This window comes from Zingiber officinale, chromosome 2A (assembly GCF_018446385.1).
Source record: "Zingiber officinale cultivar Zhangliang chromosome 2A, Zo_v1.1, whole genome shotgun sequence".
Taxonomy (NCBI): domain Eukaryota; kingdom Viridiplantae; phylum Streptophyta; class Magnoliopsida; order Zingiberales; family Zingiberaceae; genus Zingiber; species Zingiber officinale.
The window spans coordinates 168,018,564-168,160,978 of record NC_055988.1 but is presented as its reverse complement, the minus strand read 5'-3'; the positions used below and the strand labels follow the sequence as shown (position 1 = coordinate 168,160,978).

The following is a 142,415-nucleotide window of genomic DNA, read 5'->3' as shown; positions in this document are numbered from 1 at the left end:
CTAAGTATGGATTGGATGTTCTCATATGATCTATGTGACCAAACTCTCTAATAGTCTATGTGACTTATTAAGTCTTTGTGACTTACCTGAATGAACTAGTCTTAGTGACTTACCTTGGACGAGTGGGAGATGTTGGAAATGGGGATAGTGGGGAACGTGGCCCATGTTCCCCACTACACATAATGGAAAAGTCCATTATGCCCCTAGTGTATTTCCCTATATAAAGGGGGTCCGTCCAAGGCTCAGGGTGTGTGAAATTGGGCGTTGGAGACGAGAGTAAGAGGAGAACATCCAAGGCGGCGGGATTTGGTTTGTGGAATTGCGGAGGGCTTTCCGATCTTGTGATCGCTCTTCCGACAACGAGTTTTCGACACTGCCGACTGCGGATCTGCGGGAGATCGCTGTAAGTTTTTATCGCATTTAATTAATTCGTCTATCATGCATTTAGAACATATTTTCTACACTTACAATCAAGTAGGTTTGAGCAGATAATCTCAAACTGTCGACTCTAGCGAGCCGAGCCACGCGTCGAGTAGATGAGTCGTGGACACCGTGAGTTGTCGAGCGGCGCCACGTTGTGCTAAGAGTTGCTGACAGGATGTCGAGAGCTGCAACATGAACTCAGAGTGGATGCCGAGTCCAGCAGAGCGCTGTCTCCTTAAAACAGATTCGGTCCCTCCGCGGTGCTCAGCGGATTATATGGACGTCTGTTTCCCAAGATAAAACGGCAGGATCACGAGCACAACCGAACACTGGTTGTCGTGACGATCTGAACTAGATCCGAAAACTATCACTATTTCTATTGAGCAAAAGAAGTGCACAACAGAAGGGAAAGAAACATGGGGATTTCAGAAGGAATGAAAGAGCACACAAAATTCACTTGAACTTCTCTCACAAAGCTCACTGAGCTATTTATTCTGCTCTGCTCTCTTCACTTGTGTTCTGCTCTCTTCACTTGTGCTCTGCTCTCTTCATTCCACTTAAGGTCTCTTTATAGACCTTGCCTGTGCAAGGCTTGCAAGACTTGCAAGCACAGCAAGCCACGTTGTGGCTTGCATGCTTGCCAAGTGGTTTGCAATTTCTTGCACACTTGCCACGTGGCCTGCCACGTGGCGTGCAAGCAAGCTGGCGACTTTGGTTTTGGCTTACATACTGGCCAATAAGTTGTCTTACGCAGACATACCGTGTCCTGACTGATTTTTACGAGCAATGGGTTGATGTCCTCCGGGCCCTGGATTTCCAACCCCCTTTGTTCTGAATCAGTTGGAAAGCCTTGCTTTCAATCGTTGTGGGACTACAACCCACACATAGCATTTCCATTCAAGTTTTTCCAACATTTTCTTTAGAATCCGGATGTATTGATTTGAATTTTGACGGAGATGCAAGAGCAGCCCAGACGCTTAAAGTTAATCCCAATAGTAGTTCAATCACAACCTAAACAAATTCCAAAGGAATCAGAACAAGCAGCAGTAGAAAGTAAAGAAATGTTGAAAATTTGAATGGAAATCAAGAGGTGGAGGGAGAGGACTCCATTGTGCATGGGAATTTTAGTTCCCCATTGGTAGTTCAAGGGCTAGTTGGTTGGTTTATATTGTTAAACATGCATGTACAATGTGAAAAAACGCATGGGAAGAGGCTCTCTCTCACGTGTGGATGCGTAGGGGGTGCAAATTCAAGACTCATATTACATTAAACCAAGTTGACTCGTGTACGAATACGATCTGCGCGCGTCAAATGTTGGACCAGGGCAAAATTTGCCCAAGTGGATCAACCAACATTTTGCCACATGAACATATTTATTACTGTTGGTGCAACCTTAGGTTAAGGTTGACCTGGTTGACCTGACTCGAGTTGTGTTTTGATGTTTGACGATGTTTGACGAGAAGAGAGTTGTATTCTTGATGTTTGACAAGAATAGATGTTTGGGAGATTGTTGGTGCAACCGTAGGTCTAGGTTGACCTGGTTGACCTGATTCGGGAAAGAGTCCAAGTGTGGAGACTTGGCAACGGAAAAAGTCCAAGCAGAGAACTTGGCACTGGAAAAGTCCAAGCAGGGAGCTTGGCACGCGAAAAGTCCAAGTGTGGAGACTTGGCACGGGAAAAGTCCAAGTATGGAGACTTGGCACTGGAAAAGTCCAAGTCTCCACGGAGGAGTCCAAGCAGGGAGCTTGACACGAGGGAAAGTCCTAACTGGGATGTTAGGCAGGTGGAAAGTCCTGGTGAGTGAAGTCAGGCAGTGGGAAAGTCCTAACTGGGATGTTAGGCAGTGTGGAAATCCTGGTGAGTGAAGTCAGGCAGTGGGAAAGTCCTAACTGGGATGCTAGGCAGTTGGAAAGTCCTGGTGAGTGAAGCCAGGCAGTAAGAAAGTCCTAACTGGGATGTTAGGCAGTGTGGAAATCCTGGTGAGTGAAGCCAGGTGAAAGTCCGGGTGAGTGAAGCCAGGCAAGGAAAAATCCAGATGGATCAGGGATGATCGGACATCTGGTGTTGAGGAAAGTCCAAGTAGGTCAAAGGGATTGACCGGACACTTGGCGGGGAATTCTAGCAGGTCAAGGGAGTGACCAAATGCTAGGAATGAAGTACCAACAGGTCGAGGTTGACCGAATGTTGGTTTGGAAGGCTTGGGACTTGGTTTGGGCAAAAACCAAGTCACTAGTTATCTGATCGATCTGGTGACCGATCAAGAATCGATCGAGTGCTATCGATCGGTATCGATCGGCCCGCACCGATCGAAGGTGATCGAGCGCGAGAAAGACGCTGATCGTCGTGGATCGATCAGAGCTTCCGATCGGTCGTGGCGATCGATCGAGACGATGTCGCGGAAGGAAGAGCTTCAAAGCCAAGAGTTGGGATCGATCAGAGCTCCGATCGATCCATGGACCGATCAGGACATAGCATCGGTCAGTAGACCGATCGATCGGTTTCGGGACCGATCAGGCGATCGGTCCAGGAAGGCTCAGATTCTAGCCGTTGCAACGCAACGGCTAGTTTCTTCGCTGTCTTCTTCGCAGGTATAAAGGGATTGAGGGCTGCTGCTGCACAAAAAAAAGACTTCTACTTTTCTTCTAGAACTTCTGTTCTTCTGCTGCTGAAGCTTCTGCTTCAACTGAGCTTTGATTGAGCTCGCCTCCAAAGCTTCGCGTGAGCTTCCAGTCGTCGACCAGCTGCTGCGTTTGGGTTGTGAAGTTGCTGCTTCACCTCCAGTCGACAAGAAAGCAAGCAATTGGTAGAGTGCTATTGTATTCATATTGTATTGCTTTTCTTACTGTTCTTGTACTCTTTGTTTGCTGTTGCAAACGTTTGTGGCGAGGTTTCTCCACCCACAAGGAGTATATTGTATTAGCCGGTTCTCCGGGGGCTCATCCACCGACGGATTGACTGGACTCGTCCACCTTACGGACACGCCGAGGAGTAGGAGCCCTAATCTCCGAACCTCATTACATCCTTGTGTTAAGGTTTGGTTTTCTTCTCTTTCGTTTCTTTGTATTTTCCGCTGCGTTAACACGTTTTGTAGAAAGAAACGACGATTTGGGGTCGGCTATTCACACCCCCCCTCTCTAGCCTCCGTACGAAGGATCCCAACAATTACTTGCTCAGATGAATAATGTATGTATTAATTAATATTAATGGCATATCCGTAACATCTCCTAACATTTCGATCTCGATGGTAATGGCAGTAAATGACCTTTAATTGGTCATTTAACACAACCAAAGGAGAGGTGCTCCTATATAAGGAGGATAGATCTTGAACAAAACACAAAGCAGCGAAAGCTATAGGAAAGACCCAAATCTCCATCCACCTGTGTTCCCCTCACTCTCTTCCTCTATCGTACACCTGCTCGGCATAATTACCCGTGATATCAATCGGGTACCTTATCAATTCACCGTGATCCACCCGCGCTTGGTAACAATCATGGTCTGCCGCTGTATCCGGGGAAATAGACGACCCGAGAGGATCTTGAAGCACAACCGAAGGTGAAGTGAATCTGTAAACGCAGGCCTCAAAGTCTCAGTTTTCGAGCAATCGGGAATCTTTCCCGACTCGATGATTCATGTGGCTTGCCTTCCCGACCTGACATCCACTCGGGAGCACTCTATTCCTGACTCGGTTGCACTCGACATCAACTCAGGTAGTACTGCGATTTCTGTTGGAGAAATTTCTCCAAGTCAAGGTTGACTAGTTTGACTAAGCTTAAGTCTTGATGTTTGAATTTTGATTTTTGACAATATAGGGAGGTTGCAAGTGCAATTGTCCGTTCGGGGAGATTGTTAGTGTAATTACTGATCAGACCAGGTTGGTGTGAAGAAGAGTCAAGTAAGTCAAGGATGACCAAACACTTGACCAGAAAAGTCTTAACCGAAGGTTAGGTAAGGGAAAAACCAACAAGATGGTTGACAGAAGAAGAAGAAGAAGATTCGAGTAGGTCAAGGTTGACTAGATACTTGACTAGAAAGTCCTGGTGAGTGAAGTTAGACAATTGGGAAGTCATGGTGAGTAAAGTCAGGTAATTGGAAAATTCTGATAAGTGAAACAAGGTGAAAACACCTAGTGAGTGAAGCTAGGTAATAAAAATTCTGATGAATGAAGTCAGGTGAAAAACCCTAGTGAGTGAAGTTAAACAGTTGGAAAATCTTGGTGAGTGAAGTCGGGCGAAAAACCTTAGTGAGTGAAGTTGGGTGAAAAATCCTAGTGAGTGAAGCTAGGTGGCGAAAAGTCCTGGTGAGTGAAGCTATACATTTGAAAGTCTAAGTGGGTCAAGACTGACCGAACACTTGCACAAGGAGAAAAGTTCAAGGGGGTCAAAGGATTGACTGGACACTTAGCATGAGGAGAAAAAGTCCAAGTGGGTCAAAGGTTTGACCATACACTTGGCACGAGAATAAAAGTTCAAGTGGGTCAAAGGATTGACCGGACATTTGGTGGAGAAGTCTCAGTAGGTCAAGGTTGATCGGATGCTAGGCAAGGAGGAGTCCCAACATGTCACGGTTGACCGGATTTTGAGTAAAGGAACCCTAGACTTAGGTTTGAAAGTTAGGGTTTGGTAATCGATTACCATAGTTAAGCGATTAGGGTAATCTCTTAAGTCGTTCGATCGCGGAAATAGAAAGGGTCGTAATCGATTAGGGTAATCGATTACGACATGCTTAATCGATAACGGTAATCGATTAAGCATGTTTTCGCAAGTGCATAGAGAGATTAATAATCGATTAGGAAGACTTTAATCGATTAAGTTTCAGAAAAATAGCCGTTATACAGGTTATTAATATGGTAGTCGATTAAGGAGAGACTTAATCAATTAAGGCGCCAACAGTAACCCTATAAAAGAGTTTTTCGTGCACTGTTTCGTTTAGAGTTCTTGCTTAAAGTTTCACACAACCTCACACTCGTTCTTGGAGGCTTAGAGAGAAGTGTTACTACACTTCCAAGTTAATCAAGAGGTGTCTACAAGCAAGAAGTAAGAAGCTAGGGTTTCATTTGTTGTAAATCCTGTAAGATTTTATATTGTATTAGCTTCTTCTTATTCTTCTTCTTATATTTTTGTGTGTGAGCTTGTATGAGGCTTCTACGCCTTCGGATTGTTTCCGAGAATGAGCTATTTCATAGTGGATGTATGAGAGAAGTCGAATCCTTGGATTAGTCACCTCGTTTGAGGTGTATACCAAATAAATCAAGGCATTAGCATTGCTTCGAGTCTATTCCATTGCGAATCATCATCGAAGCGAGTGAGTTATTCACACCCTCCTCAGCTTCGAAGTGTCCCAACAACTTCTTCTCAGCCGACTTGGCACTCATACTCGACACTCAGAGTTGGTGATTCAGCAACACTTGACAGAAACCAATCCCGATACCAGCTTGAGATCATAATAGATAAGTTTAAATTTAGGTTTTGTCAATTTAGAATATTTTCCCAATATCTCCAGCAACAAGATTATCCAACAAGAGCATCAAGTGCCTGATTCAAAATCACAGATCCAAAACATACATATATGATTGTGAATCTTACATTCGTTGGAGGACAAGAGAATTCTTCCTTAACAATCTTCAACATTCCTCTATCTACATCACATATCGAAAAGCAAAACAAGCGAATGAATCAAACCATGAGATCCAAGACATCGTACAAGAAACAATATTGCCTGATCCAATCAGTAACGAGAAAATTATGAGGGGGATGATAAATTTGCTTTTTACACTCGATGGTCACGTAGCCAGCGTGAGAAAGGAGGAGGCCTCCGAGGATCCCCACCATGAATCCGAATTTCATATCCTTCAGGCTCTTCTCGCTCTCGATCTTGCTGATCTCGAGCGCGAGAGTAGGATTTGGGATTTGGGGGAGAATCGAGGCAGTGGTTCGACTCGTTACGCTGCAGTGGTGGAGTAATTGTCGGTTGGACCGATCAACTTGCTGTATTTTGCAAAATTAGATCGGGTAATGTCAGATTGAACCATCATTTTCGTGAAATTGCATTTTTCTCTAAAAATTTGTCATTTAAAAAACACTATCATTTTTAAAACATCAACAATATCCTTTAAAATTTAATAAAATGAGGCTACGACGGACATAGGATTTTATTTCATTTGTGATAGAGTGAGATAAACTCGATCCGCTTATTTCTGAGCTAGTCTAGTCATGCTATTGAGTCATCATTATTCAAGTTACACTTGATCCAATTGAGTCGAGACCGAGTTGTCGACCAGGCCTGGCTGAAAGCATAGGCCAATAAGGCCTATGTCTAGGGGCCCAATAAAATTGGAGCCTATAAATATTAATTTGTTAAAAAATATATTTAATATTTGAAATTTAACTTTAATTAGAACTTCTATTTCCGCTTCGATTTCCATGCAAAATAATATACATTGTACCTCCATCAATCAGTAATATACATTGTACCGCCATCAATTAAAATTGCCGCTTCGATTTCCTACTGTGCACATGGTACAACCATCTATTGAAGATTCCCACTTCGATTTCCATGCACGGTAATGCACTGTACAACCATCTATTCCAACGGAAAAATGAAACTTCAATTAATTATGTAATTCTCCTAGAATTCTATATAAAACTACCACTACAGAATTTGATTTGCTCATATTTTCATTCTCTAAATCTCATCCTGCTAATATTTTCATTCTCTAAGTTTCATTCTCTGTAATTTGTATTTTTTTTTTGTTCCTCATCGTCTCGACGATGATTATTTCAATCTCAGAATATGAAATATAAACTACTTAAATTAATCGATTCAAATTAAATTTAATATTTTATATTTTTATTATATTTATGCAGGTAATACTTAGTAAAAAAATAGAAGAATTTATTCAATCTCAAAAAGGCTCACTCGGTAGATTTATTATTAATAATCAAAATCAAAACTCAGAAAATATATAATTAAAAATTTAAATGAAAAACTAATTGAATTTTCACCGAAAGATAATACTTTAGGAAAAAAGGAATCTATCAAGAACTTTCTAATGATCACAAATCAAATTCATCCAATGGCGTAGCCAGGTTCAATAATTATCCTGGGCTAAAAATGCTGAGCCCAGTAAAACTCAGCCAGGTTGAATAATTATCCTGGGCTAAAAATGTTAAGCCCAGTAAAACCCAGCCCAACGTAGTAAGATTGAGACCTAAAATTATTAAGCTGCTTATTGGATGAGGCCTAAAATTACTGGGTATTGCTAGACTGCACTGGGCTAGAGCCCAGCAAAGCCCAGCCTTGGCTACGCCTTTGAATTCATCAAACTATTAATATTAATGAAGAAAATAATTATAATTCAGAAGAAGAAAAAGACGACTTAATAGATCATGAAGATAATTTTTTAATAATATTGATGAAACTATTATTCAAAATATATATGATCCAGCACAATTGAAAAATATAAATACAAATTTAATAGATTTATTAGTTGAAAATGGTCCAATTAGAGAAATCAATATTTCTTTTCCAAATGATGAAAATTATAGACATTTTTCTATGATTCATTATATTCGAAAATTACCAAATAGAGAAAAACATGATAGAAAATGGTTAATATATTCAAAAGAATTAGATAAAGTATTTTATTTTTGTTGTAAATTATTTAGTCAAAAATCAATTACAATTCAATTAACAAATAAAGGGTGTACAAATCTTAGTGTCAAGTTTAAAAGTCATGAAACAAGCAATGAACATATTATAAATATGAATATTTAGTTTGATATTGAAATGAGATTGCTTAAAAATAAAACCATTGATCAAAATTTACAAGAAAAAAATAAGGAAAAAGAACATTGGAAGAATGTATTAATAAGAATTATTGCTATAGTTAAAAATATTGCAAAAAATAATTTGGCATTTCGTGGTACAAATGAGAAAATTTATCAAGATAACAATGAAAATTTTTTAGGTTTAATTGAAATGATAGCATAATTTGATCATATAATACAAGAACACCTTAAACATATTCAAAATGGTAAAATTCATAATCATTATTTTGGTCATAATATACAAAATAAGTTAATAAATATATTATGAAAGAAACAAATAATATTATAATTAAAAAAATAAAAGAAGCAAAATACTTTTCAGTTATATTTGATTGTACTCCAAGTAAGTCATCAAGAACAAATGTCTCTTATATTAAGATGTGTTGATATTTCAACAAGTCAAATCAAAATAGAAGAATATTTTATAGAATTTTTAAAAGTAGATGATACAAGGAAAAGATCTTTTTGATACGCTTATTAATATAATAAAAAAAATTGAACTGAATGTAAATGCGACAAGGATATGATAATGGGGCTAATATGAAAGGTAAACAACAAGTTGTACAAAATATATTGTTAGATATAAATTATAGGGATTTTTATACACCATGTGGTTGTTATAGTCTTAATTTAGTACTATGTGATATGACTAATTCTTGTTCTAGTGCTATAACATTTTTTTGTGTGATACAACGTATTTACTCATTATTTTCTTCTTCTACAAAATGATGGAAAATTTTACAAGACCATGTTTCTAATTTAACTCTTAAACCATTATCACAAACATGTTAGGGAAGTCATCTTGAAAGCGTTAAAGCAATAAAATATCAAGCTCCGCAGATAAAAGAAGCTTTATATAAACTTGTAAAAACTAGTGATGATCCTAAAACAAAAAGTGAAGCAAATTCTTTAGACATATGAGTTTGAAATTTTTGAATTTTTATTAGGTATGATATATTATTTGCAGTTAACACTGTTAGTAAATTTTTACAATATAAAGATATGAACATTACTATTGCATTAGATCAGTTTAAAGGTCTTGTTTCTTTTTAATGATTATAGAGAAAATGAATTTATATTTGCTGTGATTTCTACCAAAGAGATTGCAAATGAAATGAATATGGAACCAAACTTTCATGAAAAACATGTAATTAGAAGAAATAAATAATTTGATGAGAATAAAATTAATGAAGTGAAACTTTCACTTAAGAATCTTTTAAAATTAATTACTTTAATTATATTATTGACTATGCTATTTCTTCACTTCAAAGTAGATTTGAATAATTTAAAATAAATGAAGATAATTTTAATTTTTTATATGACGTAGAAAAGTTAAAATGGCTTGATGATGAGTTTTTAAAAATAAAATGTTTAAATCTTGAAAACTTTTGAACACATGATATGTTATTGATATTGATGGTTTAGATTTATTTTTAGAATTAAAAGTTTTAAAAGAAAAAATAAATCCAGAATTAAAAAACACACTTGAGGTATTAAACCTTATAAAAAAAATTAAATTCTTTTCCTAATGCATGGATAGCTTATAAAATATTATTAACTATACCTGTTAGTGTAGTTTCGGCAGAAAGAAGTTTTTCAAAATTAACATTAATAAAGTCTTATTTAAGTTCAACAATGTCTCAAGAAAGATTAAATAATCTAGCAATTTTATCAATTAAAAAAATATTATCAAAACTCGAATAAAAAAATTTAATTAATAATTTTGCATCTCAAAAAGTTAGAAAACTAAAATTTACATAAAACTTTATTTTAAATTAATATTTTATTTTAAAAAAAATAAATCCACTATTATTGGTCCCAAGTCCGAATGAAAAAGGGCGAGTGAATTTTTTTTAAAAAAATATTAAAAGCCTAAATGTTTTCTTTTGTCTAGGGCCTCATAGAACCTTGAAACGACCCTGTTGTCGACCTACTTTATTAGTTAAACTATGAACCATCTAAATGCTCTCAAATACTTAGGTACTCTAGTGCTCAAATAGTTTGATAGATCACTGCATTGGCAACTTGGATTAGCTCGGTAAGTCAGCAACTTGACTTAGCTTGACTCAGTTTGGCTAAGTGTGACTCGGATAAATATCACTAAACAAGATGATTGGGCTAGCTAGAGATGGGACCATATAGATATATTCCATCCGAATACTGATAGTATGGGTTTTAATTTAGAATTATGATATTATCATTTTGTTATCGTGGTATTCTTTATGTGCATTTTGTTATCATTTTAATTATCAATGTTCTCTGTGCTAATGTAATTTTAGAGATCTAACTAATCTTATTACGATTTTTTATTTTATTTTATTTGCTGTAAACGATTATTTAGTAAAAATAATGACAAAGACTGACTAAAGAGAATAGGAAGTAGTTGTGCGCCTCCATGAGTCAATATAGTTGCTTGAGATTGTAACCCTTCAGAAGCTATTTGTTAGTCGAATAAAATAGAAGTTGTTTGATATTTCAACCCTTTAAAAGCTATTTATTGGTCGAAGAAAATACACAGAGCACGTGCAATTTTGTCTACGCCAACTTAAAATACACAAATATCTCAATTTGTATAGTTGAATTTAAACTATCAATATTTCTGATATCGATAGAACTGAAAAAAGAAGCAAACTCTGCTCTGCAGAAATAAATTCATCTGTGGCAATGATGTGGGGAGAGGCAATTCCTCTCTCACACTTCACGTCATAGAATTCATGTTCCACCTAAATAAATATGACTGTATAAAAGAGAAATCCGAATACACACAACAACAAATGAGACCTTTAAATTGTCCATCAATATCTGATAGTAAAATTGAAGAATGCAATGGATTTGTTGAACAATTAATATCAGATTTCCTGTCTGTTGAAGAATTGCCTTCAGCTTTCAGTGCAAAGAAGGCGAAGCAATGACGGAGTTAGTTGAGCAGTTTGGACGGTTTATAAATACCTACGGGGCTCAAAAGGAGAACACGCCTTTGGGTACCCGAGTTTCAGTCGGGGCGGGAAACGGGCGATTTTGGGAGGCCCGAAGGCGAAAATTAGGAAACCTCCTCTTTCCCTCTCTCTCGGTCCTGTGGAAACCCTAGGCGGTCCGAAACCCTTCGGCTCTGCTTCGCCCCGTCGCCGATGGTGCTCGCGGCGGAGGAGTTCTTCCACGAGGAGGAGGTCGAGCACCCCGTGCGCTACCTGCCGCTCGGCCGAGTGTACTCCTCCTCCGTTCCCTGCGTCAGCCCTAGCGGATCCTCCTCCGTCGCGTCCAAGAAGGTGAAGACCAGGATGACCGGCGAGTCGGCGGGCGGGGGCGAGGAGGTGGGTTGGAAGGATAAGCCCTCGGATGTCGGGCCTGTGGGAATGTGCAATGGTGACGCCGCGAAGCCGTTACTGGTCTACCAGCGGAGGGCTAAGCGTCCCCGGATCGAATCGGGTTCGGAACAGTCGGGTAAGGGAGATGATAAGGGGAGGCTCGACGCCGCGGCTGAGTCGCTCGGGGATGTGAGGATTGTTAAGGCGAGGACATGTATGAAGTACGAATTGCTTAGGTTGGGATCTGGTTCCGGTTCTTTGAGCGGCATGTCCGGGTTGCGATTGCGATCAAATGAAGGCCGTAAGAGGGTCAATTTTTCTGAGGTGAGAAAGAACGTTCATGGTCCTCAGAAGGATTCTTCTGGGTGGAGCAAAGTGAAAAAATGGGTAGAGTGAGTTCTTCTTCGCCACTATGCCGCTTATTTAATACTGAATTGTGCTTCATGGGAGAAGTTGAATTGTTTTTCTCTTGGATTTTTTAGCAGCAGTATGTACTTAGGTGCTTCCTCTGTTCTTGTAGGTTGGAAATTGAAGGCGTAGATCCGCATGCATTGATTGGTTTGGAATGCAAGGCAAGTAATTCCCATGACTGTCTGAGTATCCGACTAAATGATTTTCTGTGGATATCAGCTTTTAACTGAGGCTTTTCAGGTTCTCTGGCCTATAGATGATGATTGGTACAAGGGTTCCATCACGGAGTACAATTCAAACACCAAGCAGCATAGAGTATGTATTGGATTTTGTCTGGTCAATCGTTCATTAATCTCCTAACACCTCCCCAAAACCATCAGTTTGGAAGCTTCATCTTTTGCTTGCTGTACATCGTTTCTCTTGTTTAGTTCTTTCGTGGTATTCCCTTAAATGAAATAAGGAGCCTGTGATATGTTCTAGTTCGCTTATGGAAGTTTGAAAGCTCATTTGCTTACTTTCTGTGATCGTTCTTCTGATTTTCTTTTTATCATGATTAATTGCTGATATGTTAACAGTTAATATGCATTTTCCTACATATCCCTAAATCGTTACTCAATACACATTATGCCTTATCTTTTAACTCAAACAAACTCAACTTAATGCAGGTTAAATATGTGGATGATGATGTCGAGCATTTGATTCTCTTGAATGAAAAGATAAAGTTTCATTTATCTTGTGTAGAAATGAAAGATTTATGTTTGAAATGTGGTGTCCCCAATTTAGAGAAGAAAGGCCTCAATTACAATGAATTGCTGGCTTTAGCACTTAACTTTCATGATTGTCAAGGTCTTGAACCAGGTGAACTTGTATGGGCAAAACTTACAGGTATGTGTAAATTTATGGTGTAGTTATCTTATATGTTTCTTGCTGATTACAAATTAGGTATTTGTATATGCAGTAAGTTGATTGAACTTTGAAAAGATTTTCTTTATGATTATCTTCATAATTATTTAAAATGTTACTATTGTAGATGTTGGGATTAAATTTGATGAACGCTCTCGACACTATTTGAAGATTTAATATGATAGTTACTATTGTAGATGGTTGAGACTGAATATTGCAAGATCCATCAAGATGCTGCAAGATCCATCAACATAGCATCTTTTTGTGTTTTCTCTTGCTCTCACCCTATGACCATCTGTTCTCAAATCTGACTTCGACATTATTTATTAAATCCACATTTTGGTGCTAGTAATATTTAGTTGAAATAATGTACTAAAAAAGGACCAGTTGCCATGAAGGCACAACATTGAGTATTTCATTCTTGTTTTATAATAGGAATTTCTAACATGATTGAATATGCTATTCTTATAATGTAGTTTCATGGAGGAAGCTAGACTATAATAAAGTTGAATAAATATGTGTGATTACTTCATATTTACTTAGTCACCTGTGCTTGAACATTTTAAATCTGCCATTGGTAGCATTTGGATATGTTTGCTCAAACTGGAGCACAAGGATACAGATATGCTTTTGCATTAATGAATTATGAGGCCAACTTTTTTCTTGATCTAAGTAGCTTCTAATACATTGCTTCACATTTGATTGCTAGATTGAAATGCCAACAGTTGGGACTACTATCATGAACATCATAATTTTGTATTTGTCTTTGCTAGATGGGCTGCAGATGTTTGGTACTTGCATAATCTTCTAAAGAATCTTCTTATTTATATACATTCTCACTGACAGGGCATGCTATGTGGCCAGCAGTTGTTGTTAGTGAATCAAATTTTGGTCCTAAGAAGGCTTTGAAGCCCTCCCGGACAAATGAATCTATCCTTGTACAGTTTTTTGGGACTCATGATTTTGCAAGGTTGAGTTCTTATTTAAGAGCTGTTGTATTTTACATTATCTCATCAAAGCCATTTTCTCTACTTTTTTAAAAAAATTTTGGATTGGATACTGAAGATTTCGGATCTTAGAATAAAAGAGGAGCCTTACATGAAAATTGTGCTTCTTTCAGAAACCAATATGCGATTATGGATTTGTTCTTTTGAATTGTAGACTATTAAAGGTTATGTTTAATAATTGTTTTACAGGATCAAGTTGAAACAGGCTATTCCGTTTCTCAATGGCCTCCTTTCCTCTTTGCATCTGAAATGCAAGCAGGCAAGATTTTGTCAAAGCTTGGATGAAGCAAAAATGTATGTGCTTTCTTTGATATGTGATTTTCCATTCTTTCCTTTCAAAGTTAAAAAAACCATACATCCAATTGCCTGTTGCATCTAGTTTCAGCACTCTCTAAGTTGCTATGTTTCTTTGAACTTCATATAATACGGCCATTGTTTTGCTGCCATGTTTTTTCTTTCATGTAAGCAAGTTCACTGTATGAAAGTGCATATATACATCTGGCTAATAGCGTGTAGTACACATATATAATCTTTGCTTTTTATTACTTGTTTGAAGTTGAAAATGACAAGATGCCATAAACGAAATATCTTTTAAAGTCATCAGAGCTGCAACTGCTCTATTTGGTTATTGTTTCAAATCCATGAAGGTATGACCATCACAAATAGCTACATAGTGGTATCTGGAACTACTTTGCTAAAGATGTGCAACAATTGTTCCCGGAACAGGCTAACATATGGTGCAATGCATTATTTTCTGATGCATTTTCGATAGCCAGGACCTTTGTTTAGTGTTTTCTTTGTCTATACAGTGAAGAAAAATGTGAGGTGTTTTTCATAGTTTAAAGTTAATAGCTTGTCTAATCTTATAAAGCATCAACTTGCAATGGCGGGACTAAACTGATCTGCCATTAATGCATTATCTTATTCTGAAGATTTTCACAATCTAAAAATTGAGTTGTAAGATGAGTATTGCAATTTCCACTTTCTGACTCGATCACCACTAAGCTTCCTTATTGTCTTTGTATCCTTATTGTGTTTATTTTCAAATGCTATACCCTTTTCCCTGCCTTTTTGCCCTTCACTTATGTTTGAATGGCAAGTATTTCATCTGTAGCTGTATAAGTTGGACTGCACATTATTTTTTATCTTTAAAACTATTTCCCAACAGGTATTTGATTGAGCAACAACTTCCGAAGAGCATGCTGCATTTGCAAAAGTGTATTGAGGTTGATGATATTAGGGCTGGGTCTGGAGAGGACGAAGGAGAAAATTCTGATGATGATCTTTCAGCAAGCTACACAATTAGTGGGGGTGAACATACTAAAGCCTCACCTATTGAAATAGGAAATCTTTGTGTAACTAGCTTAGGTAATCAACCCTTAGAATGTTCAGCATTGAAATCCTTTTATATACTCATACAACTTGCATACATCATGCAAGCTAGTTGGTTGTAGTACAAATGCATCTGAAACTATGCTTTTCAAAATGAAATTGTAGTTATAGATCTGTATTGCAATCAATTTTCAGGAAGAATAATTTATGATTCGGATTATTTCCATAGCAAGAAGCACATTTGGCCTGAAGGATATACAGCATTTCGGAAGTTCACATCATTTAAAGGTTAGCATCTGGCAACTAATGTTGCCTTCTTGCAATTTGAGAAATCACAGCTTAGCAAAGTTGGCTTTTCACCTTCCTTTTCCTGAAGAAAAAATTCTTTTGATAAGTTGATGAATCTTTAATAACAATAATAATAATAATAATAATAATAATAATAATAATATCTAGGCCTTTCTTTTGAACTTGACTCCACTAGTTTATTTTCACCTTCCTTTTCCTGAAAGAAAAAAATTCTTTTGATAATTTGATGAATCTTTAATAATATTAATATCTAGGCCTTGCTTTTGAACTTGACTCCACTAATTTATTTTCATATACTTGTGTTGCAGATCCTAGTCTAGTCATGTTGTATAAAATGGAAATTTTGAGGAACCCTAAAATAAAAACTCGGCCTTTGTTTAGAGTCACTACAGAAGATGGGGAGCAGGTTTGATTCTTTTGTTTTTCAAATAAAATGCCATTTTATATGTATAAAGCATACAACTGGGCAAGAATAGATCTTAAACTTGCATTCCATGAACTTATCATTTAAGAGGGAATTTTAGCATGCTAAACGAACACACTTTAAAATTTTTAGGTTTGTTTAACATTATCTTGTATATTAGGAATTTTGTGTTATACGATTTCAGTTTTTGTGTTATCTCCATCATCCTTGACTACATCTGAATGCCAGATTGATGGATCAACTCCAAGTGCTTGTTGGAAGGAAATCTTTAACAGAATAAAGAATAAGCAATGCAATGGGATTCAAGTGGAACCTGAGGGAAGTGATCTTCATAAATCTGGGTCTTGCATGTTTGGATTCTCCAACTCCCAGATAGCCCAACTGATCCAGGTTTGTCAAATATTCATTTAATGCCACATTCTTTGTTGCTACATTTTCTTTGAATCATATCACTATGTGAATCCCTTTAGCTTAGTTTATGAAAATCTTATGTATAGTATTTTTTTCTCAAAAAACTTCTGTTATGATTTCTAGGTTATTTATCTATTTCTAGATTTTACTCATTTTAGTCTGAGATTTTCCATACCATCTTCATGACTGGTGTATTTTGTTTACCATACCTTTTCTTTTTCCGTGATATGTGTTTCGCTGCCGTTTAAGAACTTGCTTCTTTCTTAAATTTGGTTTATTTTGGAATTTTGTTATTGGCTCTGTTAATTTTTGACTCTCTCATACTATGATTTTTTGGTCAGTCAGTCTTACATATATTCTCTTATTAGCATGGTGCTTAGCTAGTGTCTACTAGGACAAGATCTACATAATTCAGCACCTTTACCGGTAATTGGATGATAGCATAGTTTATCTAAGTTCTTCTGGGGATTCTTCTGTCCATAAGAGTAATAAGCCATATTTAAGAGGGATATATTCTTGCTAATAGCATTCATGCTGATGAAAGGTTCGTATCTAACTCATGTCATTATACCACAGCACTGAGAAACAACCAACATGACAAGGCAACTTAAATGATTCCTTCTGTCCTTTAAGCATGCAGAAATCTGATTGCAGATGGCAATTTCACCTACTTTATTTGCTATCCATTGCTAGCAAACAACCTGATCTTTCAACATGTTTTATTTTTTAAAAGATAAGGACCAAAGGCATGTCACATTATTTATATGTAACCAGTGAAGGAGGAAATTAAAATTTTAGGCTCTATTCAATGCTGAAGATCCAATAAGGTATGGAGCAAAAAAGTTTGTAATGATTGTTTTAGGTATTGAAAAGAAATATAAAACTCAAAGGGGGAATCAGCTAATGTAATGAAACCATCGCATCATCTTGATAATTTTGAATTCAAATTAGCACATGTAGTGGAACTCTAATTATTATTCCTATTAGTTTTTCTGGAAAGTTCATCCATATAGATGTATGTTGCAAGGTTCATCCATTATAGCTGGATGATATAGGGAGAACACAATTTGTGACATCCTAGTTTAGTTTCACAATGAAAGTTGAAGTTAATATATATTAACTTATGGCATTGCTGTCTTTTATAGATACTAACTTACAAAGCTTTATAGGCTAACAATTGTGCATGTCTAATTAAGTGTGATTATTCTGTATTAATCTGGTTTCATGATGAATTTCTAAATCATTAGGAACTTCCAAATTCTAGATTGTGCTCAAAGTATTATGAAAACAGTAGCGATTCGTCCATGGGATACAGAGCTGTTCGCGTTGACTGGAAAGATCTTGACAGATGTGGTGTTTGCGACATGGATGAGGTATAGTGTTTTTGCCCTAGTGTGGAATTTCCTTCACATTAGTTTATGGCTACAAATGTTGGTTGCATGCTTCTTTCTTTATATATATATATATATATTGCTATTGATTAAAATCACTTGTGTCTGAATGGATCTCTTTTCTTATGAGTCTTTTATGAAAACAGTTGATCTATTATGCAGGAGTATGAGGACAATTTATTCCTGCAGTGTGACAAATGCCGAATTATGGTACACCTTTTCAAGTTTAATGTTACTTTGTATCCAATTGCATATAGGTCCAATTCATAATTTTTTAATACCTGCTCTTTTTTCAAGGTTCATGCCAAGTGCTATGGTGAATTGGAACCAGTGGATGAAGCTATTTGGCTCTGCAACCTATGTCGGCCTGGGGCACCAAAGAGTCCTCCAAAATGCTGTCTCTGTCCTGTTCTTGGTAAAGTTGTATAGTTATCTTAGAGATCTTTGGCATTGATGTTATCGATTAAACCTAAAACTGTAATTCTAATAGGTGGTGCAATTAAACCTACAACAAATGGTCGTTGGGCTCACCTCACCTGTGCAATGTGGATACCTGGTATTTGACAACCTATAAATTTGAGTGATAATTGATGAACTGATTGTGATTAACTTAATAAGTTTTCCACAGAAACATGCCTTGTAAATGTGAAGAGAATGGAGCCCATTGATGGAATATGCAGAATTCACAAAGTACATATTTCATTTTTTATGGACAAGTTATTGGATACATTTTGTTTTGTAATTTTTTGGTATTCTGGAACTATAACTTTACCAATTCTGCTCTCCTCAATGTAAATTTTCGGTATTGATATTATTTTCTTTGAAATGATATACCAGGATAGGTGGAAACTCTTGTGCAGCATCTGTGGGGTAGCTTATGGAGCCTGCATACAGGTTTTAATCTGTAAAATTTATTGTCTTTACCGATAGTCAAATTTCATGGAACCATTTCTTTTCCTATTTAATCAATGCCTATCAACTGTGTATGCATGCAAGCCATCTGGTTTCATCAGTAAACATGTTAACTTGATACAAATATATCTTAACAGTGCTCTCACAATACTTGTCGAGTGGCATATCATACTCTCTGTGCACGTGCTGCTGGCCTTTGTGTTGAGGTATTTGTTATCGTCAGGAATCCCTTTATTCTGGATCCTTTTTTTTTTTTTTTTTGATATCCTTGTTCATACTTCTGGGTTGCACTATTTGATATGTATTGCATTGTTTATCTTTTTGTATAAAGTTAGAGGATGAAGAAAAAGTTCATCTCATGTCACTCGACGAGGATGATGATCAATGCATCCGCTTACTTTCTTTCTGCAAGAAACATAGACAGCCATCAAAGGAAAGGCCGCCTACAGATAACAGCTTAAGTTTACCCTCAGAGCTAGATGCAAGTTTTGTTCCTGCACCCAATGCTTCTGGCTGTGCAAGGAGTGGTAAACATGTGTGCTATATGTTCTAACACAATTTGCATTATGTTATTGTTCAATTACGTAATAAATGTCATCGGACTTGCTTCTTTTGAACATTGAACATTTTTGTTTTTAATGAATAGAGCCATATAATTTCTCTGGGAGACGAGGTCAGAAACAACCTCAGGTTCTTGACACTGCATCTCGAAAACGATTGTATATAGAGAATCAGCCATATCTGGTCACAGGTTATTGTCAAAATGGAAATGATTGTGGTTTATCAAGCAGTATTTCTTCACAAGCTCAGTGCATTATGGATGATTCTAATCAGAGTGCTTCTGAGTCTGAGAAGCATGCTAGTGTTTGTTCAATGGCTGAAAAGTACAGAAACATGAAGACAACATTCAGAAAGCGTCTTGCATTTGGTCAGTTCAGTATTTTCAACTAAGTTACTCGTAGTCCAATACCTTGACATTGTATTGTTTTCACCATTCAATGGTTGTAATCCAGTAGCTTTATATATTTGTATCATTAAACATGTGTGTTTTCTCTGATAGGAAAATCGAAAATTCATGGGTTTGGTGTTTTTGCAAAACTTTTGCACAAGGCTGGGGACATGGTATGCATCAGTGATTGATTCTCTGGATTTTGTTGGATAGTTTATCTCATCAAAATAAGTATTGTTTTGATGCAGGTAATTGAGTATATAGGCGAACTTGTTCGGCCAACAATAGCAGATATAAGAGAGCGCTTCATTTATAATTCGTTAGTTGTAAGTGTTCCTTCTCTTATTGTTTCTTTATTCTGAACTACATTGTTCTAAAGATAAAATGGAGTTTTGAGTATATTTGGTTTTTGTCTTCCAAATGTATTTTCAATGGAAAGTTTATATTATAAATCACCTTACCATATGTCAGTATAGAGGATTAAATCCTATATTCAATGGAAAATAACATAATTTAAGGATTGCAGGTTTTGTTTATTCATTGACTCTATGCAAAGCTATAGATCCATTAATATGTAGATCTCTTAAATCATTATTTGTTATGTCAATTGGAGTCCTTTCATCTCATCTCTTTGTATTTCTTTCACTTTCAATTTATTGATTCAACTTGCATAACGGTAGACTCCATTGAATTTTTTTTTTGAACATGTCCATGTAATATTAATTCTCTCATTTAGATCTGTTGAAGGTGCGGCTAGATATTCTTGTATATTAATATTTTTCATTTTTAGTAATTCATTTTACCATTTTCATTTTTGTTTCATTAACTTTTATATGTATTGTTTTGTAACTGCTTATGATCCATAAACTATAATAGGTTGTGTTATGGTTTTGTAAAATTTTCTTTTGGCCATGAGGTACACAATGGTCTCACATTCTCTAAAACCTCATCTTTATTTCAACCAACTTTTTATCCTATTAATGTTTCCTTCATTGTTAACTCCTAGATGAATGATAGATCCACTACATCTATAATTCATACGGCAATTTCATATACATCCACCTCAGCTATTCCCTTCTATGATTGCAGCAAAGGTGATAACCCTCACCCCGGGGGCCCCTCCAGGACTCCCTTTTTGTATTATTGAAACTACATTCCCTTGTTCAGATTTATACTTCTACTCAATTTAAACATATGATTTCTAAAGTTTTTCTCTACAGTTCACTAATTAGCATAAGACTCGCAAGTTCATTTAATATTAATGTAATAATTAAGAACTTTTGACATTTGAGTAACCCAGTAACTACAATAAATACATCCAATCAGTTACTGCATTATCATCTTTTATCATATCGATATCCTTGTTAGACGATCGTTTCTTTTCTAAAATTCATCATAATAACTGTTTAGGAACTCTGTTCTGGTACTTATGTTCAACCAATTTTTTACTCTCTATCATCATGTCATTTTATTTGGTATTAAAATTAGCAAATAATGAGTATAAATAGTGAAAACATGTCCCTCATCATACATCTTAATATTTTTAATAGATTTAGTTTTATGTAGAATTGTTCTATATTTGCTGTCAACCAAACAAGATAATTGCAAATGTCATTTGCAACATTTGCATTTCTTTGCAATTTTTATGTAGTTATTTGCTACTTTGAACTTGCATCTCTTGGAGTATTTAAGTTCTTAATTTTGTTCTAGGAAATGCTAAGATTGATTTGCTTATCGGTCATACAAGAATCTGAGCAACCTTAATTCATTGTTTTCTTGTTATCACAATAACTTAATGTTGTGAAGGCTTATGGCTTAGTTATAAAACTTCTCTAATTAGTTTGCTACTATCTACAGATTGTTTACATTTCTGCAAGATATTGCTTGGGAAATAAATGACATAATATACCCATTTGTTTGTTGCCAAAGAGAAACACAACTACAAACACTTAATTACCTGTGCTTGTTTGCAGGGTGCTGGGACATACATGTTCCGTATAGATGATGAGCGTGTAATTGATGCAACAAGGGCAGGAAGCATAGCTCATTTGATTAATCATTCTTGTGAAGTAAAATATGTCATCTTGAATTTGATTAAAATTCTGTTGTGGAAATTTGCAAAAAACATATTTATCTCCATCTCAAAAGAAAGCAAATGCCTTCCTCTCTATCATTGATGTACTATCTAATTTCTGTTAATTGTTCCAGTTGCATTTCATTTTTTGCTTGTACTTGAACTATACATACAACAAGTTTAGTAGCCTTCCGTTTTCCATTCTTTATACTGAAATGAGTTGATAATGGCCATCTTCTATTAGTTAATCATGATAGTATATATTGTACATTTTACATTTCTCTGGATCCATGCTCTCCATTATTTATGGTGATTAGATATTAAGGTAATTCTGAAAATTATATTCTTGTCATCTTCCTAGTTTATTAGCACAAAGTACTGTTTTTTGTAGGCAATCTGAAACTATCTTGAACTCTTCCAAAATGCTGAATCTTTTAAATACATCTTTTGCGTGTTCGCTCCAATCTTAAACCAAAACGTATAAATTCCAGTGAAGCACTAGTACCAAATGGCGATCCTTTGCAGGCTGCTTTTACTTGCATATATTTTTCCCATTTTTATGCTGAAAAGTTTGTTGCATCAACCTGTTGGTGTATCTTGTATGCATCTGTCATTATGACAAACTGTTTTTTTGCATTGATATTTGAAATGTGGTTTTCTGATATGTTTTCTATTTCTGGAGATCAATATGACCAATTCATTCTGATCTGGATTTTTTTTTCTGCAATATTAGTGTTTATATATATTTCCATTTCCTTACCAGCTAATTTAAAATTCTTAATATGCTCACTTTTGCAGCCCAATTGTTATTCGAGGGTCATAAGTGTTAATGGTGACGAGCATATAATTATATTTGCGAAGCGTGATATTAACCAGTGGGAGGAATTGACATATGACTATAGGTACTGCTCGAAACATGTTCCTGTGTCTATTTTTTTTTTCCCTCATGATGTATATTCTTACTTGTAAACAATGAATCAGATTTTTCTCAAGCGACGAACGACTTGCTTGTTATTGTGGCTTTCCAAGATGTCGAGGGATTGTCAATGACACTGAAGCAGAAGAACAGGTTGCCAAAATCCATGTACCTCTAAGTGAAATAACTCAGTTGAAAGGTGAATGAGGCTTAGTTTGGTCAAGCATTTGAGCCTAGGGTGGGTATTTGATTGATAATCATCTTATTTGAGAATCTCACTATGTTTTTTATGTTTGTATTCTTTGTTTAAAAGCATATGCAAAATTTTATGCTTGAAGTGAATATCCAACACCTTGTAGTGCCATGATATATAGCTTTAGGAGTTTCCAAACATCAAAAACGTTTAGTTGTTCGTTTGAGCTTTAGGAGATTGGAAGGTCCCCAAAAATCAATAGCTAAGTGGTGATTTTTCTTATATCTGTTATCTAGATGCTATTTTGATAGTCTTGTAAACTATTTGGATCATTTTATGATAATTCCTATTTCACTTGGTTTTATTGCTTCAAAGAAAAATAGTCTAATGCCCTGACCATTTGGCCAGTTGAACTAAATTTTCCAAATAAAAATGTGAAATGAAATTTTTTCGTCCAACAATATTTTAGAGCATGTCAGTCAATAGTGTTTCTTATTACAATCCCATTTTTGAGTCTATCCACTGCATTATTGCCAATTGGTTTAGTCAGTATCAACTTCATGCTAGAATCGTACTCTTTGATCAAGTATGTTCAAGCAGGATTTTGTGGTTAAGCAATACCAAGGTGTCATTATGTTGTTTAGCCTTGAATGTGAAATCAGTTGACGAATTACTTGACAAAGTATTTTTGTATTCTAGGAGTTAACCTGTGACTTTATTTGACCTTTCATGAGATGCTATGCTTATTGCTATAATCATGATGCCAATTTTTCTCTTCGTGGTAATCCTCATAACATGTGGTTTTCTTCTATATTCCAGAAATGAATATTATGGCTGGTCTTGCAGTTTACATAGATCAATACTATGCAGACAGTCTACTTGGAAAAGCAATAGATTTATAACATCTGACAGCTACTGAACATCTTCTCTCATTCATCTACAATTCCAATCACTAATTTGTTATCCTCTTATTGCTGCAGATTTCATCGTCTCATTCATCAATTGTTTCGGCCTTGTTACTTATGCTTCTGACAAATAGTCAGATCGATGAGTATGATTCGATTATCCTAAATGAGATGTTTTTTTTTCTCACCAATACTTATGTCGTCGATTTCTTTAGTTGCATGTGATTGTTCCATGCATTTTATTTTTTTAATCTTGATTACCTCCAGAGGGCGAAAGAAAAGCCTGTGTACATAGTTCGAACCAAGAGTTATTGAACGGCATCTGTATCTGTTATCTTGTTCAATTATTTATATGACAAGTGCGTCTTCTTGTTCTGGTTCCACTTTGGAAAGCTAACTTGCTGCGGTTATTTTGGCGAGCATTCTGTTGCTTAAATGTCCTTTGGTATTTTCCATTGGAAAATGATGGGTGCAATTGTCCTTGGTAGTCTGTAAATGAGCCGAGCTTGGTCAAGCTTAGGCTTGAGCTCGAGTTTGGCTTGACTCAATTTATACTGGCTCGGCTTTAACTTGCTCGTGCAGAGTTGAGTTTGAGTTTTATATTTGGGAGAGCTTGATTTTTTTTTAATAAATAAATTAATATATTATGTATTATAAAAATATATATTATTATTGATTTATTTGGTTCAACGAGCCATTGAGCCAATAATAATTAAGTTTAAACTTGGTTTGATTTTTAATCAAGCCGGTTCAAGTTCAGTCAACTTTGAGTTTGAATTGAGTTTTGATTGAGTTATTTGTGAGCAGTTCAAGAGCGACTTGGTTCATTTGTACTCCTAGTTTTTGGGTTAAGGTTGATTAGTTGATTAAGTTTCGAGTGAATTTGGATTTGAGTTTTGATGATTAGATAATATGTTTTAGACAATATGTGAGAAGTCAAGGTTGACAAGATATAAGTCAAGTAGGTCATGGAGGACTAGATATTTGATTAGGAAAGTTTTAATTGGAGGTTATGTAAAGCAATGTCTTAACTCGAAGGTTTGACAAAGCAAAGTTCAAGTGGGTTAAGGAGGACCGTATATTTGCAAAGGGAAGTTTTTAACTGTGGTTAGGTAAAATAAAATCTAAGTGGGTCAAGGAGAATTGTATGTTGGCAAAGAGAAGTCTTAACTGTGGTTAGACAAAGCAAAGTCCAAGTGGGTCAAGAAGGATCGCACGTTACTGTGGTTAGGCCAAGGAAAATCTAAGTGGTTAAGGAAGATCATACGTTGGCAAAGGAAAATCTAAGTGAGTCAAAGATGATCGTATGTTGGTAATGAAAAATCTTAACTAAGGCTAGGTAAGAGGAATATTCAAGTGGATCAAGGAGGACTGTACTTAGTGATTGGAACTCTAATGAGAAGTTGACAAAGAGAAAGTGCAAGTGGGTCAAAAGTTGATCGGACACTTGGCGGTCGTAAGTCTAACAGAGAGTTGACATGAAACGAAAAAGTTTAAATTTTCGAAGGACATAACTTTTGATTCGGATATCAGAATGAGATGATCTCGGGTGCGAAACGAATCTTGTTTAGAGCTCTACACAATTTACTACTTGCCAATTGATTAGGTAATCGATTGGTTGGCGAAACATAGTACAAAAAGTGTCTTGATCGATTGGGTAATCGATCAAAATTTATCCAATCGATTGAGTAATCGATTAAGAGAGTTTATGAGCGAACAATGAGTTTCTGAATTGATTAGGTGATTGATTGAAACTACCAATCGATCATGTAATCGATGGAGAGCGTTTTTTCACAATAAAAGGTGAGTTTCCCAATTAATTAGATAATTGATTAGGAGGAGAAACTCATGACAAATAGTGGACTTCTTAATCGATCAAGTGATCGATTAAAGCCACGTAATCGATTAACTAATCGATTGAGAGAAGAAGAAAATAATCGTTGCTAGGTTTGGATGACTGAATTTATTCGAATCTGACGTGGTAATTGATTGAGAGTAAGGTCAATCGATTGGGAACCATAATCCACGGGATATAAGGTATTCGAAAGATTCAAATCAACTCATTTTCTCCACTCTTCATCGCCAATTCTTTTGAAGCTTTTTGGAAATAAGTGTTCCTGCACTTTTCAAGTTATCAAGAGGTAATCCACAACAACAAGAGATCAAGAGCACAAATCGTTCATTGTATTTATTTTCTTATTTTTACTACATTTCTTGTTGTATTTCTCGTATGTACTTGTACGAGACTTCTCTGTCTCTTAGAAGGAGGTTTTCATAGTGTATTGTAAGTGAGGAGAGTGATCCTTGAATTAGTCACCTCAAAAAATAAATATCAAATAAAATAAAAAAAATGTTAGTATTAATTTAAGTCTTGCAGTACAAATCATTATCAACAAAATAATTTGAGCTAATCACCTCTCCTTTACTTTAACTCCCAAAATGTCCTAATATTTCTAAGTTGCTAAAACACATTCTATGTTTCTTTATTTTTTTTAAATTATTTTAAAAATTTATTAGATATCAAGTCAGCCTGTTGGTCATAGTTTGAGTCGTCCCGTGTTTTACTTGAGCCTAGGTTATCTGGCTCTAGGATGCTAATAAAATCTAGTGTTTTATTGTACCTTATGTAAACTAACCATCAGCATAATTCTAAAAACTGATATCCATCTAAATAAAATAAAAAATATTATCGATAAACATCCACAATAAGATATTAGCCAACTATTGCTTACTTGGGTGTTTATACATTTACGAGAATAAAATTGACCCCCTAAAAAAATATAAAGGAAAGTTCTGACGATTCAACGCAGTCAATGCGACGTAAATAAGCCCAATTACACAGCCCAATTCGAAAACTCTTGCTAGATATTAAAAATCGAACGTGAAGAAGAGAAAGGGTAGCGAAGATGGAGGCTGGTGGCGGTAGTTTGGAGGAGGGGGAGAAGAAGAGGCTTGTGGAGACCTTCGTTGGCATCGCCCCTACCACTCAGGAAGGCGCCCTCTTCTTCCTCGAGAGCCACGGCTGGAATCTGGACTCCGCCATCGTCTCCTTCTACGACCACCAGGCCGATTCTCAGGACCACCTACGAGACTGGAATCTGGAGTCCGCTATCGTCTCCTTCTTCGACCACCAGGACGATCCCCAGGGCCACCGATCGCCCCTCCACCGAGGCCAGGACGACGAGGACGAAGAATACCTCCCAACGGAGGAATCCCTTTCCGCTGCGCCACAGCTGCGCGTGACGCGTTCGACGGCTGCTGCCGCTGCCGCTGCGTCGCTACCCCGAGCGACTCGGTCGGCAGCGGCACCCGGTTCAAGAGGGGATCAGAAGGCATCCAAGCCCTCTGGAAGCCGGTCGACCATCCGTACCCTTGCGGATTTCAACAGGAGAGCAGATCCGGACATTGACAGCGACGAGGATGGGCCGCAGGAGTACTACACCGGTGGCGAGAAAAGGTATTGTTTTAACGATGAAATTCTTGATCTCAATAAGTTGAATCTGTTTCTTCTCCTTTACTGGTTTTAGTATGTTCTTGAATGCTTAACATGTGGAGGATTAGTAAGTTGAATCTGTATCTTCTCCTTTACTGGTTTTAGTATGTTCTTGAATGCTTAACATGAGGAGGATTAGTAAGTTGAATCTGTATCTTCTCCTTTACTGGTTTTAGTATGTTCTTGAATGCTTAACATGAGGAGGATTAGTAAGTTGAATCTGTTTCTTCTCTTCTGGTTTTAGTATGTTCTTGAATGCTTAACATGAGGAGGATTAGAGTATTGGTACCTCAAAATGTGATTTGAGACCTAGCTACCATTATAATTTTATCTAATTAAAGCATGTAAAATAGCAAAATTTAAATCACATTTTTGTTGTATGCATTAGGTTTGACCTAACATTTGATTCTTATTATGTTATGTAGTTATTGGATTTGAATGAATTAGACAATATTTTCTGGTGACAATGCCGAATCTGTGCCATTAAACTTTGCCGGGTATGATTTGTTCTGATATTAGTCATGATTGAATTTTTAGGTCTGTGACCGAATCATACTTGCATCAAGATTTGAGGGAAGGAAGACTTTCATATGAAATCGACACATCTCAATTAAACTTATATAACGCCACTTCTAGCCAAACATTACTAATGACCTTAACCTGTAATTTGGCTAACCTTCTTGTGTTTGAGCTTGATATCACTTAATGCCTTCCTAAACGACTCCAAACTTTTATAAGATAATCAAACCTCTTATTGACATGGTGAAGTATTAATGATTTTTATGTTGTTTATATAATTACCATGCAGCGGCATGCTTGTTCAAGATCCTGCAAAAGGTGGCAATAATGTAGATGCGATATTTGAACAAGCCCAGAGAATGGGCGCTGGCCAAGGGCCTTTTGAGCCTTCACAATCCTCTAGTTCAAGAAGTTTTACTGGAACTGGTAGGCTTTTGTCTAGTGAATCAGTACCGCCTGCTCCTACTGCTCCTGCTCCTACTGCTCCTGCTCCTGATCGACCAGAAAATATCATGCACAACATTTATTTCTGGAGGAATGGATTTACTGTGAATGATGGTCCATTAAGGAGGTTTGATGATCCTGAGAACGCTGCCTTTCTGGCGGTAAGTAGCTTCTACTATTTTCATCCATCGAGAAGTATTCAACTAATTATGATCTTTGCTACTAATTATGATCTTCAACTATCAATATTCGACCACTCATCTTTCCTCGTGATCAATTTTATTCTTCTTTTTATTGTCTCAGCAGCAAATAACAGACTATCATTTGCGGCGCATGTAAGAGGTCGAATAATAGCGCTACTAAATTCTGTTTGAGTAAACACCAATAGCATCCTTATGCCATTTAGGTTTGTTAACTGGTCTGGACATTTTTTTTAGTGTGGGTATATATTGAAACAAATCACTAGAGTGCTATCTATAACTATAACACCCTTTAATTTGTTTCCATTTTATTTTTTGACTGCTTTCATCCAAAATTTGCATAGTCACTGTTTTATTGCTTTTATCTTTCAATGTATCATGGTGGTTCTTTCGTAGAGCATTACAAAGTCCGAATGCCCCAAAGAGCTTGAACCAGCAGATCGGAGAACTGCAGCAAATGTGAATCTCATACGCCGGCAAGAAGATTATTCTGTATGTTTCCTCGGAAACTAGCTACTGCTTCTGCATTTTCTTATAGGCTGAGCTCTCATGGTCTAGATTTCCTCTCTTCGACAGGAACCTGTGAGACGAACTCCTGCATTTCAAGGTGTAGGAAGGACTCTCGGAGGTGGATTGTGTGATAAGTCAGCCACTGAGGCTACAGCTGCTGCATCCAATGCTGTTGCTCCATCATTATCAGGCCTTTCGGTCGATGCCCTCTCGCCGTCCACTTCAATTCAGCTAAGGTTAGCAGATGGCGCGCGCATGGTGGCAAGCTTCAACCTGCGTCATACTGTAGGCCACATCAGAGCATTCATTGACGCATCGAGGCCTGGTTCGTCTAGGACTTACCAGTTGCAGACAGTTGGTTTTCCGCCCAAGCAACTGAATGATCTCGACAAGACGATCGATGAAGCAGGCCTTGCGAACTCAGTCATCATTCAAAAAGGCTAGTTTTCCTTTATTTGCATTGCTATTGGACTAGGTAGTCTCATCGCAACTCTGCTGAAACTATCTGAAAAAACCTTAGGGAATTGCTTCTGATACTTAACTGATAGAAAATATCATGAAATCTTCTTGGTGCCATTCGAGTGTTCTTTAGGTACCACGGCATAAATAAGAATGAATAAATAAAGAAATCAAATAATCTTAAAGATTTAGAATCTTCAAGCAATAGAAAAGGCTTAAATTAAAAGACTATAATATTCAAAAGAACTAAGTTCAAACTGAGCCTGGTCAAATTTAGCAGCTTAATTAATTTTAGATTCGATTTGACTTATCTTAATTATTTTATTGAATAGTTTAAAAAATGTAAAGTTTGATTCTGTTAGCTCATTGATAATTCTAATTTTGATGCAAATTATCATTTGTTATTTAGGCAAATATTGATAGAGATAATTCAACGGCTGAGAATTTTGAATTGGGTATTCAATGAATTGGAAACGACATTAAATTCTCTTCAATCGTATTAAATCCGCGGCTTATCTGTGGTGATTAAACCTAACCGGTTGTCTGAATCGCAACCTGACTTATTTTGCTTCTAATCAATTAACTACCCACTCGATTAAGATTAAACCTGCGGTTTATTCTCCGTGATCAACCCGGTTGCGAATAGACCTGTTCAAGTAAAGAAGACGGGTGGGTCCCACCTCGGACGCCAGGGCCACGCCTCCGCCTGCCACAGCCACAGCCACACCCGTCCGCCAGTGCCACCGACGACCCCGACGTCGCACGCGGTGGCAGAACGTCGCCAGAGCAGAGCCCCGCGGCGGGGCTCCCATCCCGAGGAGCGCAGCACGGCGGTCAAAGAGGCTGCAACGGCCACTTCGAGAAACCGATCGAGAAATGAGAATTGGCGCCTTTTTTTCTATTTCCCCGGAGGACAAGCAAAAATTCGCGCGATCACGGGCCTGACGAGGACGAGACGGGCCGAAGAAGACGACGCGGCGGAGGTGCCGGTGGCGGCCCGGAGAGGTGGGCCCGCGGCTCTCCGATTTGAGTAGGGTTCTAGAAAAAACCAGCTGTTGCTAAAATTTCTGTAGAACAATCTTACCGCCAAGTGAATTGAATCGATTTGATTCAACCGAACCGGGTCCACCTCCACGAACCTCAGGCGATGAACGGAACCCATTGCCCTCCATTACCTGTCGATTTCAGAGACTCTTTCTCTCTCCATCTCGATTCACGAGAATTCCTTTTCTTTATTAAATGTTTTTGATAAAGAAATTAAAGAGAGAAAAAAAAAGTCGATTTGAGAATTATTATTGTTCAGAAGACAGGCCTGCACGCCTTTGACCGGTCCGGTCTGGCCGCGGTCCAGCAGCGGGTTCGACGGGTCAGTGTCGGCCTCGGTTTACGATAAAGAGGGTTACTTGGCCACGTGTCTTTCTCCAATTACCTTCACATTCATGTAATGCAAGCGCGGTTGCAAGTGCGAAACTTGCAAGCCAAGCCATTGCTGGCCACGTCACCGCTCAAATTTCCGGGGCGGCGGCGGATTGACCAGTTTTCCGGCCTAGTTGGGTAGATTTCCCGTTACCTATGGCACCGGACGCGAACCCACGTGGACGAATTAAATGCACGCACAGGCACAGACACCGGCACAGCTCATAATATCATGCTAGTTACATTTTAAAATTAACTGCACCTTATCAAAATACTCTATTTTTAATATAAAATAAATGATAAGAAATGCTTTATCCAACTCAAGTGCAATTTACAAAATCCAAATAATGTCTCTATTCTTAATATAAATACATATTTTAATTTTTTTTTAATCAATGTTATCCAAATTGGTTTACAGGATTCACGGATTCGATTCAAACCCGATCCGCAGCTGCAGGTTTCACGGGTTTTGTTCGACCACCTCTCTCGGTTGCCCAAATTGACTGCCACTAGACGTACAAGGTCCCAGAGAAATATCCAATGACTGATCTGGTACGTTTTGTGTGTGTCATACTGAGTAATAACGTTATCCCACCGCAGCTCACCTCCGCGTTCCCAGAGTTGCAATTAATTTTCATTAATTAAATATTAAAAGAATTTTGGCCATTTTGGTCAATTCGTACCCACAAATATACCACCGCGGCGCATAAAATAAATTGCCCGTCGGAGGGGGAAGAGGCGACGAAGCGGAGGCGGTGGTGGAGATCCAGATCGCGAGCGGGAGATCAAATCGTGAAGACAACGAGCGCGATGATGGAGATGAATCTTGCGAGATCCGCCTTCTAAGCGTCTTCTCGTTCCTAGCTTCCTCCGGGCGTCGGGGTTCTGATCCTAAGTTGCTCACAGCTTAGAGGGCGGTGGACAGATTTTTATTAAGGGAGTCGGGATCGATGGCGATGAGGAAGAGCCGTGCGCAGGCGGTTGCTGACGCCTCTGCGTCGCCGGCGTCGGAGAAGCGGTTCCGCGGCGTTCGGAAGCGGCCCTGGGGTAGGTTCGCGGCGGAGATCCGCGACCCGGGGAAGAAGACGCGGGTCTGGCTCGGCACCTTCGACTCCGCTGAGGACGCCGCCCGAGCCTACGACGCGGCGGCTGTAGCTCTACGGGGTCCTAAGGCCAGAACTAACTTCCCCTCGTCGGCGTCCGGCTTTCCGATTCCCCTTCCTCGAGCCGTAACAGCGGCTGGCCTTTTCCCCTTTAATGGCCAGCATCACCGTCCGCCGATGCCTGCTCAACGCCCAGCCTCCAGCAGTCACAGCAGCACCGTGGAGTCCTTCAGCGGCCCGAGGCCACTGTCTTCGTCGGTGCCGATACGCGTGCGGCAGCATGCCAAACCACCTCCGGCCCCGCGTGTTCTGATCGGCGGCGATGACTGCCATAGCGACTGCGGATCCTCCTCCTCCGTTGTTGATAACGACGACGATATCGTATCTTTTTGGCGGCATCCACTGCCGTTTGATCTCAACCTCCCGCCGTATCCTGATGATGATTTCCGAGACACCATCCTCCGCCTCTGATCTTCGTTATCGGCCTAGAAGACAAAATAGTTTCAAGAAATGTTTTTTTCCCTCTTTATCGATTGCGTTTCTTCTCTCTCAAAATCGATCGATCTTTGTCACTGCATACTTAGATCTACATCTATGGGGTTGTATTTGCAGTTTAAAAGCTTGGTCTAGAATATATGAATGGGGTGATATGAAACCAAATCTGAGGTTTGCGTTTAATCTGGTCTTATCTTCAGTAGAAACAATTCCCTCCAATTCATTAAAACTAGAGGAAAACAAAAACCAATATGAATGTAAAATTTCCCTTTGTCTTCCAACAGGCCAAGATTTACCCCCCTGTTTGTGATTTCATTAACAGCCTCTGGTGATCATGCCATTAGAAGCCCCAGAGAAATATTTTTTCGAAAGTAAGATTTTAGAACTCGCAGCCGAGAGAAAGTATGATCACCTTCTCAGATCTCTAAACTGATCCAGGTGGGTATTTGGATTCTGACTGCTTCTTTTCTTCCTGTTCTTCGTTTGCATTAGCACATTAAATGGTAAAAGAGTTCTCTCAACTTACTATGGAATATCTCTTGCGGTTGTCATGCTCAAAATGTTTCTACAGTTGTTCAATTTAATAGTTGAGTTTCACTTGTTATTCACTAATTGTGGTGCTTAGATCTTGATGTCTTGGGTTATCTTAATGCTAATGTTGGTGTTGTCTGATCCTATATTTGTTGAAATACTTGGAAATTAATTATATGCAGGTTTTTTCTTTCTCCTCTGCTCTTCTTCACCAAATTTCTGCTCACTGTTTTGTGGATTCTTCCTCACTTGGGGCTTTTAGATTAATAGCATTCTGCTCTTAAACATGCTACTGGAGCAGCAGGTATTTGAACTCCTGCTTCCATGCTTCCTTCCTGGTGTTCTTATTTGATAAAAACCTGCTGTGTTATTAGTTTCCAAATTCACTCATTGCAGAAGTTATTTAGTAGATGCTTTCAAAATATTGTTATATTTATTACTTTCCTTTTCCCTAAAATTGGTGGAGAAAATTTTATGTTGATGATGTTTCTCCAACAATTTCATTTCTTTTGCAATGTAAAAACTTTGCTAATGCAACACAAGTTTCTGTATCTCAATAAGGCTCTCAAAATATTGCATTTACTTACTATGCTGCGGCAAATTCTTGCTTGTAATTTTCCTTCCCTCATTTTTCTCATGAAGTTTGTAATTCATTTAGTTTCTCTTTTTCGTGATTCAGAAATGCGTCTTTTCATTTACTCATTCAACTAATCATCCTTCTAGTTTTTGACTTTGATTCTCAAATGAACTTGCAAACTTTTCTTTTTGTAATATCAGCTAGGATAAAGACGATCGACTCAACCGCAAATTTTGGTTACTTTAATGTGTTTTTGCTGTTTCGTTGTAGTTTCTGTCGTACTCTTTGTTGTAGTCGATTCACTCAACATTTGGTCGCTATGTATTGGTTAAGATTTCTCAGTCACTTTGCTCGTGGAATCTAAGTATTTTCGATTCGAAAGCTAAGCTTGACTTTTGTGTATTTACTTTCTTTTTTAACTTCCAGTAAGAGCAAGCAATCTCCAACCATTGTTGCATTCAGTTTGCTTTTCGAGTCTCCATGGCTAAACTTTCAAGCTTCTTGTCTACTCATGAGGAGAGAAATGATTGGTTGGAAAATAGTGGATGGAAGTCTTCTTTCTACTGTACTTGGATAGAAATACTTGAAAGGCACCAAAACTAAATTTCGTTTCTGTTTTGTTATTACCAAGCCTTTCATCAAGTTTCGAGCAATCGTTAACATGCTCTACTGGTGTAGTTTGGCATTCTTCATACTGTAAAACTCAACTTCATCGTCTAAACAGTTTACTTCAAAGGTACACTAACTAGCTATTCCTTATATTCAGACGATCGATGCCAAGATTTTCATCACCAATCTCGTCAGATGATGATTCTTCTCTTGAGCAAGTTGGCTATGGTGATGAGAGATGGTGTCTTGATAGATGTTGAGGTCGGAACCTGAGACTTTAGGTAAAGCTAGGGTAGATGTCCGAGTAGATCTGATTGGATCTGAGTCTCACATGAGCTCTATCCCATCTTTAGGTCATACTTGACACATCTTGATTTTGATTAACAATTCAGTATGACTATCTACCCACGAGGCACATAGGAGTTGAAGGAAATTGTTGTATTACAAGCATCTCTTTCAAATTTAATTGAAGGAGGCGTAGTCCGATTGATTGGATTGTGCTGAGTTGTCATCTGTTTATCGTTTTTAAACTTTCTAGAATGTCAAATTGAGGTGTTCGCATTTGACTAAGATAGCTGGCTAAGCTTTGGTCATCGAGGAGAAAAATTTTCGCATTCAATGGTTGTGATATGCGAGATCATGTATCATGTTGATGATTAGCGTCTTATTTTGTTATATTATTGGGTAGCGTGTGATATTTGTCTCAGGCCGCGGGAGCACCTTATCATATTAAATGCAATGATTTGTGTAGATGTTATTGTTGATGCAATCCTAGATCTAATGGTGGGGGTGCGTTAGCGCTTATTTAATTGTTGCATATGATCGTGTTTGGACTATCTCGAAGATTGAGGTGTTGCCTTGTAACCTAGTTCTATGGTGCTTTGTAACCTAGTACTATGGTGCTTTCATGGTGAAAATTGGGTTGTGATCGTGATCATCCAGTCGAGCAATCCAATGGTGGGGAAGAGATCTTGCCATCCAATGATTCAATGAATTGATGTGACAATTTTATTGTGTCGTCGTCAAAGTATATTAGGTTATCCGAAAGTGATGTATTCATCCACTTCATTTTTGCCTTCAATGTCTTTGCCTTCGTCGTCTTCTCTATATTTAGCAACATAGTACTATTAGGGTTGTAAGATCATAAACATAGTTTCATATTGAAAACATATATGAAAGATCATTGGTTTATAAGAAAATGATATTTTTATTAATATGAGGTTTTTTTGGTATAGTTCAAAAATAAAATCATGAGCGCTTAGGTTCAATGTGGACAATATCATATCATTGTGAAGATATTTGAAATCTTTTGGACTTTCAATTAGTATCATAGCGAGGTCGGTTTTTACTAGACTAATCGCTGGAAGAAGCATGAGTCAAAGTCATGATCCAAGATTGAACCATGTGGGTGAAATCTTGAACGAAGTAGGAGTGGTCCTGAGCAGGTTATGAGTGACTCGATGTTCGAGGGGAGACCCTGAGCATGATAAGAGTGATCCGATAATTGAAGGGGATCTGGTGGTCTTTTGTTTGAGGGGGTTGTTGGAGTTACAAGATTATAAACATAGTCCCACATTGAAAACACATGGGAAAAATCATGAATTTATAAGATATTTCCATTAGTAGGCTTTTTAGGTAAAGTTCAAGAGCAAAATTATGAGAGCTTAAGTCTAAAGTAGACAATATCATACTATTATGGAGATATTTAAAATCTTTTGGACCTTCAAGTATAAGTGGTATGAGTCTTAGCAGACCATATATAACCAAGGTGTCGCCTAACAGTTCTGGGAAACCTTCTATATCCTTTCTGACCATGAGATTAGGATTTTGTTGTCGAAGCACTGCCCACGAATCACTTATGGGATATATTACATGCTTCTTTGGTTAGTTAGCTGGTGGATTTAGGTTTCCCCTCCATTCCTTTCTCAAAGAACTGATCCATTATTTTTAACTTTCTTTATCCTAACGAGTGGTCAACTTTTAACATTTGATTAGCAGTGTCATCATCATTTTTTTGCTGTACCAAATTCCTTTTGACCATCTTTCATTATCTTTTTTTACCTTAGGTAGATTGAGCTTGGGGTCTTTTACTTCACGACTAAGACATGGTGTAACTTCTTAGTGAGTATCTCTCTTTGCATAAAAGGTGGAAGTACCGTTTCATCTTCATCAAGTCGCCTCAACTATATAAGTGGTCGACGCCCTAACTAGATGATCTATCGGCTCTGCCACTGTTGGTCGACTATAAGTCGGAACTGGTGTATTTGGATATTATTAGTACCGAGGTAGTTTTGATGTGATCAACTAAGTTAAGTTAAGTTCTGTGTGTATTTGGTGCCTTGTGTCTAAGTGCGTAGGAACTTAAGAGCACAGAAAGTCGAATGAAAGACGCAGCTAGCTAAAAGGACGGCAAGGAAGAGAATCGACGGGTTCGGTGCGTCCGAAGGATGAGGTGTTGCGGAAGAGTACGCTGGTGAACAAGAAGGGAGTGCGCAACATTTTCGAAAGATGAGAAGCCAGAGTAGAAGCTTCCTCGAGGAGAAGGTCGAAAGATGGGTCTGGACGAGCCCAATTCCGGATGAGCGAAATCACCTAGGCGATCAACGCAACGAAAGAGCCAACGGGGAGTTGTGGAATTGCTGGAGGCACTCTCAATGTGGTTGGAGGCGCCTCTGCTCCTTTCTGTGGGACAGTGCCTTTAACCACCCATGGAAGGCGCCTTCGACTGGGCAAAATTAACCGTTAGCGAAGATAAAATTTTATCTTCGCTTGCCTCACTAGATGTGCCTTCTAGACTTGGATAAGATTTTTCACGGGTTATAAAAAGATCACTAGATCTACGAAATATTCAACAACTCAAGTATTCATTTCCTAGTAACTTTCTGAGCGTTCAACGAGTATAAGAGTCTTCTCCGCCTTTATCGAAGGAGATTTTTAGTGCTTATTTTTATCTTGGATTAGCAACCACCTACGTTATAACCAACTAACTTTCTTTGTCTCTTTATTTTATTAGTTGTTAAATTGCTTTAGTTTAATTGTGTTATTAATTTTATTTGAAAGATTGAGAAAGGTCCATTTTTAATTTACAGACAATTCATCCTCCCCTTCTCTTACCGACCGTACGAGTTCTAACAAATGGTATCAGGGTCAGACTCGCTTCAGAAGGACTAACCATCATCCAAAGCAAAAGAAATGGTCGGATCCAACATCTACTTGTCAAAATTTGAGGGAGATTTTGTTACGTGGAAAAAACATATAGAGGTATTCTCCAAGACTGATTTTGAAATTTTATTAATATAAAATATGATTTTGAAGCACCTAAGGATCAACACTGAGTCGAGAAAGAAGATTACACATAGACGAAAAAGGAACAAGTTGACTTTGTGACTAAAGGAAAAGTAGAGTTTCATCTGCTTAGTGCTTTTCTGCTCCATGAGGTCAACCGGATTGAAATCTACGACTCTGCCAAAGATCTCTAGGAAAAAATTCCCGGAGCTTCACGAAGGTACTTTGAAAGTCAAATTAGTAAAGCGGGGCATCCTCTGAAGCCAATTGACGAACCTCCGGATGAACAAGGGAGAAAAGGTACCTCAACTCTATGAAAGGATCAAAGACCTGATCACTCAGTTTAATAATCTTGAAGAAAAAGGTAATAAATCGTGACTCTTTTTTGGAAGGGGCCTTTAGTCGGATAACTTAGAAGACCTTGGTGATAATAAGGTACTGACTTTGTGGGATAAGTTTTTGCCTATGGAAGTCGCTTTCGGTACGATGGAAGGTGCCTTCAACCCTCTTTAAAAGGGTGTGTTGACCAAGGCTTGAGGACAACTAATATACACTTCAATTACAAAGTTTTTATACCTTCATTTAACGTTCCAACTACTCTAACTTCGTGTTGTTGTTCTACTACGACTCTGCTACACCTGACTATTACTGACGAGTCGTTTAATGCCGAACTCGAGCTGACTATCTACCAAGAATATTGGGTAAGGAAGTTTGATTTTTGTACTTAAATTTACATAGAGGAAAGTGTAACTTGTTACACTTTTCTTATTCTTACTTTTGTACTCGATCCCTTCTTCTGGCAGTTTCGGAAGAGATTATTTGTGGATTACCCATCGATTCATCTGTGAGCCCTTGATCTTGGAGTAGGAGTCGTTGAAGGCTCCGAACTAAGTCAAATCGCTTGTATTCTTGTACTTTCCTATTTTCCCTTTTTCCGTTGCCCATACTTATTTTCTTTTTAAAATAAAAAGAATTTTTTTTTTAAAACCACGTTATCCTTGGGCCATCCCTACACTCAAATCAGGGCTTACTTGAAGTAGTATGTTGAAGAATGAAGATGGCGAAGGATTGAATTTGATGGTGTTGAAGAGGAAATCCAGAATCCCCCTATTGTTACTTTTATGAGTGTCTATATAGTTGTCAGGAGAGCATCTTTACATAGACCAAAATATCATCATAATAGGAGTAGGTGAGGAGACCAGATCCAACAGTCATTGGTTGTCTCCCCTTTTATTTAGCGTCATGTGTCAGTATGGAGCATCTAGGAGATCAAATTTGACAATCTTTTAATCGTTCCTCCGTTCTTAGGTTATTATGTGTCCTGGAATATTCGCAGCCCTTGTTTGTGAGGCCGTGTAGGGCATAGGTATGTCTTTGTTGGTGTAATTTTTCTAAGTCAAAGTTGATCAGTTTGACTAAGCTTAAGTTGGCTCAAGCTTGAGTCTTGATGTTTGAGTTTTGATGTTTGACAATATATGGAGATTGCAGGTGTAATTGCCCGTTATGAGAAGATTGATCAAGGTTTAATCAGTTTGATGTGAAGAAGAGTCAAGTAGGTCAAGGTTGACCGGATGATTAATTGGGAAGTCATAATTGGAAGTTAGGCAAGGGCAAGTCCAACGAGAAAGTTGGCAGAAGAAGAAAATCCAAGTGGGTCAGTGTTGACCGGACACTTGGTGTGGAAAGTCTTGGTGAGTGAAACCAGGTGAAAATCTCTAGTGAGTGAAGGTAGGCAGATGAAAAGTCCTAGTGATTGAAGCTAGGCAGTTGGAAAATTCTAGTGAGTGAAGCCAGGTGAAAACCCCTAGTGAGTGAATCTAGGTAAATGAAAAGTCCCAGTGAGTGAAGTTAGACAGTTGAAAATCTTGGTGAGTGAAGGCAGGTGAAAAGCCCTAGTGAATGAAGCTAGACAGATGAGAAGTCTTGGTGAGTCAAGCCAGGCAGTTGGAAAATCCTGGTGAATGAAGTCAAGTGAAAAGCTTTAGTGAGTGAAGTTAGGCAGAAGGAAAATCCTGATAAGTGAAGTCAGGTGAAAGCCCTAGTGAGTGAACATAGACAGTGTAAAAGTCTTAGTAAGTAAAGCCAGACATGTAGAAATCTAGGTGAATTAATGGTTGACCGAATACTTGGTGATTGGTAATCCAAGTGGGTCAAGATTGACAGTAACATTTGACACGAGATGGTAAGTCTAAGTGGGTCAAAGTTGATCGGACACTTGGTGATTAAAAGTCCAAGTAGGTCAAAGGATTGATTGAATACTTGGCATGAGGAGAAAAGTCTAAGTAGGTCAAAGAATTGATTGAATACTTGGCATGAGGAGAAAAGTCTAAGTAGGTCAAAGAATTGATTGGGCACTTAGTGATGAAATCCTTGCAGGTTAAGGTTGACTAGATGTTAGGCATTAAGGAGTTTCAACAGATCACGGTTGATCAAATGTTGGACGTGAACCCTAGACTTGGATGGAAGAAGTTAGGGTTGATAATTAATTAGGGTAATCAATTACCAAGACTGCAATCGATTAAGATGATTGCTTAAGAGCCGTTTGACACGAGGAAACAGAAGCTAGCTAAATTGCTTAGCCTAAGCTATTTAGCATGACTTAATCACTTAGCCTAAGCGATTAAGGTTTTCTACGAGGAAACAGTAGCTACGGTAGGCGATTAAGCAGGGAAGCTTAATCGCCTACGGCTGATTCTTGCGCAAACAGAAAGGTTCTTAATCGACTAATTATTTAGAACACTTAATCGATTAGAGTAATCGCTTAAAGTTGAAAATATAGCCGTTGTGCGTCTGTTAAAAGGGTTCAACAACATTGTTCAACACAACTCTCCCGATTCCTCTCAAGCTGACTACTGGCGATTCTTGAAAGCTCTTGGAGCAAAAGTGTTGCTGCATTTTTCAAGTATCAAGAGGTGTCTCTAAACAAGAAGAGAGAAAGTTAGATTTTCATTATTATAAATCTGGTAAGATTTCATTTGTATTTGCTTCTCTTTTCTTCTTGTTGTATTGAGAGCTTATACGAAGCTTCTCCACCTCTGGATTGTTTCCGAGAAGAAGTGTTACATAGTGGAGAGTATGCTCGAGTGTGGATCATTAGATTAGTCACCTCTTCTTGAGGTGGAAACCAAGTAAATCCTATTGTTAGTATTGGAGGGGCTTGCTTCGAGTTTATTCTGCTACACATCGAAGCGAAGCGACAAGCTATTCAACCCTCCCCTTTAGTTCCGAAGTGTCCCAACAGTCTTGAGAGTCAAAAAAAAAAAAAAAAAAAAAAGTAACGTCGAGGTGTAGTGACCTTGAGAATAAGAGGATGATGTCTGAGAGAGGGTGTCGGAGACTAAGGCAGAGAAAGATATAACGTCAGTGATTGAGATCGACACTAAGAGATGATGCCAGCTAAGATTCAGAGATGGTGCTGATACCTAAGGCTAAGCTAGGGTAGATGTCGAGATATGGAGTCAAGATTGAGAGATAGTGTTAAGACCTAGGGCTAAGTTAGGATAGATGTTAAGATCGAGAGTTGAGACTGACAGATGAGGTTGAGACCTAGGGCTAAGCCAGGGTAGATATCTGTGTTCGGGTTAATATCATCCACAGGATTTTGACTGACAATTTAATATGACTATTGATCCACAGGATACTTAGCGACTAAAGGAAATCATTGTATCAATGGCAACTGAGTTACGCTCGAGGATAATTTTCATTAACACAATTGTCTATTCGATCTAAAGAGACATGACATCTTCATCTCCGGTCTTAGAAACAAATAATGTCACTCTCTTGCAAACACAAATGACTTGAGCACTCGAAGATCATAATTGAAATACGACTGATTGATGGAGTATAACCATCACAACAACTTCACGGAAATAATGTCTTATTTCCGAGATGGATTACTATGATATCCAAATGTTTGTAAAATGGAGAGACCCTCTATTCGAGATTTTGATCTGTACTACAACATATTGCTCGAGGAATCTTATCGAGATCTCTTGGTCTCTTTTCTTGTTTAGGGTTCTTGTGTATTACAATTCAACCTTCTTCTTCCCGACGATGAAGAACAGAACTCCGATCGCCACAAGCTTTATCGACTTTCTTTATTTTTCATATTTTTTTTAATTTATTAAACAAACGTAGCAAAAATTGTGCTTCAGTGTTTGTAGTTTTGAATCTGTGCCTGTGGTAGTGCGGTAGCAATTTTGGAAAACAATAAAAGGCGGGGCGAGAATGAAAAAAATTCCATTTCTTTGAAAGTTAGTTAAATTATTAGGCCGCCGCCGCCGCCGCCGCCGCTGCGCCCAATGTCTAGATCACTCCCACGAGGCGTCGCTGTCGTCATCCGATCGTCGAATGCCTTTCCCAATTCCTCGCCCCGCTTCGCCTCCTCGTCTTCCTCCGCAGCAGGGCTTCGATCGAGCATCGCCGATGGGTCCTCTGGATTCACCTCGCCTCGCCGCCGGATCCAGGTTCGATCCGCACCCTCCGCCGCCTCACCGCTTGGTAAATTCCGATTATTACTCTCGCCAATCCCATCGCCACCACCATGTTTCGTTCCCTTCGCCCGCGCCGCCGTTTTCGGGCCACCTTGCCCGATCCCTCCGCCGCCTTCCCGTCGAAGACGGAGGCCGCCTTCGCGTCCCTTACTCGCAAGGTCCGTTCCCGCAGCCACCCCTTAGAGTCCCCGACCGCTCGCCCCTTCTCGACGACGGCTACCCTTCGCCCCGGCCGCATCTCATGGGACCCGGCGAGCGTTTCGTCCATGATTCTCTGGAAAGTCGTGCTATTGACGCCGATAGGTTTAGGGTTGTCGAGGAGAGCCAAGAGTTGCTTCGATTGAGGTGGGGGGATGAGGAAAAGCGGCGCGCTCTGGCTTATTCCCGTGATAATGTTTATGGAGAGGATTTTGATGGAGATTTGACGAGAAGAAAGAGACTGCGATGGATGGAAGACACTGGGCTGGAGGAGTATTTGGGAGGCGCAAGCAAGAGCCATCTTAGGGTTTGGGACAAAGAGATCGACCATGCACACCATGTCTTGCTTCCTGGTCCTTCTGTAATTCCAGTTCATGCTTCCTCTCCTAGGGCTCCACGCCACTTTGTTGCCATGGATGTGAAGAGGGAAGCTGCTTCTGTTGCTGAATGGCAGTATTTGCTGCCACCGATGAAGTCTTATTCTGATAAACATAGAGAAGTTAGGAGAGGAGAAAGACCACCACAGTTGCCTTTTTTTTCAGATAGGAATAGGGAAATAGGTAGAGATAGAGAGGATGTGAGAGAACTTGATCCTGTTCTGGAGCGGCATATTAGAACACCATTTCCCACAATGCGATCTCCAGGCGATCCTTATTCCAATACAAATGAGGATTTTGGAACCAGTTCAGATGTATATAATGAGCCCACCACAGGCACAGTTTATTCCTATAAGGAGAATTACTTGGGTGATAATAGAGGTAAAAGAAAGCTTTCCAACAGGGAGAGTGATCAAATTATAATTCGATCATCAGGGAAACAATCTGCAAAGAGTCCCAGCGCTAAGCTCTTTAATAAGGGGAATGACCAAATTATGATATCTTCACCAGGGAAACAACCTGCAAAGAGGCCCAGTGCTCTTTCTAGGATACAATCTGGGGTATCTGTTTGGAGCAGGCTACAGGAGAAAACATTGGTTGGCACTGCACCTCCTGAATCAGTTTCTCAACCCACTACTTTTATTAAGCATCAATCAGAATCACGCACACCTGATCTCTCACTCAAATCAAGTAGTCTTGTTGGTCAAATGTCTTCTCCAAGATCAGCCTTACTGGTTTCTGATGGAAAAGGTCGTGAGACGTCGACACCCAAAAAGGTAGTGAAAAAGAAGAAGTTAGTGAGGAAGGGGGAGGAATTTGCTACTCCTGTTGTTTCTGTATCAGTGGTTCCCGAAGAGAATGATGGAATCTCTAAGATGCTCATGCTGAACAATCAGAAAAAGATAGATGATCAAGAAGTGTCAGATAAACAGGGAAGTTCCTCCATGAAAGATGTAAATAATGCTAGCCTTCAGAATTCATCAAGGAGGGCTGCTAGCACCATGTCAATAGATGAGAACATAGGGGAAGAAAAAGAAATTTTCCATTCTGTTGGTGGTGGAAAGATCAAAGGAACGAACTGTATTATAGAAAAACAGGAAGTCGAACTTGCTATTTCTGCTAATTTAGATCCTTGTTCTTCAGAATTCATAGACACAGAGACTGCAGAAAAGAAAAGTGTTTCAACTGATCCTGCTAGGTATGCTGAGGAGGAAAAGGGAAAACAATTTGTTGAACTTGGACAAACTGTCAACCAAAACTGCACCAATGCAATAGTGGATATTGGAGTTGTAAGCAATGGCAGTTCAAGTCCCATTAATCATGTCAATGTTGAGGGTAAAGTAGATGAGGAAACTGGGCAGTTGCCATCAGTTCTCCAGGCTCAAAACGCCATGGATGAGAATCACAATAACCAAAATTTTGATGGGTCAAATGATGGTCAGAAATCTGGAGATCTTGACAAAGGTTTTGCTGCATTTTCCAGCAAGTACTCTTCGTCAACACTGAGAAATAGTGAGCAGTTAGTCATGTCAGTTGGTCATATTACCTCCTCTTTAACCAGCTATAGCATTATAGATGACAACTTAAAAATGAAACAACATACTGTTGGAAAGCAGCATGTAGAGATCAATGCTCATGCAAAAGAGCTAAAGGAAATTAATGGGCGTAACTTGATGACTGGTAAGGGTTATTTGTGCATGGAAACACAGAATCTTTCAGTCGACTTGGCTCCACAGTTAATGGATGCAGTTTCAGGTGGATACCTTCCAGAGATTACCATAGATGAGAAAGGCAACAGCCTTGCCTCACATGCCAATGTTGAATCACGTCAATCTGATAGCTCAAAACCTAGGGAGGAAGATTTAGTAGCTTCATCCTTTTTTGTGTCTGAAGTTCAAGATGTTTCACCTTGTATAGATTCTGAACAGCCTCATTCAGGACTGCCTGATAGATATGGTTGCAGTGAAGATGGTTTGATTAAAGATGGTAGTAACCAAGATCAGAAAGTAATCATAGAAGACAAGTATTCATTGGCTTTCAGAGGATCCTTGGCAGCAAAAGTTGAAGGTGTTACATCAGCTCAGAACATTAGTTGTAAACCTATGTTTGATAAAGAAGTTAGCTTATTATCAGATGATGCTGTGAAGCAAAAACCCCTGGAATCAAAAGATATGAATGGACAAAAGCAATTGAGCAAGAAGACAATGCCAACTGTTGGACTTCCAAAAGATACTCCAATTCGAGATAACTCAGTTAATTCATCCAAGGAAGCAGCTCGTTCACACCAGAGTTTGAGACACAAGACTTGGCATCGAAAGGATGTTCCCTCTTCAACTTTTCAGGGGATTTTGCAATCTCATAAAGGTGGTTCATTATCAAAGCTATCTCCAAGGAAGCTTGGAAAGATTCAAAATTCTTATGTTCGTAAAGGTAACAGTCTTATTAGGAAACCATCTACAGGAACTCTTCAGCCATCACATTCTCTAGGAAGCTCAAGAAAATTGAGTAAAGATATCACAGAGAAAAGCATTGTTTTTGGAAGTAGTGATAGTACAAACAATATGCGTACCTGTCCTAGTCCTTCTTTCGAGAGTAAACTATCTACAGAGCCTACTCAGCCATCACAGTCACTGGGATATACAAATAAATTCAACAAAGATATCATAGAGAAAAGCAGTTCTGGAAACAATATTCTCAACTGTTCTAATCCTTATTTTGAGAGACTGAAGACACCTCCTTTGCCTCTTGTTGCCAAGTTATCAAATTCCACCGTAGATCTTTCATCTGATGTTCCTCATGCCTTGTCAGAGAATTCTGTTCCTGAAGCTAGGACTGATGTTCAGGATACACCACTTGTTCTGCCTTCTGTTGATAATCAAAATGTCACAAGGGATAAAATATGTGAACCTTTGGGTAAGAGAATGATATATGTGAAACACAGATCCAATCAGTTGGTTGCTGCTTCATCCCACAAAATCAAGGATTCAGTTAATCCTTATTTGGATAAGATTCCAGCATTAGCTTCCTCAGCTTCATCTGACTTTTACTATAAGAAAAATAAGCATCAACTTGTAAGGAATGTCTATTCTTCAGAAGGGCAAAGTAGTGACATGCTTCCTGGAAATGGAAGCATGGGTGAGCAGAAGGTTTCTATATCTACTGCTAATGGTGTTGCTTCTAGTGTACTCAAGAAAAAATCAAACAAAGGTCTGTACAGCAAATTATTTCACTTATTCTCCCTATGTTGTTACCAATATAGATGTGTTATTGTGCCTTAACAATTACTATCCTTGCTATTTCCAATCAATCAGTTTTTAGAATGTCGTTTTGCAACTCTTAAATGTTAGATGAGTATCCTACAGTTACATACTCAGCATGAGAGATAAAGATTATCCTTTTCCCTGCTTGTTTATGCAGCTCAACACAAACAACACAAATACTCCAGTTTATTTTCTCATGTTTGGACATTGTGTGGAAAACAACCATCTAAAAAAGGTGTCTCATCATTATCTCATATGGAAGTTCTTCCTTACTTATTTCCATGGAAGAGAGCTACATTGCTACCAAGGTAATCTATTATGTGAAGAATGAGATCCTTGATTCAACTATTTCATTTTCATGTACTTATAATCATTAGTTATTTTGCCCATTTGTTTCTTCACCATATTGTGTTGAAACCAACTGATGGAGAATTATTTTCCATGGTTCATACAGCCGCAAATTGCAACTTGCAAGGAAAAAGGATACACTCTACACATTATCGACTGATGGGTTTTCTCTGAAGAAGCGTGGGGTGTCACGGCTTAGTAAATCTAGTTTGAAATGGTCAAGGTCCATGCAAAGACGTTCAAAAGTAGTTAATAAGGTGGGTGGAGAACAGAACCTCCTTGTGGATTTGTGTTTTCTGAATGTATGGGATTAACTATTTTTTGTGTGAATTTTCTAAAACTGATAGTGTAGACTCATGTGAATGTTAAACCTACACATGAATTAAATTATAATCTAACTTTACTATCCTTTACCAAACCTTTTCGTTAAAGAAGTGGTATATGAAATTAGAGAATGACTGAGATGTACATGCAATTTTCATTCTCTGAATTGTAAGTTTTGAGTTGTTTTTTCACCTTACGGTGATTCTACAAGAATTTAGGATTATATATTCAATTTGAGACTTTGCATGGGTCATAATCTATTTCATTTTCTTTCATCACAGAAAATAATGTTTGCTTAGTTGCTTTTTTTTTAAAAAAAAAAGTCTCTTAGTTTCATTATTTATTTGTCTGTATACGACATTTGCTGAACTGCATAATGGAACTGTTGAATTATGGAGGAATGTTATGGTGTTTGCAAATATGATGGCTTACAATAGATAAGCTACTAGAGCTTGTAGATTTTAATGGATGGTTAGGAGAGGTTGATACTTTTGTGGCTAATCAAACTTTTGAGGACCTTTAATTTTATAAATGGGGTGTGTAGAATCTAACTTCAGGATATTGGTGACCTTCTTTTTCAGCAGATTGGCTAAAATCCCGAAACGAAGTGCTGGGAATAGATGATTTTATGCTTATTGTTAGTTACATTCTCATAACTCACTTTCTGTTTCTGCCGAGTCAAATTCTTTGACCACTCTGAAACTGCTGATGATCGCAGTCTTAGTTTTCAATTGATCCATCTTTATTACAGGAGGCTGAATTGGCAGTTGCTGAAGTTGAGAGGAAGAATAAAGGACAAAACAATCTTCCCTCTGTTTCTGGCCTTAAACATAATATAAATTCTGTGCTCAGTAAGTTAATTTTTTTTATATCATTCAAAATGATTTGATTTTGTAGATTTTGATATTTTTCTTACATATAATTTACAAAAAATTAGCAATTTCCCATCATCATAAAATGGTGTTATGAACATTTTTATGATCTTAGCCAATGGCTTTTGTCTATCTTAGTAGTTAGATTCTTGGTGTGCAAGTTCCACATGTTTCTTAATCTACTATATCACTGATCAAAGATTATATGATGCATAATTTTTTTAAATGCTCTACCATGTTTGATAAACGAGCCTGAGGGATAAGCACACCCCTTAACAAAGGACTATTGTTTAACTCCAAGTGTAACTGGTTCATCTACAACCTTATTAGTCTATTTGGGTGTTTTTTATGCTGAACTTTGATATATTGAAAGGATTGAAGGGTTATTGATTGGTGGCGCACTTTGTTCTGTTGATTGTCCTAGTGTTGGTCTGCAACATACCTTGATCCTTAACAGTAGGAACTTGTTTGGTGCTTGCCTATTTAAGTATTGTGGTGGATTTATTTATGGAGAAAAGCACAAGTTTCTTATTTTCATTTGTCTATCAAATTTACATTACTTTTTGATTATTTAAATCCAAGCATAGCTATCCTTTCAAGAAATAAATCACTCTTCAGCATGTTAACAATGACTTCTAGTTTTGATGTATGTTTACATTGACTTACACTGATTGTACTTGTGGAAATGAAAGAGAGAATGAAACCATGATATTTCCTTTGAGCATCCTCCAAAACTGAAAGGTTTTGGGGTTAGAAAGGAGGCTGACAAAGCTGATGGCAGTCTTCTTATGGAACTGAAAGGACAAAGTGGTGACTGTTAAATTGATCTCTGCAATGAGAATTTCCTCAAAGTTCGGAAGAGAGTTCTAAATTGTCTTTATGGACCAAGGAAATGGGTGTTCATTGAGACGAGGGTTATACTATGAGAGAAGCAAAAAAATGACTCTATTTGCTCTTCAGATACTCATTATGTTAGACCCCAGTGCTCCTAGTTGCAGACTTGTGCCAGTACTTAGGTCCCCTTGATAGATACCCCTTCTGGAGTCCAAGTAACATGCATAATGAAACTTAACATTCTAAATTGCTCTCCTGGGTGAAACCTAGGGTTATATAAGAACTTTAGGAAGCTAGTATAACCTTGTCCAATCTTATTTTATTGACAGGTCTGGCTGAGAAGCCAACCTTTTCTCTTGAAGTGGCTCAAATTACTGCCAAACTCGCTTATCTGCTCCATATCATTGCAGTCCATCCTATTAATTTACAGCACAGAAATAGCTTCTGTAATATTCTTGTTGGTGGGTGTTAGATAAACAATAGGACGACCTAGCAAAGTTTTACGGTTCAATCTCTACTTCCTTGCCCTGTCCTGGTTGAGGTTATGAATTCATTTATTTGCTATCTAGTATTTAATTGAGAACAATCTTGTGGATCACCTTTCTTACTGCACTATGGATACAAGTGTGATTCCATATGGAACAAAAGCATAAGGGAATATTACCATCATTTTGTGTAGTATTAGTAGTATATGCTAATATGATAGCAAAGGGAAATGATTATTTGGGCCACAAAGCACTTTGAAGATTCATGTAAAGGAAAATAGGATAAATTGACTCATCAACATCAACAAAGATGCTCAACTATTTGGGATCGGTTGTATGATTTTTATCTGTTTTTAAATTCCGTACAATGTTACATCACTATTAATATCCTTTATCTTCTAAATTAATTCTAATTATGGATTGACAATTTCCAAGTTATCAAAATACAATAGATAGTACATGAGTATCTCTTCCTTTCTTCTTCTATCGCTTTTCATTTTCAACTCTAGGTTCTTGGTTAAGCCTACCACGATTTTCTGTAATATGGATTTAGTCCTGGTTCACAATGCTGTTTGTCGCAATACATAGTTCTGGATCAATGTGCAGATGAGCAGTCACGTGCTGGTAATGCGGGAATTGGAAATGACAATATATCTTCGGCTTCAGTAAAATTATTGGGAGGCAACAATGAGTATGATTATCACGTGTGCTTATTCCTTTCAAGTTCCATACATCTGAAAAATCACTTGGATTTCTTGCATTTTTGTCTCTCATGATTTTTGGTTTCATCTTTTCCAACAGATACGTTCGGATAGGTAACGGTAACCAACTGGTGAGAGACCCCAAGATACTTACTCGCATTTTAGCCAGTGAAAAGGTTAGATGGAGTTTGCACATGGCCAGATCGCGCTTGGCAAAGAAGAAGCAATACTGTCAGTTTTTTACTCGATTTGGCAAGTGCAATAAAAAGGGAGGGAAGTGTCCATACATTCATGACCCATCTAAAGTAGCCATTTGCACCAAATTTCTTAACGATTCATGTTCAAATTCAGATTGCAAGCTTACTCACAAGGTGAAAGATGCCATTATATATACTTCTGTTATTTACTTGTTCGCAATCTCTCCTATTCCTAATTGACGCAAACAATACTGAACAGATCATTCCAGAAAGAATGCCCGATTGCTCTTATTTTCTACAAGGTGCCCCCTGTTCCATAACTTATTTTGTTCATCTTGTTTGATTTTTTCTTGCAAAAAATCTGTTCGATAACTTATTTAGGCGTGCAGGTTTATGCACCAATACAAGTTGCCCATACAGGCACGTAAATGTCAACCCTAATGCTGCTGCCTGTGAAGGCTTTATCAAGGGCTACTGCGCCGATGGTGATGAGGTATAAACTATCTCCAATTCTGTCATTCTTTTAAACAAATTTTTATTTCTAGATTTATGGTTCCTTTTTGCCGTCATATTTTTTTCTCAATTGGCTCTGGCTATGACTTTGGCTCATGTTTTTGTTACATTACAAATAACTACATGTTCATTACATCGAAACTAGAAACAACACCATATTTTTAATAATCTGGAGTGGAGCATTGAATATAATCATTATCATTCTATCAAGGAAATACTTACTAAATTCTGACCTAGTCGATGGATTTTCAGATTTGATCTTTGGATGGAATCTAAAACTGTTTCAGTGTTTTATCTATTTATTTACAAGAGGTAAATATTTCCTCGAGTCCCCTATCAATTAATGAGAATCTTAATTCTGTGTCTATCAACTACCAGTGCTGTAAGAAACACAGTTACGTGTGCCCAATGTATCGAGCATCAGGCAAGTGCCTACAAGGAACCAAGTGCAAGCTCCATCACCCCAAAACCAAGAACAAGCGGAAGGAGAGGAACGACATCATGGTACAAGGCAACACCTGGGGGCGTTACTTTGGTTCTGGTGCCAGTGAGATCAGTGAGTCGTTACTAGTTTCTTCTGATGCAAGAGTCGAGAAGGCCAATGATCTATTCGACAATGGTTGGTTTGCCGAGTTCATTGCCCTCACCCCCTATGAAAATGACCGCGAAGCATATTTCATGGACTCTGAGGATGCTGCACATCCATCCCGCTTTGGATCAGGTGACGGTGCTCTGCAGAATGATGACCCTGATGCTTCAATCAAGCCGATTCGGATCATGAGAAAGGATTATCCACCACTGCCATCCTTCACAAATGGCTCGTAAAGTGATGATCACTAGTGATTCATCTCTTTTCCCAGCTAACCAAATCCATTCTTCCATATCATATTCTTCTTCCCTTTTTATACTGACTCCTTTTCAGGTTGGATGGATTCCTGCTTCCTTCTCTGTAGCATTTGGCTGTGGCTGAAGTTGGCTGGAGATCCAGGTAAGCAAATATTGATCTGATCTGATCTGATATATCATCCATCAGCTCTCAGCATCACGGCGAACCGCGAGATGGTTTCAAAACCTACTGCATTGAAGATCTGATAATAGCACATCAAACTAGTCGCAAACACAAATGGCCTTGGTTTTTCTATAGGCAACCTAAAACCAGAGAATCTGTATCGAAATATACCGTTTGAGGGGAAAATAGTGATGTAAAAGATGTTATTAATGCAATGAAAAAATCGTACTCTTGTGGAAACATTTGGTTTATATTTTACTGGTGGTTTTGCCTCTTAGTGCTGTTCATCTCCACCTTCTCAATTTGATTCTGGTGGATGGTGTGCTCTTGTCCGATGAAAAAAGATTCAATGTGTCGGTGCAGTGGAGTAGTAAAACTAAATCTCATTAGGGATCAATATTTTAGATGTCGATTTTTGAATGGAATTGTGTTTCAAATTTACTCAGCAGAGGAATCAAAGAAAAGGCTGTCTACTTATTATCAAAAACAAAAACAAAAAATCAATGGAACAATCAAATTGGAAGGCCAAATGCTGAGCTGAGTGAACCATCTAAGCCAAGGTAGATTTGGTCACATTGAAATGTACAACTTATTCAAATAAATAAGATGAATATTTTAGATCATATAATTCTCATTGTTAAAATTATTCTTTTTTACTATTTATCATATTTCTATAAATCAAATATTAAAAAAATATTGCATATCTTATTCCACTCTACAAAGCATAAACCAAAAATTTATATACACAACATTATTCCATTTCAGCATCCAATCGATGCCCACTGAAGGAGGAAACGGATTAAGATAGATCACATTCCTAAGGAGCTATGCGTTGATCTACAGAATTCGTCTCCTGGCAAACACAATACAATTGAAATTCCTTTAACGAGAATTACATATTGTGTTGAAAACTGCACGACTTCTACCAAAAAATCTTATGAAACCCTACTTACAACAGCACCAGATGCTCACACAAATTGGTATTCGATAGTGAAAACCATGGACCAACTGAGAGTCATCAATATCAGGGAGGAAGGGCCACCAGACTGAGATGTATCACGGCAAGTAACTACTTCATTAAGTCCATCGTATTACAACCTTCAACGTTCATGGGATGTGGTGTATAACGAACTAGCAACTTAAACACAAATTATCAGCAAAGGCGATGGCCTAATGTATCTTCCAGCTCAAAACCCTACCTCACATGCTGGCGCTGATTAGCTCGTCTAAGCCTCAACCCCATGTCAACCTCTTGTTCATGAAGAATTAAACCAGCATTTGTGGAGTTCGACTCCTGACCATTGGGTCTCGACTCTTGATCGCCTGTAATTGCTTCACCAAAGTTATGCAACCTTCGCCCGATAAGATACCTGTCGTCCCTGATGGAATTGTGAAGGTTGGTGAACCAGATATGGAACCTCTTCGCACAAAAGCAGAACAAACTGAACAGGAGGCATCCCAGCCATGCGAAACGGTACACAGCAGAATTCACTATCAACGGATAACCAAAGACGGGGAAGATGCCTTTTGCAAAGACATAGGGAATGCAGAGCGCCGTCAGAAGCTTTGAGATGATCGGAATCATAATTTCACGTAGCACCCACAGACCCCTCAGCCGTGAGAAGCCATCCTCTCTTACTCTTTCGAATTTGCGACGCCAGTTTTCATCAACTAATGGCGCCATCTGATCTAAGATCACCTGTTACGAAATTGATATCAGTCAATTTCAAGGAATGAACATCAGTTATCACTACAAAACAACTAAGCAGCATACAAACACAAGAGAAAAAATGTGGTTATACCAAGCGAGTCCAGATCTTCAGGAAGATGAGCCCTAAAGCCCAGTCTTGGTAGAGGAGAAATACTGGGCTTTCATCCACGGGAACCCTCAGAGGAACGATCACCAGAAGCTCGAACAAGAGGCCAATTAGTACTGGAATGATAAATATCTGTGGACAAGAAACAGTCAGCAACAGAAATATTTAAAATGACTTCACACTATCAGGATAGTGTCACTCACCCATATCGACAAAAGGGCAGAGCTCTTCACTATAATTTCGCACCACTTCCATATCTGCAAAAGCAAAACATGTACTCTGCGGGTTTTGATGTAATCGACAGAATACCTTACTCCAACAGCTACAGTACAGATGATGTAACAGCCAATACTGAAAGCAAAGAGATCTGACAGAAGCATCTGTGTCAATCTCCATAGTTTGGAAGAAATACTACTAATTTACAATGGGAAAAGGATTGTAAACATTACCATTGCACTTGAAGCCATGAGTAATTGGAAGCCTAGGAATGGCATTAAATAGTGCACGACCGAGGGAGACAGGAAGGATGATCATTGCGCAGTTGAAAATCAAAAGAGTCATCCATGCCAATACCAGCAAGAAGACAATGCGGAGTACAAAACCATACCTGCGAAAGTTAAACAGTTAGCATACTGGATTGTGTATCGATATATAAATCATGTAGGTGCAAAGAATTGAAATGTTAAGGGGTCTTACTCAGAATCTGCCTGATCGTCTGCATCAGATTCTTCAGCCACATCTGTGTTTCCAATGATATCACCCCTACCTTGATCACCATCAGCAATTCTTGGCACCATACGTAGATCATTCTGACGAGGTCCACCTAGATGAGCATCATGTAATCTCTCTCGTCTAACTGGTTCAATGTTGCCAGCATCTTGAGTTCCATTAACCTCCGCCCGTGGTAACAAGTAATCAGACAGACCAAGTGCCCAACCAACTGCAGTAAACCAATGGCGCAAAAGAGATTTTATTGTTGTCCGTAATTTAAAATGCTCGATAGCAAATGGTATGCAAATTTGGAACAGTAGAACATCCGTAGGAATTTCCGTGAATGGATCAGAAATACTGCATAATGAGAGATGTTAGGTTAGTTAAGCAGGTAAACCAAGGATTCAACTGTTGAATGAATTAACTTAGAAGTCAACCAACGTTATGTCCAGAGGGAATATGGAAGGCAGAAGGCGCATAGAGAGCTTCACAGGTAAGAAGACAAGCATCACTATCAGACTGCCATAAACAGCAACAGAGAGTAAAACACGCCGTGCGTGTTTATGCACTGGATCATCAATGAGGTCACGGAATGGATTATAGTTTGGATCTGCTGGATCCCGCAGGAAATATAGAACTCCATTCCTCAGTACCTACAGAAACAGAAACATTAATTGTTACGCTAGGTTTAACAAGGTACTATGTATAATATAATTAAGCATGAAAATAAAAATCAGCAACTTTACCCCTCTGAGAAGACTGACAAAAATGCTGATTTGGAGCATGTAAACTATGCCAACAAGCCAGTGGATTGAGGAGCTAGCTAATGGTGAGGCCGAAAAGAATTCAATTCTTTGAGTAATTGTTGTCCCCAGCATCTTCAAGGTGCACACATCAAGCCACCACCCACACAGCAACGGAAAGACTCCCAATTCGATAATCAACAAAAATGCAACCTTAAACATCGTCATTAGATGTCTCATTGCTGCAAGAAATTGTCTAAGGAGAGAAGGAATTGCTTCTGCTGCTGCAAGTAGACCATATAGCCTCCCAAATATAATGCGGTCACCTCTACTATATCGTATCAAAGCAACAAGCCCAAGATAAAAGAAAACAAAGCAGAATAAGAAAATATAGCCTACTGCAAGCGTAGTCACATCAGAAAGATGGGAGGATCCAGCAATTGTTCCCTTGAGCAGATCCGTGGCAATGGACCTGCCAACAGTATTAGAGACCTCATTTGTTCCAGTGACATTCATTATTTGGGATCCGTTAACCGCTGCAACCATCCAGTTCAAGATACCATCAGTATGGTTCTCGGTCGACAAGTTCTTCATAGCAATCAGTCCGTTCTTCAATGTATTATTGGCTACTGAGAGAGCTGATTCTGAAATGGGCAACCTTTTCGTCGCCAATGGGCTAGAAACTGATGAAAAGAACCACGTGATGTAATAGAGAAAAATCCTCCCTAATGAGAAAGGAACAAAAATGACAACACCCAGGAAGATAGCATTGCTTGCCAGCACCTACAAAGTGTCAAAAAGAAGAAAAAAGGATTTGGAAGAGTGAAGCCATACAAAAAAACTTTATTATCAAAAAGAAATATTTTTGCAATCCATGCAGAAATTCCAGAAAGACTATTTAGTGTAAATGGGCAACCAAAGAAGCAAGGGGAAAAAACTTGCCAGCATAGAAACATATAAGAAGCTAAGTGAATCATTTGGCTTCCACTGCAACAAATTAAACTTTTGAAAAGTACACTCTTATCATCTTATGATTCAGAAAAAATACACGATGACACTGAATATACAAAATATTCAACAGAGATGAAGGGACTGCCGAGCAAATGGCTACATCAGCATTGGCCTAACTAAGACTCAGGTCTTAGTAGTCCTTTGGTAATGTTCTGGGAGTTCCATGCATCAGGCCCATTGCCATGATGCATGCGTCAGGCCCATTGCCATGTTGCATGTGTCAGGCATAAGCTTGTGTGTCAGAACAGATCTTGAAGCCTCACCTGGAGCATTTTAGCTGTCACTTGAGCTGCCAACAGCATGACCATAGAACAAACTACTAGCTTAAAAGAACCTAATCAGCTATTGACTGAACTCAGCACAACCGCTCTGTGTGCTAATCTGTTCTAGAAAGTTTACCTCCTCCACCACAATAGTGCATTGAATGACCAAATAACTTTGACTAGATAGCATTGCAGATAACTGCATGTCAAGTTATATTATAAACTACATCTGAGCAAATGTTTTTTGTACATCAAACCTCTATCCTACAAAAACAAGCATATTAGGTGCTCTTGCAAAATTTCCTCTCATCCATCAGGATTGACAGCAAAGGCAGATGTTTGACTACTCCTTGCTTTACACAATTTGAAAACATTGCAAACTGACACTTGTATCTTCCTTATATTTTAGGCAAAATTGCACACTTTATTCATGTCTATGTCTATGAACATCCACTTCAACTAAGCTGAAGTTTGGTTCATCAAATTAAATTAGTACTAAGATGTGATATTTAGTTTTTACTCATGAGATGCATTGAGCAAGTATAAAAAAAGAAGAGTTGAACACAGTATATTTCACTATTGCAAATGACTTATGGATATTTTGAGCACTATCAAAACCACAAAAAAGCAATAAAAATTAATCAACATGCAAATATGTTTTAGTATTAAGTATAAACAGTCCAAGAGAGCGCTACTTACCGTGATAGCATTTTCGACCAAATGAAACACAGGCCCTTGCATTCCTACAAGCTCATCAAATGGCACATCTTCAGCACCATCAGCATCATCTAGTCCATCAAACATCTGTTCAACTTGAGCTTCAAGACGAGCAGCCTGCATTTCCAGTCGAGCAGCAACATTCTCTGCATTTCTTCTAATTAATTGGCCAGCCCCAGCAATTCCTTGAGCTCCACCATCATCTTCAGCATTTCTATCACCAGCAGCATTCCTATTAACTGGACCAGGAAGCCTCCTAACAGCACGAGCACCATTCCTTTCCTGACCTTCATCATCTCTCTCAGCATCATGTCCGCCAAGTTCACGTAAATGTCTAAAATAATCTCTCAAGGAGGTTGCCCCGAGAAAAATGAACACAATGCTAGCAGAAAGTAGAAAACCATGCAGACAATCTGTGAGTATTACAGGTGCAGATAGATGGCTCAAAAATAGCCTTTGAGCTTCACCAAGACTCCTCACAAAGGTCAGGCGCCAAATCCAAAATGTGATAAATGGTATCATAAGGAGCCAAACAGAAAGAACAAAAGCAAGCCGCATGAAGAATTGCATAACATGACATGCTTTCATTGCCATTCCAACAACAAATTCCTGAAGAGGAAGCCTTGCAGGAGCATTCTCAGCATACACGGGAGAGAAAGAAAAAGTATGTTTACAGACCTGCAAACATGATGAATCAATATGATCAGCGGGCAAAGAAAGACATCAGCCATCAAAAGTGCCACACATTAGAATGATTCACTTGTAAAATGTTTGAAGCACCTGTCGTAATATATGCTTTGAAAAAGTGAACCATCCACTGCGTAAGCAATAAATTGAGGTGCAAACGAAAAAAAAAAAGTTGGACCCTTCTATCAATGCATTCCAAACATGAAAAATCACTAAACTATTTTCTTCGTTATTGCTGGGATGCATTGCTAGGCCCAGGAGGAATTGATTTTCAAAAAGATGATAAACACCACAAAACATGGACATCTTTCATGACTGGTAAAGATTCACACCAAAGCTAAGACAAAAGTTGGTAAATGTAAAACAGCATAAATGAATTAACAAAACATAGAAGAAAAATACCAACTTTTAGGTGCTAATCATAATGAGTTTTTTTTTCCCTTTTAACTAAAATGAAATTATATCACAATTTAATTTCATTATCCATCAAGATTCCAGCAAGCAAGTCACATAGCATTCAGAGCTCAATATAGTCACAAATTAAGTCTCTTCAAGTCCCACCATATCTCCTGGTCATTTTTGTCTAGCTGTATTCTCCTGTTTTCCATCAACCAAAAGCTAAAAGAATTCCCACTAATTTTCTTTCAGCTAAAACAAAACTATATCATGGATTAACTTTATTATTCCTCGTGATCATACGTATGACTTTATCTTCATGGACATTCTAGCAAGAAGTCTCAACATCTAGAACTCAATACAATCACAAGATAAGTTTTTTCAAGACCCACCATATCTCCTGGTCTTTTCTCTCTAATAACTTGCTATTTTTCTCAGAGTTTTCCGTCAACAGAAGAAAATAGAACATCTAAAAACGTACTAAATTTCCTTTAACTAAACTAAACTATATTACGATTTAAATTTACTATTCCATGTGTATGGCTTTGTCGTCATCACCAACCGGCAAGCACAATATAAACGCAAAGCCGAGTCCCTTCAAGTCCTAACATATCTTCTGATCATTTACTCTCTAATTCAGTATTTTTTTTTTATCGTTGATTAAAAACAACGAGAAAAATTGCGAATGGTCAGAGAGAAATGACCATAAAATATGGTGGACACGAAGCGGACACAGCCCCCACGAGTCAAAGAAACCCTAACACAAGATATCCATAAAATCAGGACACGGAAACCGCCCTACCTCGCATTGACGCGCGTTGCTATGGTTAAGCCACTGGAGGAGGCAGTCCTGGTGCACGAACTTTATGCTCCCACTGCACGCGCAAGGGTACCGAAGGGGGTTGTCGGAGTCCCCCGGGTTGCGGCAGATCCGGCACACGTCCCCCTCGTCGTCGTCGTCGTCATACCTGGAGGCTCCTGAGGCCGTGGTAGTACTAGTAGGAGGAGGAGGTGGTGGCCGCGGCGGCGAATCCGCAGCGGAAGACGAAGGACGGTCCACGGCGGTCTGCCTGTCGCCGGAAAGGGAAAGGAGGGGGTGATCGGAGGTGTCCTCCATGGCCCGCCGTTCTAGTTATATCTCGCCAGCAATCGCCTCCGCCCACGGCCGGCCGGGGAATGGTTGGATTTGGTTGGTTTCCCTTTCGCGTTCCCTTCCAGCGAAGGAAAAAGGACCGACGAAAGAGATGCGAAGGTTCAGGATACGAGGGGCTTCAAAGGAAAAGAATGAGAAGTGGATTGATATTATAAAACTTGGAGGTGTCCTTTTTATAAATGTCACCGACAACGACAAAGGCAACCAGCGTGCCTATTTTACGATCAACTACACTTATGTTTACGTATTTACAAAGAATACTAAGCTTAAGCCGATTTGTTGTTTGATTAAATTAAGTGGGCCGGTTTGGGCCGGACCGGACTGGATATACAATTTTGGTCAAGATTGCCATGCTTTTTGGAATAATATATCTATAGCAAGCTAGTCAAAACCACCCTAAAATTAAGCAATTTTAATCAAATTATACTCTCTGTTTTTCGAACTAACTTTATCTATCTTATTATTTAATTTAAAATAGTAAGGACCTTTAATAATAAACTCTTAATTGATTTAGTTAAATCTAGAATTTAGTTATACGTTATTTTCTTTTTCACACCATAACAATTTCAAGACTTACATGAATCCATCTATTCCAGCTACATAACTTGAGATCAATAATTTAATTTTTATTAAAATTTGTATAGAATAAATCATACTAGCATTTAATAATATTATTTAATTATTTAACAATAAATATTTATTTTATATAATTTATGTATATTCATGTATTATATTACATGTAAAATATATTTATTGTGGAATGCTCAAATTGTCTCTCGTGCAGGTCGATGTCACATTTTTTGTTTTTTTTTTAAATTTAACTTTCTCTCATTCGTGGTATTCATTTTTCCCCTTTTATTATCATAAAATCAATTTTTCCTCTCATCATTTTCCTCACGGGAGCCCTCGTAATTCTTGATTTTCCAGCCTCTCTCGACGTCGACCCTCGCTACGACGAAACTAGATTTTCCCCGCTTCGCCCTCACTCACCATGACTAAGCTGTCTACAACGGTCTCACAAGCCAAAGACGTCAAAGAATAGTAATTGAAATACTACATCTACATGTTCATTTACTCTATAATTTTAGTTCGGATCCTCTATCCTCAAATTTCTCTGTCTCCGTGTCCCCTTGTCGATCGGACGGACCAGATTACATCTCAAGGAAGCCTTGCACATCACGAGGATACTGTACATATTTTAAAGATATCATGATGTTTTGAGATGTAATCTGATCCGTCCGATCGGCAGGGGACACAGGGACAGAAAAATTTAGGGACAGAGAATCTGAACTGCTATAATTTAGACAGAAATGACATTGCAACGTTGGAATCTTGGATAGATAGTAATATTTTAGACTATAAACAAATCCTCGTATGCTCCATTCAAATATGCATTGTAAAAAATCTTCTCTAAAACTATAAAAGAAATTATAATGTAGAGGAACTTATCCAAAAAAACAGAGATGGGCTAGGCTTTAAGTGGGAAAGGGATGACTGAATAAAAAACCTTTTTTTATATAAAAGAATCAATGTGTAATAAATATGATTTTTTTTAAAAAAAAACATTTTATAATTTTTTTTTATGATAAATTATAAAAAAAAGTTCTTTAAGTTAGATTAGAATCCAGAACTGCCTAAATTGACATTCCTATGACATTATATGAATAACCTTTATTTTTATTCATTTTTAGTCTCGATGTCTTTCATGTAGTGGATAAATTATAATTTTTTAAAATATTTTTTTGATCTTATTAATGTATTTAATTGGGTTTATTTGATAAAAAATTCAATTAAATATCTTGATAGAGTAAAAAATATAAAAATTATAATTTAGGTACGGAATTGAATAATTTAGGTGATAATTTTTTCGAATGATTTCACTAATAAATCAAAGACATCCAAAAAAAAGTTAGGAGATAAGGAGTAGGGATGTAATTGAGCCGAGTCGAGCCGAATTCTTGGATGTTTGAGTTTGACTCGTTTATAATCGAGTCGAGCTCGAGCTTTATTTAACGAATATATTCATGGCTCACGAGCTTATTCGAACTTTTATCGAGCATAAACGAGCTTAATAAATATAAATTATAAATTTAAATATTCATTAAAAATTAAATTATATATTTTTAAAAAATTATAATATTCTGATTAAAATTTATAATTTTATTCTAATAAATAAATTTAATATATTTATCTATGATTTTCATAAGTAGAATGTAAAATCTATAAATTCAATATTAAAATTATTATTTGTTTTATTTAAAAGTTGATTCATGAGCTTAATGAACATGTTCACGAGCTAATGAACCGAATATTGTGAAGCTTGAACTTGATTTGTTTATCTTAACGAGTCTCATTAAACGAGTTCAAATAAATTTTTATCAAATCAAAATTCGAATAATTCATGAATAACTTGACTCATTGTAAATTTACATTGGGGAGGAAATCAGGGACAAGGGAAGATCAGAACTGGTCAACGTAGGGAAAAAAATTTTATATCAATTTTTTTTTCTACTCGAAGAAACGTGCAAGTTAAACGGACTCAATTTGGAATCTTCTACCAGATTCGAAGAACTTTCTTTCTAAAAAGTAAAAAGGACGAGCAAATCACGGCAGAGAAAAGCGCCTACAATGACAAATATTGATGTTTTTTTTTTCTTCACTTTTTTTTTTATCGAACAATCAAAATTATCTTTTTCTTCTTCCTCTTTGTCTAAGCTACTTTGAAAAGTCCCCAGCGAATTCACATCGGAAAAGTCTATAAGAGATCGATGGCGGTGCGAGTTGGAAAGGGAAGTTCGCCGTCGATGGATTCTCTGGTTCTCAAGCCGCTCGTTGTGGTTCCTCACCGCCACCGCCACCACCACGGCAGTGTCCTCGGCCGTTGTTGGCGGCCGCCGGTGCGTCTCGTCCGTCTGCCCGCCTCGGTCACAGTGGCGTCGATCGGAGCCTTGGCAGCGAAATCCTTGCCGGTGAGTTTCTCGGCTCTCCCGTCGCCCAATTTCGTTTGCGATTCATTGTCGGAGAGGATTTTTTTTATTATTATTTTTTTAAAAAAAAAAAAAGTGGAACTTTTCAAAATGATTTCTTGCCTATTAGGGTTTTAGCTTCTCCCTTCGCCCAATATCTGTTGTTTCTTCCTCGATCCATTGGATAACCGATTCCTAGGTGGAACCCTAAGTTTGCGGGATTCAGTTTGCTTGATCGCCCTTGGAAATACATAGCTCATCACTTTTTTCCATTAAGATTACTGTTGAAGTCGTTTTCAATCTTCATCACTAGGCTCAACTTTGAATCGCATGGATCTAGATCGATTCAAGTAGTCTAACTCTTCACCAAGCGTAGCATCAACAGTTGGTCACTTTCTAAGTGTTTAAGATTTCCATGACAAAGATTGTTGGTTATTTTTATCTATCTATATTTTTCTAACCAAACCTAACTCTATGTCTAATCAAAGCTGTGTAAGATCAGTAGTTTTATTCTTTTATCGTCTTCATCAAAGTCCTAACAATATTATGTCGTCTATGATAATTTAATCCCTCCATTGAGCTTTATGCAAATCATTTGAGTTATTTTATTAATTGACTAAGGTGTTGTTTTCTCTCCCGCTATCCTTTACATGCCTTCCACTTTAGTCAATTCTAACTCTTCTATGAATCTATTGATCTACTTAGGATTCTACTTTGATATTCATTTAGAATAAAGAAGGCCCAAGTATTTCATAGGTTTGTTCTTATGTTTCTCCCCTCTTTTTGTACACTTTTACTCATTTCAAAATTTTCAAATTGACACCAAGTTGTTTTTGACTGAAGATTACTGTTTAAATGCATGCTATCTTGATGTATATATCTTCCAGTTAACGAAGCATTTCACTTAACAATGAAGGAATATTTCTTCATGTGAAACTGTATTTGTATTTATCAGTGAAGATATAGGAAACAAATCTAATGAAGATAGTTTTGAATTTGAAAATGATGCTCCAAGTATTAGAATGAAGTCCATTTAGCTAACTGCAGTATAGAAGTGAACACTTTTCCTTCTAAACTTGGGCTCAATCTGAGTATTTGCAGAATAGCAATGGTGAATACACAGTTGGCGATTTTATGACCCGAAAGGAAAATCTTCTCGCAGTGAAGCCCTACACTTCGGTAGATGAAGGTTCCGTCACTGTATCATTTACTTCATTGTGGGTTTTCAGTTGAGATCTTGTGGGTACAGGCTTAACTGACCTATTCATCTTGTCATGCCAATAGCACTGGAACTGTTGGTGAAGAACAGGATCAGTGGCTTTCCTGTGATCGATGACGACTGGAAATTGGTATATACTTTCTTCCCTTCCTTTTTGTTGTTCTCTTTTTATTCCTCAACAAAATGTTCATTTTTAAAAACTAGCCAGAGCATCTATTTTTTTCATCTTTGCTAGTGGCATATTTTCGATTATTTTGCTTCTTATATTGCCTGTTTGATTTTGTCACAGGTAGGAGTGGTCTCGGATTATGATTTGTTGGCATTGGACTCCATTTCAGGTTCTTCTTCTTCATCAACCATTGCTTATTCGTCTTTCTCAATCTCTCCTTTTCACTTGGTGTCTATGTGTTTTGCGTGAAATAATTTCTCAAAGAATTTTTTATACGTGCAATATTTTGTGTTCAATCGACCTCCTGAATTTTCCTCTCAATGCACTCAACACAAAAGACTTCTTCAATTTAAAATAAATGCTTAAGATATCATTTCTTTTAAGTTCTTAAGGCAATTTACATGTAAAAATCTTTTTCCTTCTCAGGAAGTGGACGGACCGAGATAAGCATGTTTCCTGAGGTCGATAGTTCATGGAAAGTATGTTTCTCACTTTTATTTCCTTGCAATAGTATTTCATGTTGCATTTATTCTTTCCCTTTTTTCCTTTTATCGTAGAGTTTCCTGAATCAAGCAATACATTTTCGATGCCTAAACAAACAGCTACTTCATCTCGTAGCATTCTGGATTCAGTAAGCTTAAACTAAACATTTTTCACACTGCTGCAGACATTCAATGAGATCCAGAAACTATTGAGCAAGACCAATGGTCAAGTCGTCGGCGAGGTGATGACTCGCACCCCTCTTGCTGTTCGCGAATCAACCGACCTTGAAGATGCCGCAAGGTTCTCATTGTGAAGAAGAATCTATCAAAATAACAAATAATGGATGATTGACGAAGCTGCAAAGAAGTGATAAAAAAACAAACAAAGATCATCAATTATTTGTTATTTTGATCGCTTCTTCCTCATGCTCATCATATTCAAGTTCCTATCGGGAACATGCCTTTTCTGGTCGAATTGCTAAACAGATGAAATCCTTTCTGATCGCAGGCTATTGCTCAAAACAAAGTACAGAAGATTTCCAGTCGTCGACGGCAATGGCAAAGTGGTAAGTGAAATATCCATCGACCATTACTTTGCACTAAGTTTGGTTGCTTAATCATGGTGGCCTTGAACATTGAAGGTTGGGATTATTACGAGGGGGACCGTAGTTAGAGCTGCGTTGCGGATCAAGCATAGAACCAACAAGAACACTTAATGGATGGATATATGTACTCTGCAATCCAAGTTTCATATGAGACTTGATATAGTGACACTTTTTATGAGATTCGATTATACGTTGTAGAAACTCCTAAATAATTGATTATTCACAAAATTAATGATCTAGTCAGAGCGTGATACAACACACTTTATCTGCCACAATTGATGAACAATAAAGGCAGAACGTGATCGCATTGTTTTGCACAGTGAAATATATAAATTGGCTAAAAGACATCTGGGTGGTGGCGTCCAGGAAACGAGCTGCTCTGCTGAGCCACTTTGAGGTGCACCCCCAGTGTATAATTGTTCATCTGCACAGCCAGGCCAAAAAAACAAATAAATAAAATAAAAATAAATCGTACAGATAATATAATATTATACGATACAAAGATCTCCATGGAAACTACCTTATTTATCACATTATGAAGCAAGTGAGGTAAAGAACAAAACCCTTTTAAAAAAAATTAATTTCAATCAAAGTATGAAAAGAGAGAGGGAGAGTGGCTCCTTCCCTTAGATTGTTGAGTTTCTAATAGAATGAACCACACTGTTTAGCAGTAAAGGAAATCTGGGCCATTTGGCAAACAAAGAAGTGAGATGCATTCGAATAGGATCCAAATTATACTAGAGATAGACACGAGATTTCTAAGAACAGCACTGCGTCCTAGTTGGTACTAACCTCAAGTGTCCTTATCTGCTCTTTGCACTGAGAGAGCATCTGCCTCAGCTGTTGCACCTCTTCATTCTGGGCATCGAATGTTCTCTGCCATTCGTGCTGTATGCTGACAGCTCGCTTCAGGATATTGTTCTCGTGAAGTAGCACTTCAACCTGCTGCTTCCACTTTTCGTTTTCCTATCAATAAGGATATCAAAAGTGGATATATACGTAGTAGACCCCAAACACATGAATTAATAGTTTCTGAGACAGGAGACTTGAGTGAAAATTGTGTTACCTTGCTGAGACTCTCGAATGCCTCGTGACTAGTTCGGGCAGCGACAAATTTCTCAAACAGCTCCAAGATTCTTGATGCATGGGTTTTTGCATCATTAAGGTCGGCGGCAGATGTTAATTCTTTCAAAAGCAGTTCCACGCATCCTGATCGGTTGACTGGGAGATTGCTTGTAGCATCTGGCCTTCCTGATGAAGAACCTGCCATACTATCTGCCAAGATTCCAATCTATGAGAGTGAGACCCGTGCAAGATCACACAATAAAAAGAGATGTGAAATCAACAAATCCGACAAAAGGTAAGCAGTTTGCTATCTGGACGCCCTCCTAGGCAAACTCAAATATACAAAGTGCACATTTGTGAATGAAAAATGTGGAGTAATGACGATCTTCATTCTTTGTAGCCGCATGATAAAAAAACCATACCTGATTTTCAATAGAAAAAAACACTAAAAATGAAAACACACTTCTGTCCAGCTTCAGAGAGTACAATGACATCCGCATAATGACAGGAAATGTGTGTCAAATACCTTCAGATGGTAGACGAACATCTGGAGAAATGGGCACTGAATTGTTCACAAAAGCAGAATCCAGACTCCTTCCTTGTGATGATGATAAAAGTTCAATCAAGTTCTTGATGGCAGCGTCCAAGTTACTACCAGATGTCTCAAATACTCTTTGTACAAGCTGCAAAGAAGGAAAGAAATTATAAGCTCTAATTTACAAGGTAATCCATAATATTGACCATTCCAGACCTTCTGGAATCAGTAAAAGAAGGAATTTCCAAGAGAATACAAGGGAAAAACAAGACATGAGTATAAAAAATCAATCTGATGCATAGACATAAATATACAACATCGGCTGGAAAAATGATTTATAGGTTATGCAGTTCACACACACACACAAGCTTTCCCCCCTCTTTATTTGCATTCGTTCTAATAAATAAAAGTAACAACTTAGAAGCATAAGTGAGTTTTTTTAACAACAAAATTTCACACTAGGTCATTGTTGAAACATATCGTATAAACATGCGTCAGAAGCAGTAAGTCCCTTCAGGATGGACAGTTGGCTAGCGCATGGTGGTGTTGCCACCATGAGATCTAGGATCAAATCCTGACTAGGTGACTGTCCTCCCTCATGTGTATTTAACTGCCCAAGTCTAGTAGTCACCCATAATTTACCTCTTCCGTGTTGACCTAGGACAGGCACTGGGGACAAGGGAATCGCTTTTTGCCATCATGTGTTAGAAGCAGTTAGAGTTAATATTAAAAAAAACAGATAACACACTTCTTCACTGAGAGGAAGGTGGATCATGGATGTACGAAACAACAATTGTTAACACTGCTGTAACTAGTTCCAGTAAGACACCATATATTTGTGTAGATCAACACTATGAATGCCAAAGGAGCTGGTTATATAACAAAAGCCAAAGTAATAACTAGAATGTAGGAATTTCAGTATATGAACGTTCTAAATAAAGCAACTCTACCACCCGAGTACCAACTCGACTACACCGTGGAAGAAGAAGTACAAATCTGATTACAACTTATTTATTCATTGATTTTTTCCCCTTTGTTATTAGTAAAGTAGAGGAGTATGCCCCTGGTCATTGAATCACTGATCATAAAACATACTTTCTACATCTTTATGATTTCTAAGAAAAGACAACAGCCACAATAGAATTTTTTCGACCTTTAACCAAGTTAAGAATGCATCACACAGACAGAAGGAAACTAACCAAATTAATTTCTTGAAAAAGAAGAAAAGAGCAAAAGCAGAAAGTAAATCGCCTCAATGTCCAGGTCGGGAAACCGAGCCCTAAGAAGATCCAGAGGGTTCTGCGTCGACGGAGACGGCGTTGCCAGGAGAGCAGCGGTGTCGGAGAGGCGGATCCTCTTCGAGAGAGACGGAGAATCGCAGAAGGCGTCATCGAGGAACGCCGAGGCGCCCCTCTTCCGGCAATCTATGAACGCAGACATTTTGAACGATCAGTGAGGTCGTCGGTGGCCGGCGATCGAGAACAAGGGTTTCTTGAGCAGTAAAGACGCCACCACGGAATGGTCGGGCCGAGATCGGTATTTATAGGCGTAAAGAAACGCGAATTGGGAAATATTCAGTGAAGTGAGTGACGACAGACCAAACAACTCGTGATTTGATCAACCAAAACAGTCAGTTGTCCACTAAAATTCTGGGTATTGAACGTGTATATGTCAACCCGGAGATGTGTTTTTTATTCCTTTTACACAAACAGCCAAATAAAATGTAGAATTTGAATTCGGACTCCAATTTGAAAATGTCTATTGTCTATATTATTAGTAGTAAATGGAAAAAAATACAATTATTATCTTTCATTTATTTGTCTACGTATAACACTTAAAATTATTTTTGTATATTTTTTAATAAACAAATATTTTGAATAAAATAATTTTTATATTTAAAGGCATCCAATAATTGAGAAAAGAGTGAAAAGCACACCCTTATTATCACTGTAATTAAAAAGACACTTAAAATCAAAATAACCTCTAATTATATTTTTCATTCTTAAAAGAAATTATTTCCAATACTAAATTATCTCCAATACTATTGGAGTAGCTATGGTCATAACTAAATAATTTTATCTTTGTCTAGATTACTATATAGATCAGTGATAGATGTTTAGATTTTATCAATTACTTAATTAGTTACTTCTCATGTAAATCAATATTTAAACGTCTGTATAAAAAATAATAATATCTTCGATTATAGTGTTTTTGAGGTGTAAAATATAGTTCTTTTCGTCATCCTCATAATGCCTGAGACAAAAGTTAAATTTAAATAAGTTTGAACAAGTTGATAATGATTTTAATTAAATTTAATCATTTTGATTAAAATAATAAAATATATTTTAATATTATATATATATATATATATATATATATATATAATTTTGATAAGTTAATTAAGTTGATTTATTTGAATATATTATAGTATTTACTGGGTAGTTAGGGTAGAATATTAAAATAAAAATATATGAAGATACTATTTTTCATAATTTTCAGCCAATACGACTTAAAATAAATAATCAAAGTTAACTTTATTAATTATCCTTAGTATTCGATTTGGTCTTATGAAAATTTTTCACTAATTATTAAGGTAAATCAGAAAATGATGGTCAGTTCAGAAACCTAACATCCTTTGATTGCGCCCTCTAGTTGGAAAACATAGACACAGAAAAAAAACTATTTCTCCTTATTTAGAAAAAAAACTATTTATTAAGGTATACCTTATTTAAGTCTAGGAGGAGGAATATTTTTTTCCAGTTAATAGCATTTAATGCTTCATATTTATTAATTGCACTTACATACTTATTTATTTTACTGTTTTAGTTTAATTCTAATTTAATTTGGGTTGATCCACATAAAAAAGGAGAGATTGTAAGTACCTGACATTTTGATGTGATCAACTAAGTCAAATTAGGCTTTGCATATTTGATATCTTGCGTCAAGTGTATAGGGACTTATGAATGAAGAAGTCGAGTGGAAGACGCAATGGATGGGGATGATGACACAATAATCGAGTCGGCGGGCTCGATGCATCCGAAGGATGAGAAGTTACGAAAAAGTACACCAGTAGAGTAAGAAGGACACACACAGTGCTTCTGAGGAATGAGAAACTAGAGCGAAAGACTGCTCGAGGAGAAGGGTGAAGTTGGATTCCGGTGAACTTAACTCTGGAAGGCCGGTGCATCACCTAAACGACCGAAGAAGAAGTCAGCTATTGGAGAAGGTGCTAGATAGTTAGCATTGGGCTAACTGATCCGTGTACCCGAACCACCTAGTTTGGGCGCTCGGACCACCAGGGTGCCGAATAGGCGCCTCGTTGCAGTGGATCACTTTTCGGGTTCACGTCAGCAACGGTCTGGGCGCCCGGACATGAAAATTTTTATCTTTCAACCGTTGTGAAGTCGTTGTGTGGAGATAGACTTTGTCACACTTAAGGCACCCGAAGTCCTCCATATTAGCAATGGATATACTTGACCATATCACTATAAATAAAGCTCTGGTTTACTTAGTTTTAATACAACACATTATGTACTTCAATTACGAACTTTGTCTTTAATTTCTGTGCTTTCAACGCTTGTAAGAGGCTTCTCCACCTACGATGAAAGGAGAATTTTAGTGAACTTCCATTATCTTGGATTAGCAACCTCCCTAATTGTAAACCAAGTAACATTCTATTAGTCTCTTACTTCTTTTTATGCTATTATTTTTGAATTAGCTAATGTGTGTTCATTGTTAAGCTGAAAAGCAATAGAAATGTTAAATTCTAACTTGCAAGCAATTCACCCTACTTTTACCGGCTGAACGCGACCATCAGTTAGCACGAAGAAGGCAAGGACCTCAGAGTCGAGGGCAAGCAACACCTCATCTAACCAAGATGCAAGTCTACATGTAAACCTAAACGAAGAAGAAACTCGTCCACTGGGTCAGAAGGCAACAAAAACAAAGGGAAAAGGCAAAATGAAATGAGGCATTGAAGGTTTGACAATAAATTTGGACATTATGTTTGCAAAGTTTACTAGTATACAAGCATAAAAATGACTGGAGTTGAAATAAAACAAAAACAACTCAAATTTGAGGAGATGAAAGTAAAAGTTGCTTTAGCTAAAGCTCAACTAAAGGAATATGCAATCCTTTTGAAGGGCACTTCGTAAATGACAGAGGAACAACTTATCATCCAAGAACATATATGTCAAAAGATTTTGGGAAGATAGAATATGTAATTTTCATTTATTATAATTTTCAATTAATGTAATTTTCAATTATTATACTTTTCAATTAATGTAATTTTCTATTATTATATTTTTTTCATTTAATATATAATTTCTGGTCAATTAATATATCTATTGCAAAGCATTTGTTGAAATATAATCATTGTAATATAACTGATGAAAAGAAAAAATAAATAGACACATTGTGTTATACAATTCTTCATTCTAAGAACATATTGTTGGTACGGGAAGCATCCGACAGTCGAAGCTGTATTTTGATTATGTCAAAGTATCCAAAGTTAAGTTGCTTCGTTATCTAACAAGTTTGAATGAGATTGCAGGAAAGTCTTTTGTATACTTAGGCAAAAGTCCTAGTTGCGGTTAGACAGGTGGAAAACCTTAGGGGGTGATAACCCTAGGTCCTAGGGGGTAGTAACCCTAGGTGAGAAAAAGTCCTAGCTGTAGTTAGGCAAAGGTAAAACCCTAGGGCCGGTAACCCTAGGTCTTAGGGGGTGGTAACCCTAGGCGGAAAGTCTTGGCAGGTCGAGAGCTTCGGATAAAATCTTAGGGAGTGGTAACCCTAGGTTGAAATCATGGTGTCGCGAACCGGGTGGAAGATTGGACAGGTCGTGGAGTGAACGTCCAACATGAAGACCAGAAGCTTCGGACGCTGAGCAAAAGTCCAGTCTTCTTTTAACCAAGTTCGACTTGGGGACCCAATATTGTCCAAGACCAACTTGATTAACCAAGTTCGACTTGGAGACCCATGCTTAGACTAATTTGCTATTATTTCTATTTACCAGAGATAAATACGACTTGTATTTTCTTTTAGCCTTGAATCCAAGTCCAGATCGATTATAAACGACTCCATGTTTTCCAAGAATCAGATCAAGATTCTTGGAACTTAGAGTAAACAGTTCCAACGTGTCATTTAGTTCCTTGACTTGATTTTTCATACTAGAATTCTCTTCCTCAAGCTTTTGGACTTGAGTTGAGGTTTCGGTCTGATCAAGATCCATCAAGGAGCTAGGGTTAGTCACTTCTTTAAGGAATGTTACTTCCTTTTGAAGTGACTTGACCCGGACATTCGATTTAGCTAGCTTACGTAACAATTAATTAACTAAACTATATAATTTATCTAATTGACAAGCACTTACAATGGGTTTAGGCCCTTCGGAAATGGATACAGATCCGTGGCTTCGCTCGGACTCAGCTTCCGATTCGCTCTCGGTCTCCGATTCGTCGATGTGTTCCCGGGCTATCAGTGCAAGGAAACTCGTCTGCTCGAGCTCTTCGTCGGAATCTTCTGAAGAGGACTCGTCTCATGTGGCTTGTAGTGCTTTCTTCTTTCTCTACTTCTTTGCTTCTTTTAGGTTGGGACAATTGGCCTTGACGTGCCCCTTTTGATTACACTCGTAGCAGGTTACTTCGAATTTTATCTTTGGACTTGTCTGTACCTTTTTGGACTGAACCACCTTCTTGATATCCTTCTTCATGAGCCCCTTCTTCTTTTTGTAGAGCTTGTGTACTAGGTTGATGAGTTCAACTTCTATCTCCTCGTCGTCATTATCTGAGTCTGGTTCTTCATCGGACTTAGGTTCGATCTGGTGCTTCTTCCTTGCTTCCTTTGTCTTGCTTGTACCTACAAACAATGCAACACTTTTCTCGACCGGTCGAGCATTAGTCTATTCATGAAATTCAAATTTAGAAAATAACACATCTAATTTAATTAAAGACAAATCCTTAGAAACTTTGTAGGCATCGACCATGGACGCCCACAAAGTGTTCCTCGGAAAGGCATTAAGCGCGTACCTTATAATGTCGCGGTTCTCCACTTTCTGTCTGATCATGTGAAGCCCGTTCAGTAGATCTTGAATTCACGCATGAAGTTGGCTAGCTGTCTCTCCTTCCTGCATTTTGATGTTATACAATTTATTAAAAAGTAAGTCACGCTTACTTACCTTTGTGTCGGATGTGCCCTCTGTTGGTTGCTACTCGGAATATCGTACTGGTTCCCCTGTATAAAAATTTTGTACAAGTCTTGAACCATTCCTAACAACCTATTGTGTTATTTAGAAATTAAATTTGAAATCGCAAACAAAACTTAACATTATTGATTCCAAATTCAATTTATCTGTTCTTAAAGATTTGGACTTGGATTGCAAACGATGTTTAACATTCTTAATCCAAATCCACCTATGTTACAAATTTGATTAAATATTTATTTCAGAGATCAACTTCCAGGTTAAACATGGCGAGGCACTAGGCCTTCTTGGTTATGGGAGCATCCACTACTTCCAAGACAAAGTCTGTCAACGAAATTCAATATTTAATCTCCTTATAGTAACCCTAGGTTTAACCATTAAAAATAATCGAATCACAAGATCGAAAAACAAAAGAAACACAAACTCGAATCATAAATTCGAAACCTGGAAACGTTAGCCTCTTGTGTTTGGTATTTCAAGATCTAAACAAAAAGATGAACTAGTTATGATACGGAAACTAATAACTAGTTATACCTTTTGTAGTTTATAATCCTCACGATCTTCTGTCGTATTCCTCTTCTTATCTCGGACGTCGTGTGGACGACGATCTACCGAAACGAGAATCCACCCAAGCTTCCTTCTTCTCTAAGCAAGTTTCGGCCACTACCAATCTTTAAGAGATGAAGAACTTTCGACCACCAACCAAGCTCCAAGGGATGCTAAGAAACAAAGCCTCCTATCTTTCCTTCTTCCTCTAACAAGATCCGGCCACCACCAAGCTCCTTGAGATGAAGATAACGCCGGCCACACAAGGAAGAAGAATAGGAGAGGAAGAGGAAGAGAGGGTCAGCCACCACCAAGGAAGAGAGGAATAATAGAAGATCTATTGTTGTGTTATGAGGTGAGGCACCTCTACCATCTCTTTTATATTCCTTGGTTTTGGAAAATAAGGAAAGTTTTAATAAAAACTTCCTTATTTTCTTTGTCATTGAAAGGAAAATTTAATTGATAAAAAAATTTTCCTTTTCTTCTATTAATGGCCGACCACCACCATCTCCTCCAAAAAAGGAAAGTTTTAAACACAAAATTAAAACTTCCTAATTTGGTTCTGGAAATTTTTTTAAAAAAAAAATTCTATTTAAAAAATTCCTTTCATGGTTGGTTATAAAAGGAAATTTTTATAAATTAAAATCTCTCTATTAAAACATGTGGATGATTACAATAAGGAAAATTTTCTCTAAAATTAAAATCTTCCTCTCAATCTACAAATAAGGAAAGATATCAAACATTTCTCTTAATTTTTTATAGAAACTATAAAAGAAAATATTTAATTTTAAAATTATCTTTTAAAATCATGAGAATGGTTACAAAAAAGTAAAATTTTATCAAAAATTAAAATCTTCCTTTTAACTATAAATAAGGAAAGATATCAAATCTTTCTCTTAATCTTTTGTAAAAAGCTATAAAAGGAAATATTTAAATTTTAAACTCTCTTTTAAAACCATGACTTCCATGTAAGGAAAGATTTTAAAATAAACTCCTTTTATTTTTTATATGGCCGACCACCTAAGCTTGGGCTCCAAGCTAGGGCTGATCACACCTCAACCCATCCAAGCCTTATCTTGGCCGACCCTTGCTTGGGCTCCAAGCTTACCTTGGTCGACCACCTAAGGATGGGTGAGAAGGTGGGTATAGGTGGGTATAAGATTTTATAAATAAGAGGTTACGACAGGGATCGAGAGGAGGAATTGGTTTTGTACTCCCGATGAAATTGAGCTTCCCGTGTTCGCCCCGAACACCCAATTCGAGTTCATCAATAATATCTCATTCCACTAAAGAGTTATTATTGAACTACCGCACCAATCCCATATTACTATATGAGCTCCTTCTTATCATGAGTGTGTTAGTCTCCCTGTGTTTAAGATATAGAATGCTCACTAATTAAATGAGTTACTGACAACTCACTTAATTAATATTTAGCTCAAAGAGTAGTACCACTCATCTTCATTGTCATGTCGGACTAAGTCCACCTGTAGGATTTACATGACAATCCTTATGAGCTCCTCAAGGGGACATCATCAACCTAGATTACTAAGACATAGTTTCATTCTATAATCAACAACACACCATATAAATAATACAATTTCCCAACTTATCGGGTCTATTGATTTATCAAACTAAATTGCACCCTTTGATAAATTAAAGAAATGAATATTGAGTATATGTGCTTGTTATTATATCATGATTAAGAGCACACACTTCCATAATAACAAAGGTCTTGTTCTTTTATGCAATCAGTATAAAAAGAAACTACCTCAAATGGTCATACTCAATACATTCAGAGTGTACTAGTGTAATTTTATAGTTAAGATAAACTAATACCAAATTACACTACGATTATTCCAATGGTTTGTTCCTTTTCATCTTAGTCGTGAGCTACTGTTTATAATTTATAAGGAACTGATAACATGATTTTCTGTGTGTGACATCACATACCATATTATCTACAATATAAATTAATTGAACAACTACACTTAGCATATAAATGTAGATATTTGACCAATGTGATTCTTTATTTCAAAATAAATGTTTACAAAAAGCTAGGCTTTTAGTATACACTCTAACACTCGCACCAACACCTTCAGTCATTGAAAGCGCCTTTTGCCTGAAGGTCACGGAGGCGCCTTTAACTCCTGTTGAAGGCGCCTCTAACAGCTCCATAGCTCCACTCTAGCCCTTCCACTGCTCCGATCGCCTATGTTATTTCAGACAACTAAAATAAGGCTCACTCGAACCCAATTTCGACCTTCTCCACGAGCAGGCTTTCGCTCCGGCTTCTCGTCCCTCGAACGTTGCGCACATTCTTCTCATCCATCGGTGTACTCTTCTGCAGCATCTCGTCCCTCAGACGCACCGAGCTCGTTGACTCTCTCCCGTGCCTTCCTTCTCGCTAGCCGCATCTTCCGCTCGACTTTCTGTGCTCCTAAGCTCCTTCACACTTAGACATAGGGATCAGAAAATAACAGGACATAACCTAACTTAGTTGATCACACCAAAAATAACCTTGGGATTCCAAAAATATGTAGATGGTTCGTCCACTTAGCAAGGTAGCAAGATCGACATCCTCTTGATATCACCGCGAGAAGACAAGATGTAATTATTTATACGGTTGGACTATCGGGCTACAAATAATAAAGCCAAATATAAGGCCTTGATAGTGGGCCTGCAGGCAACTCGACATGTAGGAGCCACAAGAGTTCTCATCCATTCGGATTCTCAGTTGAAAGCTCAATACCTATTGTGTACATTTGAGATAAGTAACGCCCCGCTCAAGCAATACATCGAAGCTTTCGAGAAGTTAAAGGCAAGTTTCTAAGAAGTGGTTATACAAAAGATCCTCTGGTCGGACAACTAAGCTGCCGACGAGCTGACTAAGTTAGTCAGTTTATTATCACCAATCGTCATTGATAAGCCTATCAAACAAGTCTCATTGGTAGCACACATCGATAGGACGGACAGAATACTCTTTTCCCATGACTGGAGGACACCACTGATAGAGTTTCTCCGATTAGGAGTCACACCAGCCGATCAGGAGAGAGCTAGTTTGTTGAAAAAAAGGGTCGGGCGGTTCACTCTTATTAGAGACCAATTATATAAAAGAATTTTCTCAAGTCCGCTGCTCAAGTGTGTTAGATCAAAGGACATTGAGTATGTCTTGCAAGACGTTTACCAAGGTTCATGCGGTAGTTATTCGGGCGGCATATCACTGGCCCAAAATATCATGTTGGCGGGGTACTTTTGGCCCACATTGCAAGACGACGCCACTCGGATGATGACCACTTGCTTGTCATGTCATAAGTATCATAATATCCCGCACCGACTCACCGAGGAGATGAAAGCATCCACGGTGTCCTGCCCATTCGACTTGTGGGGCATGGACATCGTTGGACCATTTCCCATGGTGACTGGTCAACGAAGATTTATACTTATGGTAGTAAATTATTTCTTGAAATGGGTGGAGACTGAGCCGCTGGCCAAGATAATCGAGCATATGGTTATCAAATTTATATAACAAAACATCTTATGTCGGTTCAGCATCCCTCGCCAGCTCGTCTCGGACAACAAAAGATAGTTCACAGGATGGAGGCTCAAGGAGTGGTGTGAGGGATATGACATTACACAGGCTTTCATGTTAATGGCATACCCCCAGAGTAACGACCAGGCGAAAGTCACCAACAGGAAAATCCTCAGAGGGTTACGGGCTCAGCTCAACCACGGTGGAGGCAATTGGGCCGATGAACACCCCAGCGTATTATGGGCTCATCGCACCACACCAAGAAAGGTGACCGACATAGCCTCGTTCCATCTAATATACGAGGGTGAAGTGGTGGTTCTAGTGGAAGTCAGAAAAGAATTCAACCGTGTGCAGCTCTACGATGATGAAAATATTGACCAAAGACTCATGGAGCTTGACCTGGTAGATAAAGTACGAAATAAGGTCACTGTCTGTCTGGCTTATAACGTACAGGCAACGCATGAAACAGAGGTACAACTGAAGAGTAATCTTGAGATCATTTCAGGTCGGCGACTTGGTATGCAAAAGAGTGAAGCTGGTCGACGACATCATCAAATTAGAAGTCTTGTGGGGAGGACCCTACAAAGTTATTCAGAAGCTTTTCTCGGGATCTTACTATCTGTAAGATGAAGACGGGAGAAAGCTTGAGCGGTCCTGGACCGCAAACCATCTCCAACCCTATAGAGTCGAGTGAGAGGTGCGTAATTAAATTCAGATAAAATTGTAAAAATGTATGTCCTATAAGTGCAGGGAACAATGAATAAAAATTCTAAGTATTCGAGTCTCTTGTGTTGTTCAATCAAGTTAAAATTTGAGCGGCGACTATAAACACTTGTCTATGAATGCAACAATCGAGCAGTGACTATAAACCCTTGTCTATGAATTCAACAATCGAGCAGTGACTATAAATCCTTGTCTATAAATGCAACAGTTAAGAGACGAGTATAAATCCTTATCTACAAATGCAACAGTCAAGCGGTGACTCTAAACCCTTGTCTACGAATTCAACAGTCGAGCAGCGACTATAAACTCTTGAGTTGATGAAAGCAATAGTCAAACGACGACTATAAACTCTTGAGTCACTGAAAGCAATAGTCGACCGGTGACTATAGACCCTTGAGTCGATGAAAGCAACAGTCGAGCAGTGACTATAAACCCTTGAGTCTATATGCCATCAACAGTCGAGCGACGATTATAAACTCGGAGTCGACGACCACAATCGAGCTGCGGCTATAAACTCGAGAATGAAGTTAGCGGAGAGTCGAGCGGCGACTATAACGCTTATTCTACTACCAATTGACAGATGAGATTTTCAATTATAAAGGTATAGAGGTCGTTTAGCGTATGTTGAAATGAGTAATCAGACGTCTCATTGACTAGTTACATAGACAAGCAGAAGTGCAAGGATCTGTACTTAGAAAATTTTCACGTAGCATAATAAGATGGTTAAAACACTGGACAAGAGCTGAACGACGATGCATGGAAGGACAACGGAAAAATTTAACAGAAATGGAGAAGAGCTGAACGGGCATGCATTCGTTGATACAGAAAAAACTTTATAGAAGAGGAGCACAATAAGCAACTTAAAGTCTAATCAGACGACTTGTTGGTCATCGTGAGAGAGAGATAGCCGCCATCCTTTAGCTGTTGGACGGTCCCATTGATGCAAAAATTGAAGAGGTGAAGCGCCTAATCCGTGAGTCAGTCGTTGAAGGGGTCCGACTGGAGATAATTACGTTTGAAAACTTCAAATCGATCGGGCTCTTTCTCTTGGTAAGCCTTGAAGGCCGCTCGGGATGCCTCCAACTCGATCTTCAGTGAAGTCAACTCAGTATCCTTGGTATCAAGCTGAAGCTTAGTAGCCACTCGCTCCTCGGATCAACTCTCCTATTCGGTCACTAGAGAAGCATTCGCCTCCTTCAAATTTTGGGCCAAGACCCAACCCTTCTTGTTCTTGATATCCAAATCTTTGATGGCTCAAAGCTATCTGGTGTTGGCAGAGTTGATCTTCATCTCAAAGGAATTGGCCTGCTTGGTGAGGCGCTCAAGTTATGAGGCCTACTCGACATTCTTGCTTCTCTTCGCACTGAGTTGCTCGGAGCTCCTTTCTAGGTTGGTCTTCAGTTGAGTCACCTCTACAATTAGTTGTTCAAAATGAGCCCGGGAGGCCTCGGAGGGGCTACTCGGGGTGTGCAACTGTTGGACTTCGTGCTTCAAAAATGTCAACCTCTGGCGCATGGCTAGACTCTCGACCCAGAATTGCAGAAAAAATAAGTTAGTAAGTGTTGATCGGGAAATAAGCAAGTAAACATGAAGGTAGTATGTATACCCCAGTGGTTTTCTGGGTATGGCCATCAGCGAGCTCCACCGGTGAAATGGTCGTCGCACGGGCCGAGCATCGGCCTAAACTTGTGCGAGCGGTCCTTGAATCCTAATCTAGTGTTCGGGGGAGCGAGGTTCAACGTCGTCCAAGTAGCACTATTCATTTGGCAAGTGGATGATGACCGTTATGTGTCTTCGGACGCTCGGACCAGAAGGCTCGGAGGTCGCTTGGCTGGTGGACTTAGGCATGGGGGAAGACCGGATAATGGATACCTAGGCGGCTGGCAAGGAAGAGTGCGGAGGCATATATGCAATGGACAACGTGTATATGGTCCCCGACGGTAACTCGGATAGTGAAGGTGTCCGGTCGGATGACTGGGAAGTAGGAATAGGATGGTCCCCTGCTCGGGAAAGGTGGGTGATGATGTCTCACCCCGCATAGAGGAAGGACGCGAGCCGATACGGGCGGGGATATGCAAGCAGAGATTGTCGATCGGGATGAAGCTTCCTCGTGGTGCCTCTTGCGTCGTTGTATTAGGGGCTCGCTTGAGGTGGCTGACTCCGAGGGCACAACAATCAACAACATAGAAGGCCGATTAGGAAGAAGGTCAGCTGTGGCAGCCGCGGCATTGCTGGCCTTTATACGACTCACTCCGGCCTCACTGCCCATCACGTGGCTCCCTCTAACTTGCCGACCAAATCATTGGATTGGTCGACCGGCTGTAGGTCATGACTTTACAGCTCGGCAATGTCAATGGTGTTAATCTCCACATCCGCGAGCTTGCTCTTGCCACTTTGACGTGCCCTCAACATAATTTAAGTTGCAAAAAAGAAGGAAAATCAGTTAGATTCAAAGATTGAGAAAAGAAAGAGCATACCTAAGGTGAGAGACAGCCACGTTCGGATGAGGCTCAGCCCGAACATGTATAAGACACTCTCCAACAACAACCGATAGATATAATACTTCTGACCAGCCAGGCTGGAAGCTGCTTGGAGATAGTCTGATCGGCCATGATATCTACTGAGTGATGGAGACTTTATCACTTCCATTTGCCAGCTGGTCGGGAAGTTGGACTGATCAGGAAAATGAACAAAAAAATAATGCTCCATCTAGTGCTTATTGGACGACAATATTTTTTCAAAAAACACATAGGCCACTCAAGCTTGGAAAAAAGGACCCTGGCTTGGATGACTTGGAATAATAAAAATAATGGAATATCCAAGGCACTAAAGGAATGTCGTGCAGACGAAATAACACGACTACCCTGCACAGTAACCTAAAGGAGTTTGACACTAATTGGTGCAGGAAAATACGAAAGTATTTACATACAACCGAGAAGAAAGGATGAACAGAAAAACGAAGACCGATGCAAAATTAGTCCTTAAAGAAGGGCAAGAAGCCGACGGGAGGTAGATGAGGCGGGTCATAGGCCGAGGGAATGGTGATTTGATAGTCGGAGGGAAAATGGTAGGTGAATTTCATCTGGTCAATCTCATCCCCATTGAACTTGGGCCTAGTAGAAGTGTACCAAAGTTTGGGGATAAACGCAGGAGGTTGAGGGGAAACAACCATAGAAAACTAAGAAAGAAGTGAATCGCAAACTCAATGAAAGAAAGAAAGGAAAGGCTTATTAAGAAAGGTCATCGGCGAAGAAGGAGAAGAGTCAAAGAACGTGCTCGAAAATGAAATCGCGAGAAAGTATGAAGATGACAGTGAGTGAATAAGGAATTATTGTTAGATTTTGAGGGGTGTCCTAAGACAATTGTCTTATAATTTTTACTAAATATAGATTCACTATTTGAGTGCATATTATATGTTTGATTGTTTTAAACTCATTTACTGAATGCCCTCAATTGAATTCATAACATGTGAGAAATTGTGATTGGAACACAATTAGTGATTATCTCTATATGTGCAATTATAAACGTATTAGAATTTTTCTAGTCATCGAATTAATGCATTCAAACATCATCAATTCTGTAAAGACTAGCACGGGTTATATCTTTAGTTCGCCAAGCATTTGTTTTCTCACTAGCTGGAGACATTGGGATATCGAGAGTTAAATATGGATGCTAGTTATGATAACTAATTCATTGGAGTGACTTATTGTAAGACTTCATATGGTTATATATATATATATATATATATATATATATATATATATATATATATATATATATATATATATATATATATGATCTGGTGATAACCCAGGAGGGCCCACCTCCAAGGAAGTTCAACGCTTGGGTGGTCGTAAAAGTCAAGAGGTGGTCAACTAAGAGACTAGCCAAGCCGGGATGATTGGATATAAGTCAAAATATCCGAAGATGTTTGGATAGCTTACAGAGGATTCACTGCTCCTTACGAGAAGACATATATCCTATGACCACTCGTTATAATTATTACTCAAAGTCTTTGGCCAAAGTATCACATGTTAAGAGTGCGAGACTCTTAGACACATGTACGAGTAATTTGAATCCGTAAAATGAGTAAATATTATTTGAGATAGGTGTGACGTAATCAGTCATGTGGGGACAGACACATAGATCATATCTTGAATCAAGTGGATATAACATCCATCTTCTTATTCGAATAAATGGAAGAAAATTTTTTGTATGGAAAACTTTTCTTAATTTTTAAAACTGCCCTCTCAAGTAAACAAGTAAGCAGGGTTAGAGCTAAAATCGATCATCTCTCATATGGAAAGTAACCGATGGAAAAAAAAGACACAGGTATCTTTTTTATTTATAAAATTACACTATATATCATAAAAAATGACACACATATCTTTTTTTAACTCACAAAAATATACCATATATTTATAAAATACTACATATATCTTATTTTAATTAAAAAATTATACCACATATACTCATCTTTCAAAGCAGGTATAAGAAAGAGATTTCTTCATCGTCCACTCCTACTCCTTCGGGTAAACAAGAGTTATTTTTTTTTAAGAAAATATATAAAGTATTGGGACTTTTATACAATGTTCTTACAATTTGAATATGTCGTCCGTCATTTTCACATACCGTTTTATTCCGATCCGAGACGGCAGACCCTGATAAATATCCACAGCCATTCAATCCGCGAAACCCGTCCCCCCTTGCCACTCTCACCTCGCTCTCTCTCTCTCTCGGCGAGATCTAGGGCTGCTACAGCGCCTTCAATGGCTTCCACAAGTGCTGTTGGCGGCAGTTTTTCCAATTCTCTGAAGCCTCTTCCTCGGAAACCCTCATGTGAGTAAGCGTCTATTGCCTAGAACCGTGGTTGCTGTTTTCCTCTGCGTGTTCATCGGTTTCTTTGATTAGATTCATTCATTGTAAGATGCATGAAGCAATTCCACAGTTTCAAGGTCCACTGTTGCTCAAATTGGATTTTGTTTCCTATTTGCATCACTGCGTTTAGGTTTCTTTCCAGGATTGCCCTTTTTGTTGATATTTTTAGATGCGAAGATGAGATTGGATTGCGCCTCTAGAGTTTCGTATTTATGTTGGTTAATGATTGACTTGTCACTAGAATAGTGTATTTCTCGACTATACTCCCAATTGTTTTTTGAATTCATAAGCGATTTCTTACTAGATGCATATTGTCTAGGCAATGAGTATCTTCATGGATTGGTCCAAACTGACTAGCAATCTAGATCCTGTTGTTTTTAGCAGCCAAAAGTTTTGAGCTTCCCGATAGTAGGTGGTGACCGGAAATCTGTTTCATTGAAATGTTTCAACTGCATTCTGCTTCATGTAAATCATCAAATGATTATACTCGTTTTTTCTTTGAATAATCTCTATGCTTTAATTAGATCCTTTCATTCATTTGAGTAAAACTAACAACTATTATTGATCCATTCAATTCTGCAATAGCATATGTTTGCTCCAGTTTACTGAACTGGCCTAACTGGATGATAGCTTGTGATGTTACTTCTTCTTAAGAACTTATTGTTTGAGATGTTCCACATTCTTGAGTTGTGAATTTGAAGTTTTCAGATTGATTATAACTTTGTTAATCTTTCAGGCTGCCGACTAAATGAAAGTTTGGTACAATGTGTATTATGGTCTCCTAGAAGAAGAGAACAGAAAGTGAAGTCTTTGCGTATATATGCTTTATTTGGAGGAAAGAAAGACAAGAATGAGGACAATGATGCAGCAGCTAAGGTAAGTGAATTGTCATATTATCATCGTCCAATATGAAAAAAGCACAGAGCCAGTTGTTATATTGGTTATCTATGCTTCCTGTAATTGTTGATTTACCACTTGCAAAATTGCAACACAGATTTTTTTTATACCTGCAACAAACATCATCAGTTTAGAGAAATGTTCAACACTTGAAATGTTCCTAGGAGATCCAAATGTGCTAATGGACAGATACTTCAAACACAATACTAATATTATAAGGAACAGATTATTTTCCCTTAGGATACCTATAAAGTTAAGAATGGCTATGCTTCCTCTGCCAAATGATTTGACCCAACCTTCCCATAAGGCATATTTTAATTGTAAAACAAAAGAGGTTAGTATTAATCATAATCTGAGTAAAATTTTGATGGATCAAAATTAAAAAGATTAGAACTCACAAATTACTTTGTTTTTGATAGCATATACGTATGGTTTTATTTATATGTTTTGACAATACAGAAGTGAATTTGTTCAGTCTATTATGAAGTTGGTTAAATCTTTACTCTAATAACTTAGCAGTGGAAGTCCCACTAGTAAAACGAGTGATCAAGGTTGTAATGATTATCACATAAGCTAGCAATGGCCATACTTGATATTCCTCCCGGGATATTTGATAACAGTAGCTCTTCTATCGCTAATGCAACAAACCATAACTATCCCCTTATACATCATGAGATGGTATGGTTGCAAAGACATAAGGACTTGGACAAAGCACTTAGGAGAAGGATACAAATCCTTGCTCTTCCATCATGGATTCTCATTATATAATTCAAGTATGGTTGTATTGGTGTGATATTTTGACTGGGAGGAGCTTCCATTCATGTCAATTCAATTGATCTTTTCATTCTCTTTTATTATTTAATCATCATACTATTTTCTTTGGCATATAAGCTTTTTCAATGCCAATGATTTATGTTTCCTTATGAAAACACTTAAGTTAGCCGACCTCACCTAGTGGGATAAGATTTGGTTGTTGTTGAGGTATGAAAATGCTAAAGTTCTTCATCTCTGCCTAAAGCTTCGGTTTCGAATTACAGTTATGTAGTTTTGCTAGATTCTTGTCCCTGGATCTTTTTGACTCATCTCAAACTACAAAATTAGAATAAAGAAAATCTCATTTATACTCTACATGCAATTATTAACCACATCAAACATTTAAGTTGGTTTTTTTTACTTTCCTCTATTACTTTCCTCTATTTCACAATGGGCATCCTCTTTTACCTTGATTCCATCACTGATGAATTGGAGACTAGTTTAAAAAGTTGTGGAAGCAATGAATTAGAGACTAGCTAACAAAGTAGTGAAAGTTCTCTCGTCATTTTAAATGTGGATAAAAGAAATTGTTATAAATCTCTCTTTCTCGCGCGAAGAATTCAACTTATATGATATATATCATCTCATCTCCACATATTTTGGTGTTTCGAATTACAATTATGTAGTTTTGCTAGATTCTTGTCCCTGGATCTTTTTGACTCATCTCAAACTACAAAATTAGAATAAAGGAAGTCTCATTTATACTCTACATGCAATTATTAACCACATCAAACATTTAAATTGGTTTTTTTTTTTTTTTACTTTCCTCTATTTCACAATGGGCATCCTCTTTTACCTTGATTCCATCACTGATGAATTGGAGACTAGTTTAAAAAGTTGTGGAAGTAATGAATTAGAGACTAGCTAACAAAGTAGTGAAAGTTCTCTCGTCATATTAAATGTGGATAAAAAAAATTGTTATAAATCTCTCTTTCTCGTGTGAAGAATTCAACTTATATGATATATATCATCTCATCTCCACATATTTTGGTGTTTCGAAAATGAAAAAGAGGAAAAGAGATATTGGAGAGTGAAGATATTGAAGGGATAACTGTTCGGATCCCTTATTGCATAAACTCCTCATCTTTTGCCATGATCACTAGTTTAACATTATAAAAAGGACAACATGCTCTGGGCTAGGGATTGAAAAGTCTAGGACATAAAGATTGATACCAACCTAGAGCATCCTTTGCTCCTTTTATAATTTTGAAGCTGTAATCTTATTCCGGTGAGAGATGAGGACTTCATGCAGTTAGTTGGGAGATTTGAATAGTTATCCCTTTCCTATTTTCACTTTTGACTCTCTTTTCTCTTGTTTTATAAAATTTATATATTATTATTGTTATAATTTTATTTTTGAAATAATGAAATATGAGAAGATATCATGATATCCATCTTATTAGTGAAATTCTTCAAACAAGAAGCCCTTGGGGCTACGATGCAGCGGAAAGGCACCAAGTTGTTACTCAGGTATCCGTAGTTTGATCCCAGCTACGACGCATTTGCAGGGATTTTTCCTCCAAATGGGGAGCGCAATCACGTGATGTTGAGCTTTTTGGGCCGCTCGCCAAGTTGTTATTTTGCAAGCTTACTAGCTTTTAGTGTTAAAATCTTAACGTGAGTAATAATGATTGAGGGCCATACTAGCTGGCCTGATACGCGCTAACAAACTGATGAACCAAAATTCAAGTATGCTACCCCAACAATACATGTTTGTACTTTGTACTGCATAATAAATTTGCAACTGTAACTATATCTAGCATCCACGTCGGAAACTTGCACTTGGAATTGTTCTACTAAAACAATTCTTAACTTGCACATGCAATATCTGTTCTTGTTTATTCTTATTGATATTCCTAGTAGCTCAATGAAGGAGAGCTTTGGTGCAAGGGTAAAATTAATGCCGTGTGACCTAGAGATTACTGGTTCGAGTTTCAAAAACAACCTCTTGCAAAGTAGGGTAAGGCTGCGTATAATAGATCCTTCTCTAGAACCCATATTAGTGGGAGCTTCGTGCATGGGTTGTCCTTTAATTCCTTGTAGCTCAGTCTGAATACATATTTTACAAGAGAGTATCTCAAATTTCAAATTTTGAATTGGCTATTTATCCCCATTACAGGCAGGTCTGATGGGGAACATGCAGAATTTGTATGAGACTGTTAAGAAAGCCCAGATGGTAGTCCAAGTAGAAGCTGTTCGTGTACAAAAGGAGCTTGAAGCGTATGAGCTGGCTACTATTTTACACAATTATCCTTTCTGTTTGTGTAGCTTTAACACTTGATGTGCTCCCTTTTTCTTTTGCAGTGCAGAATTTGAAGGTTATTGTGAAGGTGAGCTAATCAAGGTATGATTTGCTAATTGTTCATGTTCTTCCTTGCAGATTTTGCATGTGGACATGTGTAATGTGTATTTGATGTCATTTATTATTTGAAATTCCAAAACTTAACCGTCGCTTAAACATTTATATATTGGCTTATTGTATATTGAAGGTAACATATCAAGACTAGTATTATGTTTTAATTGACAAAAATATAAATGGAATTGATTCCATTATCCCTCGTGGAGAAATAACATCAACAATGAGAGTGTGGATGCATCAGATCACTTCCACTAGTATTCCCCATTTCTAGATAATTAGAATCAATCTGATCACTACCACAGTTATCAGAAACTACATCTCTAGAGAATCTTGTGTCGAAAGTTCTGCTGTACCCAATATTAACTAAGTTACCTTATCAAGGTCATGGCTAGACATACCTAGGTAGTATTCTAAAATAATCACTTCTACATACCTTCTTTGTTTTCTTTCTTTCTTTTTGGGTTTATCTTATCTTAATCAATCTGAATTCTTTCTTAATTTTACTGCTGAAACAGTTCTTTTTTTCTAAATTGTTGAAAATTGCTCCAGTTGCTCAAATTAATTCATAATATAGTCATTGAATGGGAAGAGTTTTTTTTCCATATAATGTTCTACAGATTCTAAGAAACATAATCTAGGTTCTAGCTGTTTTGTCATCTAGCTGCCTAACATCTTAATTTTCAGGATGGTAGATTCAGTATTGTAGTGTAGTGGAATGCAACCATCGATTTTAGATTGACTTTTATTTTTTGTCTGCTTGTACTTTACCATTTATTCCGGTAGATGGAGAGTAATGAAATCAATTTGTTAAACTTACAATTTTTTTTTTTTTTGAATTTTCTTTCCAGGCAACGCTTTCTGGAAACCAACAGCCTATACGCATTGAAATCACAGAGGCTGCCATGGAGTTGGGTTCTGAAGTAAGTTGGAATTCTTAGTCCAAAGCATGATAGCTTTTCTCAGATGAATTGTTTTCTACTGGTCGAGTGCTATAGTGGTTGTTTCTATAGTGACAACTTCCATTGAGTTTCTATAGTGATTTCTTGGGTGTGGTAAAATTTGCAGTAGTTTAATACTTTTGAATGGGAAATTATCTGCAGAAGCTCTCTTTGCTTGTGACCGAAGCATACAAGGACGCCCATAAGAAAAGCGTTCAGGTTAAATCCATTTTTGGTATAAGTGACATTCATCTCTGAATATCTCAGATCTTACTCAGAACTGTTTTTCAGGCTATGAAAGAGAGAATGAATAATCTTGCCCAGAGCTTGGGGATGCCACCAGGCCTCATGAAGCAATGAGACTGTTTCACAGTTCGCTGCCGCTGCTTTTGTACCCGACACATTTCCATGGTTCACTAACAAACAGCACACTGTGCTGGAGTTCCAACGTTCTTGTATTGCAAAATAGAAGCCAAAGGAAGATTCATATCCATCTCTTCCGCTGTGTTTGTTTGTCATGAATTCACACACCCAATCTCGAACGCCTTATGTTTATTGTTCCATAAATCATACTAGTTGTCGACAAGGTTGAATACTTTGAGTATTGAGTTTGAAGCATGTGTCTACTGGCCAATCGGCGGCCGCTCACATAGAGGTATCTATGTCTTTTCCTCATATCTAGTCTTATATAGCCATAGAAACAATCAAATCAATAGCAACTCATTGAGACATAAAACCACTTTTTATATGCTGATTAATTCAATGTGATAATGAGAGAGCTTGACATCGAGATATGTTGTTGATGACCACTTAAAGAAAGCTCCAAGCAATGCCTTTAGATCTAGCCTTACTTGAGATGATTAGTTCATATATGTGCATACGAAAGTTGGCCATCATATATTTATGTATTCAATCATTGGTAATCACTATCATATAGACACATTTAATGATGGAACATTTTTATTTGTGGTATTTTATTTTATTTTATTACTTGCATAAGAATGATACCGTCTATGAGAGCAGATCTAAATTACGGATCAGGGGATGGTCCATTACATGTGGACTTTTGATTTAGATGGATCCCGCCTATTTAAAGATGGGGTTTATCTAAATCAAAGATCCTCATCAGTGGATCATTATTTGCGGACATGAGGATCCTTGTTGACCGTCTATTAGATCAGATGTCTAAATATTTTTATCCTTTATTCATTTGAAGGTGATCAGATTTGGGCTCATGGAAATTATTCATCGGCCAATTAGATATTTATGGTATTGTGGGGAAATCGAATCGTTAATGTTTGAGAAATTCATCCGTTTTCCATCGTATCAACATAAGAATGATACAATAACTATTGAAAGTCATGAAGCGAATCTAATGAAATTTAAAATAATAAACATATATTTTTCAATATTCAAATAATAATAGTAAATGTTATTATTTATTATTATAATAATTTTAAATATTTACGGCTGGTGTGTGATTGTGGATTCTGCATCGCCTTGTTTTTTTTACCGGGACAGATAAAGTTAAACCGATAGCAAACAAAAGCGACGCTGCCACGTCATTTAATTCTGACACGTGGACAGACCCCACTGCTATGAGCTCGTGGGGCCCTCCTCCCCCTGCATCCTCTGACTTTGATGGGATGCATGCATGCTCCATCAACTCGTGTGGCGCCAAACTTGTGACAAGATACGTGGGCCCCATAAGCTCCTGATTTCAAAGTGGAAAAAAAGACAAGGAAAAGGAAATAGAAAAGAAAATTCTAAACACCTTAGGAAACATAAGGAAAAAAATAAAAATAAAAAAAGACAAGCCGTGGTCGTGCGAACTTTAGACGACCTCGTGTAGGGTCACGGACCAAGTATGTCAATATTCAACTGTCCGACCATTGTGTTTTTTTTTATCTCAATGATTTAACGGTTGAATATAAATTAATTATTTTTTAATTATTTAACAGTTAATTATAAATTAATTTTATAATTTTATGTAACCTAAGTATGAACTATAAAAACATTTGAAGTAAATATAATCATCTTTTTATTACGACACGAATTATGATAATATGTGGTGACCTCATACGAACAATCAACTATGATCGTGTCAGATGATTTCATGGGACCATCATCCATAGTCATGTAAGAGCATTTTCAATATGATCTCATGGGTTATCCGAGTTAATAATAGGTGGTTCGTTTATCATTTGAGGATACGGGATCGAATCACGGGGCTGTCGGAGTATAAATCCTCGGATCCTATGTACCTCACTCCACCTATCACTTGTTCGTTCAGCTCCCATGATTTATTTCTCTCATGATGACCTGAGATCGAATACGACGAAAATATCGAGGATGAATGATTTCATCTTTTACACGTAAGAGTATTTTCAACTGTGATAGAGTGTCATGTCAACATCATGTCTAAATTAAAAAAATTTATTCATCTTTCTACCATAAAAAAATCTCTCACCAATTCCTTTACAAGTCCGGCATTTTCTTACAACTCATTTTCTTTTAATTTTTTTAAATAAAAACTAAAATATAAAAAAAAATATTTTTATTAAAAAGAGAGGGAGCGGAGGAGCTCTCTTAACACTGCCCCATTAGAAATGGAAGATGCTTTAGAGCTCAGTCGCAAGTTGAGAGAAATTCGAAGGAGTTAGGAAATTACTTCGGTCTAATTCGGAGAGATGAAAAAATAATCGAAATAATCCATACAATGTATGGATTTACAAATTCGTCTGACCATTAGGTCTTCTGTACGAAGTAAAATTTTATATCATTAGAAATCTTTTCATAATTTTTATTTCCTTCCTTTTCTTAAATTTATCATCATTTTAATTTTTATCACGTACTTGATATGTTAATTAATGGACATCTAATAATAATAATAATGATAATTGAGTACCTGATAATAAACCATTTAAATTACATTGAATAATCGCATTTGATAATAACAATAATAATTAATAATAAAACTAGAGAATGTCCATCCGTTCAATTATTGCATCGACGAATAAATGAAAAAAGACAAGTCGGCAACAATTCTGCCTTTCCGCTCTGATTTTATAAAACAATATATATTTTAAAATTTGCATAAAAATTCCCAATACGATTTTAATCATCCTTGTTGCCCTAATTCATATATTATAATAAGTAGTCTCCTCGGACGAGTCTAATGATTAATCCATGAGATATTGTCATTATAAGATCTGAGATTTAAATTTTGACAAAATCGAGATAAATACTTCTTTTATGTGCTAGTCACTATTCCAGAAGTTAGTAGCCGTCTGTGATTTATCTCCTCCGTGTTGACCCTGGAACGAGTTAACGGGACGTTAGGGGTAAACATATTCATTTTTTGCCATTGTATATTATCATATATAATATAATTTCAAACTCTTCTCTTATTTATTATCCTAAGCATCCTAGGACTGTACCATACTTATAAGATAGCACAAAGATTTTACTATCTGATCCAATAATGATACGTAGAGGAAAAAAAATTTTAAAAAAAATTCAAGAATAGACATATAAATTTATGATCTATCATTTTTACTTTCGTGACCATATTATTTTATGTATTTATTCCTAAATTTTTTCTTAAGATTTTTTTCTCTATAAATTATTTTTCTTATCTAATTACCCGTGGTAATTTTGAACCATAATAATTTTATTTTATTATATTATCATAATTACAAAATAAAAAAAACTTATTATTATTATTTTAAAAACAAACTCCAAAGAAGAGGCACATGTTACCATACCCAAACCCTAGCGAGAACAGATAAGTATGCTCTAAAGAATTAAAGGTGGTCAAGGGACGACGACACATGCATCCAACAACATAACATTTGAACACAAAGACTAAATAACACGAAGAGCACAATTTTCAAGAAAGGCATGAAGTTTGACTGAAGGGGAAAAAATGCGAGAGACAGATAGTAATAAATAAATAAATAAAATAAAATAAAAAAACATGTATTCGGAGAGGATAAGAACAAGGAGATGTGTTGAAGGGGGGGTGTCAGTGCCCTAGATTTAGCCCTAGCAATGCCATTTGTAAAAATCTTGCACTTTCCACATTTATGGTTATTGAGAATTTTTAGGGGTTCACTTCACCAAATTCATAAAAATGATGATGTTTATGGAGGAATAATTTCAATGAGGTAATGAAAATTTTAAGGTTTTAGGGGAAAAAAATATGGGTTTAAGTTGATTAGTTAGATGAATCTAGGTGTTAATGGTCGTGAGTTAGTGGTAGTCGTATATTAAAAATGATGATGTTTAAGGTTTAGGGTTTAAAAATAATTTAGAATGAGGTAATGAAAAATTGTAGGGTCTAGGGGAAAAAAAGATAGGTTTAAGTTGATTAGATAATGATCGTGAATTAGGGATAGTCTTCTTTCACATACAAATGATGATGTTTATCGAGAAATAATTTAGAATGAGATAATGAAAATTTGAGGTTTCTAAGTAGAAAAAAAAAAAGAGAGATAGCTAGGTTTAAGTCTATTAGTTGATGAAGATCGAATTGTTAATGGTCTTATTTCACGGATGACCAATGATTAAAAGAGAGAGTACTATAGATGAATTGAAGCACGTTTAGAATTTGGAGGATAGTTTTTTCTTTAGTTAGATGCCGCCTTGAGAGGATGAATTACTTGGCCTTTTATACCGGAGGAGTTAAAAGGTTAGGTCAAAGTGTCTATTTCTCAACTTGCCAATCGATTGGTGTGGCCTCACTATGATCAAAGATGCATGGAGGAGAAACACTTCCCAAGTCTCATTCGACACACACCGAATGCAACCCGACTATAGTTACAACAATTGTATGATATCACCTTGGTATTTACATGTCACGCAAAGCATGTTTAAGATTGCAAATATCTTCAATAGAGCATTATTCAAATGATATAGTACTTGATCGATAGTCATTCAGAATGGAGGGATCATAGACCTTGTTACCTACTAAGATCTTGAGGTATAATATAATTAGATTAATTAGCTATAATCTATGCCCAAAATGGACCTAAATTATATTTCATTAATTATTGGTACTTTATACTAATTAGATATATATTTTTCATGTCCTTAATTAGAGACTAAATCATTTTAAATAACTAACTAATTATTAATCTTAATCACTTGAATGGTCCTAGACCTTTAAATTAATTAACAATTAACTTTCACTCATTTCTCATGAGTGACCTACCACTTCTTATAAATAAATTTAATTATATTACACTTTAACTCCCTAAAATGAGAAGTTAAAAAATGTTTTATTATAATATATTATATTTATATATATATTTTTTAAAATTAATTAATTAATTAATCACAAACCATCTAATCATTATATTCTCGATCATCAAAAATTCAAAATTAAACTCAAATTTTAAATATTATATATTTATTTATATATTAATATATTATATATATGTTCTCCTACCCCACGCACACTCTATTTATAGAGTCCCTTCCTCACAAGTTTGGACACAACTTGGTACATAAGAAGAGATAGTAAGGATGATAAGGGTGAGGGAGTTCGAAATGGAGAAGGACTTGAAGACGGTGGAGGAGTTGGAGCGCCGGTGTGACGTTGGTCCTATGGTTGATGTCGGTGGCACGAAGAAGGAAAATGAGAAGAAAGAGAAGAAGAAGAAAAAGAGCCTCTCTATATTCGTAGACTTGTTGGGTGATCCATTGTCTCAAGTCCGTCATTGCCCTGATCATGTCATGCTTGTAAGCTCATAATTGTACATTTTGCTCTTTGCATGATATTGTTTGAGCTTAACTTTATTGATCAATACGACATGATTTTCGTTAGGTGGCCGAGTGGGGAGAGAAGAAAGAGATGGTGGGGGTGATACGAGCATGTATTAAGATGGTGACAAGAGGAAAGGATTCCATCTATGTCAAAGTAGCTTACATTCTCGGCCTCCGAGTCTCCCCTCATCATCGGTGAGTCACTCACTTGACCGAGTAAAGTTAGTCGCAAATCCTTGATTTACTATGGATTAAAGTTTAAACATTAGGGGTGTATGAGTAAATATCTAAGTGGCTAATCTAGAAATATTTAGAATTATTGGTGGGAATTTAATTTGGAGGAAATGGACAAAAATATTGTGGTGAAGTTTTAATATTTTCCTACTGTTTTGTTTGGTCTATTTCGAGTCAAATTCCTATTGATGAACAAGTGTACGGGTTCAGTGTCGGTGTCTGCTTTCTGTTTTCTTATAAAAAGCAGTAAATATATGACATTGGACTCTTTATTTGAAAATAAGCCTATATATATATATATATAATGGTTTGTTTTTATGTTATGAGGAGTTAATTGTATTTTGATAATATATTAGGATTAAAGTCAAATAATTCTTTCGTTGTTGGGGTTTATGGTTAATTGTGATGACTCGGTTGTACTGACTCGGTTGGGGTCCGAATATGTGTGGTGCAGGCGACTCGGGATCGGGACGAAGCTGGTGGAGGGGGCGGAGTGGTGGAGCGCCGCCCGAGGGGCGGAGTACGCCTACATGGCCACTGACGGCGCCAACGCCGCCTCTATAAACCTATTCACTGGCCGCCTCGCCTACGCCCGGTTCCGCTCCCCCGCCCTCCTGGCGCACCCCGTCCACGCCCACCGCCTCCCCCTCTCCTCCTCCGACACCGTCCTACACCTCCCTCCGCGCGCCGCCGCCGCCCTCTATGAACGAATCTTCCCGCCTTCGGCCGTTGAGTTCCTCCCTGCCGACTTTCCCGCCCTCCTCTCCCACCCCCTCACCATCGGCACTTTCCTCGCCGTCCCCTCTTCATCCGCAGCCGGTGCCGGTGTCGCTGCCGGCGAGGTACCTGCGACGTCGTTCGCGGTGATGAGCCTGTGGGACTCGACGCGGGTGCTCCGCCTTCGGGTGGCGGGGGCGCCAGCTGCAGCGCGTGCGGCTCTGGCGGTGCTGCGGGCAGTGGACGGCGGCGCGCCGTGGCTGAGGGTGCCGTCCGTACGCGACTTCTTTCGCCCGTTCGGGGTCTACTTGATGTACGGCCTTCACATGTCCGGCAGGGAGGGGCCGCGGCTGATGCGGCGGCTGTGCCGCGTGGCGCACAACGCGGCCGTCAGCGACGGCAACTGCGCCGCCGTGGTGGCGGAGGTGGGACCCGGCGACCCGGTGCGGGCTGCCGTGCCTTACTGGAAGCGCTTCTCCTACGATGAGGACGTCTGGTGCATGAAGAGGCTACTCGGCCACAGCGACGGCGTCGGCGTCGGCGATGACTGGCTGGCGGCGCAGCCGGCCACGGAGGTCATTTTCGTGGACCCGCGCGAGTTTTGAATATATATATATATATATAATTAATATAAAATTAAGTTAATAATGCTTTTAATTATCTTAATTATGCATGTCTTCTCTCCATTTTGGTGTAAATATCTTGAAGGAGACTGCCAAGTGTATTCTTAATGTTTCACTACATAATTAATTAATCTATTAAGTTGTTTCGTTAAGAACATTTTTCTCAATTTTCCATTCATTACAAAACTTTGTAGTTAGTTATACAACAAAATTCTAGATGTTTATAGTGGCAGAAAATAAAAAACTATAATAGATTTATTAAATATTAAAAGTTTAAATAAACCAAACAATTATCTCTACATCTTATTTTATTTTATTTTTTATTCACACAAAATAGGTGAAAATTTGTAAATGAAGTAGATGCATCATGCTAGTCAAAAGGCAGTAGTAGAACTTCATGTTTGTTTTATTTTGCTTCTTAAATGTAATTGAATCTATATTAATTGGAATCAAAATTATATATATTAATGAATTTAATTAATTAATTTTGAAGTGGATAAGTATTTATTTTATATAATTTATTTTTTGTTCGTTTATTTATTTATTTATATTATAACAACAAGAAGGACGAAAAAAGAAATTCAACGACCAAATTAATTAAAAACGGTGGACAAAACAAACCAGATCCCGGTTTTATCCAATTCCGACGAATCAGAGCCCGTAGAAGCAGGGCCCCACTGGCCGCGAGTAGTCCCATCGAGCACCTGCATATGAAGCCAAAAGCCCGCAATTAGATTAAATGGGAAATTGTCATTTTACCTCCAAATTTTATCGAAATGATAAAGATTGTTAAGTCCACTTGGCATATTACCAATACTAAACGGTTAAAATGTAAAATGGCGGCTTCAGATATATCAAGGGTACTATCATAATTTTAGAAGATCACTGTATGTTGAAGTAGAAATGAAATTAGGAGGACGGAAATGTCAAACGAGAGTCATCGACCGGTTTGATTCGAGTTGGACTAGGCAGGCGAATAGTACTCAACAACAGCAGCACCTGCAGAGTAGTAGTAATAGTACACTAATCATGCTTGACATGAAAACATCTTCTGCATCTTAAAGCTTGGAATCCAGGACAATGGGAGAAGAAAACAATCCAAATAGTTACGAAAAACACAGCATCAACATCGACCCCCTTACTCTTGCTCCGCATCCGAATTGTCGATTCTATGCAGAGATTTCATTGGGATCGCGTGTGTGCGCTGTGTTAAACTCCAAGGCACTTAGGCTATTGGTTGTGCTTAGAGTTGTAAGTTACATAGTCACGCTAAAGCACCCGCGGATAAGTGCCCGGAGAAGACATGGGCAATGAGATCAATTCGGTGTCGTAATTGGTTGGAATCTTGCCATCGTGCATCATCTGAGTATCCTTTGAGAGTGTGTTTGGCTAAACAGACTTGCTCGTAGATTGACACAATACTTTTTAAGTGCTAGTCAATGGATTATAAGCACTTTTAAACCCTAGTCATTTGTGTTAAATCGGGATCACTTCAGCTGAGAGAAGGAAGAACATGAGACTGGGAAAAAACCAAATGAAAGCATAAAGTTGATAATCTGACAGTGGAAGGAAAAGAGACGAGAAGAACCGAAAAGGCCAAATTACCTCTATTATTGATCGACCGCCTTCCGCGCTATTTCCTGATCCACATGTTCCCTATTCAGATCAATCAATACTACACAACATCATCTGCATCAAAAACTATGAACATATGGACCCTAGTTCAGCTCATGAATTAGTAGAAACCCAACTTGATTCTCCAGTCATTAGCTCTAACATTCCTGATCTACTAAACTGCCATTGCAGGTTATTTCCTTCTCCACTAAAGTGAAAAGTAAGGATTTCTATTTCTCATCCAAGATTCTCCATAATATTATGTCATTAACTTATTTCAAATAAACTGAAAGTTTTTATGCATGAGCAGTGTACCAGAGAATGTCAAGGAACAGTACAAAGTAAAGTCTACTATGACAGATTCATATAATAGGCAAGAACTATAAAGAACAGATTTGCACCTTAACTTTCTTTCTTGGCACCTCACTGGATCTCAATTTTCATGGAGAGTATCAATCCATGAGCCTGAGCACACAGCACAGTCTAGTTCATGTCACCAAAGTAGTCAGATACAGATTTCAGAAAGAGAACAAAAGAATTCTCTGTAACAACTTTAGGTCTCAAACCGAAAGGGAATAAATTTAAGGCAGGTGCTGATACAACATCATTAAGCTATCCACTTTGCATAAGTTTATATAAATAAAGTTTATGACCTTTCTGCTGTTACTAGAAAACAGCAAACAAGGAAAAGAAAAAAAAATGTGAGGGAGGAGAGCCATGTTTCCAGTTCTAAGTTCGAACATTTACCTTTATTCTCATTCCCACATCATGATATAATTATGTTCCTGCACACGGAACCCAGAAGAAGGTACCCTTGGATTGGGGATAAGGCCTGTGTATATTGTAGATCGAAAGGAAGTTTGGATAGGAATAAAAGTTGGTTTAGCTGCTGCTTTTAAGAGGGGGATTGGAACAATGAAAATACTGAAACAAAAACAGTGCTGATTAAGTAAAGGATTGAGCGCAGTGATAAGACTTGGCTGTGATAGTACCAAGGGAAGAATCTGAGGTAGTATCAACTCATGGCATCCAGTGCAGATCACATGACCAGTTTGAGGATAAAGGAGGTGAAGCACGTTTCAGGTTTTGATTTGCAACTGGTCATGACTAAGATCCTGTTTGTACAATCTAAAGAGATGAGTTTACGAGGGCAGAATTGCTAAAGGAAGAGCTTGGTCATCTGGTTGTCCTTGAATTGCCTGTTTACGTCATTTGATGGATCTTGAACCCTAATGTTCTTCATAGACTAAAAGATAAATGGGTATCTATTTACAAGACCTACATCCTTGTGTTTCACTATGTCTAAGTTGCAACAGTCAAGGAGCTATCATCACTAACTTTTGACAGGAAAAGTATTTCATGATCAGTAAAATGTCATGTAACACTGAGTTTAGAATAAATGCACACTATTTCTAGTTCAAGCATGTGATGATGCAGAAATTATCAATCTACATAAAAATGTAATTGCAAAGTATGATTCTTACCATCAAATAGGAAGGAACAGCAAAGGATCTTCATTCGATCTTGTGTATTCTACAACAGAAAGCTTTATCTGTAAAACTACATGAAACAACTTTTTTATAGATTACTCAAGAGCAAATTGATTTCCTCATTCCTAGGAAATTGACAGTAAGCAACCAAGTCTCAAGTGTTTTGAGAGATCCAAAGGTTAAAAGATCATCCATTCTTTGTTCTACAACAGAGGTTTTATTGTGTAAAACTACATGAACCACTTTTCTACAGATTACTTAAAGAGCAAATTGCTTTCCTCTTATTCCTAAGAAAATGACAGTTTGCACCTAAGTTTGCATTTCTTGTGAGATCCAAAGGTCAACAGACCATCATCCAAGTTTGTATATTCAACAACAGAAGTTAATGTAGAATTAAATGAAACAACTTTTCTACACCTTATGCCACTAACAATAAGATGACTGAAGCTCATTAATATGATACAACTTGCAAAGAATGCAGCACCATTTGAGAAAACAGAAGAAAGCATTCCACTTCATTTGAATTGTAGCAAGAGTTCGGTCTCATGTGAATAACTAGTAGCAGCAGAGAATTAAACTCATAGGCAAACTTCAATGATGAGGAATCAAACAAAGGGCAAAGAAAGCCATGACATTCTTTATGAAACTCAGTTCTGCATGTTGTGATTCACAAAAAAGATTCAAGCAAAAGAAAGCAGGCACTATCAAATGAATTCTACCAATACTGACAGGGAAATGAGACAATAGGTAGAAGCCATTGATGCTATCATTTACAAAATGTTCACTAGTAATTGAAACAGGATCTTGAGTTTGAAGAACCCGATGGAGCCAAAATGTTCTATGTATCAACTTTAGAAATTAGGATGCTGCATTTTGTCAGCTGTAGTATCGTAATGTATTTGAATACAATAAACAAACTGCAGATGATCTCATTATTTTTCAAGTAGCATATTACACAAAAAAAAAACTTTCATGTCAACATTCTCCATAAACATCCTTTGCCATGAAAATTTGAGGCAAAATTTTGACTTCCAAATATGAACAAAGCCACACATTGGCCCCCCTGTAGAAATTACTTCTGCGTAATCAGAGGGATCAAATGTGTCACTCAGGCTACTATTGTTTTAGGTGGAGGATAAGTTTATGATTTTTCAAGACACAGACTCCTGTGATTCTGAGATTAGTAATTATCCTTTTAAAACAAGGCTACTATATTGAGCTGTCTGTGAACCCGCACCAGCTACACCAGTAAAGACTATACAGATGTGAATACAACAATCGATCTGTCACAAGATAAATGGACTACAACACATACCGAAAACTGACAAACAAGTCAATTCATGTGTTTTCTACTGAAACTTCTGTTGCCTTTTTGTCAATAAGAGGGGTTACCACACCATCAGAGTTCGTCCTTCCATTGGCGTCCTTTGTGCTTGTGAGAGACTCAGCAGATTCTAGTGCCTTGTCACCTCCAAATTCTAATGTTTTCTCGCCAGATAATTCTTTGACTTCGGTAGCTAGGCTGGAGGAGTTCATCTGTGAACTAGATGTAACAACTTCCTTATTGCTACCAGATGCAGTACCCTCAGCAGTTTGTTGATCACTGGCATATTTGGGAGTTGGCTGGTCATGATTGTGCTTACCCTCATAAGTGATAAGAAGAGCTTTTGCATCATGGGATGACCGCTCGACATGCTTACGAACAGTACACCCATCATGGGTGCACCTATAGTAACTCCTGCAAAAAAAAAGAAGGTTATAATCGTTTGATAGGCACTATGCCACTATTTAATTTATCCATCTAAATTTACACTTAGTAAATTTTCAACTTCCTAAAACTAATACAACCAAATCAGACCATGCCAATCAATCAATAGTCTCATAAATTTTTAAAACACAATAAAAGGGAAGAAAACTATGCTCCAGAAAATCAACTTTATTCAGGACTGGTTGCTTTTTCACATGATCAATGCCAACTAACTTGGCATGGGATAGAGCATCCCGTTCTTGTCTATTTACCAACTGCATAGAGACAAAAAATACAAATTTCATGGGAAAGAGTAACCATTGCTTACAATACTACTCTGAAATTACATAAGAGTCAATAACATCAGAAGTGATATATAGTAAATAATGCATAGCATATACCTACTAGAAATGAAAAATACATGGCTAAAACTAGAGATCCAAGGCAATGTAGACATTCTCAACAAAACCAAGTTTAGAGATTCAAGGAAAAACAACCATCTCGATGAACACTTTAATCAGAAATATAAAAGTAGAAGGGAACAAATATATAAAGATGATAGCTGTGCCTGATCCCATATGCTACATACCTAGGATTAGAATTGCCCTTCACCATTTTTTGTCCATATTTCCTCCATCTATAGCCATCGCTTAAGTGTCTAGCATCAATTTCAGTCTGTACAATATATTCCCTAACTGTTTTAGGCACAGGGGTTGAAGGACTTTTACAACTTTCAGTTAGCCTGTGATACATATAGCAGAAAATCAATTGTAGTGATTGAAAATAGAAACATGAATCCACAAACAGATCCAGATCACATGCCTTTGTTTTCGATCTGGTTCCTCAGCAAGGCCTTTCTTGGTTGTGTTGCCAATATCTTTTTCACAGTCACTTGAGCAGTACAAGCGTTGCTCAAGAGGGTCATTGCCCGAATGGACTACAGTCTTACATGTTGAAGGATCTGATTCATTTGGTTCATTGCTCGGATGATCTAAAGTTTCATTCTCCCCAGAAGGTCCCCCAGACTGAGATCCTTTATCCCTTGTGTAACGATACCTTTGAGGAGGATTATGATTATGTTTGCCTCTGTAGATTACTTCATTAATTTTTCCATCTAGACTGCGTTCAACTTTTTTCTTGGCCGCACAATTGGAGGCTGCACATCTGTAATAACTTCGAGAATTACGAGTGTTCTTCACTTGCTTCTGGCCATACTTCCGCCAGTGGTAAATATCATCTGTGTGTGTCTTTTAAATAACATGAATTCTGTTCAGAAATCAATGGAGATAGAAGGATCTCTTAATTTTCTTTTTAGATGCAAAAATTTACCTCAGATGCTGGGGATATTTGTTGCAGTAGCATAGGGCTGACAGTTGGAGAAATAGGTTGTGGGAATGAATTTGTTTTTGTTTCTGATGGAGAAGGATAAGCAACTTGCATTTGCATTTGTGCCTGAGCTGTGACTGCTGCCAATACTGCTTGATGGGTCATTGCAAATTGTCCCTGCATTAGATGTGGAATAATGATTGAAGAGAATCTTTCAGAACATAAATAAGAGAGTTATTACAGCTTTTCTAGGAAATTAAACAGGAATTCATTAGAAACTTGAAATCAAGTTGAATGATAAACATAATTTAACAAATTCATAGACAATAAGACAAATTAAGAAATTGTGGCAATAGTATATGCTGCTAATTAAATCTCATCAAGACAATTATGAACATAATAAACATGCATCAAGTATCGACAAAAGTATCTTTTATAGCATTTGTAAAATAATGAGACATTTGAAAATGACTTGACTAAATTGTAACTATTATTTGGTTTGAAACTTTTTTGCTGCAAAAGATTTTTTTTTTAATATAAGTTATGTCCACAATTCGACTGATACCACATTGACTTGAAAATACATTTTATCTCTTTGATGGCATTTCAAATACACCACATGTCAATTTGTACCATTTAGAACAAGAACATATTAGATTGCCCAATTTTCTTGAATAGAAAGAAAGAGAAAGTGACGATTCCATGTCAGAATAATGAAAAATGTTTTATGGTAAACAAAAATCTAAATAGAAGTGGGAAATTAAAATATTAAATTCAAATGAACCCCGATATAATTATCACAACTCATTGCAGAAGCTAACCACAAGGTAAAATAAGTGTAAATATCAAAATGGTCTGGTCAGGTTTTACACCACCAGCTGTGGCCTTCTTTTCTTCACTTGCTGCAGACATAGCTTCCACTTTTGTAGTGATCACTAGTGCAATAAAAGTGTGAAGGTTCAAGACGGTTGAATAAATATTTATAGTTCCACAATGCTTATTGTGTCTCTTATATGTGTGATATAATCACAGAACTCTAGTTAATTCAACTATACTTCTATCATTTCCTCTCAACTTGGTGTGGGAACAAGATCATGGTTTCCCTATTTCTCTTCCCCTGTTGCTGCCCTTTCCCCCACGGCCCCAACCCACCTCTGGCATCCGTCCCCCAAATGCAAGAAAATGTATGGCTAGGGTTTGAAAGAGCTTATGTAGGGAGCATGTAGTCAACCCATTAGATAACGCATATGTGATATGTAAGGGCAAAAGAGTCGGGATGAAAATTCTAAAGGTTGTATTGATATCTAAAATTTTTATTTAAGTTTCCAAGTCAAAACAAGTTACATGCCACTAAATTACAGATTCAGGTTTTAAGTCAATTTGATAAAATCTTAATTGATTCAAATGAACCAAGTAAATTTTTTTAATAGTATGCGTAGATTGCATATGCCATATGCGGTTGCTATGCATTTCCCGTCAAATTCACTTAGAAAACATCATATGTGACCTAAGTGGGGGCTTCTTAAATCCATGCATGTGAGTATTGTAGCCAGATTAACTACAAGAAAGATCAGGATCTCCCTAAAATTTAACACTAGGTTATTTGTTCTCATCTTCTCATAAGAAAATTAGGTTCTTTTCCGTAATTCATTATCCCTAGATTTTTACCTTGTGCAATCCTCTCATATCTCATGGCATCTTCTCCCATTGGTCCAAGTTCAAGGTCCCAATCAACCCCACCATCAAATTTCATGATGAAGCAAATCATCATCTCACCTCTCCAGCTCCTAATAAGAATGATGTAGATGCCTCTGCATGGAGATTTATTGTATGCTTGGTCCATTTCCACTGGCTCATCAACAACAGAGAGCTATCTTCCACTTAGTTCCTTTTTTCTGTTCCTATATATGATCAAGGAAATACAGAATGCTTTACAACTAATGTACACATAAAAAATGTTTTTTTCATTTATCAGGCACATGTAGAAATATTCAATCTTAAAAAAAATGATCAATAAGTTCAGGAGTATTTGCTGCTCTTTGTTGGAAAAAGAGGTGAACTTGTCATGTGTTGCCTAATCTTTAATCCTTCTATTTTTGAGCGTAGATGTAAAAATTCTGGATGGTTAACTTTCTCTTTGGTCTTAATGATGTTTGTGGGTGGCATAATGTCCTCGCTATGTGCTATAGTTCCAGGGTTAGGTGCTTCACCTCCTACATCAACTGGATTAAAAGGTATCAACGAGCTGAGCTGCAGCAAGCAGAGCCAAAGACTAAATAGAATGAATAGTGATCAACACAAGGCTTGCAGGCCCATTCCAGGTGCGAGTTTCCCAGCTCACATGATGCCAGTAGGGAAATTATCTAGGCACAAAGTAGGGTCCTGCCAGGCATGTTCTTCAACCTGCCAGCAAGCCTACCATTACCCAGAATCTATATAAGCCTATTTACCTGTAAAATTAAATTTAAAAAAAAAATCAAAGTTACCCTTACATTTGATGAAAAATATCTAATAGATTCTCATTTTATCATTTTCAGATTATTTGTTATTTTATTAAATTATCTAGAACAATTTTAATACACCAACACAACCACAAGGAAGTTCCAGTTCTACTTCATAGTATTGTTGCTCATGAAGTTGAGCGCGATTGTGGACATGATCATGGACAAAACTCTTATCCACCTTATCTTCAAGCAAATCATGTATGAATGCTTGAGACAAAACATTAATTTTAATTCTGTTGTGTCCGTAAGGAATGCACATATCTCCACAATGATATGATATTGTCCACTTTAGGTCTAAGTCCTCGTAGTTTTATTTTTGGGCTCTACAAATGATATCAAAGTCATGGTCTAGACCACATGGGGTAGTCCTTCGTTTGAGAGGAGGATTGTTGGGAATACAATCAAAATCTCATGAAAGACTTGAAAAAGAACATGGGTCTAAAAGGGATGAAGATATCTCTATCGCATAAAACCTTTTGGGTAGAACCCAAAAACAAAGTCATGAGGGGTTAGGCTTAAAGTGGATAATATCATCACATTGTAAAGATATGTGAATTTCCTTTTGGACATAACAAATGATATCAGAGTCATAATCCAGACCAGATGTCATATGGGGCGGCCTTGAACAAAGTTGCGGGAGGACCGGAGCAGGTCAGAGTGATTGGATGCTTGAGGAGAGGTCGGCCGCGGGAGTAGGTTAGGTTGACCAGATGCTTGCAGGAGGCCGGAGCATGTCAGTAGTGATAGGATGCAAATGCTTGCGGGTTGACCTGGAATAGGTCAGGATGACCGGATGCTCGCGAGGTGGCTCGGAGCAGGTCAGAGTTACTGGATGCTTACGGGAAAGCCCGAAGTAGGTCAAAAGTGATCAGATGCTTGCGAGGAAACCCGGAGCAAGTCAAGATGACTGAATGCTTACGGGGAGGCCCGGAGCAGATCATGGTGACCGGATGCTCACAAGGAGGCCCGGAGCAGATCAAGAATGACCGGATGCTCGTTAGGAGGCCCGGACCATAAGAGTAATGACAGTCCTTCATTTAAAAAGAGGATTGTTGAAATATAATCAAAGTCCCACATTAGAAAGATATGGAAAAAATCATGGGTTTAAAAGGATGTAAGATATCTTCATTGGCACGAGCCCTTTTGGGTAGAGCCTAAAAAACAATGTCACGAGGGCTTATGCTCAAAATGGATAATATCGTATCATTATGGAGATATGTGAATTTCCTTTTAGACACAACAAATTCAAAGGAATCTATTGTTGGTACATGGAGTCCATGCCTATGGAAGGTGATCCTGTCCGAAAATCATGGAGATGGCTAGCTGGGGATGTGACTTCTATGTTGACTGGATATAGACTTCGCTCCGCTCTGCAATCACAAGAAACATTAGTGTCGAGCCAGGGAAGGGGTCCTCGACGTTGATCCTTCGACGCTCAAGTTAGTCACCGGAAAGATAGAAGGAAATGGAGCAACAGTAAGCGCAGGTGTGAATAGTGAATAACACGTACCTCCGTTGGTACATGGACCCCCCTTTATATAACGCCCCAGCGAGCGACGTGGACGCTCCTTAAGGCATGAGCACGCTCTCCAAATTGTCCTATGAAAGGACTTGTCAGGAAAGTGTCCCTGACACTATACCTTAACAGGACATGCATGTCTGACAAGACAGTAGAAACTTCCGTCGTACTATACACTTGTTGACCATGCCTCGTTGTCAGCAACACCCAGTCAACACATAAGCCACATCCCCAACTAGCTATCTCCGCGATTTTCGAACAGGATCAGATATTGGCGTGTTTGTGAGAGCGTAGCCTGTATCCAATACGTGAAGATGGAGGACACTAGATGACTCACCACGATGACTTTAACAAAGGAGGAGCTGGATGTTGATACAAGCCTGAGCAGTAAAAATGGTGAAGCAATAATAGTGGTCGAGCGCTAAGTACATGAGCCCACAACATCAGCAGGCCGGATACAAGGATCGAGCGGATCATGTGTCAGTTCAGGGATAGAATAAGAAGTCAATCGCTACATACGGGGGTGTGTCCAATGCGCTGATCCCCTTTCATCGCGCGTTGTTCCATACTCCATCAGAGGAACAATACCAAACGGACAGAGAACCGAAATCCTCGTCGGACGACGCACCTATTTGAGATGCAAGGATAGGGAAAGCACCCAGAAATGATGATTCACTGGAGCGGATCAATCGACAATTCTCCTAAGGGTGTGTTTGGTTGAGGGTTATCCTTGATAACCTTGGTTATCCATCCAATGTTATCAACGAAAACCCTATTTGGTTTAGGTAATCAATGATTCTCAAGTAATGTTCCATGGTCGACACGTCAGCAAAAGAGACATGCAACCCGGAATCAGAAAACCTCGAAAAACTGAGATTTTTTTGATTCCGGGATTAAACAAAATTTTTTACCCAAAATACCCTCGAATAAAGAAAAATGTGATAAAAAAATATACAGAAAAATGTAAAGAAAAAAAATAAAAAATAGAAAAAAAATGTTTTAAAAAATAATAAAAAAATGGGAAAAAAACATAAAAAAATAGAAAAAATGTAAAAAAAATTAAAAACATAAAAAATAATTAAAAAATGTAAAAAATTAAAAATATATATAAAAAATAAAAAATAGAAAAAACAATTTAAAAACCCATAAAAATTTTAAAATTAAAAAAAAATAAAAAAAACATAAAAAATTAAAAAAATAAAAACCTTCCCCACAATGCCTCTTGCAACGGACTAAAGGCTCGTCCGATGTAGCTGTAGCGGATTCCGATGGCGCAATGATCGGCGCCAGAGATGGTCGTTTGGGAGGGAGGTTGGCTATAGCAGCAGCGACATCGCTTGTCGCCGTATGGCCTCCTTCGCTGGCGCAACTGTATTTTCGCCCACATCGTCGAGCGGATCATCAGATTGGGTGACCGGCTGTAGGTCGCGACTCTCCAACTCGACCACGCCCGCAGCATTGATTTCTGCGTCCACAAACCTACTTTTGCCGCTCATACGCACCCTCAACATGATTTAGGCTAAAAAAGAGGAAGACAAATCAGTTAGATTCGAAGATGAAGAGAAGAAAAAGCATACTTAGGCTGGACGACAGTCGCGTTTGGATCGGGCTCAGTCCGAACACATATAAGACACTCTCCAACAGCAACGGATGTGATACTTCTGACCGTCCAAACCGGAAGCTGCTTGGAGATAGTCCGATCGACTTCGGTATCTCCCGAGCGACGGAGGCTGAATCACTTCCATCTGCCAACTCAGTGTTGTTAGAGGCGCGAGGCGCACCGAGACGCAAAAGGGCTCCTAAAGCCTGAGGCGCGAGGCGCGCCCGAGGCACGCGCCTCTTGAACATGAGGTTGATTACTAAAGTACTAAACTACACTCATATAATGTGTCAAATATGATAACCATTAATATTCCACACACAGATATCAAATATGACAAGCAAAATAACATCATGATAAAATTAATAAAAGTTTCAACTTTCTAATCTAAACTAACGAAGTTCATCAAAACAACTTAACAAGCGTAATAAGTTAAATTAATCATCAAGATTAAGATCATCCTCATTGTATTCTTCTTCTTCTTTATCTTCATCTTCTTCAAATTCAATTTCTTCTTCTTCTTCATCTCTAAGTCTTAGAGATGAGTGTCTTATAGAGGAAGATGTATTTTCCTTCTCGACTTGTTTAGGCCTAGCATGTGAAATAGAGGTCATGGATGCAATGTTTTTTCCTCTAGTACAATATTCAGGTTCTTCAGCTCCACTAGCCCTAGCAACGACATTCCATGTCAAGTCATCACCTTCAAAAACCAACTCATCTTCTTCATTATCACTTTCTCCATCCATTCTACCCATCAACCATTCATTACTGTCATCAATATCCATCAAAGAGATGGGGTCAATCTTATCACGTGCATCATACCGAAGTTTTAAGACACGATTGTATTTCACAAATACCAAATCATTTAAGCGTTGCTGAGCTAGCCTATTCTTTTTTTTGCTGTGAATCTACAAGATGTCAAAAATCACAATAAGTATAATAAAATAGTAAAGAATATTTTCTACTTATAAAAGTAACATACTAATAGTATTATATATTTATATTTATTACATACCTGCTCAAACACACTCCAATTGCACTCACAGCCGGAAGCACTACAAGTGAGGCTAAGCACTTTAATAACAAACTTTTGCAATTCTGGCACCATTCTGCTGGAGATAATGCTCTTCTGTGTCTAATTGCCACATTCCTCCCAAATAGCCCTTCTGCCTTTCGATATATAGAGAGTTGGGTAGTGATTTTATTTTGCTCAACAGCGCTTAAAACCAATCTCTCCATAGTTTCAAACAAACCATTCACCACTTCTCCACATATATTTGAATTTGTGTATGAATAAAAATATTCTGGATTCAAATAATGTCCTGCAGCATGCAAAGGCCGATGAAATTGGCATTCCCATCTCGTATCAATGATCTCAAACACTTCTTTGTATTTCTCTTCTTTCTCCTAAAAGGCCTTCATAATTATTTCTTTTGCCCTATCCATAGCTTCATAAATATAGCCCATTGCAGGTTTTCTTTCTCCATCAACCAGTCTCAGAACACGGACTAAAGGGCCATATATCTTTAAAATATGCACAACACTGCTCCAAAATCTAAGTGTCATGATGATTTTAGCTACCTTTTTCCCCGCCGCTTCTTTTGCCCATTTACTCTCTGTCCAATCCTTTGAAATGAACATTTTTCTTAAATTTTGCTTCTGTAGGTGCATCCTTTCAAGAGTGAGAAAAGCAGTAGCAAATCTTATGACACCCGCCCGACAAAGCTCTTTTTGTCTTGTGAATTGCCTTAACATATTTACCATGCCTAGGCGAACATAAATGTAAGCATTCACACTCATTGCCTTCTTCAATGTTGCTTTAAAATCAGACAATTTCCCAATATCTTCTAAGATCAAGTCGACACAGTGAGCAGCACAAGGAATCCAATACAAGTGTGGTCTTTTTGCTTCTAATAATTTTCCCATAAAAGAAGTTAGAAAACTAGATAAGTTTAACATATATAAGAAAAAGCATATTGATAAGAAATAATTAAATAGATTCTTACCAGCAAGCACATTGTTACTTGCACTATCCGTAACAACTTGAACAACATTTGCTTCTCCTACACGCTCCACAAATCGATCAAGCAACTGAAATATTTTCTCTCCAGTCTTTGCATAATCAGAAGCATCAACTGATTCGATGAAAACTGAACGTTTAGGAGAATTCACTAAAAAATTAATCAATGTCCTATGTCTTTTGTCTGTCCACCCATCTGCCATCAAACTACAACCATACTTGGCTCATTCTGTTTCACACGACTTAATGTAATCATTTGTCACACTATTAACATCTTTTTTTTAGAAAAGGAACCCGCACCTCATGATAACTAGGTCCTTTTAGACCTATACCATATTGGCCAACCAAATACAACATCTTTTTGAAGCTTGAATAGTTAACGGCATTAAAAGGAATCGTCGCATCATGCATCCACTCAGTTATGGCCATACAAGCTTTTTCCCTCAATTCTTTTTTGTATGCCTCATTTATTGTAGTGTCTCTCTTTACCCTTTCTACATTCAATATTTTTTTACACATTAGGAGCAAAATACGTATCCATTGGACTTATTTGTCTTAGTCTTTTTTGCATATTCACTGATCTAGAACTTGTACTTATAGGTGGCACAACTTTAGCTCCAACATCATCCATATCAATATCATCACCAAGAGGGTCTACATCCTCAAAGTCCAATGTTGCAAGTTTAGAAAGATTACTTTTCTCCGTCTTTTTCTCCATGAAATTTTTAATTGCTTCACGTACATGAGGCGGACATCTTTTGCAAGTCGTAGTATTTCGAAACCCTCCAACAAGATGTTGTTTTGCACGATAGATACCCCCTTTGGTAACTTTTTGACAAAAGTTACAAATCAAATCATTTTTGTTATTCAGATTAACTTTTTGAAAATAATTCCATCCAGGATCTTTTGATATATATGTTGGAGTATCACTACTACCTTCCATGATAATTGAACAAGAAAATAGCCTGAAAAATCAAAAATAAAATAAAATCAACACTGTCAGGAATAGAAAAGCACAGTACCAATAAAAAGAGAACAAAAAGACAAATGAAAAATAGGACAACAGCCCGAACATGACCAAAAATATAGCAAAAACGGACAGCACAACAAGAACACTGCACCCGTAATAGAAAAACTGAAAAAAAAAAACAAACAGAATAAAAAAATGAAAAAATAGAAAAAAATAAACAAATTAATAACTGGACAGCAGCTGCAGCACGAATAAGCAGGATCAAAAATACAACAAAACGAATAGCACAGCAAGAACAGTGTACCAGATAGCAAGAATAGTGTACCAGGCAGTAATAGAAAAATGAAAAAACAAAAAGAAAAACAGGATAAAAAAATGAAAAAACATGAAAAAAAAATGAAAAATTGGACAGCAGCGCTGTCCAGCAAAAATAATAAAACATGATAAAAAATAAAGCAAAAAGCCAAAAACGGACAGTAAGCAAGATTACTAGCTCCACAAATAGCAAAAACGGGAAGAAGAAAACAAAAAAAGGCAGCGGCGAGAACACGAAAGCAACTCAACGAGAAGAAAAAACAGAAAACGAAGAAGAAAAGAAGATACCAGAAGGTCCAAAACATAGAAAAGAAAAGAAGAAGAAGAAACGAAGAAAAAGTGAAAACGAAGAAGAGAAAAAGAGAAGAAAAGAAATAACACAAGAAGAAGAGAAGAAGAAGAAGATAACAGAAGAAAAACGAAAATGAAGAAGAGAGGAAGAATCAGCGAAGAACAGAAAAATGCAAAAAAAGAAGGAAACAACACATACCTGGGCGAGTGGCGACGGCGCGACTCAGCAACGACGGCGGCGAACGGTTCAAGTTTCTTCTTCTTCCTCGTTCTTGCGTTCTTTTCTTCTTCTTCGTGCGTTCCTTCTTGCGTTTTTTTCTTCTCCGCATGCCCTAAATCATATTTTTTTGGTAAAGAATCTAGATATTGTTCACGATCGCGCTTGCGATCGCGCCTCATCGCGCCTCCGTTGAGGTGCGAAGGCACGCCCAGCCGCGCGCCTGACGAACAACACCCGCCTCGCGTGGACAAAGGCTTTTTTCCCGACGCCTTGTGCGCCTGACGCCTCGGGCGCGCCTTTAACAACACAATGCCAGCCGGTCAAAAAGTTTAGCCGAGTGGGAAAGTGAACGAAGAAATAGTGCTCTCTCTAGTGCTTATTGTAGGTTGACATTTTTTCAAAAAAGACTGAGCCCACTCGGACTTGGAACAGAAAGGTCCCTAGCTCGGACAACTTTGGATAATAAAAATAATGAAATACCCGAGACGTTAAAGAAATATCGTGCAGATGAAACAACACGACTACCCCGCACAGCAACCTAAAGGAGTTCGGGACTAGTTGGTGCAGGGAAATATGAAAATATTTATATACAACTGAGAAAAAAGGATGAACGGGAAATCGAAGACCGGTGCAGAATTGATCCTTAAAGAAGGACAGGAAGTCGACGGGAGGTTCATGAGGCTGGTCATAGGCATAGGGAATAGCAATCCGATAATCGGAGGGGAAACGGTAAGTGAGTCGCATCTGGTCGATCTCATCCCGATTAAACTTAGACCCAGTGGAAGTGTACCAGAGCCCGGGGACGGATAGAGGAGGTTGAGGGAGATAGCGAAACCAAGAAGAAGCAAATCACAAACTCAACAAAAGAAGGAAGAGAAGGCTTACTGGGAAAGGTCACCGGCAAAGACGAAGAAAGAACGTCGAGGAACGTGCGCGAAGAAGAAAACTCAAAGAAGTGTGAGGGGGACGACGAGCAAATGAGGGGTTATAAGCCTCGTAGGCGATTGCTCTGAACCATTCGATCAAGGGTTGCGCAAAACTAGGATAAGATCTAGTCGTGGAATTTGAAAAGGTGTCTGTCACATCATCAGCGGATATCCTCTTGTCACGTTGAGCGTGCGGCGGCAGAAAGTGGGGCACGTGGCAGCCGGTTATAGTGAAGCATTAATGGGGCTTAATTAAAAGACATGGATGGCGTGCTCGACTATAATGATCAAAGATTTACACAGTCTTCTAGAAATTTAGATGATGTCAGCCACTAGCAAAGGGCGCTCAGCCGAGCAAGCGCAGAGGAGGGGAAAAATTTGCTAAGTGTTGTCGTTAACCATCCCGATCGGCACAGATATCTGACTATGTGATAGCCGAGCAGTCGATCCACCCCAGGATTATGAAGTAGGATTCCAGCAGCAGCTACACACCCAAGTCAGCAAAATGAAGCAGAATGGCGAGGGCTATGTAATCCTATCAGGAGCTCGAGAACAGAGAAGGTCCGATCAGATGTGAAGGTCACCAAAGACGCTACTTGTCCAGTCAGTCGGACTTACAACCTCCTTCGACTAGACTTAAGGAGAAGACTTGTGATGCGGTGATAAAAAGGAAGGACCTACCAAGTTTTGGGTCAAAGGACGGAGATAGCAGCCAACGTGGAGATCAAAGTCAAGGAAGTCAATGCCAGAGAACCAACGGACTCACTAAAGGGGGGGTTGAGCGGAGCTCTACTGCATTGTCCGATCGGGCATGAAGCGCCCGACCGGCAAAGGGTTGGTCCAAGCAGAACACCTGTACACCCAAGATCATCAGCCGCTTATCACGGAGTAGAAGAACATTGGGACGACCGAAGTGTTAGTTCGATCGGGCGAAAATAATCTACCGAACCGAGTCATTGCAAGGAAGCAGCAGAGGTCGACCGGGCGGGTATCCCCGGCCAAGCGGCTCCCCCATTCGGTCAAACAATGGGACCCCTTTCATATCTTTTGATATCCCTTTGGGAGATAATGCCGCTAACAACGAGGCATGGTTAACAGGCGGATCGTACGACGGAAGCTTCTACTGTCTTGTCGGGATTTGCATGCCCTGTTAAGGTATGGTGTCAGAGACACTTACCTGACAGTATAAGACAATTTGGAGATCGTGCATATGCCTCGAGGAGTGTGCACATCGCCCGTTGGGGCGCTATATAAAGGGGGGATTCATGCACCGACAGAGGTACGCGATATTCACTATTCACGTATGCGCTTACTGTTGCTCCATTTCCTTCCATTTTTCCGGTGACTGACTTGAACATCGGAGGACCAATGTCGGGAATCTCTTTCCCGGCTCGACACTAATGTTTACATTCAGTCAACACAGAAGTCACATTCTCAGCTAGCCGTCTCCACGATTTTCGGACAGGATCAAAAGGTATGTTAGACTCTATCCTCCTTCCATCTAGTCTTCAATCAATTGTGTTCTGATACTTTTTCTTATAAGAAATTTCGTGTTTGGACTTTGTCCTTTTGTCATCTATGCCTTCCAACTGAGCAATCACGAGGTGAGGGTTTTGCTAGTGAGGGTCACGTGTTACAGCCCCTGCATTTGCAGTGAGTTAAGGCTCTTGAAGCACCATGATAACAAGACAGCTTAAGCAAACAATCAAGTTCGTGAAGAGTTTAGACATTAGCCACAGTGTATATGATGCAAAATAGGAATTCTGCTTAAATTGAAGTTTTGATTGGTAAGGATTTATTTTTGTAAGAACTCCTGTTTAGGAGAATAATTTTTTAAGGATGTGTTTAAGTTGGTACCTCGTTTTATTTGAAGGTGTTAAATAGTTTTGGTATGTTTAAATTTAGGAGAGAGAGAAACTTTGTTAGAAGTTTGATTAGATTGATTTATTTTATTGGCTTTCAATTCAATAAAAATTCGTCTTATTTAAATCACTATGTGAGAATTCTCTGACTTGTGTCGCGCTAATATATAGGTAAAACTCATATTACATATGTAATACCTAAATTTGATTGTTTAGTTAAATTCATTTTTTTAGATTGAATTTGTGTGACACCCCAATTTAGTCTGCATTAGAAGTTGTGGGCTAACAAATAAAGTTCATAAGCTTGAGCCTTGATGATGCAACATGAAAGTGGATCAAATCTCACATGGAGAATTTATACAGCTTCATACACTAGAAGGGCAGAAGAGATAAAAAAAAATGCATATAGAGAGTAAAACCTCAAACATAGAAATATTAATATGCAAACTATTAATTTACAAGAGTGGATTGGATCCCTTTTGAAGGCTTCCTTCAACCCAAATAGAATTGAAAACAAGCTAAAACAATTCAAGGAAAGAGATTTCCCTATGCCAAAAAGGACCCCAATCAAACTAGGAAATAAATCGACTTGCAAATTAGGAAACGAACCAAATTAAACAAAAAAATTTAGCAAAAAAATGCCTACTATCCTAAGCAAAACAAAGAATCTTCCAAAGTAAATTCTTCCAAATCTTAAAATTTTTAAAACTTAATTTTTTAATTTTCATTAGGTGATAATATTTTTATTCCTGGAATTGGAGTTGAGACAAATTCTCTGGGTTTAAATTACTAATCCAATAAATGTACAGACATGTAATTATACCCATAAGAATAATAGAAAAAAGACATACTTATCTTCACAATATCTCAAAGCTATGAGATTTTATTACCTAATAGCGAAAACCAGCACAATTGTGAGTCAACGGAATAAAAAGTTCTAGGCAAGCTGTCAGAGTATAATTCACTATTGCACTCACTTTAAGAGGCTAGAAACAAATTCTAAAGAGGCCTTTGCAGTGAGCCCAGTGGAATTAACAAGATATTGTATTTATCTGAAACTTGTAGATAAAAGCATACCAACAGCTTCCATGTTACTCGTACATATGTTTGCACTTGCAAATAGTTGTCAATTGATAAAGGATAAAAAGTGGATGATTGCCAAGCGTATTCATCTCACTGCCACCAATTCTCAACTCAAAAAAAAAAAAAAAAAAAAAAAAAAAAACTACGTTTCAATCCCTTATGCAGGAGTTTTACTACTGTGCATACATATGAGCTACAATTTGTTCCTGACATGAGATCTAGAAAGGGGAAAAGATTAGCGCCACCAACCGGGAACGTAGGGGAAAAAAATCTCGTTTTGCGTTCGAGTAGCATAGTTGAATCATAAGCTTCAAGCTAGAAAGGGGAAAAGATTAGCGCCACCAACCGGGAACGTAGGTGACTCGATCAACGAGGCAGGGGTCAACAAGCAAGGGACGGCAACCACAGGGACGGTCAGGATCGTCGGCGAGCGGGAGCTCCCTGTCGGCGAAGCCATGGCACCCGCCAGGAGCTGCGAAAACGACCTCCCTTCGGCGACGGCCTTCGTCTCGTCTCCAAAGCCTCCTCCCGTCGGCGCTTCCGCCGGCGCGAGATCAGCGCTCGCGGGTTTCTCAGCATCCGAAGCTCCGCCGTCAGCCCCATCTCTGCCGGGCTTCTCCTCCTCCGTAACCGCCAGCGAATCTGCCTCCTCCGCCATCGGAACCACCACCTCCGGAGATCCTAGGGTTTCGCTCGGAGAGGAAAGCAAGCAGCGCATTAAAGACGGAGAGGAACAAAAAGGTTCTTCGCATTTTGACTGGATTTGACCCCGAAAAATAACGCCGTTTGGTTTCTTAAGCATCCGTCAATGATGGACCGGTTTAAATCGACCATTAGTGCCCCTCCTTTAGAGAAATACACCGGTTCGACTTTCAAGGAAACTGACGGTCGTTAGCAGTTGCGGGGTTGACCTCAGCACAGTAGAAACAAGCAAAGCAAGGCCTGAAGTTATTTTTTATTATTTATTTTACGATAATAATTATGGAATATGTCATTTGAATTTGTCTGTGTTCAACAGTTAGTCTTAGGCGCCCACGTGGCATCATCTAACAACAGTTTAATCAGTGGTAATTTTTATTTAGTGCTGTAATAAATTTTATTTATATTTATAAATATTATTCATAAATAAAATTAAATGCATATATATTTAAATTTATTTATTTAATTTAATAAATTATTCACATTTATTTATTTAATTAATATGTAGAATGAATATAAAAAAATGATTTTTTTACCGTTGTAAGTTGATTGATCCAAGAGGTATATGGTAAAATTAGTAGGCAGGGAACTAAATTATATATTTTGAAATAGCGGAACCCAAACTCAAAATTCTAACCTCTTTTTATTAAAAAAAAAATCATATGTGAATCCGGGTATTTCACCATTCATCTTCTAATTCTTTGTAGAGAGTTAAATTAAAAATTTGAGTAAGACATCTTGAATTTCTCCCGACTTAATGAAAATTAACTCTCTTCATTTTATAATTTTATCATGGATAACTTAAGGCAGAAGATTAATTAAATCAAATTTAAATTCTAACTTGTTGACAAAAGATGAATATGATCATCCCAGCGTCTCATGCATTAGTCACAGGATTAACTTAAAGTTATATGAGAGTGTTTTCAACATAGTATATAAATTATAGAAGGCAAAATGAAAATTTTCCAACTATTTAATTATTCATATTTAATAACTCGAGTTGTTTTTTTTTTTATTCCATTCATTATTTTGCTCTATCGTGAGTAGAGGAATAAAGTGAGAGGGAAAAATATTGATGGTGATTTTTTTATTAATTATCATTTTAAAAATTACTCTAAAATAGGGTCTCCAAAAAAAAGATTACCCAAGATATTTTGTGCGAATCAAAGCTAAAATGGACTAAGAATTAGATGGAAAAAAAATTAAAAACAATAGTTTGGTTAAATTGATACAACACACTACGAGTCATGTCTAACATAACCCATAAATAAAGCGTTTATGAGCTTAGCCTCAAGAACAATCTAATTTATCTTTGTTTAACTACTAAATCGACGAGGAAATCAAAGATTGATGTGGTGCAATAGTAAAACACTAAAAAAACGATAAGAGAATTAGAGTTCGAATTTCAAATGCTTTAGATTAGATTGGGGGCTTGAACTTTGGATATGGAAGGGGTGAATTTTAATAGGCTAAGTAAAAAATTTAGATTGGACTAGAGCCCAGAACAACTTTGCTTAAGATCCGTCTCTGCTCTGGATTTAGCAAGTAGGCAAATCAAGAGGAAGACCTACCTTTTGGATTATCACTCGTCAAAGAAAAATCAAACAAAAGTTGAATAATCAAGGCAAAAATACTCTTCAAAAGTCATTTGCATCAAGTATAAAACTTACAAGAAGGTTTGCTTTGTTCATCTAAAAGAGACAAGTGAGCATTACTTTACTGGCCCTCCTCAGAGGCAGAGGCATACTGAAGAACTTGGCCAGTTTCAAGAATCTTGATCATCGCGTTGCGATCATCTTCGGATGATGCCTGATGCAGCAAATTGGTACTAGTTACCTCAAAGTTTGGCATTGAGGAGGACGAGGAGTTTTGGTCATATGTTTGGTGCCACTCCGGCTGAGGACTCTGCATAAGATGGTTACTGAAGTTCGGGTTGTTGTCGTTGGAGATGATCGGATGCAGAATTTGAGAGAAATCGGAGTCGGAGTTGAACGAATCACCGAAGAGCGGTGTCATCAGAACTGAAGGAAGATCACTTAGTACAGTGGCAGTTGGCTCAGTTGCTGCAACATCATATTGCATTGTTTGATCATGCTGCAGAAGTTGGTTGAGACTGTTGAAGTCAATCAAGTCACAGAAAGGTTCGGTCGGATCCAAAAGAGAATAGTTCGCGAGTTGTGGCCCATCTTTCAGAGGATTGTTGTCGTTTGGATAATCAGAAGGCGCAAGCAATCCTTGAAGCCAATTCGGTTGGAAATTCCCCGCGGTCTCAAGAGGAAAGTTGTCAATGGCACCAATGAAAGAGTTGTTTCCACTTGCATTCATCAGTTGTGCTTGTTGTTGTTGCTGCTGTTGTTGTTGGCTCAAATGATAAGACGGTAGACAATCATCCGCGATCCCGATAGTTTGGTGGTTACCATTTGCATCATGGAGTTCAGATGATGCAAGCACTCCTTGGGCCAAATCAGGTTGGGAATTCGGCACGATCTCGATACTTTGGTGGGTTTTCAGAGGAATCAAGTCATGACCCAGCACCAGTTTTGTCTGAGCAGCTACGAGAGCATGGTGGCCTGTGACTGCACTGAGCTTCTTGACATAAAGCTTATATTTCTGCGATTAGTCGCAACAAATCGCGTGCTTAAATCACCAATTTACGCTATAATAAAATGCTAAAAACACAAACTAATAACAATTAAAAGCTAAGAAATTAGCAAAAATCACCTGTAAATGACTAGAAACATGATCCAAAGTCAGATCGTCAACGTTCATGAGTTCGATTATTTTCTTGGGCACAGCCTCTGCAAGGAAAAAGAAAAAAGAAATGTGGATAACAAAAAAATGTAGCTTTAACACGACTCAAGGTGTAGGCCTAACTTCAATGCCATCTTAGATGATTAGTTATATAAACATAGTAAATTACCGTATCAATATAGACCTTTTTCCGACTAATTTTAAAGGTGAATAATTTAGTCCTACAAAAAATTTTCACTGATCACTAAAATAAATCTGAAAATAATCCACATAATAACCTAACGGTCTTATAATTCAAATGAAGACTTACTGTTCAATCCGAGCGTGTGAACAGTGGCAAGGAACTTGTGGTGCAGTTCCTCGGTCCACCTCAGTCTCTTTCTCTTGGCTTCCTTGGCACGGCCGTGTTCTGTCACTGTAGGGATGGGTCTGATCTTGTGTTTGTGTTTGTGTTTGTGTTGTTTGTCATCCGGAACCGGGACATTTAAAAATTGCTGCCGTTCATCTTGCAAAATGTAGATGTTGTCGGTGGATACGATCTTCCTCCTTAGGACGTGCGTCCATATGTTGCGCAGCTCCTGAAGCCTCACCGGCTTCAGCAAGTAGTCGCAGCTGCCGTTAGCCACCGCCTTAGCGATCGTTTCTCGCCTTTCATCTTCTGATACGACTGCACGAAAACAAAATGTTTGGTATTCGATCGGTTCGGTTATTTTGAATATACTAGCATGATCCATAAAGGAATGAGTTATATATGTTAGATCCAGTTCTTCTATATATCCAGTGTTAAGAAACTATTTTGAGAATGAATGCTTACTAATCACGGGTATGTGGAATTGATCATCGATGAGTTTGATGAACTTAAACCCATCGATGCCTTGCGTGTGCACGTCCGTTATGATCATATCGAATTGTCGGTCTCTAGTCCCTCTCAATATTCTCATCGCAATCGTAGGCCGAGTCGCCACCTCAACTAGAAAAAAAAATATATTAAAAGTGTTAATTAACACAATTCATTACAATATCAAACAAACATATTTTCAATAATTTTTTACATATACTCAACACAATTTATCTATATTGTTATGAACACATATATATTAGAGTAAATGAATAAAATATATTATGATACAAAATGATTTTAATCAATAATAATGTCTTAGTCGATAAAATATTTTAATAAATTTAGAAAAATGGCGATTATTGTTTTGTTCACCAAATATAGGTATTTGAAAATCTTTAAGGAGAGTGAAGGATGAAAGTTTTTAGCAAGTACCGTTATATTGACATCGAGTTAGGAGGTTCTCCAACGACTTGAGGCTCGCGGGATCATCGTTGACGGCAAGAACTCGCATGCCTAAGGGGAAATCGCTCTCGAGTGTCATGACCTCACGACAGAGAAGAGATCCAGCCGATGAATATTTACTTTTCTCTAGTGTTTTCGATCTTACAGTTTATAGATCGCAATGAAATATAAAGATGATGATGGTGGAACAAAACGAGTAGACAAATGAAAAAAAGAAAAATGTAGAGTTTATTTCGTGCATGCATCTATTTTTTGAGGAAAAAAGTTATTTTATACACTATAATTAATATTTATTTGTCTTTTATAATTTAGAATATTTATATTTCACCCTCTATGATTTATAAAATAGAAATGAAATATATAAAGATTTATCATTTTTTTTCAACGAACTTTTATGTATATACATTCATTAAATTTATTAAACACATGATCACATTAAATATAAAATTATTTCATTTAAAGCGAAAGTGATAAAATAAATAAAATCTTTCCAATTGTTTATACATTAAAAAATTAATTTCTAATAAAGTTTGCTTAGCTTGCATGTAAAGTTTGATTTTTCACTCGTCAATTTTAAATATAATAATTTAAATATTTATTTTTTAATAAAAAAATAATGGTAAAAATAGAAGCACTTACATTTTTAAAAAAAGGAAAATAGAGAGAACAAAATACAGAAGATAAAAATAAGAATTGCATTATTTTTTTATTAAATTGAAAATTTAATTTTATGATTATAAATGAAAACGATTGTTCATAGGTTCAATTGTCTTAATTATAAAATTAATTTATTGTGAAATAATATTATTTTTATAAAAATATTATAAGGTTTTTTTAATCAGTTAAAGTGGAAACTTTCTAGTAGATTTAGTGACACTCAATTGAATGAAAGGGCTGAGAGAGAAAAATATTTTTGCTCAAACTTCGATTAAATAGAAGTTTGAGTAATCCATAGGAGAAGTTTTCTAATCCATTATCTAATCAGTCATTAGCTACTTAACGATTACTTTAGACATATATTATGGTTTTTTTTTTAAACTAGTATCGGGTATCTACAATTAATCTAGAAATACTCGTAGTAGGTAGCTTAGCAGCTTAACATCTTAAGTTTGTCATCCTACTGAAAAAAAATATAATTATTCTATAATATGTCGAAGTTGTAAATTGAATTATAGGTGCTTGGGACACTACATGGACCCTCTACCATTGCACCTTAGTTCGAGAGCATTAGATATATTATGGCTTATTCTATACAAGTTCTTATGGATCATTAAATCTTAAGAGGTTGCTCGAATAAATTTCTAAAATCTCATAGTATGTTTATAGTTGATGTGGTAAGGACTCATCATATGGGGTCATGTCAAAGAAAGAAGAGTAATGAGAAATATAAGCTTGGTTACGTTGAAGGCCTAGGTCAATTGCTTATGACTTCTATAAAAGAGTTTAGAATAGTATGCTAGGAACAAAAGAATTCATATATCTCTATAATTACATATTAAACTCTTATAAATTTATTTTTTGACATTGTATGTATTAATGCGGATTCGACAAAGCAATCTTCCGGATGTCATACTCGGGATTTAGAATCAAGTTTTGTCTGTGCTCACGTATGTAAAATTTAAAGATCTATATTTGTTACGTGAAAACATATAACTGTCAAGTTTCGAGCTCAAAAAACATCAATTAGACCAATTTCGAGTCTCTGAATATTTTTTACTATGTTTTGTAATTTTAATATTTTGGGTATTTAGGTTATTTTTTGGCATCTTTGTCTTGCAATTAGATATTTGGTCTATTTAAGTATCATGTTTAATGTTTTAAGATACTTTTGATTTTTATACTATTTTTAATTGTCGTCTCTTTCTTAGAACAACCAACCACACTTAGTGAGATAAGACATGATTATTGTTGCTGTCTCCTTCTTGAAACAACGAGTTTTCCTTTTCATAGTATTCTTCTTCGAATCAACAGGGATTAGAAGTATTGATTCAAGTATTTGCACATGAATCAATCAATGAAGTCGATAGTTATCGTCTGCGTCAATTGGTAATAGAGCTAGGTTGATAATTATCGTCTCTTTCTTCATAAATGATGAGTTTTGTTTTTCTAGTTTCTGCTATTCATGTGCAAAATCAACATGGTTTAGAAAATTATTTTCGATATTCATGTGTGAATCAACAGATTCAATAGTTTTCCATTGCATCACACCAAGAAGACCGCAATGCATCGACAAAGCTTCTGATGATGATATGATTAACAATTCAAGGGCGAATTTTCTCCACCATGGGGAGAATGATGTGGGAGGATCTCAATATTTTTTTATTATTTTTAGAAGTTTTTGAGTTTTTTATATTTAGAGTATTTTTTGTATTTAAGTGTTTTTCTTGATAATTTATGTCTTTTATATTTTTGAATTTGGAATCTGTTTAATATTTTTAAACTTTTGAGTCAGAAAAGAAGAATCTTTTCTTGAATTTCTTTATTTTCTTTATGTCTTAGGGTTTGGAGTATATATAAATAATTAGCTGGATTGATGTAAAAAAAAATTATTAATAAGAATTTACGGTCATGTCGTTTCTTCTCAAATGTCAAATTTGGTTGTCTATCTCCTGACATTCTACTGAATCAACATAGTTATAAGAATCAATAAAACTAATAATTATCCGCTATATCAAACATCTTGCCACTGCACCGTAGCTCACCATAGCTAATATTAGATAGATATATTATGGTTAATTCTACCACTGCACCATAGCTAGCTAGCATTAGATATATTATGGTTGATTATATATATATATATAAAAATATAGATCCTCTACATTAATGACTCTCTAGTACAACCCCACGGATATTAAGGGAGATACATGCAGGTACACAGGCATTAGGTGCATGGTAGGGTAAATCCTAGGTCGTCATTTCCTAAGGATCGACCCTTGGCTATTACGCCAGAGATTTCATGCGTCCACCTCTGTGCTACGCCCTGGGGGCATAGTTGATTCTATATTTCTATATAAGTTCTTATGGATCATTAAGGGAGTGTTTGATAGAGCTTCTACTAAGCGCTTCTTAGATTCTAGCTATATAGAAGTACTTTTGAGTATTTGTGAATGTCAGTTTCTACTTCGGTTTCTTATCTTTTACTTAAAAACTGTAAGCAAGAATTTGATGTTTTTTTCTTGCCTCTGCTTTTTTGTTTATGGTCTAAAATTAAATATTGACATTTATGTCCTTAATAAATTTATCATTTTATATAACTGCCACCACATTTAAGACCTTAATAAATTTATTTTTTTACATAATTATCACCACCCTTCCGCGATATTTATTTTTTAAAATAATATTTTATATTTTTATATAATTTATATTTCTAGATTTTTTATACATATTTTTGTGTATTTATATAAATTTTGTCATTTTTTTTATTTTTATAAATTTTATATATTTTTGTTCATTATAAAAATAATAATTTTGATACAATATTTAAAATATAATAATAATTATATAACAAATAGTGTATCAAAATTATATTTAGATAATTAAAAAAGATTAATTTATATAGTTTAAGGATATTGTTGTCATTTAACTAAAAATTAAGCTTAAAGTAATTATTCATCAAACACTCCAACTTTATCTTGTATTAGTTTTTGACTTCTATTTCCAAACACTCCATACTTTAACTTCTCACTAACTTCAAAATAATCTTTATAAGAATCACTTTTAAATAAACAAAGCTCTTCGAAAGTCTTGAGAGGTTGGAGGTGTTAAATGCGAACCCTGGGCTGAGGTGGAAGATAGAGTCAAGAGGAGATGGCGGTCCAAGTCAAAGAAAGGTGACAGTCAAAATCCAGGGGAGGTGGTAGTCAAATGGTCCCCCTTTCAAGGGGATTGACTACTCGCCCATCGCAGAGGTCTCCAAGACTAAGTTGACCGGTCCTTAAGATCGGCCGAGCCTAAGAACCTAGTGCGTCATGCTGATAATAGGGCACTTGGCATATAGATGGTTGCCCTTGGGACACCCAAGTTTAGTAAGTCCGTCCAATAATATACCAGTCTGCCACAAAACCATCCGAGAATATATTCGTTCAGATTTCAATAGTCTAACTTTTCACTCAAAACACAACTGAACGCACCTTAAGACAAACAATATATGACAGGACAAGTATATGAGCTTTCACTGTTTGCCCCCCGTCCTTCTATATATGCGCGAGAGGGCATAAAATTGACTAAAGTTATGCTCCATATTTTGGCCTTCGTAAAGCATGCAGGGCAAATCTCAAAAGATATCTGACCGGGTTTTAGGAGTTTGAGTTGTCACCACAAGGATAAGTCCCCAAGCACAAGGACAATCGATTGATAGTTCTGGTCGGGCCTTTTAAGGGCCAATATCCCACTCTTTAGGAATGAGTATCCCTGCAAATGGTTGGTTGGTCATGGAACCACCCGAATCTGGGAGACTTGATTCTCCTTTACTATATCATCATATCTCTAACATCATATAATATACATATCAGGGTAGTCCGAAAGGTCGGCCAGCCTTACAGAACTCAGGGCTCCATTTATCACCCTCTGCTAATACATGACCGGTCGAGCTAAATATCCGGCCAAGATATATTCAAGAAACAACAATATTAGAGAATAACAACATTTTGTCAGAGAATATTCCTCTATGATAACATGAGCATTCAATAGAACATTCCTCAAAGGTTACTCTACACTTTTTATTATCCAACACATTATGACAGTATATTCCTTCAACTGTCTCATTTATTGGTGCAGTTATCACTAACAGTCTAATTCAAGTTTTGATGATGAAGTAGGTTAAGTTAGTTTCATAGTGATCTAACACTTTGACGAAGTGTGCAGGAGAAGTCCAGCTAGGTCAACGAGTCGACCTGATAGCTGGCACGACGTCCAGACTGGTCGACGGGCTGACCAGATGTCTGGCACAAAGTCCAGCTAGGTCAACGGGTCGACCTGATAGCTGACACGAAGTCCAGATGGGTTGATGGGCTGACCTGACGTCTAGCACGAAGTCCAGCTAGGTCGATGGGCTGACCTGATAGCTGGCACGAAGTCTAGACGGGTCGAAGGGCTAACTAGACGTCTGACAGGTAAGTGAAGGTAAGTCACTGGAGGGGAGTGACTGTGAGGACGCGTTCCCGGGAAATGAACATTAGGCGCTGATCCAACTTAGATCCATTTCGAAAATCTAAGTTGAGATCATGATTAGATTTCGGTCTCGAGAAGATGAAATCTAATTAATACTCTACTTGTTAATTATAATTGTGCTAACACTCTGTTTTGCAGAGTAATATAATTTGCATTTTGCCTCAGACTAACTCTTTCATGCAGGAGGACCTTCTGGAGAAAAGTGGTCCGAGCGCCCGAAATGCAAGTTTTATCCCCATCGCGCTTCGCCACGTGGAGCTTTATGGTTGGCTGATCTATGTCACACTCCAAGTGCCCTGAAGGGGCCCGGGCGCCTGGAGCATCCTATATAAGCAGGATGAGCCTTGGAGCAAAGAATAATTTACAACAAAGCCTTCCAAAGCTTGTTCTGTCGTGCTGTGTTTTTGCGACGCTGAAACTTCTCCTACACTGCGCTATTTCCTTTCTTTCTTAATTATTGTCGGTATTTAATCTTCTTAAGCATTCCTATACTTTCAATTTGTAAAAACTTATTCGAATTACTAGTGGATTGCCCAACGAAAGCACTCGATGAGTGCGGGTCTTAGAGTAGGAGTCGATCAAGGCTCCGAACCAAGTAAAAAATTACTTGTGTTAGCATTGTTCCAATTTCATTTTTTCTGCTATGTACTCGATCTTCTTTTCAAATTTGTAAATCGATATTCACCCCCCCTCTCTCCTCTATCGACTTTCACGATCAATATTATTAATGACATCAGTTAAAAAAAGGTGAACACACGAGTAATGGAAGATTCCTCGGATGATGATTATATGCCTCCCAGACTGTACATATTCTTTTATTCGACAATTTTTAACATCCAACATTCTTTGTCATCTTATGATTACAGAGGTTATAGAGCTAATATATAAAAGGAGGTCATCTCCGATGGCAAGGTACGCTGAAATACTCTTCATTACGCTCGCATACACTCTACCACTCATCTATTGTTCTACTTTCCGCTCGGGCAATACATTGACTTAAGCATCGAAGGGTCTTTGTCAGGAATCCCTTCCCTGATTTTTGAAGTTGACGTTCTATTGACTCATGATCCGGTGGTAAGGACGGGGGGACCCTCATGGGCGGAAGGTCAACGGCACGTGGAGGTCAAAGGTCAAGAGATTCAACCCTGAGACTCGGCCGACTGGACTAAGTAGGCCGATCGACCGGACGAAGCAGGCCGACCGGCCGTGAATACCCCCGCCAAATGAAAGACAACCCGACTAGGGGTCGGGTTTCCGATGCTCAAGGTAAAAAGGTTTCATGACCGAGTGAGCTGTCCATTCGGTCAGTGCACAAGGCAACAAAGGCAGGCAGGAGCAGTCTCATCCGAGCGTACGACCGAAGCAGAAGTGATATGCCCGCCGAGCGGCCGAACCGCTCGGCCCTGGAACAGACAGGAAGCGCAAGAGGACAAAGGAGACAGAGAATAACATCATCCTTGAGACGTCTGTCGCTGACAGGCAGCAGGGTTGGCGGCCGAGCCGTACACGAGATCATACGATGGAAGCTTCCACCGTCACATCCGGGATATGCTCGGACGATTACGGAATGGCGCCAGAAGTACTTTTCTGACACGGGCTCGTTAAGGTATGTTTGGGGAAGTTGCATGCATCGAGAAGCGTGCTCGTGCCTCCCCGGGGTCCTATATAAGGACCCCTAGATGTCGACGAAGGTATGTGCAAATCTTTACTGTAGCCACAGTTACGCTGCCTCTCTCGTTGCCTGACTTGAGTGTCGGAGGGCCGTCGCCGGGAAACCCCTCCCGGCTCGGTTTCTTTGTAGGTTCGCCGGAGATCTACACCAACAGTCGGAGACAGCGGAGCGTGCCACGTCCCCGGCGTCCGTCGACTCAGCGCTCGGACAGGATCAAATTGGCGCCGTCTGTGGGAACGCACCTAAATCCGAGCCAAGAAGATGGAAGAAGTCGGACGCCAACTTCTGGTAACGCTCTCTCCTGAGGAGCTCAAAGCACTCATCCAGGCGCGAGCAGCAAAAATCGTGGAGCAGCAGCAGAAAGCTCAGGCCGAGCGGGTAGCGCAGCTTGCGACATCAGCCTCGGGGGCCCGAGCACCACCCGAAGACAGGCAGGAGCAGCTCTTAATATGGGGGCAAAATAAGGGACCGGCCGACACCCAGATGGGGGCGCCGCCCGCCCTGATACCTTTTCATCGGGGTCTGTTCCAGACGCCCTCGGAGGTAGCACAAGCTAATCAAGACAAGGGATCTTCATCGGACGAAGCACCCATCCGTGACGTCAGAAAAGGAAAGGCTGTTAGGACCGATGGTTGCGGCTAGAGAGGGGGGGGTGTGAATAGCCGACCCCAAATCTTCGTTTCTTCCTACGATTAGGGTTAGCACAGCGGAAATAACTAAATAGAAAGGCAAAAAGGAAAGATCAAACCTCAAACTCGAACTTGACGATGTAACGAGGTTCGGAGATGAAACTCCTACTCCTCGGCGTGTCCGTAAGGTGGACGAAGCCTATCAATCCGTCGGTGGATGAGTCCCCGGAAAACCGGCTAATAAGAACTCCTTCTGGGTGGAGAAACCTCACCACAAAAGATTGCAACAGCAATATAGAAATACAAAGAAGAGCAAGAACAAAATACACAATGAATGTACAAATACTCGCTTGCCTTCTCGTCGACTGAAGTCCCGGATGAAGCACCAACTTCACGGACGAATGCCAACAAGCAACTCAGTCAAAGAAGCTCACTTGAAGCTTTGGAGCTCAGCAAAGCTCAAGAGCTTTCAGAAGAACAGCATGTTGGTGCGGGTAGCACTAACGGTCTAACCCAGGTTTTGATGAATGACAAGTAGGTTAAGTTAGTTGTGTTGTTATCTAACACTCCGATCGAGTGTGCAGGATAAGTCCAGACAGGTCGACGGGCTGACCGGATGTCTGGCACGAAGTCCAGCTAGGTCGACGGGCTGACCGGATAGCTGGCAAGAAGTCCAAGCGGGTCGACGGGCTGACCGGACGCTTGGCGAGAAGTCCAGCTAGGTCGACGGGCTGACCGGATAGCTGGCGAGAAGTCCAAGCGGGTCGACGGGTTGACCGGACGCTTGGCGAGAAGTCCAGACGGGTCGACGGGCTGACCGGACGTCTGGCAGGTAAGTGAGGTAAGTCACTGGAGGGGAGTGACTGTGAGGACGCGTTCCCGGGAAGGGAACATTAGGCGTCGATCCGGCTTAGATCCATTTCGGACATCTAAGTCGAGATCGTGACTAGATTCCGGTCTCGGAAGGACGGAATCTAAGTCATACTTTGCTTATCGATAAAACTGTGCTAAACATTCTTTGCTGCAGGGTACATTTGCCTCGGACTAACCTTTTCTTGCAGGAGAAGGACTTTCTGGAGAAGAGGGGTCCGGGCGCCCGGAAGGGATCCGGGCGCCCGGAGGCAAGTTTTATCCCCAGGACGACGTTGACACTTGGAGCATGCTGGTTGGGAGTGTTACGTCACATTCCAGGCGCCCGGAAGGGATCCAGGTGCCCGGAGCAGTATATAAAAGAAGCCCCAGGCAGGAGCTTCAAGATATCAGTCTTCTGAGAACTCTAAGTCCAATCACTCTGCTGCTCTGCGCTCCAACGACGCTCACAAAGCTCTGACAACTCACTCCGGCTCTCCTTCTTAATTTATTGTTTGTCGGTTAGCTTTGTTTTCCTTCTTTTCATTAGCAATATTTGTACGTAAATTGTAATTATCCGAATTGCTAGTGAATTGCCCAACGAAAGTACTCAAGGAGTACGGGCCTTCGAGTAGGAGTCGTCACAGGCTCCGAACGAAGTAAAAATCAACAGTGTTCATCTCTTTACTTCTTTACATTTCCGCTGCGTTTTAACTCGAGATTTTCGAATCGATATTCACCCCCCCTCTATCGAATCCAACGGTCTTACAAGTGGTATCAGAGCAGGTACCGCTCTGATTTGGTGCAACCACCAATCAGACAGGGGGTGAAATAATTTTTTTTAATTCCAAACTGATATTATTATCTTTTTGGAAGATTTTTTTCGTTGCATTTAAAATCTAAATTGGTACAACACCAACTTAGAGCTTCTATTTTTTTCCGCACTGCTAATCCAAGATGAAGTCTTGGGATTTTCTTTTTCCAGTTAATTTAGTGTGTGCAGGATAAGATGTCTCAACAAGAAGGAATTAGTACAATTCCCTCTTCAGATGAGTCTTCTCGTTACGATTTCTCCGAAGAGCATGAAATGAGTGTAACACCACTTGAACTCGATTTTCGCTTTTATCTCCCACACTACTTACCCAAGACCTAAACAATTCATTTTTTCTTTGATTTTCTTTGGTGCAAGTGTTGATCCAAAACACTCTTCAATGTGGGTTTACTAAAGAGAAATTCAACCGGGCCGAACCTTTCAAGAATGCGAAGGAACTTTGGGATAAATTGATTGAGCTGCACGAGAGGACCAACAACGTAAAGGTAACAAAACGAGATTTTTTATTAAATTCATTATTTAATATAAAAATGCCAGAAAGAAAAGCCACCAATCAGCTACAGGATCAAAGATATCCTCAACGGTCTCCACCGATATGGCCACCAAATGGAGAACCGAGACTTAATAAGGTACGCGTAAATGCTTTTCCGCGAAATAATTTGTGGGCATCAATTGTAGATGCCTACAAAATTTCAAAAAATTTATCTAAATTAAAATTGGATGAACTCTTCTGTGAATTAGAACTTCATGAGCAAACTAACGCCGGGGTCGAGAAAGGTGTAGCTTTATTTGCAGGTTCCTCTAAAGAAAAGAAGAACAAACTCGAATCTGAAGAAGATTCCGATCAAGACTCTGAAGACGAAGAACACCTGGTGAACCTGGTAAGGAAAATGTTCACCAGGAAAAAGAGAAGCTTCAGCAAACAGGATCTTTAGAAGATCAGTTCGCCAGCCGACTCAAGAAATGTCACATGTTTCGGATGTAACAAAAAGGGGCACTACAAGAACGAATGCCCAAGATTGAAACTTGACAAACCAAAGTCAACAAAGAAGAAAGCCCTCAAAGCAACATGGGACGATTCCTCCTCAGACGAATTGGAGGGAGAAAGGCAAAAGCACCAAAGTCACCTCGCGCTGATAGCTCGCGAAGCTGAAACGGAAGACGAATCAGAGGAATCGGAAGACGGGTCCGAACCCGAATCGAGCCACGAGTCCGCACTCGTTTCCGAAGGTTCCAAAGAGGTATACCTAAACTTAAATCGTAAATTCTTTAGAATTATCTCGTGTTTAAATAAAAAATTAGTTAAATTGGAAAATGAAAGTAAATCTCTTCTTGAGGAAAATCAAAACCTCAAGGAACAATTAAAAAATTCGAATCCAACTCAAGACCGAACACTTGAGGAGGAGAATTTATCATTAAAAAATGAAATTAATAAGTTAAAAGAATTGTTGGAAAAATTCACAACAAGATCTAAAAATTTAGATTTAATTCTAAATAACCAAAAGGCATGCTATAATAAAACCGGACTTGGATATAAGTCAAATTCAAACAAAACCTTTAAATCATTATTAACCCAACACAAAGCAACTAAACAAGCTTGGGTCCCGAAAGCGTGCTTAACCTCGCAAGTAGGACTTAATCAATTCTATGTACCTAAAGATAAAATACATTATAATAAATCAGATCAAAAACTAAAATATAAATTTAATTTAAAATCAAAACTCAAAACTCAACAAAACTTAGATTATCACCAAGTTGATTATAATTATAAAAAGAATCGACACAAACCCAAAATCTAAATTAATGGCCAATAATTCAGGGGGAGGCTCCAGAATAGCTGGCACCTCCAAAAGTAACATACCCGACAGGGTAACCCAAAACAAACCAACCCGACAGGGTAATTAGGATTAGTTAAAAAGAGACCAAGTTTAACTTGACTCATGGTACTGGTGAAGTTTTTGGATGATAGTACGTTAGGGAAGCTTGGGCATCGCATGTCTAGAAAGATATGGCTTCGATCTGGTGCATTTGGCCAAGTGGAACTGACCGAAGCTACCCTTAAACGAATCCTAACCAGTTAGACCAAGATTTAGTACTAAGTTCCGTGGATAGGACTATTCGGAAAACCTCGAAAGGTTGGTTACTTCTAATGATGTCCTTGTGACTCACCAAGCTTAGAAGTTTATCCGAAGAATGCCTATTTGTGGAAACCAAAGCTAAGTCTGAATCTAACACTAGTTAAACCGAAACTCTATAATCAAACCAATTTCATCTCACAAAAACCATAGGTTTCCCTGATTGATAATACAGACCGGGTGAGATGAATTAGGATTAAAAATTATTTTCAAAATTTTCACTTAAAAATTTGTTTTTAAACTTAAAAATTATTTTCAAAATTTGTTTTTAAACTTAAAAATTATTTTCAAAATTTTCACTTAAAAATTTGTTTTTAAACTTAAAAATTATTTTCAAAATTTTAACTTAAAAATTTGTTTTTAAACTTAAAAATTATTTTCAAAATTTTAACTTAAAAATTTGTTTTTAAACTTAAAAATTATTTTCAAAATTTTCACTTAAAAATTTGTTTTTAAACTTAAAAATTATTTTCAAAATTTTAACTTAAAAATTTGTTTTTAAACTTAAAAATTACTTTCAAAATTTTAACTTAAAAATTTGGTGTTAAACTTAAAAATTATTCTTAAAAATTTGTTTTTAAACTTAAAAATTATTTTCAAAATTTTAACTTAAAATTTGTTTTAAACTTAAAAATTATTTTCAAAATTTTAACTTAAAAAATTTGTTTTAAACTTAAAAATTATTTTCAAAATTTTAACTTAAAAATTTGTTTTTAAACTTAAAAATTACTTTCAAAATTTTAACTTAAAAATTTGGTATCCTAGGACCAACAACTTTGAATTAATAGGATATTCTGACTCAGATTATGCCGGATGTAAATTAGACCGCAAAAGCACAAGTGGTGGATGCCAACTACTTGGTCCATCCCTTGTCAGCTGGTTTAGTAGAAAGCAACACTGTGTTGCACTATCTACAACTGAGTCAGAATACATAGCTATAGGTGAATGTGTTGCACAATTATTATGGATGATGCATACTCTAAAAGATTTCAACTTAAATATCACAAATGTAAAAGTATTAATTGACAATATTAGTTCAATTAACTTAACCAAGAATCCTGTGCATCATTCAAGAACCAAACATATTGAAATTAGGCACCACTTCATCAGAGATCATGTTACTAAAGGTGATATTGAACTCAAGTACATTGAGTCTAAATCAAATTTAGCTGGCATCTTTACAAAACCACTCCCTGAAAGTGAATTTAGCAACTTACAACGACAATTAGGGATGTGCTCAATAGACTAGGAAATTTCAAAAAAAAAAAAAATTCAAAAATAATTTTATCAACTTATAGGCTAAACTTGTTTGTTTTCAAAATTTCCATTTTTAGACTTTCAAAAACAGTTTTTTGCCTTAGACTAGGTTTACATCCTTAGAATGCATGTACCAATATGACTAGTTTTTGAGCATCTCACCAACACCCTAGGGTTACCTTGCTTGTGTTTGACAAACATAGAAAGGGGTGAGATGCATAGGACAACTGTCTAGACTTAAGATGCTTATTTCAGTGCATCAGCATAAGTCTGGACGTTAAATACAATTCAGATATTAATCAGATTAAAGTTCATCAGTCAAGTCAAACACTGACTGATCATAATTAACTTAATCTGACTAACCTAGTGAAAGCTACTATCTTCTGATAGTTAGTTAGTACCTAACTGGTTAGACAGCTGGTTAGAGTTAGGTATCAAATTCAGGGGGAGAAATATAACTACTTTAGTTTTCCAAATTGAATTTTAAACCTAATTTTGAAAATCAAAGTTTAAAAACAACTTGTTTAAAATTGTGAAATTCTTTTAACTCACAAGCCTTTTTACCTAGTCTTTGAAAACTGACCTTTTCAAGTATCTTAAACCATGGTTTTGAATCTAATACTTTTACACTTTGAAAATTTAATTTTGGAAAACAAAGTTTACAAACAAATTCTAAAAATATGATCTTACTTTTACCAAACTCCTTTGAAAACTGAAAGTAAACATTTAAATTTACTTTGAAAAATGGTACTGAATCTAGTCCTTAAAACTTGAGTTTGACAAGTTAATTCCAAAGCTAAGTTTTACAAACTAAGCTGCTCAAAATCATCTCTCTTGATTTTTGAAAATTGAATCCTTTACAAACTTAGTGTTGAAAAATAAATCAGTTTTGAAAAATATATTTTCTCAAACTTAATTTTGAAAATTTGGTGTTAAAAACTTATGTTTGATACTTTAGACCTTATACACCTCTGATTGAAAATTAGATAATCTACAATTTTTTTTCAAACCAAACTCAGTTATTTTTCATGATTAGGTAACTTAAACACTATGCCTGTTTACCTTTGTTTTTTGATGAATGCCAAAGGGGGAGAAGGGTTAGGTGGTTAAGTTAACTAAACCAAATTGAAAACACAAACTACCTTAAAAACCACACAAATGCATGACTTTAAATTTGTGTATATGCTTTCACTAACTTAACCAGGTTGTCATTCCATCAAAAAGGGGGAGATTGTTGGTGCGGGTAGCACTAACGGTCTAACCCAGGTTTTGATGAATGACAAGTAGGTTAAGTTAGTTGTGTTGTTATATAACACTCTGATCGAGTGTGCAGGATAAGTCCAGACAGGTCGACGGGCTGACCGGATGTCTGGCACGAAGTCCAGCTAGGTCGACGGGCTGACCGGATAGCTGGCAAGAAGTCCAAGCGGGTCGACGGGCTGACCGGACGCTTGGCGAGAAGTCCAGACGGGTCGACGGGCTGACTGGATGTCGAGTAGGTCGACAGGCTGACCGGACGCTTGGCGAGAAGTCCAAGCGGGTCGACGGGCTGACCGGACGTCTGGCAGGTAAGTGAGGTAAGTCACTGGAGGGGAGTGACTGTGAGGACGCGTTCCCGGGAAGGGAACATTAGGCGTCGATCCGGCTTAGATCCATTTCGGACATCTAAGTCGAGATCGTGACTAGATTCCGGTCTCGGAAGGACGGAATCTAAGTCATACTTTGCTTATCGATAAAACTGTGCTAAACATTCTTTGCTGCTTTTACATTTGCCTCGGACTAACCTTCTTGCAGGAGAAGGACTTTCGGAGAAGAGGGTCCGGGCGCCCGGAAGGCAAGTTTTATCCCAGGACGGCGTTGACACTTGGAGCATGCTGGTTGGGAGTGTTACGTCACATTCCAGGCGCCCGGAAGGGATCCAGGCGCCCGGAGCAGTATATAAAAGAAGCCCCAGGCAGGAGCTTCAAGATATCAGTCTTCTGAGAACTCTAAGTCCAATCACTCTGCTGCTCTGCGCTCCAACGACGCTCACAAAGCTCCGACAACTCACTCCGGCTCTCCTTCTTAATTTATTGTTTGTCGGTTAGCTTTGTTTTCCTTCTTTTCATTAGCAATATTTGTACGTAAATTGTAATTATCCGAATTGCTAGTGAATTGCCCAACGAAAGTACTCAAGGAGTACGGGCCTTCGAGTAGGAGTCGTCACAGGCTCCGAACGAAGTAAAAATCAACAGTGTTCATCTCTTTACTTCTTTACATTTCCGCTGCGTTTTAACTCGAGATTTTCGAATCGATATTCACCCCCCCCTCTATCGAATCCAACGGTCTTACACAGCAGCTTAGTTCAGAGGAGGAAGAAGAAGAGTAAGAGAGAGTCGCCCTCGATCTCCTTTTATACCTGCATCCACCTGCGAAGAAGAAGCCAGAAGACAGAAGAAGACAGAAGACCGTTGTGAGCCAACGGATAGTTCTGGACCGATCAGGCTCCAACCTGATCGGTCCACACTGTCCCTAATCGGTCTTGGGGACCGATCAGGCTAAGCCTGGACCGATCAGGCTATGTCCTGATCGGTCCAGAAGACCGATCGGCCCCGGGATGATCGAAGCTTCCTCGATCGGTCCAGGACCGATCAACATGCATGTCCCTTCCTTTTTCTCCCGAACTTCTTGCCTTCGATCGTTTCCCGATCGGTCCGCAGACCGATCGAGCACTGCATAGAATCGTAGTAACCTTGATCGATCCGTGGATCGATCCGATCGATTGGACCTCCGGATCGATCCACCGATCGATCCGAGTTTGGTTTTTGCCCAAACCAAGTCCCAAGCCTTCCAAACCAACATCTGGTCAACCTTGACTGTTGGTACATCATGCTTAGCATCCGGCCACCCTTGACCGCTAAGACTCTCCACCAAGTGTCCGGTCAATCCTTTGACCCACTTGACTTTCTCTTCGTGTCAAGTATCCGGTCACTCCCTTGACCTACTTAACCTTCTCAACACCGATGTCCGATCATCCTTGATCAATCTGGATTTTTCCCCGGCTTCATTCACCGTGACTTTCACCTAGCTTCACTCACTAGGATTTTCACCGCTTCACTCACCAGATTTCCAATCTGCCTGGCTTCACCCACTTTCCAACTGCCTGGCTTCACTCACCGGACTTTCCCACTGCATGGCTTCACTCACCGGACTTTCACCAAGCCCGGCTTCACTCACCGGACTTTCACTTTCACCTAGCTTCACTCACTAGGATTTTCACCGCGCTTCACTAGGTTTTCGCCTCGCTTCACTCACCGGACTTTCCGAATCGCCGGTTTCACTCACCAGGATTTCCATCGCCTGCTTCACTCACCGTGGCTTTCGAATCGCCTAACATCCCGAGTTAGGACTCCTCGACAAGTATCCGTCAACCTTGACCTACTTAACTATTCTTCATCCAACCTGATCGGACCCGATCAAGATCTCTCCGCATGGACAACCGCACTGCATTGTCCATGTCTACATGTCTTCTCGTATTGTCAAACATCGAAACCATGACCAAAGTTTACGCTTGGTCAACTAGGTCAACCTTGACCTACTGGAAATTGCACCAACAATCTCCCCCTTTTTGATGTTTGACAATACCTTTATGTTAGGCTAATCCAATAGCCTCAACTTTCTTCATGTCACTAGGTAATGAAACATAAGTTACAACCTTACATTCTCCTTCTAAGAAGGCAACCTCCTTCTTAGATAATGAAGGCCTAACTTAAACCCTTCATTCTCCCCCTATTGGCACACATCAACAAACTCTCCCCTTGAAGAGTAAGTTATCGTTGTTCACAACTTCACTCGTTGTGATCAACAAACTCTCCCACTAACTCCAATGTTCTTCCTTGAACATTCTCTAGACATTCTCCATTCTCCCCCTTTTTGACACACATTAAAAAGAGTGAATCAAGGTCAAGAGTTTCTTCCTAATGAAAGTCTCATACCTTTCATTGAAACCCTTAATTTCCCCCTTGATACTAATGTCAATAGTCAATTTAGTGATAATCCCATATCACTCATGACAACTCCCCCTAAAGGTCAACTCCCCCTTGAGCATTGCATCAACAATGTCTTGGAGAGTTTCAAACCTTTAGAACTCTAAAACACCAATTCCCGAGCTGAAATTTCAGACATCCAGTCGAATTTCAGTAACTTGGCACGCCCTGATCGGTCACCAGACCGATCAGGATCCCTCTGGATCGGTCCAGTGACCGATCCACACAGACCTGGACCGATCAGGGAACCTCCTGATCGGTCCACGACCTCTGATTTCTGATTTCTGAATTTTTCTTCTCCCAAAATTCAGAAACCTTTAGAAAATCACAGAAAATTTCAAAAATTATAAAATTTTGAGGATACATTCCTCATAACATATACTATCATGGAAAAATAGTTTTCTATGAAAATATCTTCCATTTTTCAATCTTGATACAAAGTTCAAAAGTCTTTGAAATAGCTCAAAGTTAACTTATCTTTGTATCACTTTGTTCAATGATGAGAGCTATCACTAGAAAAGCTTCATCAAGGTTTTTCAAATCAATTTTAAAATGATTTTAAACCCTTTAATTTGGGACAACAATCTTAGGGCTAAATGTACATGACTTGTACACAAGCTTTCCCTATGATCCCCAATTAGAATTAGGCTCATCTAGGTACAAGAACTATGCACCTTGATCCTAACTCACAATCCTAATATCTCACACCCATCTAAGGTGTATCAAACACATCCAAGTCAATTTTGATGTGAGATATGGGTTTAGGTTAGCTTAATCTAAGTTCTCATGCATTTTTCTAAATAACAATTTGATCTCTATATCAAATTGTGTTTTAGTCCTTAAATCAATTTCATTGATCATTAATGCACAAGATGATGACATGACATATAATTGTATCATAAATGGAAACATGTGCCAATGTCATGATGTCATGGCATAAAGTATGAAACTTAAATAAAGCATGACATTTAACTAACCTAAGCATTATCATGACATTTTAAATGATTATAAAATAAATATGATGTCATGACATGGCATATGACAAACAATATATGGCAAATAGCACATAAAGGTATAGAAAATACCTAATTCTAGCCTTAGTTGTCATTTTGATAATTTTGATCATTTTGCCATAGGTTCTATATTCCTAAGTGTAATAGACCTAGCATCTTATACCAAAGATTTTTAGATCACTATGTGCCAATTAGATTGACTCTAGAAAACTCCTCAAATGTAGTTGGCACATTCTAATCACCTTAGGAATAATTCTTAATTTCATTTTCAAAGCTTGATCACACCTTGAAAATTCCTAAAGTGCCACCTTTTGCCATGATTAGGTTAACTACCTATTCAAGTAAGGTTGGCACACCCTAAACCATCTAGTGTGATGGAATCACGCTCCTAGGAACCCAATACCTATTGGAGCTCATTGGGTTCACTAAGTATTTACTAGGGATGACTTCCCTAGCAACCCTTCTAATGACCCTCCTAGGCTTTGAAGCCTTGGTCATTTGGGACTCATCAAGATCAACTCTAGGGGTGACTCCCCTTGTGAACTTGGTGATGGTCTTCCTTGCCCTAGATTTTGTTCCATAATCTAATGGAACATTGTGATAAGTGGGCTTGACCACTTGGGACTTAGGTTTGTGACCCAAACCTTTCATGTCCTTGGACTTTGGTTTTTGCCCCTTAGACCCTATATTTGACTTTTCCAAATTTTTAAGGGTCTTTTCTAACATGTCAAGTCTTGACCTCAAGACTTGATTTTCCTTCTTTAATACCTCAAGACTTGATTTGCCATTTTTCTTTGAGGCATTCCTAGGCATGTGTCTAGTTGATTTGGGATTCTTACCTAGGTTTTCCTTAGCCTTAGATGGGTTAATTCTAGGGTTGGCTTTCCTAGTGTTATCCTTATCTAGGCTCACATGTTTGGCACCTAAGCATGTGTATCGATTTCTAATGTTATCATGCTTACCATTATTAACAATAGCAATAAGGCTACTAGCATGTGTCTTATTATTATTGCAATAATGTGCCTTAGAGATTACCTTAGGGTTTGCCTTAGCTCCCCCTATCGATGTGCTCGTCTTCTTGTCCTTGTGAGGTTGCCTCCCCCTCGGACATTGGCTCCTATAGTGTCCCCTTCGCTTGCATTGGAAGCACACCACGTGCTCCTTGCTCTTGCGTATCGAGACTCCGGCTTCCTTGATCTTTGGCGCCGGTGGAGTCTTCCTAACCCTCTTTGGACACTTACTCTTGTAATGTCCATACTCCCTACACTCAAAGCACATTATGTGTAATTTATTTGAAATTGAAATGCTTGAGTTACCTAGGGTTGAGGATGGATGAAGACTCTCTTCTTCATCCCTTCCGGAGGTAGAGGCTTCTTCCTCTTGCTCCATTCTTGGAGAAGAACTCTCCTCCTCTTCTTCTTTAGATGTTGAGTAGCCCTCAACTTCTAAATCCATCCCTCCATGATGTGAACTCCTTGGCTCACTTGACTCCTCTTCATGGCTTGAAGTGGAGTTCCCCTCATGGAACTTAGCCAAGTTGTTTCACAACTCCTTGGCATTGTTGTATCCACCTATCTTACATAGAATGTCATTAGGTAATGAGAATTCAAATATTTTCAATACCTCATCGTTGACTAGGGATTGGTGGACTTGTTCCTTGGTCCACTCCTTCTTTTCTAGGGTTTCTCCTTTCTTGTCCATCGGAGGCTTGAAACCTAATTGAACACAACTCCAATTTTCAAGGTTAGTCAAAAGAAAGTACTTTATTCTTACCTTCCAAAACGCGAAGTCGTCGCGATCGTAGAAAGGTGGAATTGTGACGTCTTCTCCAAATAACTCCATTCTCTAACTCGTGCTCCCCCGGGTGTTGATCCAACGAAGAGCGACCTCGCTCTGATACCACTTGTTAGGACCGATGGTCGCGGCTAGAGAGGGGGGGGTGTGAATAGCCGACCCCAAATCTTCGTTTCTTCCTACGATTAGGGTTAGCGCAGCGGAAATAACTAAATAGAAACGCAAAAAGGAAAGATCAAACCTCAAACTCGAACTCGACGATGTAACGAGGTTCGGAGATGAAACTCCTACTCCTCGGCATGTCCGTAAGGTGGACGAAGCCTATCAATCCGTCGGTGGATGAGTCCCCGGAAAATCGGCTAATAAGAACTCCTTCTGGGTGGAGAAACCTTACCACAAAAGATTGCAACAGCAATATAGAAATACAAAGAAGAGCAAGAACAAAATACACAATGAATGTACAAATACTCGCTTGCCTTCTCGTCGACTGAAGTCCCGGATGAAGCACCAACTTCACGGACGAATGCCAACAAGCAACTCAGTCAAAGAAGCTCACCCGAAGCTTCGGAGCTCAGCAAAGCTCAAGAGCTTTCAGAAGAACAGCAGCTTAGTTCAGAGGAGGAAGAAGAAGAGTAAGAGAGAGTCGCCCTCGATCTCCTTTTATACCTGCATCCACCCGCGAAGAAGAAGCTAGAAGACATAAGAAGACAGAAGACCGTTGTGAGCCAACGGATAGTTCTGGACCGATCAGGCTCCAACCTGATCAGTCCACACTGTCCCTGATCGGTCTTGGGGACCGATCAGGCTATGTCCTGATCGGTCCAAGAAGACCCTGATCGGTCCTGGGGACCGATCAGAGCTTCCTCTGATCGGTCCAGGGACCGATCAACATGCATGCCCCTTCCTTTTTCTCCTGAACTTCTTGCCTTCTGATCGCTGTTTCCTGATCGGTCTGCAGACCGATCAGATAACACTCAGTAGGATACTGCTTGGTTACTGATCGGTCACCAGACCGATCCAGATACCCAATGTATCACTGGATCGATCCACTGATCGATCCAGAACTTGGTTTTTGCCCAAACCAAGTCCCAAGCCTTCCAAACCAACATCTGGTCAACCTTGACCTGTTGCTACATCATGCTTAGCATCCGGTCACTCCCTTGACATGCTAAGACTCCCCACCAAGTGTCCGGTCAATCTCTTTGACCCACTTGGACTTTTCTCTTCGTGTCAAGTATCCGGTCACTCCCTTGACCTACTTGACCTTCTCAACACCAGATGTCCGATCATCCTTGATCAATCTGGATTTTTCCTTGCCCGGCTTCACTCACCAGGACTTTCACCTAGCTTCACTCACTAGGATTTTCACCGCGCTTCACTCATTTCCAACCGTCCGGCTCACTCACCAGACTTTCCAACCGCCTCGCTTCACTCACCAGACTTTCCCACCGCCCGCTTCACTCACCAGGACTTTCACCAACTGCCTGGCTTCACTCACCAGGACTTTCACTTTCACCTAGCTTCACTCACTAGGATTTTCACCTGGCTTCACTCACCAGGATTTCCCGACTGCCTGGCTTCACTCACCAGGACTTTCCGAACTTCCTGGTTTCACTCACCAGGACTTTCCGAACTGCCTGGCTTCACTCACCAGGGCTTTCCGAACTGCCTAACATCCCAGTTAGGACTCCTCAGTCAAATATCCGGTCAACCTTGACCTACTTGACTCTTCTTCATCCAACCTGATCAGACCCTGATCAGTATCTCTCCGCATGGACAACTGCACCTGCATTGTCCATGTCTACATGTCTTTCTGTATTGTCAAACATCGAAACCATGACCAAGGTTTACGCTTGGTCAACTAGGTCAACCTTGACCTACTGGAAATTGCACCAACAAAGGCGCCCCGAACAGACGCGTCACCCGAACGGATCAACCGGCAGTTCTAAGATGCCATTCTTCGCGATCCACTGCCGAGGCATTATGTGCCCCTTGCAATCGGGGAGTACAACGGGACAACCGACCCAGACGACCATCTGGGTAAGTTCGACAGCACTGCCACTCTGCATCAATACACAGATGGTGTGAAGTGTCGAGTATTCCTCACCACGCTTTCGGGATCGGCGCATCGGTGGTTTCAGAGACTGCCGGACGGATCTATCACAAGTTTCAAGGAATTCCGAACGGCGTTCCTCCATCATTTTGCAAGCAGCAGGCGCCACCAGAAGACAAGCGTCAATCTGTTTGTCATCAAGCAAGGCGCGAGGGAGTCGCTCTGAGTGTACATCCAACGCTTCAACCAGGTGGCCATGGACATTCCAACGGCCACCTCGGAAACAATGATAAACGCGTTCACGCAAGGGCTCATGGACGGTGACTTCTTCCGCTCGCTCATCTGGAAGCCTCCCCGGGACTACGACCATATGTTGCATAAGGCCAACGAATACATCCAGAGACGGATCTATGTTATGTCTGTAGTGGGCTGTAGCACACCCCAAATTTACGATTAATTACCAATAGTGAGGGCTCACACATCAAGGTGTTGAAATGAGATTCATTTCCTTACCAGGTAGCTTGCTATGACATCTAATCAAATGGAAACAAATCAAGTGACACAATATAAATTATGGGGGAAATCATTCCTTAAAAAAAATCTATCACATCTAAATCATATAATAATTTTATTACATAAATAATAAAAAAAATATAATTTGGATGAATAAATTTGTTTGTCAATCGACATAGTCATCCAGAATAATGAGCTTTCTAATTAATTAATTATGTCTGTCAAATTTGATGTAGCATTAATGTGATGTGTTAACGTATGAATGAACACAATCGAGTATGCCTATGTGTATGCTGGTGGGTCTGCCACATTTCTCCATCGTATATCTCGGTGATATTAAGGATTTCACCTAATGTAATGGACTCAATTTTATAGACCCAATATATTAAACGATATTTAGTTAAGAATATAGACGTAAATTCTATTATAGATAATTTTATAATTCAGAATTTCATATGCACAATCTCATTAAACAATATCATACACGGAGTATATCTTTAGTTTTTTATTTTTTTTTCTAGCTCTCGTTTGCCAATCAAATTTTACATTTAATATTTAGGGGTTGAGTTATGATATTAAACACAAAAAAAATTGAAATGAAAAAAAAAATTGAGGTGATATATATATAATTTAAGCCCAATCCATCTCTTATTTCTGGATCCGTCCCTAAATACATCAATGTGGAGGAGGCCCAGACGGCGAGAAGAAAGGAAGCCCAGAATGACCAACCAGCTTCCGCCGAGCAGAAGCAACCCGTCAGTCACCAGCCGCCAAGAGGACCGCGAGCCGAAGCCGCCCGTCCTCATCAGCACATTCGGCCGCACGCTGTCCAGCAAGTTGCGGCTGATCGGCCCAAGCCCAAGGGGAAGGTATGGACCCCAATGTTTTGCTCACTCCATCAGTCAGCTACTCACAACACCCGCGACTATCGGAGCCTCCCCCCCATCCCTCATCCTGCGCCAAGGAGCTACTGTTGGTTGCTACTCGGAAAACCTAGAGGTTCCACTGTACAAAAATTTTGTACAAAGGTCTGAACCTTTTCCTAGTTACCATGTGTTCTTTTAAATTAAATTTTGGATCGCCTGCGGAACTTAACACGTTTGATCCAAAACTTAATCTATTTGTTCTTTTAGGTTTTGACTTGGATCTCCTGCGGAACTTAACACGTTCGACCCAAGTCTCCTTAAGTTATTAATTCCATTAAATATTAATTTCCATAAAAGGTTCCCAGTACTGACGTGGCGAGGCACATGACCTTCTTGGATATGGGAGCAACCACCACCGACTAGACAAAACCTTTAATAGAAAGCTAATATTTAATTTCCTAAAATAACTTTAGGTTAACCAAAGAGAACAATCAAATCACAAGGAAAAGAAAGAAACAAAAGAACACAACTTCGAAAAAACATATTCGAAATACTAGAACGTAAGCCTCTTGTATTTGGTATTATTTCCATAAATAACTAGCATGATGCGGAAATAGAAATTACTAGTTATACCTTGTAGAAAAAACCTCTTGATCTTCTACCGTATTCCTCTTCTAACCTCGGACGTTGTGTGGGCAACGATCTTCCAAGATGAGAAACCACCAACCACCTTCTTCTCCTCCAAGCAAGGTTCGGCCACAAAAGAAAAGCTTCACCAAGGAGAAAAACCAAAATACTAACCAAGCTCCAAGAGATGCTAGCTTTCTCTCCTTCTTCTTCTTCTTCTTCTCCGAGTAGTATCCGGCCACCACAAGAGCTCCAAGGAAGAGGGAGAGGTTCGGCCACCACAAGAGGAAGAGAAGGAGATGATGGCCGGCCACACCAAGGAACAAAAGAGGGAGAGGAATAATAGATGTTGTGTCTTGTGAAGGCACTCTCACCCCTTCTTTTATATTCCTTGGCCTAGGTAAATTAGGAAATTTAATTACAATAAATTTTCCTTAATTTCCTTGACATGATTTAATTGAGAAAAATAAAATAATATTTCCCCAATTAAACAATGATGGCCGGCCAAAACAATAGGAAGCAAATTGGACAAGTTTCAATCAACAATTAAAACTTTCCTTATTTGTTTCCGGAAATTTTAAAATAAAATTTCTCTTAAAAATCTCTTCATGGTTAATAAAAGGAAATATCTATAATTTTAATTTTATTAACATGTGAATAATTTTAAAGAGAAAATAAAACATCACTCAATCTACAAATAAGGAAAGAGATCTAATCTCTTTCTTTAATCTTTGTAAATCTTTTACAGAGAGATATTTTAATTTTAATTTCTTTTAAATTAAATCTTCCACATGATAATAAACATTAAAATTAAATTTTCTTTTAATTAATTATGGCCGGCCCTACTAGCTTCAAGCTAGGGCCGGCCACCTTAAACCCAGCTTAGGCCGGCCCTAGCTTGTTCCCAAGCTAGCTTGGCCCCTTTAGGTAGGTATAGAAGGTGGGTATATGTGGGTATAGTACTCTATAAATAAGAGGCTACGATAGGGACCGAGAGGAGGAATTGGTTTTGGTCTCCGATAAAATTAAGCATCCCG

General features: G+C 38.3%; 11 protein-coding genes across 15 annotated transcripts; 7 read left to right on the top strand and 4 right to left on the bottom strand.

The window, feature by feature from the left end:
- Window positions 1–11,189: 11,189 nt before the first annotated feature.
- On the top strand, window positions 11,190–24,074 carry LOC122043149 (histone-lysine N-methyltransferase TRX1-like). 4 transcript variants are annotated; one of them, XM_042603629.1, is made up of 25 exons: window positions 11,193–11,946; window positions 12,075–12,126; window positions 12,206–12,280; window positions 12,631–12,850; window positions 13,715–13,838; window positions 14,065–14,169; window positions 15,044–15,243; window positions 15,403–15,495; window positions 15,825–15,922; window positions 16,169–16,330; window positions 17,599–17,724; window positions 17,905–17,952; window positions 18,040–18,157; window positions 18,233–18,298; window positions 18,371–18,432; window positions 18,580–18,636; window positions 18,792–18,860; window positions 18,986–19,181; window positions 19,301–19,582; window positions 19,715–19,776; window positions 19,852–19,929; window positions 21,577–21,672; window positions 22,476–22,579; window positions 22,659–22,831; window positions 23,767–24,074. In XM_042603629.1, the coding sequence occupies exons 1-24, from the start codon at window positions 11,378–11,380 to the stop codon at window positions 22,798–22,800; spliced, it is 3,204 nt and encodes a 1,067-aa protein (XP_042459563.1). In that variant the 5' UTR covers window positions 11,193–11,377; the 3' UTR covers window positions 22,801–22,831; window positions 23,767–24,074. The 4 variants fall into 4 exon arrangements, 3 of the variants coding, with proteins under 3 accessions (XP_042459565.1, XP_042459564.1, XP_042459563.1); XR_006129452.1 differs by lacking the exons at window positions 22,659–22,831; window positions 23,767–24,074 and adding an exon at window positions 20,610–20,697 and having other exon boundaries at window positions 11,190–11,946; XM_042603631.1 differs by lacking the exons at window positions 22,476–22,579; window positions 22,659–22,831; window positions 23,767–24,074 and adding an exon at window positions 20,610–20,697 and having other exon boundaries at window positions 11,190–11,946; window positions 21,577–21,754.
- A 2,481-nt stretch (window positions 24,075–26,555) lies between these two features.
- LOC122043148 (plant UBX domain-containing protein 4-like) lies at window positions 26,556–29,433 on the top strand. The gene is made up of 4 exons (XM_042603628.1): window positions 26,556–27,148; window positions 27,993–28,308; window positions 28,744–28,839; window positions 28,924–29,433. The coding sequence occupies exons 1-4, from the start codon at window positions 26,598–26,600 to the stop codon at window positions 29,299–29,301; spliced, it is 1,341 nt and encodes a 446-aa protein (XP_042459562.1). The 5' UTR covers window positions 26,556–26,597; the 3' UTR covers window positions 29,302–29,433.
- A 1,979-nt stretch (window positions 29,434–31,412) lies between these two features.
- LOC122043147 (ethylene-responsive transcription factor 3-like) lies at window positions 31,413–32,513 on the top strand. The gene has a single exon (XM_042603627.1). It carries the CDS (start codon window positions 31,683–31,685, stop codon window positions 32,304–32,306), a length of 624 nt encoding a protein of 207 aa, XP_042459561.1. The 5' UTR covers window positions 31,413–31,682; the 3' UTR covers window positions 32,307–32,513.
- Window positions 32,514–41,598: 9,085 nt separating this feature from the next.
- Window positions 41,599–51,183, top strand: LOC122043146. The gene is made up of 9 exons (XM_042603626.1): window positions 41,599–45,607; window positions 45,818–45,968; window positions 46,115–46,265; window positions 47,084–47,183; window positions 49,130–49,214; window positions 49,325–49,595; window positions 49,681–49,723; window positions 49,811–49,914; window positions 50,313–51,183. Exons 1-9 carry the CDS (start codon window positions 41,683–41,685, stop codon window positions 50,757–50,759), a joined length of 5,277 nt encoding a protein of 1,758 aa, XP_042459560.1. The 5' UTR covers window positions 41,599–41,682; the 3' UTR covers window positions 50,760–51,183.
- A 445-nt stretch (window positions 51,184–51,628) lies between these two features.
- LOC122043143 (probable E3 ubiquitin ligase SUD1) lies at window positions 51,629–58,568 on the bottom strand. Its single transcript, XM_042603623.1, has 9 exons — window positions 58,091–58,568; window positions 56,188–56,883; window positions 54,218–54,997; window positions 53,913–54,124; window positions 53,457–53,828; window positions 53,210–53,367; window positions 52,964–53,127; window positions 52,746–52,892; window positions 51,629–52,642 (listed from the first exon to the last, which is right to left on the bottom strand). Exons 1-9 carry the CDS (start codon window positions 58,403–58,405, stop codon window positions 52,139–52,141), a joined length of 3,348 nt encoding a protein of 1,115 aa, XP_042459557.1. The 5' UTR covers window positions 58,406–58,568; the 3' UTR covers window positions 51,629–52,138.
- A 2,495-nt stretch (window positions 58,569–61,063) lies between these two features.
- On the top strand, window positions 61,064–64,121 carry LOC122043145 (CBS domain-containing protein CBSX1, chloroplastic-like). The gene is made up of 8 exons (XM_042603625.1): window positions 61,064–61,410; window positions 62,509–62,596; window positions 62,692–62,756; window positions 62,916–62,964; window positions 63,222–63,274; window positions 63,463–63,578; window positions 63,786–63,843; window positions 63,919–64,121. Exons 1-8 carry the CDS (start codon window positions 61,210–61,212, stop codon window positions 63,991–63,993), a joined length of 705 nt encoding a protein of 234 aa, XP_042459559.1. The 5' UTR covers window positions 61,064–61,209; the 3' UTR covers window positions 63,994–64,121.
- Window positions 64,075–67,005, bottom strand: LOC122043144. Its single transcript, XM_042603624.1, has 5 exons — window positions 66,734–67,005; window positions 65,474–65,630; window positions 64,949–65,157; window positions 64,675–64,848; window positions 64,075–64,306 (listed from the first exon to the last, which is right to left on the bottom strand). Exons 1-5 carry the CDS (start codon window positions 66,920–66,922, stop codon window positions 64,220–64,222), a joined length of 816 nt encoding a protein of 271 aa, XP_042459558.1. The 5' UTR covers window positions 66,923–67,005; the 3' UTR covers window positions 64,075–64,219.
- Window positions 67,006–81,162: 14,157 nt separating this feature from the next.
- On the top strand, window positions 81,163–86,947 carry LOC122043141 (nucleoid-associated protein At4g30620, chloroplastic-like). Its single transcript, XM_042603622.1, has 7 exons — window positions 81,163–81,315; window positions 82,091–82,230; window positions 85,184–85,284; window positions 85,369–85,408; window positions 86,272–86,343; window positions 86,524–86,580; window positions 86,653–86,947. Exons 1-7 carry the CDS (start codon window positions 81,246–81,248, stop codon window positions 86,719–86,721), a joined length of 549 nt encoding a protein of 182 aa, XP_042459556.1. The 5' UTR covers window positions 81,163–81,245; the 3' UTR covers window positions 86,722–86,947.
- A 4,913-nt stretch (window positions 86,948–91,860) lies between these two features.
- Window positions 91,861–93,853, top strand: LOC122040257 (probable N-acetyltransferase HLS1-like). The gene is made up of 3 exons (XM_042599588.1): window positions 91,861–92,106; window positions 92,192–92,325; window positions 92,819–93,853. Exons 1-3 carry the CDS (start codon window positions 91,891–91,893, stop codon window positions 93,684–93,686), a joined length of 1,218 nt encoding a protein of 405 aa, XP_042455522.1. The 5' UTR covers window positions 91,861–91,890; the 3' UTR covers window positions 93,687–93,853.
- Window positions 93,854–97,714: 3,861 nt separating this feature from the next.
- LOC122043140 (probable WRKY transcription factor 4) lies at window positions 97,715–113,943 on the bottom strand. 2 transcript variants are annotated; one of them, XM_042603621.1, is made up of 6 exons: window positions 113,538–113,668; window positions 101,550–101,782; window positions 99,885–100,058; window positions 99,378–99,802; window positions 99,145–99,297; window positions 97,715–98,546 (listed from the first exon to the last, which is right to left on the bottom strand). In XM_042603621.1, exons 2-6 carry the CDS (start codon window positions 101,565–101,567, stop codon window positions 98,147–98,149), a joined length of 1,170 nt encoding a protein of 389 aa, XP_042459555.1. In that variant the 5' UTR covers window positions 101,568–101,782; window positions 113,538–113,668; the 3' UTR covers window positions 97,715–98,146. The 2 variants fall into 2 exon arrangements, with proteins under 2 accessions (XP_042459555.1, XP_042459554.1); XM_042603620.1 differs by lacking the exon at window positions 101,550–101,782 and having other exon boundaries at window positions 113,538–113,943.
- Window positions 113,944–115,606: 1,663 nt separating this feature from the next.
- LOC122044231 (two-component response regulator ORR23-like) lies at window positions 115,607–118,023 on the bottom strand. Its single transcript, XM_042604755.1, has 4 exons — window positions 117,915–118,023; window positions 116,952–117,308; window positions 116,612–116,688; window positions 115,607–116,500 (listed from the first exon to the last, which is right to left on the bottom strand). Exons 1-4 carry the CDS (start codon window positions 118,021–118,023, stop codon window positions 115,607–115,609), a joined length of 1,437 nt encoding a protein of 478 aa, XP_042460689.1.
- Window positions 118,024–142,415: the final 24,392 nt, after the last annotated feature.

Excerpts from the sequence above, each read along its gene's own strand:
- LOC122043149 (XM_042603629.1), top strand. The coding sequence starts at position 11,378 with ATGGTGCTCGCGGCGGAGGAGTTCTTCCACGAGGAGGAGGTCGAGCAC. Across the intron at positions 17,953-18,039 it reads GTGACAAATGCCGAATTATG|GTTCATGCCAAGTGCTATGG; the intron begins GTACACCTTTTC and ends TCTTTTTTCAAG. Across the intron at positions 18,861-18,985 it reads CTGCTGGCCTTTGTGTTGAG|TTAGAGGATGAAGAAAAAGT; the intron begins GTATTTGTTATC and ends TTTTGTATAAAG.
- LOC122043148 (XM_042603628.1), top strand. The coding sequence starts at position 26,598 with ATGGAGGCTGGTGGCGGTAGTTTGGAGGAGGGGGAGAAGAAGAGGCTT. Across the intron at positions 27,149-27,992 it reads TACACCGGTGGCGAGAAAAG|CGGCATGCTTGTTCAAGATC; the intron begins GTATTGTTTTAA and ends ATTACCATGCAG. Across the intron at positions 28,309-28,743 it reads AGAACGCTGCCTTTCTGGCG|AGCATTACAAAGTCCGAATG; the intron begins GTAAGTAGCTTC and ends GTTCTTTCGTAG.
- LOC122043147 (XM_042603627.1), top strand. The coding sequence starts at position 31,683 with ATGGCGATGAGGAAGAGCCGTGCGCAGGCGGTTGCTGACGCCTCTGCG.
- LOC122043146 (XM_042603626.1), top strand. The coding sequence starts at position 41,683 with ATGCCTTTCCCAATTCCTCGCCCCGCTTCGCCTCCTCGTCTTCCTCCG. Across the intron at positions 45,608-45,817 it reads CAAGAAAAAATCAAACAAAG|CTCAACACAAACAACACAAA; the intron begins GTCTGTACAGCA and ends TTGTTTATGCAG. Across the intron at positions 47,184-49,129 it reads TAATATAAATTCTGTGCTCA|ATGAGCAGTCACGTGCTGGT; the intron begins GTAAGTTAATTT and ends ATCAATGTGCAG.
- LOC122043143 (XM_042603623.1), bottom strand. The coding sequence starts at position 58,405 with ATGGAGGACACCTCCGATCACCCCCTCCTTTCCCTTTCCGGCGACAGG. Across the intron at positions 53,128-53,209 it reads TCATGGCTTCAAGTGCAATG|ATCTCTTTGCTTTCAGTATT; the intron begins GTAATGTTTACA and ends TGCTTCTGTCAG. Across the intron at positions 52,893-52,963 it reads CTGCCCTTTTGTCGATATGG|ATATTTATCATTCCAGTACT; the intron begins GTGAGTGACACT and ends TCTTGTCCACAG.
- LOC122043145 (XM_042603625.1), top strand. The coding sequence starts at position 61,210 with ATGGCGGTGCGAGTTGGAAAGGGAAGTTCGCCGTCGATGGATTCTCTG. Across the intron at positions 63,275-63,462 it reads AGGTCGATAGTTCATGGAAA|ACATTCAATGAGATCCAGAA; the intron begins GTATGTTTCTCA and ends ACACTGCTGCAG. Across the intron at positions 63,844-63,918 it reads TCGACGGCAATGGCAAAGTG|GTTGGGATTATTACGAGGGG; the intron begins GTAAGTGAAATA and ends TGAACATTGAAG.
- LOC122043144 (XM_042603624.1), bottom strand. The coding sequence starts at position 66,922 with ATGTCTGCGTTCATAGATTGCCGGAAGAGGGGCGCCTCGGCGTTCCTC. Across the intron at positions 65,631-66,733 it reads TTCCCGACCTGGACATTGAG|CTTGTACAAAGAGTATTTGA; the intron begins GCGATTTACTTT and ends CCTTCTTTGCAG. Across the intron at positions 65,158-65,473 it reads TGTTCGTCTACCATCTGAAG|ATAGTATGGCAGGTTCTTCA; the intron begins GTATTTGACACA and ends GAATCTTGGCAG.
- LOC122043141 (XM_042603622.1), top strand. The coding sequence starts at position 81,246 with ATGGCTTCCACAAGTGCTGTTGGCGGCAGTTTTTCCAATTCTCTGAAG. Across the intron at positions 85,285-85,368 it reads GTACAAAAGGAGCTTGAAGC|TGCAGAATTTGAAGGTTATT; the intron begins GTATGAGCTGGC and ends TTTCTTTTGCAG. Across the intron at positions 86,344-86,523 it reads CCATGGAGTTGGGTTCTGAA|AAGCTCTCTTTGCTTGTGAC; the intron begins GTAAGTTGGAAT and ends AATTATCTGCAG.
- LOC122040257 (XM_042599588.1), top strand. The coding sequence starts at position 91,891 with ATGATAAGGGTGAGGGAGTTCGAAATGGAGAAGGACTTGAAGACGGTG. Across the intron at positions 92,107-92,191 it reads GCCCTGATCATGTCATGCTT|GTGGCCGAGTGGGGAGAGAA; the intron begins GTAAGCTCATAA and ends GATTTTCGTTAG. Across the intron at positions 92,326-92,818 it reads CGAGTCTCCCCTCATCATCG|GCGACTCGGGATCGGGACGA; the intron begins GTGAGTCACTCA and ends TGTGTGGTGCAG.
- LOC122043140 (XM_042603620.1), bottom strand. The coding sequence starts at position 113,909 with ATGCGCTGCTTGCTTTCCTCTCCGAGCGAAACCCTAGGATCTCCGGAG. Across the intron at positions 100,059-113,537 it reads TCGAGTCACCTACGTTCCCG|GGACAATTTGCAATGACCCA; the intron begins GTTGGTGGCGCT and ends CATCTAATGCAG. Across the intron at positions 98,547-99,144 it reads AAGGGCAATTCTAATCCTAG|GAGTTACTATAGGTGCACCC; the intron begins GTATGTAGCATA and ends TTTTTTTTGCAG.
- LOC122044231 (XM_042604755.1), bottom strand. The coding sequence starts at position 118,023 with ATGACACTCGAGAGCGATTTCCCCTTAGGCATGCGAGTTCTTGCCGTC. Across the intron at positions 117,309-117,914 it reads AACTCGATGTCAATATAACG|TCGTATCAGAAGATGAAAGG; the intron begins GTACTTGCTAAA and ends GTTTTCGTGCAG. Across the intron at positions 116,689-116,951 it reads TCACACGCTCGGATTGAACA|AGGCTGTGCCCAAGAAAATA; the intron begins GTAAGTCTTCAT and ends TTTTCCTTGCAG.